A 136611-nucleotide genomic window follows, 5' to 3' on the forward strand; every position below is an offset into this window, starting at 1 on the left:
CATGGTGTCCTGTATACCAATACATAACTTTTCTGGCTCCTTGGTTCCAATCCTTAAACTCTTTCACATCTACAGCAGTCAGATTGATCTCCAGTATCTCTAGTGCCTCTTCATGCTCACCTTCTATGTAGTCCCAATAACCCTTTCCCATCAGGAAATTCGTCAACCTGAACCTCCAAGCATGGAAGTTGTTCTTATCAAGCTTCTTAGCAACAATCTGGGTTATGCCATCATTTGATATCTTGCCAGACACAAATTTACCAGAAACAGCACTCTAGTTTGTCCTGCTTGCACAAACTGCTGTATTTTCTGTAGCGGTACTGTACTACACTCAAATGTCACAACCAGTGACTTCAATGTGCATACATACACCCAATGGCAACTGTTGACCTCTTTGCAGCACACACAATGTCTGCACAACCAATCTGTCTTCCTGCAGTTCTTAAAATAGAGTTTTGCAGAGAATCGATGACTTACCTGCAGTGCTCGAAATCGCCTACTTTTTGAAAAAACGGAGGTCGTAACACGCTCGAAATGCGTTTTTGGCCCGAAAAGTCTATCCAATACAATAGGACAGTATAGTTGTCCTATAGCTTTACTCTCACGAAGAAAGCTCCTCAATCAGAGATCGTTTGCCAATGCCTCCCGTAGAGCTCCCGACAAGGGTGTAGTCACCAACACAAATAGGGAAGAGTAGATGAAGCTCTTACCCTTGTACCGCTTCCTATGCTTCTCTTGCTTGCAACTCAGCACCTTAGCATGAACCAGGCTCTGATACCATGAAAAGATGTAGGGGAGAAGAGAGCTTGAGCTCTTGCAAGCACACACACACACTCACAAAACCCTAAAAGAGAACACACACGTGAGAGGCTGAAAATCTTCTTCTTCTTCACTCAACACTCAACACACCATATACAAAGATAAGAGTACACAATATGAAAAGATACTCAACCAAATACATACTAGGGTTCTCAATAAAGTGAACCCAACTAAATGAGCTAGCGCTATAACTATGCCATGGCTGTCACATAGCCTGTCATCCCACTGGCCGCATATCACCCATGATCTCACCAACCATGCCAGTGGTGTAAGTGTGGGGCCTATCACCCAGGTGGGTCACTAGTGTCCATCGCCTCACTAGATGCGCTTGATATCTCAACACGTTTCCTAATTCAATGTACTAGGTTCCTTTGGAAGGCAACACGTCTATAGTAGCAAGCACATGCATCCAGTTTTTCCTAAAATATGGAGGTGGAAGCGACGCGTACATTGCGGCCTCTTCCTCTTCCTGTGAATTCTCCTCCATGGGTTGGCAGGCTTGTAGGGACCTGGTTCATTGAGTGGTGGTGACCGAATCCTTTTCAAGCAATTGCCCTTCCATTGGGTGTGCCTTCCACATTTGTAGATCTATCTTTAGAATCTGCGAGTCCTTTCAAACATACACTTGATCTAACACCCAATCATACACCAATTTGGCTTCCCTCATGAAAGGTCTACCCCCCAAGATAATGTCGTATGAATCCAGTTAGTGCGCAACAAATGTATAATGGTAGCGGAATGAAAAGACCTTAAGTCCTATGTTTTTCAATAGCCCCATGGGTCTTGAGGATGTTCCATCTGCCATTTTGATGATTAGATCTGCTCTTTCCAATTCTGGTTTACCCCAATTTTCCCAACATCATTTGGTGATAACGCTCACCCCTGCTCATCTATCTAGGATAGCCAGTGCTTGCTATCCATTATGGTGAATTGGGATCTTAGCATTTGTATCATCACTCTCATAATATCGGCCCAATTGATTGACAGGTATTTTGACAAATCTAGGAGTTCCCTCCTCCTCGTGCACTAGGTTTTTCTCTGCTAGAGATGACTGAATCTCCTCTACAGTAGACATCGGGTTTAATCTTCCCTCTACTACCCAGTCCTTGATATCTGCCCATAATATCGAGGTATTGTGTAACAATGGTTCTAGCGGCATTTTGATGGTAGTGGGGACAATATGGCTGCGAGACTGCCTATGTCTCTAGTCTCCTTGGCAAGTGAGGGAATCTTCCATGTGTTTGTCGCACATTCAATCCTAGGTAATGAATGGATGGACAACTCTTGCTCTTATTCTTCAAACATTCTTGCCATGAGGTCATTGTGAGTCCCTTCCTTGGATCCTTTTGGAATTGGAGTAGGCACATCTAATTTCCTTTCCTTTATCAGCTCGTTTCTTGGATACACTATATCCCTAGCCCTATTAGCCCTTAATTTGGCTTTGTGATTTCGTTAACTTCATCAAGCTTCCTTATTTCATTTTCAGTAGCGTTTGGATATTCTCCAATCCCCTTGGGGTTGTTGGTCTCTCCTTTGTAGTTTCTTGGGTTTGCCCATCCTATTTCAGCACTTGGTCATCTCCTTCTTTGATTGCATGGATCCGGTATCAATGGCATCTTCTTCGGATCCATCCTAAATTGTGACCATGGTATCACCTTTAACCACTTTCTTCATTCTTCTCCTTCTCCCAGTTTTAGAGGTTGTAACATCTACTGCGTTTTTCCCCTTGCCCACTCTTCTCCTTCTCCTTCTCCCAGATTTAGAGGTTGTAACATCTGCTACGTTTTTCCCCTTGCCCACTTGTTTTGCTTGCACTCGTGTCAAGACATTCAATGGCGTGATATTCCTAGGTTGCACACTTATAGTCCTAATAGTGGCATGGTTAGAAGTGGTAGAGCAGAACCACTTGTGCAATATGGACAGTCTTTGATCAAATGATCTAATGGCCCTTGCATCGATCACACATACATCATATCTTTTCTCTCAACCATGCTTCGGAACTAATATCCAGCCCTTGATCACTGTTAGAGATATGCAATCAAACCACAAGTGTATATATATTAGCATAAAAATATATATGATCATTGTTAGAGATCTATAATCAGACCACAAGTGTATATATATTACCATAAAAAGATATATGATGTCTAGAAGTGCTAGGTGAAAAGTGGCCTAAGATTTGGCTAGTTGAGTAGCTAAACTAGTAGCAAATTTTTTCTACTAGTTTTGCTAATTGGGCAACAAAACTAGCTAAAATTTTGCTTCTTAGCAACGACCTGCTAAAAAGTACTCCTAGCTAAAGCCTAAATCTTCGCCATCACGTTTCTACCTACCACCAAAATAGCACATAGCTTGGATAGCAGTCGATTGATGCAACTCTTCCTCCCACCCATGTTAATTCCGTCCCTTCCACTTTTTCCTCCCATCAAAGCTCATCTTCTTCCAAGGTATGTGCTATTCTCTCCCTCTCCTATGCTAAATCATTCATGGAAAGCTTCATCTCCTTGTCCTTTACCCTCAAACTTTCCATGAAAGCTCCATCTATGCTTTGAGGTGAGCTTTTCTCTTCCTTCCCCTCTCTTTCCTTTCTCTTTCTCCTCTCTCCTTGCCTTACCCTAACCCTAGCTTCTACATAGAAGTGCCAATATAGAGCTTTAATGTGGATAGCTTCCATCAAAACTCTCTATATCAGGCTTTCTATTTAGAAGCAAGGGTTAGGGTTTCATAAACCATAAGGGTTATGCATGCATGTATTAGGGATAGGGTTAAGGAGACTCACCTTCTTCTTCAACTTTCCCTCTTTCGCTTCTCCTCTTGCGTTCCCTTATAATAAAATGTACTATACTTTTTAACTTTTTACATAGAGTACATTGATTTATTTTGTTGATATTTTGTAGGCTCTTCTGGGGTTTTGTATTTTTTGAGGTTTTTTGCTTTCATCACAGGGTTTGGTCTCAATGCATGTATAGATCTCTTTATGCATGCATTGAGAGCATAAAAGATCTCTCAATGCATACATAAAGGCTTAATCCAAAGAGGCTTTATGCATAGAGACCTTATGCATAAGCTCTCTTTATGCATAGAGGCTTTGTGCATAAAAACTCTATGCATAGTTTTATGCATAAAGCCTTTATTCATAGGGTATGCATACCTTTATGCTCCATAGAGGCTTTATGCATAGGCTCTGCATAGAGGCTTAATGCATAGGCTATGCATAAAGGCTTAATGCAAAGAGGCTTTATGCATAGAGAGCTTATGCGCATAAGCTCTCTTTATGCGTAAAGCTCTATGTATAGTTTTATGCGTAAAGGGTTCATGCATAGGCTATGTATAAACCCTATGCATAGAGAGCTTATGCGCATAAGCTCTCTTTATGCATAACTTGTGCATAAAGCTCTATGTATAGTTTTATGCATAAAGGCTTCATGCATAGGCTATGTATAAAAAACCCTATGCATAGCTTAATGCAAAGAGACTATATTCACATAGCCTATGCATAAAGCGTTTATACATAAGCTATGCATAAGCTTTATGCAAAGAGACTTTATACATAAACCTCTATGCATAAAGCTTGTGCATAGGCTATCCATATATTTATACATATCTTATGCATAATCTTTATGCATAGCCTACGCATAGGCTATGCATAAAGCTTATGCATAGCCCCTATGCATAGACTATGCATCAATCTTATGCATAGACTGTGCATAAAGCTGTTCATAGGCTATGCATAAAGCATATGCATAACCTATGCATAAAGCTTATGCATAGCCTATTCATAAAGCTTATCCATAGCCTTATGCATAAAGCCTTTAAATCATTATGTAAATGAGTGTGCTATTTTGATTCCTTACTCTAATCATATTTTGATTCCTTAATCTAATTATTATGTAGGCAATCATGGGTGATCCTCCTCAAACTTTTATTTTGATCCACCCTAGACAAGATGTAATCATGTAGGCAATCATGGGTGATCCTCCTCAAACTTTTATTTTGATCCACCCTAGACAAGATGTAAATGTCACAAACTTGCTCAACATCATCAACCAATGTTATGGGGTAGTAGGCATTGACAAAGTTTTCACATACACATGTATGTTTTATGACCCCTTTTCACATACACAATATTTAGCCTTTATATATTTTATGCCCCCTTTATGCATTTTGTAAGTCCATTCATACATCCTTATATGTAGGACAAAATACCATCATGCCAGTCTACTCCATATGGCCAATCGACTCCATATGGCCAATATAGTCCCATGTGGCCAGTCGTTTCCATGGGGATAGTCTACTCCATTGAGATAGGCCCACGTTCAATTGGTGCAGGCCCATCACACTATGGTTTTGATGAGCCTACACTGCCAACATCAACTAGATCCACTCCACTCCCTAATGTCCAGCTTTACGATGACATCGTAAATTACTTGAACTTGATGTACTTTCAATCAATTGAGCAATATAAATTACATTTTATTCACTTGCATCTTTTGAAGGTTTACTTTCTTTTTGAAGTTTACTGTGTCTGTATCAAAAAAAAAGCTAGGACAGATTGGGGAGTCACTAGCTTTTTTTTAACAAGTTACATGATCACTAAACAACATATCGCTACACAGTAGTAAAATTTTGTTGCTCAGGACAGCCCGTGTGAGAGCTTAACTCATGAACTGCTAACACGTGAAGGGTTAACCCGAGAAGTAGCAAGCAGCAATGGCACCGTAAAGTAGAAAATGGTTCACATCGTGAAACAGGTTGTGGTTCACGTTGTGAAACGCTTCACTACTATTTCATCGTGAAACAGGTTGTGGTTCACATTGTGAAACGCTTCACTGCTATTCACGTGATAATGTTTTTTAATTTCGTTGTGTCAGATGTGTCCGGATAAGGTGCCCTATTTTTAGTAAGGTAATCCCAAGAATCTCGACGTTGATTATACGGAAGGCATTTCACGTCGCGAAGTAGCAGGAAATGGTTCACACCGTGAACCATTTTCTGCACTTTCACGTATTTAGCTACCACGTTGACAGAATAATGTTTTGGAGTGTCATTTCCCTATCCAATTGATCCAGAATGCTTTTGCTAAGGATTAGGAATGCAATGCAGATCATGAACACAACCAATGGCTCTTTATTTTTGTAATTTTTGGAAAAAACATAAAAACAAAGTGTCACCCCTTCTAGCTCACAGTAGCAAGATTGGTGATGAAAAATAACAAAATTGAATTGTAGCTTTCCTCTAGGTTCTCCCAAGTACTCACCCACACTTTCAACACATGATTTTCTGCAATTCCTTCTCTACCGCTCAAACCTTATCTACATAGTTTCTTCACATTGCATCTTCCAAATGCAAAGGCAATGGTGAATCTTGCATAATGGGAGTTGAAGCTCTAAGAGGGTGGAAGAAACAAAGGTGTTTCCTCGACAGCAGTGCCAAAAATGTTATAGGCTACCGCATCTCCCGAGTGGGAACTCCACACAACCGCACACAGGAGAAGCAATAGACACAATAATCGTTGGTGGGTACTTACCAATGCTTCGAGCTCATGTCCCTTGCAAGCTAGCTTTAAAAGTTCCATTCCTCCGTACTCCACCTCCATGATGTTACCATGGAGTCACTCACACCACGAATGCAAGTTAATCGTCCTCTCACTCTCTCATACACATGCATGCATGAAAGAGGCACATCCATGTACTAGAGGACTCTCTCTCTCTCTCTCTCTCTCTCTCTCTCTCTCTCTCTCTCTCTCTCTCTCTCTCTCTCCAAAGTACAAGAGTTCTCATAGCACAAAGGGGGATTGTGTCATTTAATTATGAGAATTGCCTTTTATACAACTACACTTAGGCGCCCAAAACTTACTAAGGCCTTGGGTGACCAATATCTCAATACAATTTTTCTAGTGCCTTTACATGACACTTATTAATGTCCTCAATTGGAGGAGCATCTTTGTTAATCAAAATGAGATTAACATGAATAAAATAGGCTTGTTTAATAAAGTGATTGTTTATAGTTCAAATCATGTCATTCATAATGAGCACGTTTAGATGGCACAAGAAGCACTCCTCGTCTCCCAATCCATACCACTAGACCGCGGCTGTCTCACAACAACCAATGATCAACTCTAGTTAAGCCCTAGAGGTCAAGGTGAGGATTGAAAGCCTAGAGAGAGAAAACAATGATGAAAAAAGAGCTGGATGGTTCCCTAATTACAAGCAACAAGTCCCTTAAGGGGAAACATGCTACATTAGCACATGTCCAGGACATAGCCATGCAAAGGCTAGCAACCAACGATACACTACACAACAAGCTGTCAAACTAGATAAAGCTTTTTGACAAGGCACTTGAGAAGGACAAGACAATCTTCGATAACTTGAGAGGAAGCTATTAGAGGCCAAAGATGCCCCTAAAAATTTGAGTAGGTAACCCTGATCATAAAGCACAAAGTGATCACCATTCCTCCACAACTCCATGCAAACCTATTAGAAGTTCTCTATAGGTCCCTATACAGCTCAACATTTTGCTATAACTTATCTTAATTGAAGATGATATCCCTGCTACCGCCTTTTACAAATCCTTGTTAAAATCCCATAATCCTTCTAGAAACTTCTCTTCTTCTAGAGACAACATTGCTTTCACTGAGCCCACCACCCTCTTCAAATCACCCTATCATCCCCTCACCCTTAATCTTAAAAGTTGGTGCCACATCCTTACCTACTCTGACATCCTATATAAGGGGGAAGCCTCCCAAGCTTATAGTGCCACAAAGGCCAACGTCCATACCCTACCTCCTCCACAAATATTAGAGATACAATCATAGAGATGTAATCAGCTTGATGAGGGCAACAGAATGGCATTTTGTAGATGATACATATGGTTTACTAGGTTGTAGAAGCCAATATACAATACCCCTCTATAAAAAATTTGGTATTATCCCACATAATTTGGAAACATCAACATCTAGTTCAAGATTTCCAAACCTACCACTTTAACACTAACCATATGGCTTACCCTCATGATGTGAGAAGTACATGGAATCCCATGAATTTTATGGGTAAATATGAAGCTTGAAGCCATAGAGTAAAGCAAGACAAGATGAGGGCAATAATTTTGATGATAATGATGGTGATTTTGATGGTGTCATGGGAGATAAGGAGACCTCAAGCCCCCAAGCAACTTCGACATTGGTGTGGCATACCAATGTGTTGGTTTGGCACACTGACACGTGACTACAAGGTCCTATATGAGAGAAGGGGGTTCTCCTTTACCACTCCATCTGGAGGCTTCACTGTACTTGAGACAAGCGAAAACACATAAGAAGCCTCCCCCATTATCTAGTGATCCATATTTGACCACCTTTACTGCTACCACCATTACCGTAAAGATCTTTTTTGGCACATCCTTCTTGGATGCAGGTACGTTGTCATCTGCCCACCTCTCTTTCCCTACACTCCCCCAATGACCTCTACACCCCTCATCTCACCAACAACACTCTTGCATCCCCAGGTGTTTCTAGATACCTCACTTGTTTCCACACAACATTGTGAGAAATCATCAGCAACCTCTCGACATCGTCCCATCATCTACGTCCCATGTTCCACCTGCCTCATCACCAAAAGCCACCTCATAGGTTAAATTTTATTAAAAGATTTTATCCACAATGTTAGTTTAGGCCTAGAATCTCATTTCCATTCGTTATTTAGTCACATATTTTTTTGCCTTAATGTAGGAAATGTTAGTTTAGGCCTAGAAACTCATTTCCATTCGTTATTTAGTCACATATTTTTTTGCCTTAATGTAGGAAATGTTAGTTTAGGCCTAGAAACTCATTTCCATTTGTTATTTAGTCACATATTTTTTTGCCTTAATGTAGGAAATGTACTTTTTCCCCTTCTTATGAGTGAGCATGATAGATAAAGATTCATGAGAATTGTTGTATGAGAGGGATGAAAGGGATTTATAACTTTTAAAGTGAACATAGTTTGTCGCTTTTGTGTCTAAGCTAATTCTTTCATTTTTGTCCCCAAAAAAAGGCCCAAAGTTACTATGTAAGTGGTTTTGTAATGAACTTTTGCCTAGTTCACATATCATGTTTGAAGGCTAAGATTAACTTTCTTAAACTATAGATGTGAAGATGTGGAGCCCAAAAAGAGATTTACATAGAGCTAAAGAGCATGTTTATACAACAACATGATCAAACATTATGGCCTTTTAACAAGGGCTCTTTTTACACACTTTGTGTGTGTGTGTGTGTGTGTGTGTGTGTGTGTGTGAGAGAGAGAGAGAGAGAGAGAGAGAGAGAGAGAGAGAGAGAGAGAGAGAGAGAGAGAGAGAGAGAGAGAGAGCACTTTTTTTATTACCCAAGAAGTTCCTTTTTGACTATCCGTGGCACCCTATTTTGGGGAGATTTTTTTATTATTGGTGCTAAGAGGCAAGTCTTCAACAAGGCCATCATCTTAACCATATGCATTTTGATTTTAGAAGATTAATGTGTAAGTGAGAATGAGAGTGAGTGAAAGTGTGAGATAGCTCAAAGGTGGTGTGGGTGGATTTGAGCTAAACCATGAGTAGTATATTCTCTTTTATAATATTAATTTGTCTTGTGGTGGATATTCCTTCTATCTTCTATGACTCTTGTATATAATAAATATCATTTTGTCTTGTGGTGTGGGTGGATTTGAGCTAACCCATGAGTCGTATATTCTCTTCCATAATATTAATTTGTCTTGTGGTGGATATTCCTTCTATCCTCTATGACTCTTGTATATAATAAATATCATTTTGTCTTGTGGTGGATATTCCTTCTATCTTCTGTGATTCTTGTACTTGGATGATAAACTGAGATCAAGGATTCAATGATTGTTTTTTGCAATTGTGTTATATTCTATGATTTTTGCGATCAAGTGCATTGGAGCCTTAGAAAAATGACTCCCATCATGCCATTGGATTTTGATACTTAAGCATTAAGAACCTAACTTTGGTTGATGTAGACATTTAATCCACTTTGCATTGTCTTCCTTAACCTTGTTATGCTGGCATCTTTTGTAGTGTGTACATGTCACAAGCGCATGTCCAAGTGCACAATGGTTATAGATAGATTCAACACAAATCTCATTGAAAGCAAAAGGAGGGAAAACATGCAATGGGCTTTCCCTATGTGTTTAACAAACGATGGCTTATAATTGTTATAAGGATTTTCTAGTCATGATGAAGGAATGGGTTAATTTACAAACAATCTTCATCATAAGGTTAAACAAGTGAAATACTACAATGCAAAAGTTTGTAATCTCATCACCACAAGTGCCTAGAGGATGAGAGGCCAAAAAAACCTAGGTATAGAGAAGTATTTCATTAATGGTCTTAATCAAACGATCCACCAAAAAGTATAGAGGATGGATCTATAAAAAAATCCAAGCTCTCACAATGAGACGTGTAAATAAAACTGATACTATTGTCTATAATGAAACCAAATCCATATAAATTTGGTTTTTTTTAAGGGATAAGAAATTTCAGGAGATAGGGTTCCATCTGATAAAAAAGATAAAAGAACTATCCACCCTATCAATTGGCACTTAAAAAGTCATTTCGGGCAAGAGAAGTAAAATTGTGAATGCTCAAGATCATGAGTGGGTGATTGAACATGAAGTGCTCCATCAACTTGAGCCTTCAATTGCCAAAGCACATGTTTGGTAGGGTCACCTTTAATCCAAAGATATCATCATCATGTCATCATTATATTTTCAAATCATCGTTATCGTGCTGTAAAAGCATCTAAAGTATGTTCACACACCTTCAGTGTCAAGCTTAAGTCATGAAGTAAACTGACTAACAAGAAGAAAATTATGTAAGACTTAGATTACATCAAAGTCCGCTCACATGTAAATTATTCTAGTACTCTTTCACTAAAAATCCTCCCCCCTATCACACTAACTTTTTCACCACTAACATCCCTACCCCATCTTTTTAAGAGAGACGATTCACCTCACCAATTTTACTTCCTAGTGTACCACAGTTTCATACCATCACAATGACTTGACTGAGAACATGAGAGGGTATGTTGGTTTATTAAGCTAACATTGAATGCTCCATTAACTCAAGCACATGTTCCATTAACTCAAGCACATGCTCCATTAACTCAAGCACATGTTGACAATAACCTACTAAAGACATCTTCATCATATAAAAGAATCTTTGCCACGTTGTAAGCATCTAAAGGACGTTCACACATCTCGAGAATCAAGCTTGTGTCACGAGGAGCCCAGCTAACAAGGCCAAAATTATGTAAAAGTATTATAAAGTAGTAGGTGAGCACCCTTGAGTCGCCTATATAACTAGTAGTAGGCGAGCAACCTTGATTCACTCACACGAGGGGTTCGACTAACAAGACCAAATTTATGTAAAAGTTTTATAACTAATAGTAGGTGAGCACCCTTGAGTCACCCATATAACTAGTAGGTGAGAATCACTGACTCCCTTGGCTCTCCCATTATGAGGTCAAGCCGTAACTAAATAGCCAGGTGCATATCAACATCCTTGTGTTCACACAGATAAACAACTTAGGAGGCTAGATAGCTTAGAGACAAATTTGAGATAGACTTAGCACATTTCAAACTCGTGTGTGGATTGTTATCCCATATAGTCCATACATGTGGTTATTAGACTTTAATCCTAATGTTTGGAGCTTTATAACCAAATGTTTAGGTCCCACAACCTCATGAGGAGGTATCAAGAGTAAAGTCTATTATTCCCATGTATGGACTATTACTATGAGCCTAGCTTTTGTAGATTTTGATTGTCATTTTGTCACAAGATATTGCCAATCATATATGATAATTTTTTAACATCTTTGAACACTAATGCTAGGCAACTCCTCTTAACTTCAAGAAGTTAAACACTCTACTTTAGGGTGAGAAAAGGTAACTCATAAGTGATGACCTTGTCCTCTTTGCTACCACAAATAAGAATAAGGATAAAGATTCTAGCTCTTCAAATAAGTAAAAACTTATTAGTTTTATTGAAGCAATAAAGATAATATTGCTAAAGAGTGCAAGAAGATGCCAAAAGATGGCAACTTAAAAACCAAAGAAGGGTCCAACCATGTTACAAAGATTGAGTTATTTGTGGCCATTAAGGAAGTATGTAGTAACCAATGTAGCATTATATTGAAAATGGGGCTCCTAAAATAACCAATGTAGCACCATATTGAAATAGAAAGATGACCAATTGCAAGGACTTGTATTCCTCGAGTCTCTAGGAGATAGCATCATGGTGGTGGTGGTTGTTCAAACTAAACCTAAATGCCCTATCAAAGGAACAAGTACCATCTCAATTGTGTCTAAAGAGGGCCTAATAAAATATTCATTGGGTCCCAGAAAAAAGAAGAGGAATCTCATATCTATCTTGGCCATCATTGTGACGCTTCTTAATTTCATATAAATATTTTCCAAAAATTCATGCTGTAGAAAGTGTTCATGCTGTAGAAAGTGTGTAGAATGCTTTGTTAGGACATTTAACATGCTTTGACAAAATTTTGTATTGCATAATTTTTTTTTGGTTTTGGTCAATTGTTGCAGGTAGTCATTTTTGTGGGTGAGTTTTGATAAGGTTAGAGGTGGAATTAGGAGAAGCTCTCTATGAGAGAGTTTTTCCATTTTAGACGTAGAACAACTTTGCTCGAGTGAAACTTTTGTGACTCGCATTCTTTCACGTCCGTTTGGTGACTCCAAAGTGGTTTTTGAGTGGTTTTGTACTAAAAATGTGCCTAGGTTTTCGTGTTGAGACATTGCAAGTCCTAAACGGAGGCCAAGGATAAACATTTAGCCTCAAACGAACAAAGACAAAGTCAAAGAGGAGGATGGAACATTCGAGATGAGCTATCGAGCATCCTCGTCGGGTCACCAAGGTACGAGTGGCGCACCATGAGAAAGGGCCGCTTTCCCAATGTTAAGAAAAAAAAGAAAAAAACGTAATCTCATAGGAATGACAACCACATGTGAAGAAGGCTTCCTGAACATGCTTTTCCAAGAAAAAGGCTACATCGCCAAAAATATGGCACATAGTTCAAGAAAGCTCAAGAAAGGGCATCCTCATCGGCGGGTCACCAAGGTACAAGTGGCGCAGCATGAGAAAGGGACGCTTTCCCAATGTTAAGAAAAAAAAGAAAAAAATGTAATCTCACATGTGAAGAAGGCTTCTTGAACATGCTTTTCCAAGAAAAAGGCTACATCGCTAAAAATATGACACATAGTTCGAGAAAGCTCAAGAAAGGGCTACTTTTGGCTTTTCGGTGTGAAGAGGAGAAACTCATAGAAAACCGAAGAAGAAGATTGTGAGAGTGAGAGTGCATGTGTGAGTGTGAGTATGAGCGTGAGTGCGAGTTATTCATGAGAGCGAGAGTGCGAGTGAGATGGCTCAGGGGTGGTCGCATGGTTTAAGCTCAAGGGTGGTTTAAGCTCAGGGGTGGTCGGGTGGTTTAAGCTCTTTCTTCCAAGAGTGCTTCATATCAAATTGTTGTAAGAACTTTCTTGATATATACAGTGTTGTTCTCTTTCTGCCTCAAAAATTTGTGCAAATTCTATTCTTTTTGAATTGTATTGTGATTTTAAGCCGAAACCCCACAAAGGTATAAGAGCGATTGCATCCTTAATCGTGCTTGAAAGATGGCTGATAATAATGTAATTTAACAAAGGTTGGCAGAACAGGCTCAAGTTATTGCTGACGGGCAGAATTAAATAAAGCTAAAGGAAAAGTCGTAGTAGCTGGCCCTTCAAATTAGAACAAGGGTGATGCGGGTGCTACTGAGATTTATGTGCAGATTCTTCTTGATCTTGATCGTGAACTAGAAGTTCAAAAAAAAGCTAAAGTATAGGAAGATGTGATCGAATCTACCCTAGAGTAGGTTTTCAAGAAAGCAAATTTCTCAAAATTTGATGGTGAAAAAAAGACGGGAGAAGATCTTGAGGCTTGGATTGAAGAATTGGAGGATTTCTCTACCCTTCGAGAATTCGATGAGGAAGGAAAGGCTAAAATTGCCTCGCTACAATTGCGGGGAGTCGCAAAATTATGGTGGAAGGCCCATGTACAAATTCAAGAGAGACCAAACAAACCAACTACCTGGGTTGAATTCCGAGCTGCTGCAAAGAAGAGGTATTGTTCTCCTCATTACTATTATTTTAATGCTTATTTACAATGTTGCCTAGTTTTCAAGTCTTGTTATAAGAACGCAATCAAGTTGTGCTATCTTCATGATTTGCTTTCTTGTTTTTTGACACACCCTTCCAAGTCTTGTTGAAAAAACGTAATCAAGTCGTGCTATCTTCATGATTGTCTTTCTTGTGTTTTGGCACACCCTTCCATAGATATCTGCTTGCCACATAGTTATGAGTTCTACTGGTGCGATATCACCTATATGCTTATCCTATAGGGGATTGTGAAAATGACATCCTTTATACTTGTACTTCTTATGACTCTTAACACTAACTCCATGCACATAGTTATAAGTTCTACTGGTGCAATATCACCTATATGCTTATCTTGTAAAAATGACATCCTTTATACTTGTACTTTTTATGATTCCTAACACTAACTCCTATGATTTCTAGAGGCTATGGATTCAATTATGTTCAGTGGGTGAGGTCTTTGTGTGGTGTTCTTTTGCATACTCAAATGTTGCCAAATATGAAATTTTCATAAATTGTGTATGAATGTGCACTATGGGATTAGTTGTGAATGTTATCACAACTGGCTAAGTTCAATTGTTTGTTATGGTAGTACCACATGAAAAGGATACGATTTATTTTGCCAAATATATACAGTAGTGCAACAGTAGAAGGCTATATAACTCCTATGACTTCTAGAGGCTATGGATTCAATTGTGCTCACTAATCAGTGGGGAGGTCTTTGTGTGGTGTTCTTTTGCATACTCAAACGTTGCCAAATATGAAATTTTCATAAATTGTGCATGAATGTGCACTATGGGATGTAGTTGTGAATGTTATCATAATTGGCTATGTTCAATTGTTTGTTCTGGTAGTACCACATGAAAAGGATACGATTTATTTTGCCAAATATATACAGTAGTGCAGCAGTAGAAGGAATTAACAAAATTTGTTTGCATATAATAGATTTGGCCACACATTTTGATTGCTATACAACATTGTAGCTAGGAGGTACAATCATGGTTAAATGGAATCGACTTATTAGATAGAAGCAATTACGTTTTGATGTTGGTCTTTGCGTTGGATTCGACTTCTGGTGATTCTACATCCCAGTGTTGTTAATATCAACATCATCGATAATCAGAAGAAACATATCAAGAACACCATTATAATAATCATCATAGAAGGATACGAGTCCTCGTGCGACATGAGCAGCAACACCATCATCATCATATCATGTCATTACCACCACCATCATCATCATATCACCGTGATCATCGAGCTTCCACTAACAAAAAGCAACAATTGATTTTATTGTAGTAGGGTGGAAGTGTCTGAGCCGACCAACCCTTTTTAGAAGGGGGCAACTAGAGTTTCGCCGCGCCGGACCCTTCTCGCCCACCCCTTGGTTCGCCTCAATTCCATCTTCTCGGCGACTCCTTGTTCCCGCCCTTTTTTTCTGAGCGAATTTCTTCAAACTCTGGAGCAAACCATACGTACAGTAACAGCAACACGCTTAGAGAGAGAAAGGCTTGATAGGGTTGCAGAAGGGTCTTTTTTTTGGTTTTTTTTTTTTTTTGCAGGGGCTGATTCACAATGGGTGTGCCAGCCTTCTACCGTTGGCTAGCAGACAAATACCCCCTCATAGTTACGGATGTGATTGAAGAAGAGCCGCAGTGCATTGAGGGTGTCACCGTTCCTATCGACACCAGCAAGCGCAACCCTAACGGCCTGGAATTTGACAACCTCTACCTCGACATGAATGGCATCATCCATCCCTGCTTTCACCCTGAAGACAGGGTAATATTTTACTTTGATTTTAGGGTTTCTTCTGCATCCTCTGCTCTTTTTAAACCTAGCTGCTTTTTTTGGGGGCGAAAATCAATTAAAAAGAATTCTTTGTGTTTTTCCCCATCACCTGTTCTTTTTTACTTAATTTTGAAGAAATTGTTGAAGCAGATTTTGAGTATAATTTCCTCCTGTGAAATTTGGATTTTTTGGATTAGGGCTTTGTTGGCAAAGTTTGATTTTGGTTGCTTCAGTTTGCGTTCTGAATTCTTTGGAATTATCTTGGCGTGTTTGCAGCCCTCGCCCACCACGTTCACTGAAGTCTTCCAGAACATGTTTGACTACATCGATCGGATTTTTGCGATGGTTCGACCGAGAAAGCTGTTGTACATGGCCATTGGTGAGTGCAACGCTGTCAATTTTGTACTGACATTAGAGCAGTAGATAGATAGAAAGATTGTATTATAAATTTGAGCTCAAATATGGCCAATGAGGTTCCTCACCCAACAACATATCCCCTTACATAAGCTAGAAAAGCTAGCGTTAACTTCGTGGCTGGACCGTGTACACATTCCAATGAATGACATGAAGGGCTATATGTCCCCTTTGTGTGAAATGTTGGTTTCTTTTGGGGACATGAGACCAACAACATTTGTCGATTGTGTGGTGGGAGGTACTTAGGGCATTCTCCATACATACATGCATACATTAGGAACATATATATGCATGCACATACATACATATTGTAGAGAAAAGTTCTAGTGAAGTGCACATTGGCGTGAACACAATTGGGATGGGTGACCTCCCGAGACTTGCCCCCCCAACATGGTATCAGAGCCATGGATTGAAGTGTAACCTTTGAGTCACTAGAGAAGCCAAGCTGATCCTGTGAGCTAAGAAAACATGGACAAGTTCAACATCTGAGAGCTAAAGAATAAGTGGGTAAGTTGGCATCAAGGGGGAGTGTTGAGAAAAGTGGTGCCAAAGCGTAGCACCAGGAGATTTCCTCAAAATGGATAGACTAGAGGTTCTCCATCATCTTAAGGTTTTGGGGTTTGGATGCTAGACCAATTTGTGGAAACCTCTAGTTGAGCATGCATTGGCGTGAATAAAACTGGGATGGATGACCTCCCGAGACTTGGTCTCCCACCTAATTTCGAACACATATGTACACATATATGTATGCTCATATATGTACGCACATACACAATAATGAGGTTGATCCTTGAACACCACATCACGGTTGAAAATTATCGTCTTTACCCTTGGGTCGTATAGTTGATAACCCTTTGACTCCATATTGTATCCCAATAGGATACACTTTTTGCTCTTGGAATCCCACTTGGATGTGGATGAGTCTAGAACATGCACAAAACAATCACAACCAAATGTCTTGAAATATGCAACTGAGGGTTTCTTACTTGAATAAGCTTCTTGAGGTGTCATGACTCTTGTTAAGGATATGCCCTATAGTGTTAACTGCCTCCTCTCAAAAAGAATTCTATAATTCTTTGCCTTTAAGCATATCTGCGTCATCTCCACCATATGTGCGATTTTTGTGCCCTGCAGCAATACCATTCTGTATGCGGAGTATGAGCAACTGTCATATCTCATTTATAAAAAATGGGTTTGAATCATAAGCCTTCATCGCACCAAAGGGCTGGGCCTCCAAAGTCGCAAGAAAGCTTCCCGCTGCTTCCGCTTGCGGTCTGAACCTCCCAATGACTTCCCCCACTGACGGCGGAGGGGGTGAATGATATCAAGCCATATGCTCCTGATGCTCTCTGCCGGCGGAGTGTGGGTACCCTTGATGGCCTCGCTGCATCTAGCACACCAAATGTGCTAGGCTGCTATGCTATTGCAAATCTCCTATCTTTGGCCATGAGCCTGGCCGCTAGTCGCCTGTAGGTGGGGCTGTGACTGGTAGTACTGCTGCAATACAATGGTGAGAGATTTGAAGGCCTAGCCCTCCCCCATCCTCCTCATAAGCCCTGACCACTCCAGCCTCTGTGGCCCAAGTGACAGTGCCCCATGCGATGATCTGGGTCGATGCCCTGTCCATAGCAAAGATGCGGAGAATCCTCTGCCAAATCTACTGAGCCTTCAGGCAATTTCAAAGGCAATGTCTCTGGGTCTCTTGGTGTCATGTCACGTGCACACCCAGGAGGTGTACAAGTGGCGTGGCATTCTTAGCATCCATAAGCATTAATCAGATAGCATTCAGGATCATCAAGTATTATCCAGGGCATTTACAGCATATATCTCATCATGTGCAACATGTGTATGGGACTGTTACAGCGCCAACAACATCACGTAAGGCATTGTGACTCTCTTGAGCATTTAGGGCATTTAAAACATCAAGTCGTGGACTGTGGTCAGCAGCCGACAGCATTATTAGGGCATTTAATGCAATCGTGAAGTTCTTGTTATCTGGCCGACAGCAAAACCCTGCCCGACCAGCAGCATAAACACACATATAAATAGAAGCTCATCATTCAGTCATTCAGCATCTGTCCTCTTCTCAGCGTTTCCTTTTGGGAGCAAAGGGAGTCAATAGTTCAGCATCCAGCATATTCAGCATACAGTAAGCATTCAGTTCAGTCATCTCCTACCTCCTACATAGAGGAAAGCCAGCATTCCAAGGGTGAACCTCAGCATTGGAGAAGGGAACAATCATTCATCATTAGCATTCAGCATCTCTCTCTTCCCGAGATAGATACTCATCTAGGACAAGCATAGATCTATTTATAGATCTTCATTGTAACTCATCCATTTAATATTGTTGCATTGCATTGCATTGACACCATCATCTATCTCTTAAGTGTTTCCAAGTGAAGTTTAGTTAAGCCTCGGGTTGTTTTACCACGATCAATCCCCCGCATGTCACATTGGTATCAAAGCTTTACAGGGTGAGTAGCCTTAGTTCATGTTCATTCCAAAGGTCATTCAGTAAGTCAGCATGTTAATCGCTTCTGCTCAGTTAAATCTAGTTCTCAAGATCTTGCAGGCCATCCTTAGGGTTTTCCCCTTAGGCATGCATCAGTAACCCATCCATCTGCATTCTTGCATAGCATATAGGGTTGCACATGGCTTGCATCAGCATAGTAGTCATCCTAGTAGTCAGTCTAGCATTTTGCATCTGCAAGGTATACATGGGGAAGAATGGCATCCATCATCAAAGTAGTAAATGGAGTTTTGGGCTTCAACTGGCAGTAGGGGGTTCTCTTCCACAGAAGAAGACAAAAGTTTGCTCCAACATCGCCTCAGGAGGTTCAGAGGTTGAGGAACGACGGAGATGGTATGTGAAAGGATTCCACAGACAGGTCAGTGGTGACCTAGGTATTTCCAAGCAGATTTAGTAGCATTTGCCATGTTTCCCACAGTGGAGAAGTCTTTGGCTCAAAGGATTCAACTCCTACAGTCGACCTCAGTCCCGACAGAAGTCAAAAGGGGGCAATGGAGGAGGATCAGCAAAGGAGTCAAAAGTTTGCGAGGTGTACCACCTAGCAACAATTTAGCAGAGGGGAATGTCACCAATAGGTGTACAAGTGACATGGCATTCTTAGCATCCATAAGCATTAATCAGATAGCATTCAGGATCATCAAGTATTATCCAAGGCATTTATAGTATATATCTCATTGTGTGCAGCATGTGTATGGGACTGTTACAGCCCCAACAATAGCACATGAGGCATCCTGAGCATTTAGGGCATTTAAAACATCAAGCTGTGGACTGTGGTCAGCAGTTGATAGCATTATTAGGGCATTTAATGCAATCGTGAAGTCCCAGGTATCTGGCCGACAGCAAAACCGACGTGCAGCATAAACACATATAAATAGAAGCGCATCATTCAGTCATTCAACATCTCAGTATCTGTCCTGTTCTCGACATTTCCTTCCTAAGGAGCAAAGGGAGTCAACAGTTCAGCATCCAGCATATTCAGCATACAATAAGCATTCAGTTTAGTCATCTCCTACCTCCTACATAGAGGAAAGCCAACATTCCAAGGGTGGACCTCAGCATTGGAGAAGGGAACAGTCATTCATCATCAACATTCAACATCTCTCTCTTCCCGAGATAGATACTCATCTAGGACAAGCATAGATCTATTTATAGATCTTCATTGTAACTCATCCATTTAATATAGCTGCATTGCATTGCATTGACACCATTGTCTATCTCTTAAGTGTTTCTAAGTGAAGTTTAGTTAAGCCTAAGGTTGTTTTACTACGATCAATCCCCCACATCACACCTAGGGGTGGCTGCACCGTGGGCAAGCCGTTGGTTGACCACCAACTCCCAGCCAAGTACCGACCGCTAGACTCCTATGTTCCATCAACCAAAGAAAGAGGGTGATCTTTCTTGGCCGAAAGTTGTCCCACAGTCTCTTCCAAAAATCTGAAAGGAGATGCTGTGAGAGGCCTTGAGATTGCCGATGTGCTGCTGCTACCGATGTGCCATCTAGCTTGGGCATCTTGCGGCCTAGCACGCAATATATGCAAATGTAATATGCCGAAGCTTCGGAGAAGAATCGGTAACTTCAATACTCAGAATTCAGCACTCTTTTCGCGATGGAAATTAACGCACAAACTGAAAGGAGAAGTGCAGAAAATAGAGAGAGAGGGGGAGAGGTGGGGAGGACACAGTATTGGGTCCCAATTTCCCTCTGTAGGGCCCCCACCACGGATGGTGTATTTACTTTATTAGAATGATGAGAAAATCTGAAAGAAAATACAGCAATCTTAGACCTTTCTTGGCTGGGAAATCCCTGCCCTTGACCTTCAGTTCTCCACCCCTTTACTTAGCAACTCCCTTGGCTTGTCTAGCCCTTGATTTGCTTGAGCTCTTGGTGAATAATGAGATGGTGAATGGGATTGTGGCCGCCACCATTTATACTATCCCATCAGGAGCAGTCGGTTGGTTCACTTTCCCTCCACGACCTGTTTTAATAGCATTTAATGCTGGAAATCCCACGTGTTCACACTAGACTGTCTTGGTTGCCTCTGTGGGCTGTGTCTTGGCCAGCGCAGGCTGCTGGGGGCAGCACCTGGGCACTGGTCGCCTGCAGTCTAGGCTGCCCTATGGGCTAGCCAACTGGCTGGGCTGGCCCAAAAGCGAGGCGGCTGCTTGGCCAAGCCCTCTTGGGCTGGCCGACAGCCTGCCCAGCTCCTCCTTGGACTGGTGGGCAAGTCCTGGGACTGCCTGGCTCCCTTGGGGTGGCCCATAGCCTTCCCCGTGTCCAAACCTATTGCATACCTACATCTACTTAGCTGTCTGCTGACATCTGTTGGCAGACCAAACATACAGAACAACTGACATCATTCCAGAGGGAGACTCACAGCGCGGACTGGCACTGTTTCATGTGCAGGACAGTGCACACCTGACCTTGGACTCCTGTGCAGGACAATGCACACCTGACCTCGGACGACTGAGATGGATCCCTGGTTGACTGTCCCGGACTGGGCTCACATGGGACCAGTTCACCATCCCAGGTCATGCACCTTCTGTACATAAATTTCTACATGGCATCCAAGTGCGGGATGCACGTGACATCCCCTTCTGCTTAACTTGACGGAAGCTGCATATAGCCTCCAAATAATCTGTCAATAACGCTGGATAGTCTTCGAAAAACTCTTTGTCGACGGCTTCATGAGTTCCCTGGTCTTGAAACTTTGTGAGGAATTGTCGTAGTCTTCGACCTGAGCCATGCTTGAAATGGTGTAGAAGGATCTGTTCTGGAACCATTACTTCTGCTTCATCCACGCGCTTCAATCTTTGCTTCATTATCCGAAGATAAACCCAATCTCCTTTCGAAAACTTCGTATCCCTTCGGTCTTTATTGGCATGTCGAGTGTAGGCCTCTTGCGCTTTAGCCAATCTGTCCTTCATTGACTCTAAAATCTCCTGGTAAGACTCCGTCACTCTGTTCGCCTCCGGTATTGACGACGAAGTCCTGGTTAACAACGACTGGAAAGGTCTTCCAAACGCTGCCTCATATGGAGTCTAGCCAATAGCTGAAGAAAAAGAGTCATTCAAAATAGCTTGAACTAAAGGCAAATACGATTCCCACTCACCTTGCTGATCGTGGACATAACACTTCAGCACATCAAAGGCCAACTGGTTGTATATCTCTGTCTGGCCATCTGTCTGTGGGTGGAATGCACTGGAAAAATTCAACTTAGTACCAAAATTATCAAACAATGCCCTCCAAAAATGACTGGTAAACTTGGCATCTCGGTCTGACACTATGGTTCTAGGAATCCCGCCAATCGGGTACCAATGGTGAATGAACAACTGGGCAACATCCTCGGCGGTCACATTGGCCGTGCAAGGAATAAGCATAACAAATTTGCTAAACCTATCAACAATAGTTCAGCACTAGGTATTACGCTTACTCGGACTGGAAGACAAATTCGTGACAAAGTCCATGGAAATGTCTTGGAAAGGACCCTCAAGAATTGGCAAGGGCTGTAACAACCCTATCTTCGTTCCACGAGGAGCTTTCACCTTTTGACAAATGTCACAGCGTTGTACATATGTAAACACATCACGCCTCATCTTTGGCCAATAGTATTGTCGTTCTAATTTCTCCAGAGTCCAATTCATGCCCCTATGACCACCTGTAATGGCGTCATGGGCATCATGGAGAAGAGCTGCCCGGAATGACTTCATGACACATAGTCGTCCTTTGTAGAAAAGCCAACCATTGCGTAACAGAAAATGGCATGGTCCTGTGGCATCCAATGCCTGTTCCCATTGTGTACCGAATTCCTCGGAATCTACGTACGTGTGCTTCATGTCCTCTAGTCCTGTACCAACAAGATCAAGTCTAGTGGTCTAAATCGTAGACACTTGTCCCTTCCTGCTCAAAGCGTTGGCCACTAGATTGGCCTTTCCTGGAAGGTACTCAATCATACCACTGAACTGCTGGAATATCTGACTCCAGCGGTGTTGTCGATCACTCCACTGTGCACTTGGCATCGTCTGAATCCAGCGCAATGCCTGATGGTCAGTGCGAACCTCGAAGTCACGGCCATACAGGAAATGTTTCCAATGTTTCAAGGCCTGTATAATTGCTAGGAGTTCACGATCATAGACTGAGTAGTTCTTCTCGGCGGGCAGTAACTTACGAGACATGTAAGCTACTGGATGACCATTTTGTTGTAATACATCTCCAATTGCGATGTTACTCGCATCGGTGATCACTTGAAATGGTTCGTCCCATGAGGCAAGTGCTAAACAAGGCGCTTCTGACAAAGCCACCTTGAGGTTCTGGAATGCCTCCAATGCTCGTGGAGTCATTCGAATCTTTTGCCTTCTTGTTTTCACTCCCTTTAGCTGATCGGTGAGATCTGCCGAGAGGTCAGAAAACTTGTCGATGTGGGTGGAATATGCCTGGCATATATCCACAAATGATCTGATGTCATAGGCTGTCTGAGGTACTTTCCAGTTGACAATCTCGACCACTTTAGCCGGATGAAGTTGAATGCCTTCAGCACTAATTATATATCCCAAGTAATGCACCTGGAACAGATAAAATTCCGACTTCTTTTCATTGACGTAGAGCTCATTGCTTTCCAGTAACTTAAGGACTTTCTCCACATCAATGTCATGCTGCTCAACCATAGCTGAAAATATTAGTATGTCGTCCAGAAATATGAACACACACTTCCCAATCAACTCCCGGCACGCATCATCGTACGGTTAAATGTAGCTGGGGTGTTCGTCAAGCCAAATGGCATGACCACAAATTCATAGTGGGCCTGTTCCGTACGGAAGGCTATCTTGGGGATATCCCCCTCCACAATCCGCACCTGGTGGTACCCACTCTTTAAATCTAGTTTCGAGAACACCTTTGCTCCATTCAGCCTCTCAAGAATATAATCAATTCGAGGCATCGGGAATTTGCTCTTGATAGTCAGCTTGTTGAGTGCACGATAATCGACACACAAACGGGAAGACCCATCTTTCTTCTTGACAAACAAGATCGGTGCTGCAAATGGCGACACGCTTGGGCGGATGAAGCCAGTTTGCAACAATTCTCGGAGTCGGCGGTCCAACTCCGATTCCATTGCCTTGGAAAGGCGATACGGGAACTTGCTCGGGGGTTCCGAGCCTGGGAGGAGGTCAATCCTGTGATCCTCTGATCTGGACGGGGGGAGCTGGGGAGGGAGGCTGTCCCGAAGAAAAATCTTTTGGAACTTTTCGTGGAGAACCGAGTACTTCTCGGAAGCACTGGCCACCGTCTGGGTTGTCGGATGTAAATCATCTCACACTGTGCGCCTTTCCTGACTGCTCGCTTAGCTTGCAAGTGGCTTATGAGCGGAAAGTTCGGAATTCCTGGCTCACACTTAATGGTCACCGGGGTGTTTGACACATTCCGATTGATCTGGAACGTGTGCTTGTCCCACTTGACATCAGGGAGAAACTTGTGAAACCACTGAATACCCAAAATTATGTCTGCTCCTACAAGAGGGGCAACCATAAAGTCACGCACAAACTCTATGCCCTGAATGGCTAACTTAGCACCTAGAGCTTTATACCTGACGCTCGTTGTCATGCCTGTGCTAAAACCCTCAACCTGTTTGTCCACCAAAGTCAGCTCGAAACGGGCACGCCTAGCGGCCTGTTCCGTGACCACATCCTCCGTGCTACCCCCGCTGTCAAACAAGACGACGACTCTCTGGCCACCTATGTAGCCAAAGGACTTGAGCAATTCGTTGCGCTCATACTCCTGGTCATGGGCGCCCTTCTGCTTATCTTCGAGCTCTCGGCTAATAATTGCTCCAACTGAAGCACCGGGGTTTGAAGAACTGCTCACTGCATTTGAGGAGTTTGTTACTCCTGTTGCCTTGCCTTCAGTTTTTGTGCATACTTCTCCTTGCTAGGATGATATCTTTGGTAATGTTTTTGAGATAGACAGTGGGCTATCTTTGCTCACAGCTTTTGAGGGGGATTTGTCTCCTATTGCTTCGCCTCCGACTTTTTCTTCATCAACCAGTGACCAGGATGTGTTGCTGGTCCCTTTGCCTTCTATGGAGGAGCTTGCTTCTAGGTTGTGTGATGCTGTTGAGGAGGCTACTACTACTTCAGTTACCACTAGTGTGAATGTTCCTATTTCCCTTACTCTGTGTGAGGATTCTGGATTGTGGTCAGGTGTGTCTGTGATCGTGCTTGGGGCACAGTGGTACTTCCAGGGATTGAAGGATTGGGATTTGGATTTGGTTGGGCCTGTGGAGTCCCGGCATCAATTTTCAGAGGGGGCAGTTGAGCTTTTACATCTGGCGATGCCGACCTTCGAGGAGGATGCTATTGTAGAGCATTTGGCTACTCTTGGTACAGAGTTGGAGCAGATGGACTCTATTTCTTTTGAGGGTATTATCTTCTTGGAGCTACAAGCTTCTAGGGATTTCTGTGGCACTGTGTTTACACTTGGGTTTGGCACCAATATTTGGAGCAGCATGACGCAGCCTACATGGTTGTTTTCTTCTAGAGGAGCGGTGTACCTGTCAGCTTGTTCTGTTGCTTTTGTAGCTGAGTTGCTGTGGGGATTGCTTGGAGCTTTCCTGGGACCTGTTGTTGCTGCATTCTTGTCTTTGATAGAGAACGACTTCTTCGGCTTCTCGGAGTTTGTTTAGCATCTGGTGCTGAGAGGGGGTGTCTACCCATGTCTAGTGTCCTTTTGGTCCCTTTTGCATGGCCCTTGATTGTGGGCTGGCCACCCTTATTTTATATATATTTTTTGGGATTTTTCCTAGCCTCGATGCCTTTTTCCCAGTCGGCCAGCTACAGATGTCGAGTTGGCCAGCTTCTGTAGTTCTAGTTGGCCAGCTCTCCCCACCTATAAATAGGTGGGTTGGCCTTTCACTTTTTCATCTTGCCTTGTATATCTTTTGCTCCCTCACTTATGAGACTGCCTGTGTCTCTTGGTTGGGATTGTATTGCTTCAGTATATTCAGCATAGTTGCTCAATATCTCTCTCTCTCCTGCACTCTCTATTCAGCACATTCTAGTGCTCTTTTGCTTCCGCTCTGTGCACTCTTTCACGCCCCCCCCTCTTCGTTGTCCGCCCCTACTTCCCCCTCTTCTTGTTTGAGGTCCCCCTCCCCCTCCCCCTCCCCCTCCCCCCTTTTTTCATTCCATCCTCCTTTTCGTTCCCCGTCCCTCTCCTCTCTCCCCTTCAGTGCAGGTTGGTGCTTTCTTTTGGGGTTTTCAGCTTTTTCGGCAAGCTTCAGCCTTTTTTGGTCTTTACCCTCATGGCAACCACCGACCGAAGCTGCCGTTGCTTGCATTACCTTCTCCGAAGCGGATCTACGGGGGGTTCGTGCCACGATTGTTGCCTCACTCAAGACCTCCACCCTAGTTTGCAAAATTGTTGGTAGCCTCCCTGCGCGCGAACAATTCAGGGATCTTTCTCGGGCCAACCTCATCGGTGAACCTGCAAAGATCATCGATATTCACCCTCTGGGGCGTGGATATTACCAGGTGGAGTTCGACTCGCCATCGGCGTCAGACCGTGTCATGCAGTTGAGTCCCCTTGCACTACGTACGACACAAGCCTTCTTTGCATGGTGGCAGCGTGGCTTCGATCCAATGTTTGACCCATTGGCTGGCGTTTCGAGCTTCCTTTGCTTCCCAGGCCTTGGGAAGGAGTACCTTCCTCTTCTCCCAGTGATTGGTGGTGCCGTCGGGAGAGTGATGGAGCAGCCCCCCCCCCCCCCCCCCCAAAAAAAACCGTTGCCTTGACCCTAGCAAGGGCAGTGGGGATTCCATCCCTCCGCATCTGTGTAGCCTCGTCGGAGTTTGTACCGCATTGTATATCTATTCCTAGCCTCCGAGGCGACCCCATACAGCAGCACGTGGAGTATTATGGCCTACCAAGCCAATGCTTCATTTGCAGACAAATGGGTCATTTAGCTAGAGTTTGCCCTCGGCGACGGTCCAAGAGACCACGGTGGTTCCTCCCCCCCGATTCTCATGTTGACTCTCACCAAGGGGTAGGGAGAGAGGTAGGTCCTCAGACAACAGAGCACGAGGCCCCGACTACACCCCTCCGCCCTCTCACCACCCCCCCTCCCTAGTCTCGACACCGACTACACCCGCCGCAACGCACTTTGCCCCGCCTTTATCATCCGAGCACTCTCGTCGCCCCCCAACAACCCTTGACCCAGAGTGGAGGCAGTTGGCGGGATGAGTCCGTCTCTTGATTCACCACTTTTCTGAGCCGGTAGAGATGATCATTGCCGTCTCCCCGGTGAGGGCTCCCACCAGACTCCCGCGGGGGGCGGGGGGCGGGGGGCGGGGGGGAGGGGGTGGGACAGTATGTGGATTGCAGTTTTCGGCATTATTGAGGAGACAATAGTCCCTGTTCGGGTTTGTGGTTTTTCACCACTCCAAGCCCTCTATGCTAGATAATGGTGTGATGATCTTCTCTTTGCCCTTCAATGTAGCCTAGAGGACAGAGTGGGATCCCGAGTTGGTGGCAACTGCCATCCAAGGTCAGGCAGTTGAGGTCTTTCACCATCTCCACGATCTCCGCATCACCGACATCCTTACCCATTTTTGGCCTTTGGCTAGGATGGAGCTTGGAGGTTTAGCCCATCGAGGCCAGGACGGGGAGATGGTAGTCTCCAATCTGGAGGTGTTGCTTTTTGTGTTCATGCATACTTTTGTTGCGGTATCTCTTCCTCCCTCTTACAGATGCCTCTATTGTGATCGATGGAGTCTGGAGCATGCATACACACGCGCTCATACAGAGTGGCATCACATGGAGGACAGGATTAGTGCCCACCTTTGCCCCCGCACGGATTGTGATTATTCCTCATCTAAACCCTCACCCAAGGCTCTTCGAGTAGAGGTCAATTCTGCTAGTGCCGCTTCACACCGAGATTGATATGCGGATTGTTTTGCCACGAGCCTGGACATTTCCCAGTATGAAAGGGGTTTGGTGGACTCCAGGATGTCTAAATACTTGGAAAGTACAAGCTTTGGGAATAGGGGATTATCCTAGAATACAAAGGACTACACTCCTAAAATTTAGGAGAGTTGCTATTTTTGGCCCGACTTCGATGGAAATTCTCTTCACGTCATTACATCTGGAATTGAGCAGATACCAAGAGTTGACAAAGTGCCTATGACAGAATGTCTACTAGCTGGGATATTCTTAGAGGTAGAGATTATGGGAGAACCCATCTCTTAGATTGGGACATGTGGCAAGAAAGTGGATCAAAGTGAGACAAGTGGCCTCACACTTGTTACTCTAGCTATTGTGTGGCTCTCCACTTGTCATCATAGCGTTCTCTTTCCATTTTCACTCATGGGAGCCCCAAATCTATAAATTGGAGCCCTCTCTTCATTAATGGAGGCTCTCTTGTTGCACACTAGCCTCTACCACCGTTACAAGCTGCCCTAATGATGGCTACTCTCTTTCTCAAGGTTGCCCATGAAGAATACCGGCTGTTGGGGACTGTTTTGGAGGCTTCCATCGCGAAGAAATAATAAAGCCATTGTACTTGTTGTACCAGCATTTGTACTTGTTGTACCGGTCACTGTACCAATTGTATCAGCCACTGTACCAGCTGTACCAGCCACTCTACCTGATGTACCAGCCATTGTACTTGTACCGGCTGAATGGAGAGTTGTACTTGCTGTACCAGCTCTATTGCATGAAGACTTATGGTTTTTGGAGAAGAATCAGTATCCACACGGAGGTATATGGATTATATTGTTGGCTCGGCATTTCTACAGCCTATTATCCGGCTTGGTTGCCTCTTGTTGGGATGTGTTATGGCATTTGTATATGGATAATTTGGCATCTCCCGTGGGGAGAGTAAGGCCCTCAAAGCTTGTACATGATATTATTCTCCTTGGGTAATAAAATACTCCAAGTGGGGGGTCGACCCATTCCGGCCTCTATGTTGTGTCCCCGCAAATGTGGGAAGATTCTTCTATGTAGGAATCACACTTTCTAGTCCCCATCCTTCGGCCCCTCATGGACAAAGGGAGGGGTGTGTATATTTGTCCGTGAGCAGCTGCTGCCGACAGTGATTGGCTCATAATTCATTGTCCCGAGGGGCGAACAATGGATTACCATTACTAGTGGAGAGGATAGTGTTGGCTTCCTCAACGTTTACACTCCGAATGCTGCTGCAGGTAGAGCCCTCTTTTGGAGCTCAGTACAACAGACCCTCCCTTAGGCTCACTTTTGGTGCTTGGGCGGTGACTTTAACATGATAGAGGCAGTAGCGGACAGACTTGGAGGTGGCACATCCACTGTTTCAGGAGCAGAGTACTCATCTTGGGAGGAGATGATTCTTGTAATCAGGGGATAGGACCCTTGGCATCTTCCAGAGTTTGGGCATAGCCCTGGGAGCCTTTGCTTCTCGAGATCGGATAGGAGGAGCAGCGGCCCCAATCTCTCTAGACTTGATAGATTTTAAATTGATGAGTGGGCTTGCAGCCGAGGGGATATGATTGGTATTTTGGCAGGCACTTCATTTTTTGACCACGCCCCAGTTATTTTGTCCTTAGAGGACCTCTGGAGGCATGGCATGCATGTGAGCTCGAGGATTCTAGATAGCCTCATTCAAGACCCCAAAATTTGCAGCAGGATAGAGCAGATATGGGCGGGATTGGATTTTCTTTCCGGCTCTGCTACGCGCACAATGGATGAGGGCTTAGGATAGATTAGTTGTTTCTTGTAGGAGGCAGCCTAGAGCCAACTAGAGAGTTTCCGGGAGTAGGAGAGGAGTTTGAGGAGGGGTCTTGTCTCTTTACAGCGGCTTCAGGAGAGGTCCTTGGATAGCCAGTGGATCGAGAGTAGGCGTGCCACCGGTCGCACGGAGATTAGATCCATAGAGGAGAGGAGGGTGGAGTACAGGTATCATGCCAGGGCCTCTTTCTGGACTCAGGTAGGCGATAGAGTCACAAGGGATTTCTTTGAGATAGCCGTCCCCCAAAGGAGGAGAGACGGTATTCGCGGGTTGCGTGGCCAGGATGGAGCTATTGTTTCAGATCCCCCCCCCCCCCCCCCCCAGGTGAGAGCCATTGCCACGGACTTTTTTCGATCCCTCCTCACCGGTGCCCTAGCATCTCCACAGGTGGTGGAAGCACATGAGCATACGAGGGAGGTGGTTCCCCTTTCTCTTCGGTCATTCTTATTGACACCATTCACTGTTGAGGAGTTGGCGGAGACATTGATGGCACTTCCCAGGGGCAAATGCCCAAGGGCGGACGGGCTTCTAGTCTCCTCCTTTCTTCGCCATTGGGACTGCATGGAAGGTGGCCTTTGAGTTGCCTTCAATGAGATTATGATCACAGGTGCCATGCTAGAGAGGCTCTCAGAGGTCTTGATTCACTTGATTCCCAAGGAGGGTGGTGACAGATTGGAGATCCGGTAGTGGAGACCCATCACTCTTCTGGGGACAGCCTATAAGATCTTAGCAAGGCCATCAGCAGGAGACTTCAGCTGTTTCTCCCAGGCTTGATCCACGACACTTAGACCGGCTTTGTTTAGGATCGGTGATTCTGGACAACATCTTTACCTTCTGGGAGGCGCTAGCTTCGGCCAGGATGCGGCAGCACGACCTCATTGTGCTACTCCTAGACTTTGAGAACCTCATGATAGGGTGGATTGGAGCTTTCTGGAGGGCACTATGTGCATGATGGGATTCCATCTCTTCTCCCATCTGGAGATGGCCAGATACAATAACCAATATCTCTATATATAGTGTGCTGTGATCAAATTTCATACACCATGAATTTGAATGACATGGTTTTCAGCTTTCTGCTTGCACAAGGGATCTTCAATAGGATCATTTGGAGGGCTGCAGGTTCAGCCCTCTTTTTACAGCATCCAAACAAAGTACAACTAGAACCAATGTGGCTCAATCAGGTATAGCATGTATGGCGTATGATCAGCAAGTACAACAAGCCCATTGTAACGTGTGCAAAAGCGTCATCATGAGTAATACTAAGCACATGAGAGATTAATGCTAAACTACCTTGCAAGACAGAATACAGAAGAAGAGAGGCCTTACCTACTGGATATTGCCACCCGAAAGGAGCCGGCTGTGGGCTGAGCCAACCTAGGGTCAGCCAGCAACGGCAGCCACTGTTGCAGCATGAACAGGGACTGGGCAAGTGGCACACAGCTACAAGCAGTGGGCAGCACACAGGTAGCCCTGGATATGCCTGGCTTCTGGGATTGATGCACAGGCCAGCAGGTGGCATGTGTAGTAGGGCTGGACTGTGCGCATAGCCTGTGCAGTCGGCTGGGCATAGCAGCACATGGACTGTTCGGGGCGAATCGCCTGACAACAGGGTGCTAATAGCCTGGTTACTGGGCACTAAGAGTAGCGTGAGAAGAATAAGCAGCAGTGTGGCCAGCATCGCGCCTAGGTGGGCAGCAGGCAGTGAACTTGCATGGGCAGGCCAGGGCAGAAAAGCGGGCACATGGCAGCCGGCTAGGGCAGGTTTGGCGCATAAAAAGCAAGGCAGCGCTCTAGGGAGAAATTGAGTGATGGAAAAAGCTTAGGCCAAACATAGAGTGGATCTAAGGGAAGTTATATTTTTGGTGTTAGAGTCTAGAGGCGGGGGGGTGGGGGTGGGGGGCGGGGAGTTTTAAATAATGGACCCTTGGATGTCCCTTCTTCAAGATTGCAATGAGTACTTTTTCTAGAACAATCTCCAGCACACAAACTGTATCATAGGAGGTAAAATCTATTGGAACAATCAACTGATCTCAATATCATTGCGATCATTCTCTTAATATAGCTTATATAAAAATGTGTGTGCATCTAGACCTAAATGCCGAAACGGATCAATATATTTAACGGTCTCGCAAGCTCAATCAAAGAATTATTCAAAGTTGGTGAAACATAAATGCTTCACCTCACCAATCCTTCAATCCAAACGGCGAAACCCACTACCTCGGGTCCACCGATCAACGGGTATGACAAGCTGAAGTCTTGGATTAGTGCCTGTGGATGCGATGAGTATTCTTTCCAAAACAACCTCAAGCACACAAACTGTAGAATCAACTGATCTCAATATCATTGCTATCATTCTCTTAATATAAGTCATATAAAAATGTGTGTATCTAGACCTATATGTCGAAACCCATCAATGTACTTAACGTTTTGCAAGCTTAATCAAAGAATTATTCAAAGTTGGGGAAACATAAATGCTTCACCTCACCAATCGGTCAATCCAAACGGTGAAACTGTGAATGTGAGCAATGCCAATGCAAGGTGATCAAATGAACATGCTCAACTTAGTGTCCAATTTCTTGAACACCACACGTGACAAATTGTTTAGTGAATTTAAGATTTGTTCACTTACAAATTTCATCTCACAAGCCATAAAGGCTAAACAACTTCTCAACAAATAATTGAGCAAGCTACTTAGTTGAGATTTTCTCTTTATTAGGAATAAAAATCGCTTGCTTGGTGAATCAGTCAACCATCATTCACTTGCATTGAGGCCGGAATGGGCTGAACCCCCCTCAATAATATTGTATTATGAATTACAAACTGCACGGAATTGTGCCTTATTTCCAATACAAGAGAAAAATGAAAACAAGTACTAAACAATATGTTTGCATTGATGTAGACTCAAACTCCACATTAAATGCATCAATGTAGCTTATCACCACAGAGCAGTCTGTGTTCTTGAAGCTCCATTCTTACCAAAATGCAAGCTCGAGCATCTCGTCGAAACTCATGCTACTCTCCATTGGCCTCCGAGCAAAGCACACACGAGCCAAGACTGAACGTAGAAGACCGGATGCATGCATGTTGTTGGAAATTAGAGTGTCTAGACAAATCTTCTATGCTCCATGGGTGCCTTGTGTCCGGCCAAAGGCAAAAAAGAGGTTCAAACCGATATACTTCCAAGGCTTCTCTCTTCTTCAAGCATCGGGTCTTCACACACAAGCATGCACTCCAACCGACCAGGAATCACACGACCCTTAACACGTGCCTTCACACCATATTCACAAGAAACATTTTGTCTGCTTCCTTGTTTTGATATGACGTGTTTCATCTCTATGGACGAAATAGAGAGGTTTCAAAGTGACACTAGTCAAATGGGCGATGTCACTAGCCTGGACATTCCTTTAGGTTTCATATGTGGATGGCTTTGGATGCCCAAAACATTAAGGATGTACAAGCTTTGGGAATGGGGGATTATCCACTGTAAAGGACCAAGGTACCAAGATATTTTTTTGGATACAAAAATGGGCATTGGAGCTCAAGTGTCAAGTGGAAAGCATGTATGGCGAGCTCTCGAGGATTTGGGAGAGATCTAGCATTGAAACATATTTCTACATAGTTCTCTCATACCTTTCTAATAAGGTGGAATCCAAAGGAACAGACTCCTAAATCTAGGAGGGTTACTATTTTTGGACAACCCCAATGGAAATTTTGTTCGTGTCATTACATCCGTAAGCTAAGCAAGGGGGGGGGGGCGGGGGGTGCATGCCAAAGCACATTTGGCAAAAGGCTTGCCCGTTGGGATATTTTTAGAGGTCAAGTTTATGGGGAGACCCATCTCTTAGATTGGGACATGTGTCGATACAAGTGGCCTCACACTCGTCACCTGAGCTCTCCACTTGTCATTATAGCCTTCACTTTCCATGTTTGACTCATGGGAGCCCCAAATCTATAAAATGGAGCACTCTCTCTCTTCATTCAAGGAGGCTCTCTCTTGCTCTGCAGACTAGCCTCTATTATGATGGTTGCTCACATTCTTGTCTACAACACTTTATGGAGAGTTCCTACACTCCGTCACTCCCCTCAATAGAAGGTTTCTCTATTTCTACAGTCTCTTGATGGCTATACTGAGCTGTATCGGCTGATTTACGTACTAACCAATTGCATTAAGTGATGTACCAGTTGATTCTATTATACCAGCCCAATGTACTTGCTATACTAGCTGATTTGAGGGTTTATCTTCTCTACCAATGTACTTGCTGTACCGACAGAATGGAGGCTTGTACTGATTGATGGAGAGATGTACTTGCTGTATGAGCCCATGTACTTGTTGTGCCAGTTGAATGGAGGGATGTACCTGCTGTTTGAGATTATGTACTTGTTGTACTAGCCCATGTTATTGCTGTACCGAGTGAATTGAGAGTTGAAAATTAGGTGAAATTGACCAAGAAGTCAAATTTGGGAATTGTTACATATAGTCACAAGAAACGTTTTGTCTATTTCATCATTTCTTTTTTACGGGTTTTTTTAAAGAAAGTTGAGATGGAGAGGAGAAAAAAGTGAAGGGGAAGAAGAAGAAGAGGAGAAAAATATGAAAAAAGATAATAATCAAATTTGGGTGAAACGGTGTTTCGGTTGAAAGTGTTTTGTTCGTTTCGAAACGTTTTGTCCGTTTTGTTTGTATCCTGTTTCATAGGGACAATGGGTTTTCATGTGACTATGGTTCACACGTGATTACATCAGCAATGATTTAGGCTGTAAAGAAGCTTGTGCAAGCAGCAAAGCCTAGATGACGTTCATAGATACGGATGGAGAGAACGAGACGCCTAGGTGGTTGGTGGGTGGTCATGCACCAACTTGATGCCAAGTGTTGGATTGCCCCCACACATGGCCGGCCTTACCTTATTGGGTAGTGGGTGCCCACACAAATAGAGGGGTGCCCTTCATACCTTGGCGGGCCACTTTATAAATATAGATATTCTCGATCTCTTTAAAAAGTGTTTTTCCAAGTATGAATAATTGTTGGCATTATCATCTCCAGATTGGGCATATATGTGCATATTTCATGCTGTATCTGGCCAGATTTATGAGGTCATGCATTCATCTTATTTTAGATATTTTTTTGGGTATTTTTGTATATTTTTTAGACATTATTTTAGTATTTTTTGCATAGTCGGCCAGCCCACTATTTTTATACTGGCCGACTAGCTGTTGTCCAATCTATAAATAGGTGGCTTGGGTTTGCATCATTAGCACATCATTATTCAGCTATTGCTGTTGGTTGTATGTGTCACAAATCCCTATATTCTAGGGACATGCGGATGCGTGTCAGGCCTAGAAACATGCGGATGCATGTATGTATTATACCTGGGCATGTGTGTGGATCATATGAGTGGATGCATATGAGTCCAAGGACATGGCAGGACATTTGTGGACTTTCGGGCGGTGCCCGTGTGGATTCCGGCCATGCACACATGGTGTGTTATGATGGCAGGCGGAATATTTTCAAGTACAAGAATGATGATAGGTGGTTCTCCAAGTTTACATGTGCACAATGCATAAATGATGCATGCCATAACTTTATTTTACTTTGTGTGACATTGTCTTGCTGCCTGGACAATGCTTGTTATTTTGGCTTGTGAAGTCCGAGGGACCGGGGACGCCCGGGCACCTTGTGGACGCGTGTGTGCACTCCTGTTTGGGCCTAAAACTGTGGGCTTATGGGTTTTGCAGGTGGTAAGTGCGTCCACACTCAATTTACAGCTTATTTCATTTACTACTAAAGTTTATTGGTTTGCAGGTCCACACTCATTAATAAGTGGCCGGACAACTTATAATGCGTTCGCATTTGGTTGGACCAAAATTAATGAAGTCCGGACAACTTATGGCCATTTCGCATTTGGTTGGACCTAAACTTATACAAACAGGACAAATGGAGCACTATGGGCTGGACACCTACCTGGACACCTTATGGGGACACTTGTCAGCCTGTATGTGTACCCACCAAGCCCCTTAGGTGGCACTGGAGAAAGGCGCCTCCTTCAAGAGGCCTTTTGGGCTGTTTTATTCATAACTCAACACATTGGAGAGCTGGTTGAAGCTTTGGGAGTTGCTACAAGGCTGGTTGCTTGCTTCCCGGACTCACACAAGCTTGGATATCGATCCCCACACTCTTCTAAAGGGCTGGTTGGTAAATTTCAGACCTGTAATTTCTGGTTATTGCGAGTTTTGGGCTGGTTACAGGTGTCCAGAGTCAACTTGGACAGTACAGGACAGCTCTAGGGACCTCCACAGGGCTGTAGGACCCCTTACAGGTGGATTTCTCGCGATAGAAAGTTGCTGTTTTGGACTGGTTATTGCACAAAACAGGCCGGACAGCAATGGAATATGTGAGCATGGATGTGTCTCAAGGATTCCTGGTATAACAGGTGCTTAGGGCAAGCATTGGGGACACTTGCTCGCGGAGAACACAGGTTTCTGGATCAGTTTCTCGCGTGGAAACAGGGCCTAATGATCCATTTACATCTTGTGCAGGGCGGAGTACCTGTGAGGATTGTGATACTCTTGTGCAGGGCGGATGTACCTGTGAAGAGGCTTGTGCAGGGCGGATGTACCTACAGATTCTCTTGTTTGAAATGTATTCATTCATGATGTATTTGGAAGAATCAGGTGCAGGCACCAGTGGTGAATCCCCAGGCACCCGTAATCTTGTACTTTGCAGACTCTTTTGGTAATATAACCTAAAGGGGGGGGGGTCAGCCTATCATCGGCCCCTTTATGTGGTGTACTGTCATTTTCAGCTTTGTGGTTGTAATGCTCAAGTGTTAAGTGCTCAGAATCTTGTTCACATTTATACGATTCCAATACACGCGTCCGTCTCCCGTTACATTGGTATCAGAGCTCAGTTTTTCCCTTCATTGGAAAACGGTCCGAGGCTTGGAATCATAAGTGGTGACCTGATTTGAGTGTCATGGACAGCCACATTTCTGACAGTGTGGAGAACACACAGGACCGTGAACTTCATGGTACAAGGGATGCAAGAGATGCTGCAGGCAATGATGTCTATGGAGATGCAGGTACTCATGACACTATGCATTCTGATTTGGAATCTTTGAGGCGTCAAGTGCGACGCTATAGGGCTGAAACCGAAGAGCTTAGGTCATTGAAAAATGACCCGGATGTACAAAGGGTGTTGGCTGCGAAGGCAAAGGCTTCAGTCCATGAAGTCACTTTTGAAGCAATTGCAAAGGAAATGGATGTTGAGAAACCCCGAGAGCTTGCACTTGCATACCTAATGGTTAAGGGTGATGTATACACTGAAGCAGATGGTAGTTTGGCTTTCAAGAAGCCACCCCTCATGGCTGCCCGTGGTGATGCATATGATGCACAACAAGCACAGCAAGTGCCAAATGCTGAAAGGACAAGAGTCCCTGGTGCTAGGCTTGATGCAGGTCAAGAGAAGAGTAAGGATGAGGGATCCTCTACTCATTCCCGCTTTGCTCCAAGAAGACATGTCCGTTCTCGTGTTGAGCTTTCCACTCATTTGGAGAGTGTGGCTCAAGAGAGAACGAAGAGGGATCGTGAATCTTCATCGCGGCATCATCATCATGCAGATGAACAGGATGTACATAGGGATGCATATAGAAGGAAGAAGCCTCGAGAGTTCAAGTCCGGTGACAAGGATGTAAAGTTTGAAAACTTTCAGGGACGGATGGACTCTACCAAAGCACTTGCCTTCATTAGACAGTTTGAGATAGCTTTTTGCAATGAAGACTTTTCAGAAAAGTCTATGCTCAGGCATGTGGGAATGCATCTCAAGGATACGGCAAGTGATTGGTGGCTTGCAAAAATACTTGATGGAAGTGCTGCCCCAACTTGGTCTTCTTTCAAAATTCAGTTTTATGATCAATTCTTACCACCAAACTTTGCAAAGGATGTACGCAAGGAGTGGGATTGGCTGTCCCAAGATGAGGGAGAGTCCGTTGCTTCATACATAGCAAAGTTTTGGAAAGTCCTTCTCAAGGTTACTCCCTTCATGAAGATTGGAGAGGACGAGAAGAAGAGAAAGTTCGAATTGGGGCTCCATCACATCATCCAACAAAGCTTGGGAGTGTACCCAAATAAGACCATACAAGAGCTTATACACTCAGCCATGATTGCGGAGAACTCACACATAAAAACACCCACAAATAAGCCATTTGCAGGTCAAAACAAGAGCAAATTCAGGGCTGGTTATGACCAGAAAAAGGGTGGACAGCCACCTAAGAATGCTCCCAAAGATGGCCGAGATGCAAAGGATGACTCCGAAAAGAAGCCGGGGGGTAAACGCCACAATTTTGGGCTCTCAAAACAGCAATTGGAAGAGTACAAGAAGGCTGGAAAATGCTTTAAGTGTGGCAGTAAAGATCATATATATCCTAAATGCCCACAGAATCCTAAAAATGCTGAGCCTAATGTGCAAAAGCCTCTTGTGAATGTTGTACCCGATGTGCAGGGTAATACAGGGCATGAGCCCAAGAGTAGAGTCATATGCAAGGCTTGGGGCAAATTGAAGGATCAGCCCGCTTTGTTCCTTTTTGATGATGCTTCCACAGATAACTTTATATCCGTACAGATGGCTGCCGCCATAGGTCTCAATGTGGAAGACATGGGAATGCAAATGAATGCAGATGCCGCCTTTGAGGGCAAACAGGTTGATGTAGCTCCGGTCATTGGTAAGCTCCGTGTACAAATACAGGACTACCTCGACTATGAGAGCTTTCTAGTGGCTCCTCTTACAGGTTGTGATGTTTTGTTGGGGATGCCCTGGCATCACCGTTTAGAGCCTGTTAAGGCTTACAAAGAGAAGAAAATCAGCTTTGTACATAGAGGCCGTGAGCACTCTATAGATGCTGGTACTACTGGAAGTACCATACCTCTTGTAAGCCATGTACAAATTAATAAGGCAATAAAGAAATCAGCTTGTTCTTACTTGGTTTTTGTACGTGATACCATTGAACATTCTAGTGTTGATGTTAGTGCATTAGATCAAGACAAGCTTAACTTTTTGAATGAGTTCAAAGATTGTTTTGCAAATGCTTTGCCAGCAAGGTTGCCACCAGAGAGGCCGGAAGATCATTGTATAGATCTAATTCCCGGTAGCTCTCCACCTAATAGGCCACCATACAGGGTGAGTGCTAGTCAACAAGAAGAGATTATGGCACAGGTGAATGAACTTTTGGAAAAGGGTTTGATTCAGCCTAGTTCCTCGCCATATTGCTCGCCGGTACTTCTTGTTCAAAAGAAGGATGGTACTTACAGGATGTGTGTTGATTACCGTGCCCTCAATAAGATAACCATCAAGAATCGGTTTCCGATTCTGCGCATTGATGACATCTTGGACAAGCTTGAAGGTTCGGCATGTTTCAGCCGAATAGACCTCAAGAGTGGGTATCATCAAGTCAGAGTGGCACCTCAAGATGTACACAAGACTGCATTCAGGACAGCTTTTGGTCTTTATGAGTTTTTGGTGGTGCCTTTTGGTCTTACAAATGCACCCGCTACCTTCAACAGGATGATGGACAGGGTGTTCAGAAAGCATAGAAAGTTCACACGTATATTCTTTGATGACATTATTGTATTCTCAAAGAATGAAGCCCAACATCGTGAGCACCTGGCTATTGTGTTTAAAGAGCTTAAGGAAAATCAGCTCTACATAAATGCAAAAAAGAGTGAATTCTTCCTCCCAGAGATTCACTATCTTGGTCACATTGTATCAAAAGATGGTGTGCGCATGGATCCCGCAAAGATACAAGCCATGCAAGAATGGCCAGAGCTGAAATCAGTCCATGAAGTGAGGAGCTTCCTTGGTTTATGTGCTTACTACAGGAGGTTCGTCAAGCATTTTGCTTTCATTGTCGCTCCGTTACATGATTTAACGAAGAAGAAAGCAATCTTTAAATGGACACAAGATGAGAGAGATGCCTTTCAAAAGTTGAAGAGTGCAATCATCTCTGGACCGGTACTCATTATTCCGGATTTACACAAACCTTTTGTGGTGGAATGTGATGCATGTGGGGACTGCATAGGGGCTGTTTTGAACCAAGAAGGACATGCCATTGCCTATGAGAGCAGACGCTTGCAACATGCAGAGCTTCACTTACAGGTTTATGAGAAGGAGTTGTTGGCTGTAATTCATGCCCTTACTATTTGGAAACACTATCTTTTAGGGGCTGATTTTATGGTCAAAACTGATCATCAAAGTTTGAGATACTTTTTGACTCAAAGTAAGCTCTCAGAGAAGCATATGAGATGGGCAAATTTCCTCTCAATGTTTCATTTTCAGATTTTACACACTCCAGGGAAAAAGAATGTGGTGGCGGATGCCTTATCTAGACGACCACAGGTTCATGCTATTACAGTTGCATACCATGAGGACTTATCGGATATGCGTAATACTTATCATCTGGATGAGGATTTTGCACATGTATGGGTTGATTTGCAAGAGGGTATTGCTGTCCCATCTTATGTCATAAGAGATGGATATCTCATGATGCAAAATCGTATGTGTGTGGTAAAGAACCTTCGCCATAAGGTTATGGATGAGTGTCATGCTCCTCCATATGCAGGTCATAGAGGCATTTTGGCCACAGCACAAGCTTTGGAGAGGTATTTCTTTTGGCCACATATTCGCAAGGATATTGAAGCATATGTACGTGAATGTATGGTGTGTCAAAAGGTCAAGTTTGATCGACATAAAGCACCTGGATTGCTTCAACCTTTGCCTATACCAAATGAACCATGGGAAAGCATTGCTATGGATTTCATTATGGATTTGCCAAGGACGCCACAGGGAAATGATGCTATTTGGACCATTATTGACAGGTTTAGCAAGCAGGCACATTTCATTCCCGTGCGCAAGACAATAAAGCCAGATCATATGGCTAGGATGTTTTTGGCACAGATATTCAAACACCATGGCATGCCTAAATCTATTATGGGGGATAGAGATCCTAGAACCACAAGCTTATTTTGGCGCGCATTGTTTGACAATATGGGTACAAAGCTGAACTTCTCATCAGCTTACCATCCACAAACAGATGGGCAAAGTGAAATAGCAAATTCAGCCGTCCTCGACTTGCTGAAATCGTATGTATCTGACCGCAAATCGGATTGGGAGAAGTATTTACCACTTGTGGAGTTTGCCTACAACAATACAGTACATACTTCTACGGGCAAGGCGCCCTTTGAGATTATCTATGGCAAGGTAGTACTACCACCCATCCTTCGTACAAAGGATGAGATTTTTGCAGCAGATGAGTATGTCAGAGACTTGGATACTGCATTTGCACAGGTACGGACAGCCATAGAGAGGTCTCAAACCAAGATTAAAAAGGCAGCTGATAAGCATAGAAGGGATGTACAATTCAAACAAGGTGATTGGGTCTTGCTGAAATTTGAAAAGGCACGCCTTCGGAAGAGGCCAGGGAAAGAGGGAAAGTACCCTAAACTTTCCAACAGGTATTATGGACCTTTTCAGATCTTGGAGAAGATCAATGATGTTGCATTTCGGCTTGTACTCCCAGATCATTGGAACATGCATAATGCTTTTCATGTGAGCCTATTGAGGCCTTATGTGGGACCGACACCGTTTGAGCCGGTTTTGGAAGACCCACCCGAGGTGGATGAGCTGGAAGAAATTCTTCAACCTGAACAGATTGTTTTTCACAAGGAACAAACGCTTGCGGGAGGCAAACTTGTTCGTAGGTACCTTGTGAAGTTCAAGAATTATTCAGCTTTGAATGCGAAATGGATGGATGAGGCCTACTTCGAGGATTACCCAGATCTTTTGAAGGCCTATCTGGAGGCTTTTCAGTTGCGGTCAACTGATTAGAAGCCGGGGGGATGTCACAAATCCCTATATTCTAGGGACATGCGGATGCGTGTCAGGCCTAGAAACATGCGGATGCATGTATGTATTATACCTGGGCATGTGTATGGATCATATGAGTGGATGCATATGAGTCCAAGGACATGGCAGGACATTTGTGGACTTTCGGGCGGTGCCCGTGTGGATTCCGGCCATGCACACATGGTGTGTTATGATGGCAGGCGGAATATTTTCAAGTACAAGAATGATGATAGGTGGTTCTCCAAGTTTACATGTGCACAATGCATAAATGATGCATGCCATAACTTTATTTTACTTTGTGTGACATTGTCTTGCTGCCTGGACAATGCTTGTTATTTTGGCTTGTGAAGTCCGAGGGACCGGGGACGCCCGGGCACCTTGTGGACGCGTGTGTGCACTCCTGTTTGGGCCTAAAACTGTGGGCTTATGGGTTTTGCAGGTGGTAAGTGCGTCCACACTCAATTTACAGCTTATTTCATTTACTACTAAAGTTTATTGGTTTGCAGGTCCACACTCATTAATAAGTGGCCGGACAACTTATAATGCGTTCGCATTTGGTTGGACCAAAATTAATGAAGTCCGGACAACTTATGGCCATTTCGCATTTGGTTGGACCTAAACTTATACAAACAGGACAAATGGAGCACTATGGGCTGGACACCTACCTGGACACCTTATGGGGACACTTGTCAGCCTGTATGTGTACCCACCAAGCCCCTTAGGTGGCACTGGAGAAAGGCGCCTCCTTCAAGAGGCCTTTTGGGCTGTTTTATTCATAACTCAACACATTGGAGAGCTGGTTGAAGCTTTGGGAGTTGCTACAGGGCTGGTTGCTTGCTTCCCGGACTCACACAAGCTTGGATATCGATCCCCACACTCTTCTAAAGGGCTGGTTGGTAAATTTCAGACCTGTAATTTCTGGTTATTGCGAGTTTTGGGCTGGTTACAGGTGTCCAGAGTCAACTTGGACAGTACAGGACAGCTCTAGGGACCTCCACAGGGCTGTAGGACCCCTTACAGGTGGATTTCTCGCGATAGAAAGTTGCTGTTTTGGACTGGTTATTGCACAAAACAGGCCGGACAGCAATGGAATATGTGAGCATGGATGTGTCTCAAGGATTCCTGGTATAACAGGTGCTTAGGGCAAGCATTGGGGACACTTGCTCGCGGAGAACACAGGTTTCTGGATCAGTTTCTCGCGTGGAAACAGGGCCTAATGATCCATTTACATCTTGTGCAGGGCGGAGTACCTGTGAGGATTGTGATACTCTTGTGCAGGGCGGATGTACTTGTGAAGAAGCTTGTGCAGGGCGGATGTACCTACAGATTCTCTTGTTTGAAATGTATTCATTCATGATGTATTTGGAAGAATCAGGTGCAGGCTGGTGGTGAATCCCCAGGCACCCGTAATCTTGTACTTTGCAGACTCTTTTGGTAATATAACCTAAAGGGGGGGGGGTCAGCCTATCATCGGCCCCTTTATGTGGTGTACTGTCATTTTCAGCTTTGTGGTTGTAATGCTCAAGTGTTAAGTGCTCAGAATCTTGTTCACATTTATACGATTCCAATACACGCGTCCGTCTCCCGTTACAGTATGCACCTACAGGCAGCCCTCGTGCTCTACTTCAGCAGATAACAAGTTTTCTACTTCAATTCTTTTGCATGTGTGTTTCTTTGCAAGATCTATTTGTTGTTTTTCTGATTTACAGCCATTCTTTCATGGTATTTGAGCCCAGTGTTGCAAAGGGACCTGCGTTTTCTACATCTACTGCTGTAGGCAAAGATCCACAGCATCTACATCTACAAAGGAGCTACGTTTTTCTGTTGTGGACCTGCGTTTTCCATCGAGGAGCTGCGTTTTTTGTTGAGGACCTGCGTTTTCCACAGAGGTGCTGCGTTTACAGCCTGAGATCTGCGTTTTCAGATCTCAGTCCCGTATTTTGGTGCTACAACAGGGTTTTAACCCAGGGGAGTCATTTCTTACCTCTCCTTTGGTTTCCCACCCTCCCATCCCTTCTTCTCCTTCCTTTCTCTTTGCTACACTCAGCTTTCGAGGAGGATTTTGCTGATTTTCTGATCAGCTCTGTTGAAGAGGAGGTTTCTGCTGCGTTATCGGAGGATATGGCTTCTGGTCATAGTCATTCTTCTCTCTCGGGGATTCACTTTTCTTCTCCCCAATCCCAAGCTCCAACTTCACAGGTTTCTTCTTCCTATCTTCCTGTTTCTCTACCTTATTCCCATATTCTTACTTCTTTTCCTTCCATATTCCCCACCACCACCGCTTCTCTTGTTTCTCCCCTCCCGCAAACCCTCATCCCAACCCCTTCCCATGTGCCATCCTATTCACCCCCTCAAGTGAGTGATTCCATGAAGCTGATTGCTACCAACTACCATACTTGGTCGTTTTATACGCAATTGCTTCTCGAAGGAGCAGGTGTGTGGCCCTTTGTCATCACTTCTCACTTGGTGGATCCCGCGTTTCGTGGAGTTCTGGATGCACGGGCCCGTCTCATCATCATCCATTGTATGACACCATCTATCCAGGCACAATTTATATCTTCCTGGAGTGATGCCAGTTAGATGTGGAATGAGATTCAGAGGAGGTTCGGGAGAGTATCTTCCGTGAAGATTGCTAAGTTGGAGGCAGGTCTTGAGCAGATTACCATAAGTGACTCAGATAATATCATTGATAAGATTGGGGAATTCACAAGGATCAAGAGGCAGCTTGAGGAGTATGGGAGCTCAATCAACAACCCGATCCATAAACTGCTTGGTAAGCTGCCATCATCCTTTGACTCTTTCAAAGGTAGCTTGAGGAGTATGGGAGCTCAATCAACAACCCGATCCATAAACTGCTTTGTAAGCTGCCATCATCCTTTGACTCTTTCAAAGGTAGCTTGAGGAGTATGGGAGCTCAATCAACAACCCGATCCATAAACTGCTTGGTAAGCTGCCATCATCCTTTGACTCTTTCAAAGATCACATCTACTTCCGTGAGCCTCTCCCCTCTTTTGAGGAAGTCGTGAGTTATGTCCATGACAAGTGCATGCTTCGCGGAAAAGGCAAGTCCGAGTCTGCTTTTGTTGCCTCTAACAAGGGCAAGGACAAAATCTTCTGACAACGACGATTCTGACAGCAGCAAGGGTTCAAGGATGAAGGAATCTTGTGAGTTTTGTGGCCAACTTGGTCATTTTGAGGCCAAATGTTTTGCCAGATAGGCTGCTTCCCGCAAAGCTAAAGCCAAAGCTAAAGCAAAATAGGAGTCCTCCTCCGATGGCTCAGACACTTCACCCACGACAGATGGTTCAGATAGGTTGAACGTCTTAGGGTTGCAGGTATGTTACATCATCTAGAGATTCCATCCACTCTTTCGTGTTAGTTGAATGAAAAAGATGCTGGGAGCTGAGTATAACCTTTTCAACCCTTAGAAACTTGTGGAGGTTGAGGACTTGTCCTATGTTCCACATGAACCCACTTCGCCAATGACAGAGGAGGGTACGAAGTCTCATGCTAAGATGGCTTTTCTTGTTGTCTATGATCCCCTTGTTCTTTCATCTTCACAGGAGCAGGATGAGTCCATCTTGGTGGTCACAGAGGAGACTTCTGATTCAGAAGTCAGTGCCCTATCTGCAACAGAGGATTATTTACAGGAGTTTCTGATAGAGACCTTATCATTTCCTCTAATTCCTTTGGATGAGTATCTCCCTTCCTTTGTGTTGTTTCATGCTGATGCTATTATTGCAGATTTTCTCTCGTCTCTTTCAGAGGAGGATAGTGGTTCTTCTACTGGGCAGGTGGATGAGTTTGCCGAGATATCCTCACATATTCTCGAGCTTCCTACTTTGGCAGTTGCTTCTCCTTCTTATGTTTCAGAGGATGCATCTTCCACTATCTTGGAGCCTGTCCCTACTTTGAACCTGACAACTTCTACTATCACTGATGATCAGTTTGTTCCAATGGTTGTTTCATTTCCTTCTTCTTTAGAGGAGAAGTCTACTTCGGTCCCCATACTTTGCAGATGCAAAGGAGGTACCATCTATGGTTCCATCTCCTGAGGGCTTCTCTCTTCAGATTGATCCTATTGTTTCGTCTTCGATATCTTCTCGATCTTCTCGTGGCTTCTTCCGAAGACCTTCTCGGTACTCAGATGTACCATATCTTCGTGAGCTTTGTGCCTTTTATGAGGAGGTTGCTCCTTTAGACTCTTTGGAGGTCTTTCTTCAGCGTGCTGGAGTTGGTCCGCCCATCTCGCGCTGAAGAGGAGGTGTTGGCATTATCATCTCCAGATTGGGCATATATGTGCATATTTCATGCTGTATCTGGCCAGATTTATGAGGCCATCATGCATTCATCTTATTTTAGATATTTTTTTGCTATTTTTGTCTATTTTTTAGACATTATTCTAGTATTTTTTGCATAGTCGGCCAGCCCACTGTTTTTATACTGGCCGACCAGCTCTTGTCCAACCTATAAATAGGTGGCTTGGGTTTGCATCATTAGCACATCATTATTCAGCTATTGCTGTTGGTTGTATGCACCTACGGGCAGCCCTCGTGCTCCTTTTCAGCAGATAACAAGTTTTCTACTTCAGTTCTTTTGCACGTGTGTTTCTTTGCAAGATCTATTTGCTGTTTTTCTGATTTACAGCCATTCTTTCAATAATGAGTGGGTACTTGCAAGGCAAGTTATAACAAAACAAAAACTTTTAAAATAAACTAAGTGTAGAAACCATACTTACCACATGTTCATAAGTTCACATGCACGGTTGATGAGCGGGTGTGCCCAACCCGTGAACTTGACATAGAGACCAAGCAAGCAAACTAAAACAATTCACACGAAAACATTTGCCAGGCACACAAGCATGTGATGCAATGCAAGCTCCTATAAGCTGGAGCACACGGGTGGGAAGGAGTTGCCACCAGTTGTAATCATCATTTTGCAACAAAGTACTATTCTTTATCTTTTTCATTTGTAAGTTGTGGGTAGTCTTGTCCTTTGAAGGTCCTGCATATTGTGTTAATCGCACAAGTGTGTAGTTTCTTACAAGAGTTAGTGGGTTTTTCTGTGTTTTGAGGGCTTTTCTGGCTGCTTTGCTGCACCAGCACACTACCAACAAAAGCTATTTTTTAATGTTTTTGTCTCGTGATGGGCAGCCTCTTGCTTGAGGTTGGGTGCTGATATTGAGGCCTGGTTCATGTAGAAAACTGGTTGTTTCCTATCTTCTTCTTGTGTCCCATGCTTTGGCTAGTCCTAGTTTGCTCTTGGTGTTCCTTGCTCCACTGTCACAAAGGTGGATAGTTGAGTTTAGACTCGTATGCAAAGGATGTTGGATCCAAAAAGCATGCACTTGGAAGACTGCAAGAAGAGGCTGTGATAGAGAAAATGCAGTGTGGTAGATATTTGGGCATAAATTTGTTTCGTGACTCAGTGTACAGCTATTCAGCCTGCCTCTTAATGACAGGCTTAATCTATCATGGCATGTAATTTGAGATTTTCTCTGCTTTTAATTTTGGTTTTTGCTTAGATGGTGTGGCTCCAAGAGCAAAGATGAATCAACAACGGTCTCGACGTTTTCGAGCTGCAAAAGATGCTGCGGATGCGGTATATATCATAATTTATATGCCCTTTCAATGTTACGTTATTAAAATCATGACATGCCTTTTCTAGACACTTATTAAGAGCCATGATGGCACAAAAGAGATGCAAGTGTTAAGTTGCTTGTGGTTTATGAACAGGCTGCTGAAGAGGAAAGATTACGCCAAGAATTCGAAGCAGAGGGTCGCATAATCTCTCCCAAAGAGAAGTCTGAAGCTTGTGATTCTAATGTGATCACACCCGGGACACCTTTTATGGGAACTTTGGCTATTGCACTACAATACTATATTCATCTACGGTTGAACCATGATGCTGGATGGAGGAACATTAAAGTGAGTGCTCCACAGCCTTTTTTGGTAATTATTTTGCATATTTTCCTTTTAAGGGTGAGTGGACCTTATAATAAATTCTCTTAACAGGTTATTCTTTCTGACTCGAATGCTCCTGGTGAAGGAGAACATAAAATCATGTCTTACATTCGTCTTCAAAGAAATCTTCCTGGTTTCGATCCCAACACAAGGCATTGCTTGTACGGGCTGGTATGGGACTTTTTTCACATATTTAGCAGTCCAATGGTTTGCAATGTTTGCGTGGTGCAGTGCAAAATGTGGTGTTAAAGCATGCTTCGTTCCCCTCTTTTTTCCAGGATGCAGATTTAATCATGCTTGGACTTGCCACTCATGAAGTGCATTTTTCCATTTTACGAGAGGTAAAAAAAGGCTTAATGGCATATACTGAGAGATCATGTGCAAATAGATACTAAAGGGGTTATCCCTACGTGTGTTTCTGGCTGTTAGTAATGATTTTATATATTATTTGGCAGGTTGTGTTTATGCCTGGACAACAGGACAAATGCTTTCTTTGTGGTCAAGTTGGTCATTTGGCAGCTGATTGTGAAGGGAAGGCCAAGAGGAAGTCTGGAGAGTTTGATGAGAAGGGAGATGATGGTGCAGCAATAAAAAAGCCCTTTCAGGTGAGATAGCTCCTCGAAAATGCTGGGACAAATATCTAGCTCTTCCTTGAGGGTTTATTGTTAATGCTAAGTAGTTTTTTCTATTAAAAAACAAGTTAACAAATTTAAATGTTTACATGTTTTTTAAATAAAATTAGTATGGTCTAATTACCCATATTTCCATTCTTGTATCTAGTAACAAGATACTCATTTCTTGCCTTGTGTGTGCAGTTCCTACAAATTTGGACCTTGAGAGAATATTTGGAGTATGACATGAGGATACTGAACCCTCCATTTGAAGTTGATTTTGAGAGACTCGTGGATGACTTTGTTTTCATGTGCTTCTTTGTCGGGAATGATTTTCTTCCACATATGCCGACTTTGGAGATTCGCGAGGTCAGTATTTTTTCCCCCAAAAGATTGTCTTTGTATTTTGGGAAAATTACCAAAATGACCCTAGTTTTTGGTGAAATTCCCAAAATGACCCTTGTATTTTCAAAGTTCCTAAAATGACCCTAAGAAATGAAAAAATAAATCTTGAAATACCCGATTTCGTGCTTGTAAGCATGAAATTGGGTATTTCAAGATTTGTTTTTTCCAAATTATTATTTTTCCTTGGGTTCAATCTAGAAATTCCAAAGTATAAGAATGAATTTGGGAATTTAATAAAAAAATAAGGTCAATTTGGCAATTTCATAGGGTCATTTTGGGAATTTTGAAAATCTAAGGGTCATTTTGGGAATTTCACCAAAAACTAGGGTCATTTTGGTAATTTTCCCTTGTATTTTACTCCTCATTATTGGATATCTGGTTTGTATTTCGGGTATCATTATCTGTGTTGTGAGAGAAAAAAAAACGTTGTGTAGGTTTCCCACACTGTCTCACCACCTATCTCTTGACACTGATCTCTCTCTCTTTCTCTCTACATTTCAATATCTTGATTATTTTCAATTTTTAAATTTTCCTAATCAATCGCCAATTTTCCTCAGTTTTCTATCCAGTTTTTCCCATATCCCCATTTCCACTTACTGGTCCAATTTCTCGCAATTTTCTTGATTCCTCCAGATCTCAAATTTGCCTGCTATGTAGGCAGAGCTAGATGCTATTGAACGGAATGACACTTGGATTTTGGTGCCTAGGCCAATGCAGCGTAAGGTGATTGGTGTGCGCTAGATCTTCACATCAAAGTTCCGAGCTGATGGTAGCTTGGACAAGCACAAGGCGAGGTTGGTTGCCAAGGGTTATGCTCAGCGCCCTGGGGTCGACTTTGATGAGACCTTTGCTCCGACGGCCCGGATGACTACCATTCGCACCATTCTTACTCTTGCAGGACATCATAGATGACCCGTATTCTAGATGGACATCAAGGCGGCTTTTCTAAACGGAGAGCTTACACAGGAGGTTTATGTTGATCAGCCGCCGGGATATGTTGTTCCAGGCAAACAGGATCAGGTGTACCGGCTGAAGAAAGCTTTATATGGTCTGAAGCAGGCTCCGCGGGCTTGGTGCCAGCGGATTGATGAGTTCTTTCAGAAGCTTGGCTTGCGTCGTTCTCATGCAAATTCAAACCTTTATATCCTCCTTGAGAGGGAGTTGATTGTTATCATTGTGGTCTATGTTGATGACCTCATCTTTACAAGTTCTTATTTTGTGAGGATCCGTTGAGTCATGGATGCTTTGGAGACAGAGTTTGAGATGACGGATCTTGGCGTTTTGCATTATTTTCTTGGCTTTGAGATTTGGCAGACCTCGAAGGGCATTTTCTTTTCTCAGCAAAAGTACACACGGGAGATTCTTGATAGATTTCAGATGACTGGATGCAAACCAGTATCTTCTCCTGAGAAGCTTTCTCTTCTTGATGCTTCTCCAAGGATTGATTAGGGATAGTATTGGGTTCTCGTCGGTTGTTTGGTTTGGTTGACCTACTCCCGATTGGACGTGTGTTTCGCAATCAGCTTATCGAGTTCTTTTCCTACCCAAATCCCGTCAGCAGCATTGGCGGTGTGCTCTCAGAGTTCTTCGCGGTACTTGCGTGGCACTTTGGACTTTGGCATCTTCTATGGCCAAGGATGCAGTTTTCTTGGATAGTCTGATTCAGATTGGGCTAGAGATCCTGATACTCGACGTTCGACCACCGGTTGTGTTTTTTCACTTGGGTCTGGAGCCATTCATGGAGCAGTAAAAAGCAGCCTACTGTGGCGCTTTCCTCTACAGAGGCGGAGTATCGTGCGGTTTGTTATGCTGCATGTGAAGCAATTTGGTTGCGGAGATTATTGGAGGAGCTTGGTTGTCCTCCTACCGGATCTACTCTTCTTTGGTGTGACAATCAGAGTTGCATCGCCATCGCCAAGAACCATGTGTTTCATGCTCGTACAAAACACATTGAGATACAGTATCACTATGTTCGTGAATAGGTTCGTGCTGGAGATTTGCGTTTGGAGTATTGTCCTTCAACGGAGAATGCATCAGATTTGTTCACCAAGCCGGTTTCTCAGGCTTCCTTGGCTTCTCATCTTCGGCTTCTCGGAGTATGTTCAACATCTGGTGCTGAGAGGGGGTGTTAGCATATTCATCCCCAGTTTCTGCCCATATTTGGTGTCCCTTTTGGTCCCTTTTCATGGTCCTTGATTGTGCGCTGGCTACCCCGTTTTTGTATATTTTTCGGCTAGTTCATCATGTCTAGTCGGCCACCCCCTCTTACCTATAAATAGATGGGCTGGCCTCTCACTTTTTCATCTTGCCTAGTCTTTCTTTTGCTCCCTCACTTATGAGACACTTTCCATCTTTTGCTTGGGACTGTATCATTTCAGTATATTCAGCATAGTTGCTCCATATCTCTCTCTCTCTTGCACTCTCTGCTCAGCACACTCTAGTGGTTATTTGCTTCCGCTCTATTTACTCACTCAGGTGTGAACCTAAACTCTTTGTTTAAGCTTATTTGTGTTTTAGCTCATTGTGCTGCTTTGCAAGTCCACACTTCATTAAAGTATGGCCAGATAACTTATAAGTGAGTTTGGGCATCCACACTTTATTAAAGATTGGGAGGATAGTTTATAAATGAGTTTGGGCACACAATGGATGGCGACCTGCCAAACACTCATAAATCAGGCATTCTTTTAAATAGAAGAGTGTGGACAACTTTTTGCACCCTCTCCACTTATGGGAGAGGTGTGGCTCTTGTTGAGGTGGCCCAATGGTCACCCATTATAAATATGGAGAGGCTTATCCTCTCCCTCCCTTCAAGGGAAGTAGGAGCCTACTTCATGAGGAGGAAAAAGAAGGCAATTTTCAGCATAACCAGTCCACACACACACACTTTTTGGCATGGTTTCTTGCTTCTCCGGCTCTTGGAACAGCTGGCAAACGAGTGCTACTTTGTTGTCCAGCCCTTGGGAGTCCTTTTTAGTTGCTCTCTCTTGGATATGTACTTGCTGAAAATGGTTGACAATTTGATCAAAAGTTGATTTCTTTTCTCGAAATCAGAAAATTCAGCGGTAAGAGATTTTACAAATTCTCTTTACCTACTCTACATCCGTGTGCTTGATGACCATTAAGGTGTTCTATGATTTGGTGCTAGATAGTTCACCTGCTAATACGCTAGCATATCATGTGAGTGCCTTCCAACAAGAGGAGATTATGAAGCAAGTTGGTGAACTCTTAAAGAAGGGTTTAGTGCAACCAAGTCCTTTGTCTTTTTGTTCACTTGTTCTTCTTGGATGCTTCTATAGGAAAGGCTCCATTTGAGATCATGTATGGAAAATCGGTATTGTTACCCACCCTCCGTACAAAGGACGAGATCCTTGCCGCCAATGAATTTTTCAGGGACCTTGATATTGCCTTTGCACAGGTGTGGACAGCCATTGAGCGTTCTCAAGAGAAGCATAAAAAGACTGTAGATAAGCATAGAAGGTAATTGGACATTAAAGAAAATGATTGGGTATTGCTGAATTCGAGAAAGCTAGACTTAAAAAGAGGCCTGGAAAAGAGGGGATGTGTCCTAGGCTCTCTACCAAGTACTATGGACCATTCAAAGTCATGGATCAGATCAATGAAGTGGCTTTTCGATTGGCTTTGCCGAATCATTACAGGATACACAATGCATTTTATATAAGCCTCTTGTGCAAATATGTGGGACCGGGCCGGTTATGGAAGATCCAACTAAAGTGGATGAGCTGGAAGAGGGGTTACAGCTAGAGCAGATTGTGTCTCACAAGGAGCGTAAGCTTGTTTGTGAAAAACTTCAAAGACGCTACCTTGTGAAGTTCAAAAATTATTCACCCATGGATGGTGATGAGGTATACTTCCAGGAGTACATGCATCTCCTAGAAGCATACTTGGAAGCTTTTCAATTGCGGTCAACTGTTTAGAAGCCAGGGGGATGTCACTAGTTGGGCATTCTCTACGCTTCGGGACCTATGGATGGGCTCCATAGGTTGTACATGACACCTCGTGGCAGGGGACTTATGTCTACACCAAGGGCCAATAGGCTAGATATGAGAGGTTGGGGATTTTGGTCCGCATCCATATCTAGATTACGGTATTCCGGTTTGCTTGCGGACGTAATGTCTACGCCCGGAATAACTTCCTGTGAAGAAGACCCTCCACTTTTGTTGCAAAGAACCTCACTCCCCAATCCCCAGTGTCTTTCCACACGCAGCTGTGCTCCACTCACATCCATACACAAGCATGTGTATGCCAAGCCGAGTCATAGAAGACCTTAATGATCAAGCACACGGATGTAGAGTAGGTAAAGAGAATTTGTAAAAGCTCTTACCGCTGAATTTTCTGATTTTGAGAGAAGAAATCAACTTTTGATCAAATTGTCAACCATTTTCAACAGGTACATATCCAAGAGATAGCAACTGAAAAGGACTCCCAAGGGCTGGACAGCAAAGTAGTGCTCATTTGCCGGCTGGTCCAAGAGTTGGAGAAGCTAGAAACCATGCCAAAATGTGTGTGTGTGGACTGGTTATGCTGAAAATTGCCGTCTTTTTTCTCCTCATGAAGTAGGCTCTTATTTCCCTTGAAGGGAGGGAGAGGATAAGCCTTTACATATGTATAATGGGTGACCATTGGGCCACCTCAACAAGAGCCACACCTCTCCCATAAGTGGAGAGGGTGCCAATAAGTTGTCCACACTCTTCTATTTAAAAGAATGCTTGATTTATGAGTGTTTGGCAGGCCGCCATCCATTGTGCGCCCAAACTCACTTATAAACTATCCTCCCAATCTTTAATGAAGTGTGGATGCCCAAACTCACTTATAAGTTGTTTGGCCATACTTTAATGAAGTGTGGACTTGCAAAGTAGCACAATGAGCTAAAACACAAAGAAGCTTAAACAAAGAGTTTAGGGTCACACCTACCACCTTTCTACAACCCACAAGCGAGGTCACGCACGGTTCATGAGAGGGCGTCTCTTGCCCGTAAACTAGACACACAAATCTTGCGGGTAGTAAACATTTCACACGAAAACAATTCTAGGCATGCAAATATGCCATGCATAAGAATGTATTGGTCTATCTCCCTTTCATTTAGCTTGAAGCAAGTGTGAAGTGGGCTTGCTTACTGAATCTATCAATAAACAAAGATGAAGGCCATAGCAATACTTTTCCATGGAATATTGGGAATTGGCGAAGGTTGCAATAATCTTGCGGGTTTTTGTCGACCAAACTTGACCTTTTGACAAACCAAACATTCTCGAACATATCGATCAATGTCTCTTCTCATGCTAGGCCAATAGAAATAGCTCTCCAAAGCTTGAGTTGTTGTCATGATACCTCTATGTCCCATATAAGGTGGGGCATGGCATTCTTCCATTACCTTTGGTCTCAAATCTTTAGTCACACATAAACGGGTTTACATCATAAGGAACTCTTCCTTGATGACGTAAGAGGTCACCAAGTCTCCATTTTGCAACTTGTCCCATATGTCCTTGAAATCTTCATTTGTAGCATAAAGACCTTTCATCATAGTGAAGATATCCCATAGAAACTGCATGGGTCATGGGTTTTTAGCATCTACTACTTTGTTGTCTATACCATGGATATGCATAATCTGAAAATGAAATTGGGCCAAGTAACTAGCGCATCTTATATGCCTTTCTGATATCTTAGGTTGAGACATAAAATACCTAAGACTCTAATGATCCATCTTGATAACAAAGTCAACACCCATAAGATAGTGTTTCCAAATCTTTAAAGCATGAATGATAGTCATCAATTCTTTCTCCTATGTGGGTGTTGTCTTTTCGGCTTCTTGAAGTCTTATACTCTCATAGGCCACGGCATGGCCCTCTTGGTTCAAGAATGCTCCAATGCAATCTCCTGAGGCATCACACTCTACCATGTAGTGGACTTGCTACCATGGCAAACCACTTGATGAAGTTCATGTAGTATGAGGATAATGTTGGGTTTTATGCTGTGTATGCACCCAGAGGAGTGCTAGTGATCATCAGTAGATTACTGGGACACTTTTTACTTCAGTTAGTGGAGGTTTTTTCCCCCAGTTTAGTTCAGTTTCACTTATATGCAGTTTATAAGTGTTTTGGTCCACCCGGCACATTTTATGGCCGGACATGTGAACACTTATCTTTAGGGGTCACTATTATGTGGCTATTGTACTTCACTTTTGATCATCAAGCAATAGACTGAAGTCGTGTTCTCTCCATCTTGGTTTCCACGCCTGCTTGAAGCTCCTGTAAACCCTAACCCTAACACCCATTACCTTCAATTGGTATCAGAGCGTTGAAGTCTTGCCCTGCCCGTACACAACAAAGTTTTTGTTGCTGCTGCCCGTACAGCACTCGTACATCAAAGCCCGTACATCCGTGCGCCGTACTACTGATTCCGTACAGTAAGTGCAGCACTCAAGTACTGTACCTGCCCGTACAGTAAGCGCCGCTTGTAAATCGTCGCCTGCAGCCTGCCGTACCTGTTCGTTGCTGTCAACACCCGTACCAGCTCTTGTCAACGCTGGTCGCCTTGAGTACTCAGTCGACTGTTGCAACAGGCGTCGACTTGCTTCCGTACAGTCAGCTTCTGTTCCTGTCAGCGCACGTGTATCAGCTTCGATAGACTGCGCCTGTCAGCGTTGCTGTACCTGCTACGTACGTCCGTGCCTGTAAACGCCAACCGTCACCTGCGCAGAAAACCGTGTAGCATTCAGTGCTGCGAACCTGGCGACTGTACCTGCTGTGATAAAATTGCATGCTTTTGTACCTGGTGACTGTATCTTCTGTGATACGACTGTACCTGCTGTGACCTGCAACTTCCACCTGCTTCCGTACAGAACCAGTAAACAGTACCTGCACAGTACTTCCACATCATCAGTCCTGTGAAGTACAGTCAACTGTACTTGCACATTGGTGGACTGTACCTGCAGAAATACCACAAGCTACTCAGTCATTCAGTGGTAAGCATTAAAATTCAGTTTTTGGGCATTTTTATTTTCTCTGTGAAAATATACAGGCACAACAGGCAAATTTTCTAGTAAAGAAGTATACAGGTTTTTTTGCACAGTTTGGGTGCAGCAAATTTGGGCATTTTTGGGGCATTTTGGCATTGTGTACGCCATTTGCTGCTCTACTCAGTCATTGGTGCATTGAGCTGCACATTCAGAGGATTGAGAGTGCAGGCATATTTGGGTGAACTGTATTCAGTGGAGTACAGTTATTATCAGGGTTTCTGCTATTGGGTTTTTTGGTAAACAGGTACAACATTGTGCGTAAGCATAATGGCAAATCAACAGCAAAGTGATGTATTCACATATTTGTCTAAGGAAGACAAATTGGATGGCACGAACTACTCCTTGTGGAGTTTTATGCTGAAAAATGTGCTTGTGGCAAAAGGTCTTTGGGATTTTGTTAGTGGTGACGAACCACATCCAGGTCCATTGGCTCCAGAGACTCCTCCCCAAGGGGGTGCTCGTGGACAAGGACAACAGGTACAGGCTCCAGGACAACCATTGCCTGTTCAAAGAACAAATGCTCAAAAGACATGGGATGCCAGGGATGCACAAGCTTTGTCACTCATTGCATTGTCAGTACAGAGGTCCATTATACCTCATATTCGTTCAGCTGGCTCTTCACAGAATGCATGGGTGACTTTGGAGCAGATGTATGCTGCTCGTAATGAGGCTAGAATCTCATTTTTGAAAAGAGAGCTGGAAAATCAGAAAATGAATGAAGGAGATGATATGTCTAGCCACTTAAACAAGCTGCAGGATTTGAGAGAGCAACTCATCAATGTGGATGAGATTATTCCTGAGACACAGCTTGTGTCCACCACCATCTTGCACTCTTTGCCAAGATCTTACTTGGCTTTTCATACCTCTTTGAACCTCAGCATGAGGAATGCTGTTGAACCCCTCAAGTATTAGGAACTTGTTGCTCTCTTACTACAAGAGGAGCAAATGAGGAAGAATATGAATATGAACACAAATGCTGAACAAGCATTTACTACAGGTCAAAAGGGGAAAGGAAAAACTCAGCCAAAGAGTGCAAATCAAAATTCAAGTGATGGTGGTTCTTCACAGGATACCAAGAAAAGTGATGGACAGCCCAAGAAGAAGGGCAAATGTCATTACTGTAAGAAGCCAGGTCACTACATCACGGAATGTAGGAAGAGGATTGCCAAAGAGAAGGCAAAGGAAGCTGGGATGTCTGTTAATGATGCTTCTAAAGCTCCTCCAGAGACTGCTTCTTTTGTTGAGGACAGGGATTAATGTTTTTATACATGCAGCTATGATGCCTCTTGGTCTTCACAGGCACTCAGTATGACAGAGCATGCATGTACTTGGTATTTTGATAGTGGTGCCTCAAAGCATATCACATCTCGCAGGGATTTGTTTAGTCATGTTGGCCCTGCCCCTGTTGGCAAAACTGTTCAGTGTGCCAACAATGCTTCATATCCAGTTCGTGGCATTGGGGAGATTCAGCTCACAACCATTGATGGCTCCATTCTCCGCCTTACAGATGCCTTATATGTACCAGGGATAAAGAAGAATTTGTTGTCCATCTCTTCTTTAGCACATTGTGGTATGCAAGTCCACTTTGATGATGATAAATGCATGGTTAGAGACAAAGCTTATGCCTTGACCTTGATGCTTACTGGTACATTATGTCATGGACTTTATCAGTTGGATGCATTTCAGCCAGTGGATCAGTCTGCTTATAATGCATTCACTCTTACTCCAGCCATGGTTGATGCGGAGTTATGGCATGCTCGCATGGGGCATGTAAATTTTGGTAGTCTTATGCTTATGCAGCGACATAATATGTTTATAGATCTACCTCTCATGGAGAAGCCTCCAGATCACATTTGTGAAGGATGTATTTTGGGAAAAATGCACAGGTTTTCCTTCCCACGTGATCAGGCTCTAAGAGCAACTGCAAAGTTGCAGCTTATACACAGTGGTCTTTGTGGTCCCATGCAGACGAAGTCATTAGGTGGTTGCTTCTATTTTGCAACATTTATTGATGACTTCTCTCGTATATGCTGGGTCTATCCTTTGACACAGAAATCACAGGTATATGATGCATTTTTGGCCTTTGTAGCACTTGCTGAGACAGAGGCAGGATGCAAGGTGAAGACTCTCCGTTCTAACCGAGGGGGGGAATATATGTCACATATGCTGAATTCCTTTCTTGGGAGTAGAGGTATAAAACATCAGTATACTACTCCTTACACTCCACAGCAGAATGGGGTTGCAGAAAGGAAGAATCGGTCACTCATGGAGATGGCCAGATGTATGCTAAAGGCAAAAAGGCTACCACATATCTTTTGGGTAGAAGCAATCATGTGTGCTTGTCATATTTTGAATCGATGTCCCACAAAGGCATTGGTTTCTATTACTCCTTTTGAGGCTTGGCATGGCCGCAAGCCTTCTGTATCGCATTTTCGTATCTTTGGGTGTCTTGCATATGCACACATACCCAAAGAGTTGAGGAGGAAGCTGGATGATAAAGCCACAAACTGCATTTTTGTTGGGTATAGCCGTGAGAGCAAGGGCTACAGGTTATATGACCCACTATCCAGGAAGATATTCACTAGTCGGGATGTGATTTTTGATGAAAAATCAGAAATATCCATGGCTGGTTATGAGGCAAATCAGGCTGAAAATGATGTGTTTGAAGGTCTACTACCCATGGAGTTTCATTCCACAGTAACTCATGAGGGTACAGGACAGCCAGCAAATAATGTAGGTGGTGTAGAAATTCAGCAGCCAAATGAGCCAGAAGCTGAACCAAATATGGGGCAGCAGGCACCACACGAGCTTGGTATGCAAAAATAGATGCTTTTCTACTCACTCAGGGATTTGTGAACAGTCCATCAGAGGCCACTCTGTATGTAAAGAAAGAAGAGACAGATCTGCTGGTCATCAGTCTTTATGTGGATGATCTCTTGCTCATGGGATCAAATGACGACAAAATTGCAGCTTTTAAAGAGATACTGCAACAGACATTTGACATGTCTGACTTGGGCCTTGTACATTACTATTTGGGCATACAGTTTGTGCAGGATAACAGAGGCATTGGGTTGTTGCAATCACGCTATGTTGCTAAACTTCTGGAGAAGTTTAAATTTCAGGATTGCAAGCCTATTAGTACTCCTATGGAGCCTGGGATGAAACTGTCACTACAAGATGACAGTGTTTCCTTTGATGCCACTACATATGCTCAGGCTGTTGGGTGCCTCATTTACTTGTGTAATACAAGGCCAGATATTCAGTATGCAGTCTCTCAGTTGAGCAGATTCATGCACAGCCCACGGTTGTCACATTGGCAAGCTGTGAAGCGTGTATTCCGTTATTTGCAGGGTATCTTGTCTCTTGGATTGCTTTATCCTGAGGGGGGTGACATGCAGTTATACGCCTACAGTGATTCAGATTGGGCTGGTGATTTTGATACCAGACATTCCACTAGTGGAAATTGTTTCTTTCTTGGCTCTTCATGCATTTCTTGGCTAAGCAAGAAGCAGACCACAGTGGCCACTTCGTCTTGTGAGGCAGAGTACAGAGCAGCCTACACTACTACTTGAGTGTGTTTGGTTGCGTCGTCTCATGACTGATATGGATATTTCAGTGGAGGAGCCTACACCTATCTATACTGATAGTCAGAGTGCCATTGCTGTGGCCAGGAATCCTGTGTTTCATGCTCGCACGAAACACATTGAGATTCACTATCATTTTGTTCGGGAGAGACTCCAGGCAAGAGATATCAGTCTGATCTACTGTCCTACAAATCAGAATGTGGCAGACATCTTCACCAAGGCATTACCACGTCCGAAATTTGAAGCATTCCGCAATGCTTTGAATTTGTTTCCTTTTGGTGGATGATGTACAGTGATCACATATCACTCCAGGGGGGTTTGTTGGGTTTTATGCTGTGTATGCACCCAGAGGAGTGCTAGTGATCATCAGTAGATTACTGGGGCACTTTTTACTTCAGTTAGTGGAGGTTTTTTCCCCAGTTTAGTTCAGTTTCACTTATATGCAGTTTATAAGTGTTTTGGTCCACCCGGCACATTTTATGGCTGGACATGTGAACACTTATCTTTAGGGGTCACTATTATGTGGCTATTGTACTTCACTTTTGATCATCAAGCAATAGACTGAAGTCGTGTTCTCTCCATCTTGGTTTCCACGCCTGCTTGAAGCTCCTGTAAACCCTAACCCTAACACCCATTACCTTCAGATAAGCCAAGGAAACTTCGAACTGCATGCACACTAGTCAATTCTGGCCATTCCACGATAGCCTTGTCTTTTTTTGGGTCCATCTTGATCCCTTCCTTTTACACTATATGGTCCAAGTAGTGAATCTCTGACAAAAAGAACTCACACTTCTTGCCATTCACATACAACATGTGCTTGCGCAATTCTTGAAATACCATATCCAAGTGCTTTTGATGCTCTTCTTCGTTCTTCGAATGCACAATAAGAAAGTAGCTGCAAACTTTTTATTCTTACCATCATTCTGTTGAAAGTAGCCGGGGCATTGGTAAGACCAAAAGGCATCACCAAATACTCATAGAGTCCAACGGTTGTCCTAAATGCGGTCTTGTGAATATCCTTTGGAACAATCCTGACTTGATGGTAACCACTCTTCAAATTGATCCTGCTAAAGATAGTGGCTTCATCTAATCTATCTAAGATATGATCAATTCTAGGAATAGAAAACATGTTCTTTATAGTGATCTTGTTAAGAGCCCTGTAATCAATACATACTAATCTTTTTCTGAACCAATCAGACTGGGGAGCAAAAAGGTGATGAGCTAGGTCGAATCAAACCCTTCTCCAATAGCTTGGTCACTTGCTTCATAATCTTCTCTTGTTGAGCCTGACTCACTCGATAAGGAGGTCTATGTTGGAACATGAAGCCAAAGTGAGTGTTTCTAGTGTGTTTTATTGAGTTCTGGAGTAGTACTAGACTACTTTATATCCTAGTGTGCCACGTGTCACTATGGGACTTATCCCATATACATGTCACCTAGAGTGTGTGTGCCTACTCTATAAAGGCAATGTACTTTCTAGTCTTGGAATATCAATCAACAATCAAGCTCTCTTGGCCTACATGTGAGTACTCTTGGTTATCATTGCTTTGCACTTGTATTGTCATTTCATTTCCATTTCATTCCGTTCCTGTGCCTTCATATGGTATCAGAGCCACTGCTTCTTTGCTCCTAGAGATTGAGGAGAGGGAGGCCAAAAAGAGAAGCCATGCCCTCTCTCTTTTTCTCTAAGTGCAACAGAGTATGCTCTCCTCCATCTTGAAGACCTGCTGCCCAACATCTTGAAGACAAGGCCATCTCTAGCTGCTGCCCCGATTTCTGCTCCACAAATTGCTCCTGCTGCCCGTCAATCTGCTCGTGCTGAAGCCCACGATTCTGCTCCAGCTGCTGCCTGCTCAGATTCTGCATGACCTGCTCCTACTGCCCGTGCTGAAGCTCTTTTCCTGTGCATACATGCTGCCCCGCATATCTCTGTTCAGCATCCTTCAACAGGCCGCCATTCTGCCCCTTCTTCAGGCTGCCCTATTGCTGCCTATCGACATGCAGCTGGTCGCCTCAATGTTCAGAAACTGCCGCTGCCCTGCTACATCTGCATCACGATCTACTGAAAGAAGAGAAATTGCTGCCCACAATCTACCAATGCTCGTCATTTTCCTGCGCAACTCTGCATCTTGCTGACGGCCCCATCTCCTGCTGTTCCTATTCGTTTCAGTTCTGCGCACACCAGTTTCCATTCTGCTGCTCCAGCATCAGCTCCTCCTCACCATATCAATTTTCCTTGCTCCTGATATACCTGCGTGCACCCTGCAGCGTGGAGAAGCTCTTCAGCGCATACAACTGCTGCACATTATTCTACTTCAGATCTGTCTGCCATGGAGTCTTTGAGATCGAGTACCTTTATTGAGAAGTTCACTGGTAAGAACTTTCCGACATGGCAAACAAAGTTGCGTCTTATCCTTATGAAAGACGGGGTGTGGAATGTTGTTTGTGGCAAGGATAAAAAGCCACAATCGGATGAGAAGAAAATTCTACACTGGGAGAATTTAAACGACAAAGCCCTTTCTCTCATTGGTTTGGGTTTGGGTGATGAAGGTATTCATCATCTTGACTTTGATTCCACTGCTCAAGAATTATGGGAGAAGTTTGAAGGTCTCTTTGGCAATAAGGTAATCAATTCTAAGGTCTTCCTCCGTCAAGAATTCTTCAAACTCCAGATGAAGCATGAGGACTCTCTTCTCGCTCATCTGAATCATATGGAGTCTCTCATCACTCAACTTGCTGCGTTGAAGGCCCCAGTTGGGGATGAAGACCAAGTCGCGGTGCTCCTCACGAGCATTGAAGAAATTCCTAAGTATCGGGAGATTATACCAGCATTAAGAGTGGCAAGCATGAGCTACCATGACATGGTTGCTATGCTTCTTGATCATGAAAGAAGGCATATTGATACTCCTGACGCCAATGCACTATTTTCTAAAGGGAGGTTTCCTAAAGGGAAAGGTAACTTCAAACCTTTCAAGTGCACTTACTGTGGAAAGCTTGGTCACACCGAAGATCGTTGCTTCCAGAAGCTGGCCAAACAACAATCTAAAGACCATGCCAACTTGGTTGGGAATATATCCAACGAAGACGAAGACGATGCAGACACCTCTACTCCAATTCATGCTCTCACTGCTCACATCCAAGATCTCTCTCTTGATGAAGAGGTCTATGCACCGGATGATCTTGACTTTGTTTTTTGAGTGTGTCGAAGGTACTCTGCCTTGGGAGTCCCCCTAAAATGAATGCAAATAAATCATGTGTGTTGAGTCAATAAAGGTTCTCAGCCTTGGATAGTCCTCCTAAAATGATGTTATTCTCTTTTACTTTATTTGTGTGTGGCTTCCTACCACTTCATGTTATGAAGCCAGGGGGGGATGTACTATGGGGGTCCTATTATTGGCATTGATGGATTTCGTTATCAGGCCTGGCCGAGTTCTAGGATGTTGGTGCACTCCCTAGACCGTTTTGTTGGGTCAGGTAGCCATGCTTCTCTTTTGAGCCTCTGAGCTATTTGGGATGTACAGATTAGTAGATTCATCATGCCATGTCATGTTCTTGGCTCCATTCTAGTAATCTCTCACCTTGCCTTCATGGGGGGGTGTTGGAACATGAAGCCAAAGTGAGTGTTTCTAGTGTGTTTTATTGAGTTCTGGAGTAGTACTAGACTACTTTATATCCTAGTGTGCCACGTGTCACTATGGGACTTATCCCATATACATGTCACCTAGAGTGTGTGTGCCTACTCTATAAAGGCAATGTACTTTCTAGTCTTGGAATATCAATCAACAATCAAGCTCTCTTGGCCTACATGTGAGTACTCTTGGTTATCATTGCTTTGCACTTGTATTGTCATTTCATTTCCATTTCATTCCGTTCCTGTGCCTTCAGTCTATTAGGAGGTGAGCTTCTTGGCATGATGTCATCTTCCGGTCTCTTTGGAGGTAGCTCTCCAGGAAGAGTATTTGCAAAACAGTCTTAATACTTCTTTATGAAATCTTTCCTTTCATGATCAAGAGTTGAGAGTGACTCATCACTCTCTGATTCCTTAGGATCTCTTATATATATCAAGTACAAGGAAATAGATTGCTTTATTGCTTTAGGAACTTGTACATGACTAATGAGTGGAATGGAATTCCCCTCAACTCTTACATCAAAAGTTACATTCTTATCCTTAAAAGGAAACCTAATCTTGTTTCCAGCCCAATTAATGGCTGGGTCTATCTTCTTATGCTACGACATCCCCAAAATTACATCAATGTCCAACTTTGCCAGCAACAAAGTTCTCATGATCCATACAGTCTCCAATATATAAGCAAAGCTTCCCCAAAATAGGAGTCACCTCGGTTGACATTCCTTCAAAAGCAGCACGTGTAGTATAGGAGTTTCAAACCTATCCGGAGGGAGGTTCATGGCTTCAACCACTCGAGGATGGATGTAGTGGTGGGTAGCACCACTATCAAAGTGGATAAGCACGGGTTGGTTTGCCACTTTCTCCCAAGCTTTGAAAAGTTGCCTACCTTTGATGAGTTGGTGACTCTCTTATTGCAGGAGGAGCAGCCTCGTTCTAATAGGACCACTATGCTTTCTGCTGATCAGGCATTTGGTGCCTTTGATCAAAACAAAGGTAAATCTGGGGTTGCATCTAGTGGTAAGCCTAAGAGCAAACCACATGCCCATTCAGATTCTACCTCGTCTAAAGAGGGTGAAACCAAGAAAAAGAAGAGATGCAACTATTGCAGAAAACTTGGCCATCTTATTGAGGAATGTAGGAAGCGCATTGAGAGTGAAAAGAAAAAGAAGCAACAAGGTTTGGCTGCTACTGTGGACACTAAAGAAGAGGCTAACTTTGCTTATGAGGGATATGCATTAGTGGTTACATGCAGTTTGCCTGCTGCTTGTATGTCTATCTGAGGTGGAGATTGGTACTTTGACAGTGGTGCTTCTAAGCACATCACTTCTTGCAAAGATCTATTTGCCAATTTGCAGGCTTCACCTCCAGGTGGCATAGTTATGTGTGCCAATGATGCCTCTTACTCCATCAAAGGCATTGGCAATGTGGAGCTAATAGCATGTAATGGGGATAGTTTTACTCTTTGTGACACTTTATATGTACTAGGCATTAAGAAGAATCTCATTTTTGTTTCAGACCTTGCATTATCTGGGTTTAAGGTTCAGTTTTCTGACCATTGTTGCTCAGTGTATGATGACAAAGATTCAGCTTCTCTTATGCTTTCTGGGACATTATGCAGTGGCTTGTATAAGCTTGACATGTATGACAGGAGTACTTATTCTCATGATGCTATGCTTGCATCCACCTCCTGTGTGTTGAGTGACACTGAGTTATGGCATGCTCGGTTTGGTCACTTGAATTTCCCATCTCTTGTATGCTTGCAGAAGCAAAGTATGGTGCATGAGCTTCCTCCTATGCAGGTTCCCTTCAAGCATGTATGTGAGGGATGTATCCTTAGAAAGATGCACAGGAATTCCTTTCCTAAAGATGGTGCTATGAGGGCTGTCCTTCCATTACAGCTCATTCATAGTGATCTTTGTGGCCCCATGAGGGCGCCATCTTTTGGAGGATACTTGTACTTCATCACGTTCATTGATGACTACACTCGGTTTTGTTGGGCGTATGGTTTAAAAATGAAGTCAGGTGCCTTTGCAACTTTCAGAGACTTCCGTCCCATGGCTGAAAATGCTTGTGGACACAAGCTTGTCACATTGTGTACAGATCGAGGGGGGGAATATTTGTCAAATGAGTTCATAGCTTACATGCAATTACATGGTATTTCCCATCTTTTCGGAGAAGTCCTCGCCTCCAAAGGCAGTGTCAAACTGTTTGATGAAAGATAGGGCTTTCTGGGTGTCCCGCTTTCCCTAGAAGGTATCAAACTTTATGCTTTTCTCTCCGCTTGAAGTCCACTTTGCTGGTTGAAGGCTCCTTTGCCTTCTTCTCCTTTGCTAGGTCTGAGGAAGCTGCATCTGATAGAGCGGGTCTAGGGGCAGCTTCTCTCTGTCCTCCATGAGTGATAGATCGGGTAGCTTTGGGTTCCTCTCCAATGGTAACCGCTTTAGCTCGTAAGTATGCTTTGGCGGTTTCCACACCTTCAGCTTCAGTGGCTTGGTCTTTGATAAAGTCTTCGAACATTTGAGCTCTTCTGTAGTCTTGTTCCTTCTTGGCTCTCCAAGCTAGGAACTCTTCATCCTGAAGATACTGTCTGAACTTTTGAAAATCTCGGTATTCTACTGATGTCATGGCCACGGTCTCATGAGAGACAGATTGGCGGCCTTGGATCACTCCTTGATGTTGTGGGTTGGCTTTGTAGTAGTTCCCTTCTTGAGGCCCTTGGTCTCCCTTGACTCTTGACATGGTTCTGTCACCCCAAAAAAGATTTCTTCAAGAGAAATCCTTGCTCTGATACCATCGCCATCGTAAGCCCAACGGAGCGTGCAGTGACAGATTCAACCACGTGTACAAGATATATATATATATATATATATATATATATATATATATATATATATATAGAGAGAGAGAGAGAGAGAGAGAGAGAGAGAGAGAGAGAGAGAGAGAGAGAGAGAGAGAGAGATGAGAGATGAGAGATGAGCGATGAGAGATGAGAGATGAGAGATGAGAGATGAAATGAAATGAAATGAAATGATAACGTCTTCAAAAGGCCAAAATGACCTATGAGACCAAAAAGGTTACAACAATTGGCGGATCTGATACAATGTCTGTGTAAGAAAAGCTAAAAACAACTAACTGAAATTGAAATAACTATGAGGAAAAGTACGGTACTAGGAGCTCCTAATGGATAACATCTGGGAGGAAAACTCCAGCAACAAAGGTAAGCATCATACATATCACTATCCAAAGAAGTCTCTCATCGGTCGATGGTGGATATCCTCAATGTCCTCCATGGTGAGTACTCTGACTGGACGTCTCCCATGCCGTGCTTGTATGGTCCTGATCCTCTGTTGTAGTCTCCGCCGGTGTCGAGATGGGCCTCTCATCTTGGGGCGCCTGGACCGCCCCAGCTCTATAGTCCGATCAATCAGTGTACCTCTAGTGCGGCTATACTCTGGGGCTAGCTGCAATGCCTGCTGGCCTGACTGCTCAATCTCTGGTCGAAAGAAGTCTGTAATCTGCCTCTGTAGGTGTCTCTCCCTCTCTGATCCCCTCCCTCTCAAGAGACCCTCTCTATGTCTACGAAGCTCCAGCAAGTATAATCCGAGGCATCTCTGATCCTGGTATCTCATGACTCTAGAAAGTGGTCCGAAACCCTCTCTAAACAGGCAGTGAAAACGGCCTCGTATCTCATAATATACTGGACAGTGACATATGTAATGTAACTCTGTCTCTGGCTCCATCTGGCATAGCTGACAAATCCTGGCCTCAGCTGGTACTCCTCTGAATCTGCCAGTCTCAATCTCTAGCTGGTGTGAGGATGTGCGCATCTGACCAATAGCACACCGTACCCCATGAGAAAGATGAGTATCCATGTAGCTGGGTCTAATCACAAACCCATCCTGCGTGAGCTGGAGAAGATGATCTCTATAGAAAGCCATCTTCGTACCAAGCTCCTGTGTCGGCTGTATCCATGTCCTCCTAGTGTCCAGCTGAATCAAGTCCTGCCTGATAAGTCTGGTAATCTCTGCCCGTGTGAGAGAGAGGGAGGGTGCATCCAAGGAGTACTGAAATGGAGGTAGCCTTTCCATACTAAAGCCATGCAACTGGAACCAAGCTGTCATCTGTGCATACCAACATGATCCGTCTCCCTGTGATGCCAACTGTCGTGAAGACTCCAGGGCTAAGCGAGCATATCTGTCTCTAGGGAGAGCCCAAGTGCTATGTATAAAGGAGACTGATCGAGTGAGTGCCTCTACTACCAAGCTGTCATCTGTGCATACCAACATGATCCGTCTCCCTGTGATGCCAACTGTCGTGAAGACTCCAGGGCTAAGCGAGCATATCTGTCTCTAGGGAGAGCCCAAGTGCTATGTATAAAGGAGACTGATCGAGTGAGTGGGGGGGCAGCCATCTCTGCACGGATAATATCATGTGGTACGGAGGCCTTGGCCCTAATCATCCGGGAAATCATAGAAACCAAGGGCCTCTCCATATGTCTCCATCCATCAGTGCTACCAGCTTGGCTGTGGTGATCTACTGAGGGTCCCCATATCTCCACTCCATACAGCATGGCTGAAGTGACCAAAGTGTCAAAGAGCCAGAGCTTTGTTCGAGGTTCCTGAAACTGAACCTGCGAACACATCCTCTCTAGTCTCCCCAATGCTGCATAAGCTCTGGTCAATCTGGTCTCCGCTGCTCTCCTCAAGGAAAATAGTGGGCCACTGAAAACCACACCAAGGTAAGTATATGCATCTGTATACTCCACTGTCTCCTGACCATATGTAAAGGTGGGTATTGACCTCCTAACCCACTGTGCTGTGGTATTAAACACCATCACCTTGGTTTTACCAAGGTTAACAGACAATCCACTGTCCTGTGCAAAGGTGTGCAATGCATCCAAATGACGCTGCATCCCCTCTGGAGAATCTGAGATCAGCACAATATCATCAGCATACAATAGCGGAATCCATGTCCCTGCTAGCTGTGCTCCTCTGTCACCCTCCCGCTCTACATAGTCTGAAACCTCATCCACGTACATCCCAAATAAGGTGGGAGAAAGGGGGCAGCCCTGTTTCACCCCAATAGTGGAGTGAACCATCTCAGATATACCCTGAGTAGTACGTACCTGCCCCACAACTGTCCTGTATAAAGCCATGATTCCCCAAATCAGCTCTGTGGGCACCCCCATCTCCTGTAGTCTGCGCATCAGTCTGGCTCTCGGAACTGTGTCAAAAGCTTTGCGGAAATCCACAAAGCAACAATAAATCCTCCTGCCATATAATCTGCCCTCCTCAATAATAGCTCTGAGTGTCAAGATATGGTCAAGAGTGGAGAAAGCTCTCCTGAACCCTGCCTGCCCTGATGCACGTATGCCCTCTCTCTCTGCCCATCTACTCAACTCCTCCTCAAGAATAGATGCATATAATCTAGCCAATGTGTGACCAATCATGATGGTACGATAATTCCCAGGAAGCATGGGATCCCCTGACTTGAAGAGAGAGAGAGAGAGAGAGAGAGAGAGAGAGAGAGAGAGAGAGAGAGAGAGAGAGAGAGAGAGAGAGAGAGAGAGAGGGGGGGGGGAAAGAGAGATGGGTATAGGGGTTTCACACAGTACACCACGTTGAGCGGGGAACAGGCCTCACTCCCTTTTCAGGAATTTATTTCAGGAACAATCCATGGGCTTTTCCAAGCCAAGACCAATACAATGAATACAATATCAAACAAAAGTGCCGATGTCGAGGTCGAGTTGAAGTCTGTGTCGAGGCACAAGATCCTTGATGCCGAGCTCACCACGAGGATGACCCACAAGAGTCTTACACCGGGCTAGTACCAAGTCTGATACTCTCATATATCCACAAGTATCTCTTCACCAAATCTGGACAGAGTGAATCCAAAAAGGCACCCACTGTAACTCGTGGTGGGTGCCCGGGGGACTAGGGCCTTTGACACACTTGTCGATACCATCAATGCATATTAACACACTTCAACATGGCCATAGCCTTAACACATATCCATCATCACTTTGCATAAAACATAAAGTTGGACAAAACATCCAGAAATGCTGAAAATGGAGCTTGCACACGTGACACCACAGAGGCCGGAATGGGCCGACCCCCCCCCCCCCCCTCCCCCCCTTGGAGTATTTTGTTACCCAAGGAGAATAATATCATGTACAAGCTTTGAGGGCCTTACTCTCCCCACGGGAGATGCCAGATTATCCCTATACAAATGCCATAACACAGCCCAACACGAGGCTACCAAGCCGGAACAGAGACTGGAGAAATGCCGAGCCAACAATATAATCCATATACCTCCGTGTGGGTACTGATTCTTCCCCAAAAACCACGGGTCTTCATGCAATAGAGCTGGTACAGCAAGTACAACTCTCCATTCAATCGGTACAGCAAGTACAATGGTTGGTACAATAAGTATAGTGGTTGGTACAGCCGGTATGGTGGTTGGTACAGCAAGTACAAATGCTTCAGTATTTCTTCGCAATGGAAGCCTCCAAAACAGTCCCCAACAGCCGGTATTCTTCATGGGCAGCCTTCAAGAGAGAGAGAAAGAGAGTAGCCATCATTAGGGAAGCCTGTAACGGTGGTAGAGGCTAGTGTGTAGCAAGAGAGCCTCCATTAATGAAGAGAGAGGGCTCCAATTTATAGATTTGGGCCTCCCATGAGCTAAAATGGCAAGAGAAGGCTACAATGAGAAGTGGAGAGCCACACTAGCTGAAGTGACAAGTGTGAGGCCACTTGTCTCACTTTGATTCATTTTCTAACAAGTGTCAGGCCACTTGTCTCACTTTGGTCCACTTTCTTGCCACATGTCCCAATCTAAAAGATGGGTCCTTCCATAATCTTTACCTCTAAAAATATCCCAACTAGTAGACATTCTGTCATAGGCACTTTGCCAACTCTTGGTATCTGCTCAATTCCAGATGTAATGACGCGAACAAAATTTCCATTGGAGTTTGGCCAAAAATAGCAACTCCTAAATTTTAGGAGTGTGGTCCTTTGTATTCTAGGATAATCCCCCATTCCCAAAGCTTGTACTTTCCAAATATTTAGACACCCTGGAGTCCTCCAGACTCCTTTCATACTGGGAAATGTCCAGGCTGGTGACACCCACCAAGATGGTGGCGGATTGCAAGGGTTTTTGGAAAATGGTGGCGCTCTAAGGAGGAACATTTGGCGTTGCTGGATATGCTGGTGGCGATTCTCTTGATGTAGGCGGTGCTAGTGGCAGCAGGCGGTGCTTGTGTTGCTGGCGGGCAGCGACTGAAGGCAACGGCACAGAAACAACAGGTGGAGTAGGGGTAGAGCAGCACAGTGACAATGGTGGGCAGGCGTTGCTTAGGTTGCTTCTAGGTGGCGCAACCAGCGGCGCGCAGAGGAGGCACAAGGAGGCGCAGAGGCATGAAAACAACGGTGCTGCTCACAGGGTGGCATAGAGGCGGCAGCGTAGAGGCAGAGTTGGCTTATAGAGGCGGCTGCCGGCGAAGATGGAGGGGCAGAGCGTTGTTGGGCGGTGGAGAGAAAGATGATACTGATGAATCTCCACAAGTTCTTCAAAAAATTCTCCACGAGTACTTCTATGAATCTTCAAGATAGAACAAGCTCCTTATATACTTGATGAGGGTACTTGCTTTTGCCATCTTTTGCTTTATCTCTTTGCTTTTGCTTTTTCTCCTTCAATATTATTAATAATGGCCAAAGTTCTTGATTTGCTTTTTGTAGCTTCAAGGCCTTGCTTTTTGGCCCTGGAGCTGCTTTTTGAAAAGGCGGCTTTTAGCTTTTTGATCCAGTACGATGTCCTCTTTCCAATGGTGCCCTCAGCTTTTCAGTCAACATAGTTTGACTTTTTGCTTTTTCTTGCTTTTTGACTAAGATTGGTGCTTTTTCGAGTGCCAGCTTTAGGAACCCTGTTCCCATGTGTCCATCAACCTGTCCATGTGTCCGGGTATGAATTCTATCATGTGACAAAGAGCTTGGACTTTGGAGGGCCAATTAGTTACATTAGCCATCCCATTTTTCCTATGCTCCACTTGAAAGGGTATGAGATCATCTGAGGTATATCTTGGTGGCTTTGAGGGTTTTAATTTTCAAGATGAGGGGTTGTTCCCTCGTTGGGTCTTTCCCAACTCGCCATGTGTCCACAAGAGGGGTTCCCACATAGTGTTGCCCCATTTTTCCAAGGTGTGGAACTTTTTGGGAGCCCCACAACTCTTACATGCAACTCCTCTCTTTTTCTACGTTTGGCATCATGTTGGGGGATGATTGTTTTTTTCTGTTTCTTCACAACCTCTATCCATTTAGAGGTTGCCTCAAGGTCATTACGTAGACCATGGTCAGTTTGGCCTCTCCTAGGCATGGTTGAAGCTTTGCATTATCAGCTTTCAGCCTGTCAACATGTTGTACCAGGGTAGCGTGTGTGCACAATTCACCCTCTTCTATGGCATGGAGGTTTTAACTGCCAATCAATCTCCACCCGGAGTTCCCCCATTTCTGTTTTACATTTCATACATTTGACGACATCTTGTTGGCTGACCCAACTTTCCATCTCTTGTGCATAGGTCTCCATTAGAGACTTAATCTCACATTCCCATGGCATCACCTTGAAAATTCAAGATATCCTTGATGCTGTTGATAACTTCCAGGATTTTCCTCGATCTTCTCGTTATCTGCATGAGTATTCATTTTTCATAAAGTTGTAGTCGGTTTCCCTTGCAGATCTGCATGAGTATTCAGTTTTCCCAAAGTTTCAGTCAGTTTCCCTTGCAGGCCGTTCCACTTGGAAAAGAGAGAGAGAGAGAGAGAGAGAGAGAGAGAGAAGTCTACGAGAGGCCAAAGTCGGCCTATGAGACAAAAAATAATACAACTGTGTTCTTCCGGTCATCGGAAGAAAAGAAACAAAAGAAAAAGTGTGCATGTGTCTGGATACAACTGTGAATCATCATGGATCGGTGGAGCCCATATACAAACAATATAAGGGGGGTGGGGATGTGGATGGAGTGCTAAGGCAAGATGCATCTCTATATGCTGAAGGGGTAGTACAAGCATGCTATGCAGATCTATGTCTAACTCCATCCAGTGCCATAAGAGGGATATAAGATATCATGCATCGCTGATGCTGAGGCTGTGAATGGCATGAACATGTACCCTGAGTCTGAATGAAAGCGAGCTAGCCTCTCCTGTGTCTCCATCTGGTGTCTCATTCGGATAGCTGCTATCTCTCGGTGACGGAGTCGGGGTGCTCTATGTCCAGTCTGTCTAGGTCTCCTCCTGGCTCTCAATTCCTCTTCTCTGTGTGCGGTCACCCCACGTGGTACATCAACTGGCATTGGCATAGCTCTCTGGAAGAAATCTGTGAGCTGGGACTGTCTCCCACCCCTAGTGGGAGTGGGTGTCTGGAGGAGTCTCTCTAGAGAACTATGAAGCTCTAGTAGTTGTCGTTGGTCCGAGGCCTCCATCAACTGATGTAGTGAAGAGTGCTCCTCAAACAATCCTGCATATCTATCTTTGACCCCTTGGTGGGCTCTACATCTACATACAAAGTGATCCTCAGTCTCCACCTCCTCGCGGCACAATTTGCATATCCGCTCAGCTCTAGGAACCCGTGCCGCTCTCCCAGCCTCTATCTCTAGCTGATGTGATGAGACTCGTAGCTGTCAAATAGCAACGCGAGAGCTGTGTGGCATGTATACATCCATGTACCGCGGTCGATGTATAAACCCATCCCCTGAGATGCTCATAAAGTGGTCTCTGTAATACAGCATCTTCGGTGGTAGTGGGCTCTCTGGTGCTGTCCATGTCTCCTGTATGTAGTGCTGCCATATGTCCTGTCTCATCACTCTGTTCCCCTCATTGAGAGAGAGGTAACCCCGGGTGGCAACCGCTCAATGTCTATACCATGATGTGAGAACCACTGTAGCATCTGTGCATACCAAGATCCAGTGTGTCCAGCCTCGGCCATCTGTCTGGATGCCTCAAAAGCTCGGCGGGATAATCTCTCCATGGGCATCTCCCTCATCCTGTATATAAAGGAGATCGTCTGGAACAAAGCCTCCACTGCCATAGGTGGTGCAGCAAACTCAGCTCGAACAATGTCGTGCGGGACGGATGGTTTGCTGCATATCATCCTCGAGACCATCAAGATCTGTGGTTTCTCCAGCTGTACCCATGTGGAGGCTGCAAGCCCTGGTGCCCAAACCGCTGCTGCATACATCAAGGCTGGTGTCACTAACGTATCAAAGAGCCACCCCTTCGTGCGGGGTTTCTGAAAATGTGCCTGATGACATTGACGCTCAAGGCCAGCAAGAGCTGCATACCCCCGGGTCACTCTGTCTTGGACTGCCTGAGCCATGGAGAAGCGTCCAGCTGAGCTAGTAAATGTGATGCCAAGGTAAACATAAGAGCTCACCACCTCGACCCGCCCTCCTGCTAATGTGAGAGTAGTGTGGCTCTTGACTGCGGGTGAAGTGTGGAGAGAGAGAGAGAGAGAGAGAGAGAGAGAGAGAGAGAGAGCATTTGATTTTTTTGTTGACATTGGACATCTGTTTGATCCTTTTTTTGTAGGGTGGAATAAGTTTACTAATGGCCATTTACAAAAATGAGTTCCGAAAGATGGGTGGCTATTTAACAAACGGTGGTGAGGTATGTGCATCTGACATTGACTCCATCTTTGGGTATTGTGATAGCAATGCATGGTTATTTACCATGTGCAAGTTTGGTATTGATGTGACAATTTCATGAGCTCGTGCAGGTAGATTTGAAGCGAGTTGAGCATTTCATCCAGACTGTGGGTGCAAACGAGGAAAAGATTTTCCAGAAACGAGCCCGTCTACACCAGGTATGCATTTATCCATGGACCCTTTGCAAGGATATACAAGTTTGCAATGAGAAAGAAAATTCATAGAGAATGTTAAGGCCTTTCATGCTATAGAGGTCTGTTCTTTTGATACTTTTTAGGGCATTGGCCTCAGGTAAATGTGCTCTTAGTAAGCTTAAGATGTAAGTAGGACTTTTTGAGACTAAATGCAATACTTCACTTTATGCCATTCTGCTCAAGTTTAAGGTGCATTGCCTCATTGTTTTGATGCCTTTAACTACATTAATTTCATGGTTTTGTTGTACAGCGTCAAATGGAAAGGCGGCTGCGTGAGAAGGGCAGGCCAGCAAAGGATGGCAACATTGCCCCAGATGTTAATCCAGCTGACATAGTTCCAGTCAGGATGAATAGGAATTCACGCCTTGCATCTGCACCACACCCGTCTCCATTTTCTGGAATCAATCAGCAGGGGCAACAGCTCAGACCGCATGCTCCGCGTAACACAGGCAGGATCCAGGCTAATGGATCTGTGAGTGCCAGCATGCATTCTCTAGCGTCATCATCACATGCAGCAAAGCTCTTGCGTGTAGAGGGTGATGTTTCCTTGGGAGCCATTTCAGTGGAGGATGCAGAGGTGAGAACCTCCTGTGGTAACGAAATTCTGAGTTAAAGATTTGGTGAGTAACTACATTTATTGCAGTCCTTATGCTTCTTGATATAAGCAGGCAAAAGAGAGGGATGCTGCAGAGGAGTTGAAGCAAAAGCTGAAGACTGTGTTGAAGGAAAAGTCGGACCTCTTCAATACAGATGAACCACAGAAAGACAAGGTTTGGATACATTCTTAGAGGGTCTTTGAAAGGCACTGTTGATATTCTTCTTCTATCCAGGAGAGCCAGAGATTGACAATCCTGCTCACAACTTTTCAGGTCAAACTGGGAGAACAAGGATGGAAGGAACGCTACTATTCAGAGAAGTTTGAGGCACATACACCCAAGGAAGTTAGAGAAGTCACAAAGGATGTGGTAAGTTTTTAGTGAAGTGGGTTTGTTGTTTTGGGTCTAAATGTATAGGAGTGTGACTGAGTAACTGTGTGTGCGTGCAGACGCTGCCCATTTTCCCATTTCACCTTTTCTCCATCCCGCACATGCACAGCTGTTATTCTTTGCATGCTTATTTTTTCCAAATTTAACATATCCTATGCAGGTAGCCAAGTACACGGAGGGACTTTGTTGGGTGATGCGATACTACTACGAAGGTGTTTGCTCTTGGCAATGGTAAAGTTTGTGGTCCACAATCAAGGCTAGTACTGAAACGTTTAACATTAAGGGAAAGTGTCGAGTCAGGTGTTTACATTCTTAAGAGTACATTAAATCTGATAATAGACTTCATGTGCAAAAGACGGACATGCTGTTACATGTCTCTGTATTTATGGGATTCCTGGTGGATATGTTCTAGCGAATCTAGTGGCTGATTCCTTCATAAGTCTAAAACCCCTTCACTTTTATGCATAAATGAATGCCTTGGGAATCCCCTATGTGTTCCCTTGGCCACTGTCCTGGGTGCCGTGCAAGGCATAAAAGTGAAAGGCCCATGAAGGGGTTTTAACCATAAGAAGGAATTGGCCAAGCATTGGCCTAGGATTCCCTAACACATTTTTGTATCTTCCTTTTCATTTAGGAAACTTGATATGTTCTCTATAATCTTGCAGGTTTTACCCTTACCATTATGCCCCATTTGCATCTGATTTGAAAAACATGGATAAAGTAGACATCAATTTTTCTTTAGGGAAGCCATTTAAGCCATTTGATCAGCTCATGGGGGTGCTACCAGCTGCAAGGTGGGCCATGTCTGCCTCTATAACCTCCTTTTATTTTTCCCTTAGAGTGCAAAGGTTTTTGTCAATACTAACTCTTCCCATCCCTGTGATGCAGTTGTTCTGCCCTGCCTTTACAGTACAGGCCTTTGATGACTGATCCCAACTCTCCCATTATCGACTTCTACCCAGAGGGTATTCTCTTCATGAACTTGTTTTGTTGACTGTGGTGTGTTTCTCGTTTTCTGGAAATACAGTTTCAGACTCATGTGGTATATAATGTCCATGCAGATTTTGAAGTTGACATGAATGGAAAGCGCTATGCCTGGCAGGTTTTGTTTCTATGAGCCATTCTATTGGAGTTGAATGATTACATTGTTAGGTGTTATGCTTAAAGTGAATCAATATTATATTATAGATCAACAAAATACCAAAGGATCCTCGAGTACGCCCATAGAGGTTTACTGGAGCCATTACATGTCACGTTTCTGCATTGTTAGCCTTTTGTTGTCACACACGGGCACGTGTATACGGAACCAATTCACTACCAAAACAGCATACATACAACAACCATTCCTGGCATATACATGATTACCATCATTGTGAAACATTACATGAGCATATACATCCTGCAAAACATAAACCAATTTGCACATGACACAGCACTAGGGGCTGAAGTTGGGCCAGCCCCCCCCTAAGGTATCTTAATTACCAACATAAGTATTTATATGTACAAGATGCGGGTGCCCGGAGAGTACACACTCATCCAGCCAACGCCAAGTTTATCCAACTGTGAAAACATAGGTAAACACATTACCTGCAACTCCTCGGTCACCAACCCTCTGACAAAGTGCTGTCCCAAACCTACAAAACAGTAACCAGCCATGGTTTTGGCTCACTGGCCACCCACAGGTTCCACCAGATCACATCCCCAAGCCTGGCACTTGTCTAGGGACATGTTTGCTCAAGTTTCATCGCGAGAAACCACTTGCAAACCTGTAAAAAAAGCCAATTAATGGCCCTTACAACAGTCAGCCAGCTCCTGTAGAGACTCTGCTCACTCCGTCCAAGCCCTATTCTCAGCAGAGAAGCTCAAAAACAGTCCCAACAGCCATGCACAAGCTTCAGGAACTAATAAATTGATCAGCCTGCAGCCCAGCAGATCCAGTCGGCCTGCCCTGTAGAGAGAAATAGCAGCCTGCCAGCCCTGGGACCCTTGTACTTCGCATGTATTCCACATGTAGCTTATGCGTATCAGTAAAGTTGCTGTTTTTCCTGTCCAAACAGCTCCTAACAGCCCACGATTTCCAATTGAGTGCTCTACAAGTCAGCGCTTGCCCACTTTGGCTCTCCCACACCTAGAATAGCAACTCGTGGAGCTTTTTGGAAGTGCCCGGGTGCCCATCTCTCATAATTGGCCTTGGTTCATTAAAAATAGTCCAGCTTGATGTGAACTCACTTATAAAATTATAAGTGTGTCCGCCCCCACACTTTAAGTGAATGTGAACCCTGCACCCAATAAACCTTAGTAACATGAAATAATGAATAAATTGGGTTAAGTGTGCACACTTACCACCTGCAAAACACATAAGGAAACCATATGAGTCCCAAACAGGTGTGCACACGCGTATCCATGGGTTGTCCAGGGGTCCCCGGTGCCCGTGGACATTCCCAGGCAAAATACCAAGCAATGTCCAGGCATCAAAAACAAGTCATCCATGCATGTGTAACTCACATACATATGCTGGTGCACAAACATAGTGGATGAAACCTCCCAACTTACATCTTGTACATCCAACTAGCCCTTACATCTTGTATATCCAACTAGCTCGTTCACAAGCACTGTCCACACAGGACCAAAAAGTACTCACCAGGGTAACCATCCTTCCAGGAGTCCAGAGTCACTCACCAGGGTTACCACCCTTCCATGAGTTCATAAATCATGCAAGGAACTCACACCCGGATACCAATCCTTCCATGGAGCCCTTCCACATGTATTCAATCATGACATCATTCCAAACGTCTACCAGAGAAGTGGTGACGTTCCCCCCGGCTTCTAATCAATTGCCCACAACCGAAAAGCTTCAAGTAGGCCGCAAGAAGATCTAGATAGTCTTTAAAATATGCCTTGTCCATCCACTTCGCATCAAGTGTTGGATAGTTCTTGAACTTCACAAGGTACTTACGTACAAGCCTGCCTCTAGCAGCTTTCCACTCCTTGTGAAAAACAATCTGCTTAGGCTGTAATATCTCTTCTAGCTCATCAACCTCGGTTGATCTTCCATAACCGGCTCCACCGCCTTAGGACCAACATATCTCTTCAAGAGACTGACATGGAAAGCATTATGAATCCGCCAATGATTTGGCAACACCAGCCTATAAGCTACCTCATTGATCTTTTCCAAGATCTGAAATGGTCCATAATACCTGCAAGATAGCTTCAAATAGTTACCATCTTTCCTAGTCTGCTTGCGAAGGCGAGCCTTTTGGAATTTCAATAAAACCCAATCTCCATCCTTCACATCCAATTGCTTTCTATGCTTATCTGTAGCTTTCTTATGCTTATCCTGAGATCTTTGTATGGTTGTCCGAAACTGTGCAAAGGCCGTATCCAAATCCCTTACGTACTCATCTGTTGCAAATATCTCATCCTTCGTGCGAAGGATAGGTGGCAAAATAATCTTGCCATAAACAATCTCAAAGGGCGCCTTGTCCGTAGAAGTATGTACTGTATTGTTGTAAGCAAACTATACCAGTGACAAATACTTCTCCCAATTTGATTTGCGATCAGCCACATAGCATTTCAAAAGATCAAGCACTGCTGAATTTGCAATCTCACTCTGTCCATCTGTCTGTGGATGATATGCACAAGAGAAATTCAGCTTCGTTCCCATGTTATCAAACAATGCTCGCCAAAAGAGACTAGTAGGATCTCGATCTCCCACAATCGTCTTTGGCATCCCATGATGCTTGAAAATCTGTGCCATAAATATCTTTGCCATATGCTCTGGCTTTATGGTCTTCCGTACCGGGATAAAATGTGCTTGCTTACTGAACCTATCCACAATAGTCGAAATTGCATCATTCCCTTTGTTGCGTCTTAGGAAGACCTGTGATAAAATCCATGGTAATACTCTCCCAAGGCTGATTCGGAATTGGCAACGGTTGAAGCAACCTCGGAGTCTTATGCCTGTCAAATTTAACTTTCTGGCAAACCATGCATTGGCGCACATAGTCATCTATGTCTTTACGCATTCCTGGCCAAAAAAAGTCTCTCTCCAAAGCTTGTGTAGTGGCAAGGATTCCTCTATGCCCTGCATAAGGCGGTGCATGGCATTCATCCATCACTTTTTGCCTCAAATCCTTATGTACACATAAGCGATTATGAAATATCAAATACCCATCACGTATGGAGTAATTCGGGGCTGCTATACCCTGCTGAAAACCAGCCCATATATGCTGAAAATCATCATCTGTATGATAAGAATTTTGCATATCTCATAAGTCTTGATGATAGGCTACTGTAATAGCACTTACTTGAGGCCTTCAGGATAGTGCATCGGCCACTACATTCTTCTTACCAGGAGTATGTAAAATCTGAAAATGAAACATAGATAGGAAGTTTGCCCATCTCATATGTTTCTAAGATAGCTTAGTCTGTGTAAGAAAATACCGTAGACTCTGATGATAAGTCTTAGCGGTAAATTCAGCTCCCAAAAGATAATGCTTCCACATCATGAGAGCATTAATCATTGCCAATAACCCTTTCTCATAAACCTGCAAGTAGAGTTCGGCATGTTGCAACCGACGGCTCTCATATGCCACTGCATGGCCTTCTGGTTCAACACTGCACCAATACAACTCCCACATGCATCACATTCCACTGAGAAAGGTTTATGCAAATCTGGAATGATCAACACCGGTCCAGTCACGATTGCTTCCTTTAACTTAAGAAAGGCATTCCTTTGCTTGTCACCCCAGTGAAAAGTAGCTTTCTTCTTCGTTAAATCATGCAAAGGCGAAGCAATCTCGGTGAAGAGCTTAATAAACCGGCGATAATATGAGCATAATCCCAGAAAGCTCCTGATCTCATGTACATTCTTCAATTCTGGCCAATCTCTTATAGCCTACAACTTGGCGGGATCCATATGTATCCCATCCTTGGATACAATATGACCAAGGTAATGAATTTCAGCCAAGAAAAATTCACTCTTCTTGCCATTAATGTAGAGCTTATGGCGACGAAGCTCTTCAAACACTATGGCCAAATGCTCCTTATGCTGCTCTTCATCTTTAGAGAACACAATGATGTCATCAAAGAAAGTACCTATGAACTGTATGTGTGCTGTGAAGATACGATCCATCATATGATTAAATGTAGCAGGAGCATTGGTAAGTCCAAACGGGACCACCAAGAACTCATAAAGCCCAAACTGTGTACGAAAAGCAGTTTTGTGAATATCCCAAGGGGCCACCCGTATCTGATGATATCCACTCTTAAGATCGATGCGGCTAAAACATGCTGCACCCTCCAACCTATCCAAAATATCATCGATACATGGTATCGGAAACCTGTTCTTTATCATCACCTTGTTAAGGGCATGATAATCCACACACATCTTGTACGTCCCGTCTTTTTTTTGCACCAGTAACACAGGTGAGCAATAAGGAGATTAACTAGGACGTATCAACCCTTTCTCAAATAAGTCATTAACCTGCACCATAATCTCTTCTTACTTGCTTGCACTCACCCTGTAAGGAGGTCTAATCGGGGGCGTACTCCCAAGTATCACATCAATACGATGATCCTCGGGATGCTCAGGTGGCAACTCTTCTGGTAATGCATCCGTGAAACAATCACCATAACCACGCAAAAAGTCTATGCGCTCTCGGGTTAGATGATCTAAATTTACATTCTCATGTTCAGATTGTTCTCGTACAAAAACCAAGTAAGAACAAGCTGACTTCTTCATTATTTTGGAAACCTGAACATGACTTACAATAGGTATGGTACTTTCTAGAGTACCAGCTTCTATAACAAGCTCTCTACCTCTATGAACAAAGCTGATTTTCTTGGACTTATAGTCCTTCTTGGGCTCCACACGAGCATGCCCAACAAAACATCACATCCCGTGAGAGGAGCAACCAAGAAACACTCATGATCAAGATATCCGTGTATATGAATTCCGAGTTTGCCAATCATCGGGCGTTACATCAACTCCTTTACCCTCAAAGGCTGCATCTGCATTCATTTGAGTCCCAAAATCTTGTACATCCAAGCCTATGGCAGCAGCCATGCTTTACATATTGTTCTATGATCTGGGGGTTGCCCCGTGTTACCTTGCACATCGGGCACAACATTCACATGAGGCTTTTCTGCATTAGAATCTGCTTTCTTGGGGTTCTGCAAGGCATTTAGGATATATGTGATTCTTACTACCGTAAGCAAAACATTTCCCATCACGTACATAATCAAGCCTCTGCTGTCCCCCGGCTTCTTAGACGAGTTTCCCTTTGTATCCGAGGCATCTTTCTGCGCACTTTTAGAGGGCTGTCCACCCTTTTTCTGGTCATAACCAGCCCGTCTCTTGCCCTTAAATGAATCTGAATTTGACTTGTTTTTAACCTACTTCATATGCAGCTTTTCAGCTATGAGTGCCGAGTTTATCAACTGCTGAAGAGTCTGATTTGGGTACACCTGTAAGCTCTCTTGAATGATGGGGTGCAAACCTGATTCAAATTTCCGTTTCTTCTCCCCTTTAGAAAGAGACATAAAAGGGGTAACTTTCAGCAGTACCTTCCAGTACTTAGCTATATATGTCTGCATTGTCTCCCCTTCATCCTGCTTCAACCAATCCCACTCTTTGTGTACATTCTTGGCAAAGCTTGGAGGCAAGAATTGAGCATAAAACTGAATTTTAAAGTCATGCCATGTGCGGGCAGCACTTGCATCCAAAAGCTTGGCCATCCATCAATCACTAGCTGTCTCTTTGAGATGCATACCCACATGCCTGAGTTTAGACTTCTCAGAGAAATCTTCATTGCAAAAAGCAATTTCAAAGTATCTCACAAAAGCAAGCGCCTTCGTAGTATCCATCTTGCCAGAGAAGTTCTCAAACTTCACATCTTTGTTTCCTAACTTGAACTCTTGGCTTTTCTTTTTAGAACGAGACCTGTCTTCTCTAGCCTCATGTCTAGGCTTAGGAGACCCATGCCTGGGTCTCTTCCCACGTACTCGAGACACACTCCTGGAGTGGTGAGAATCTTCACTTGAAGAACGCTCTCGGCGTGAAGATGCATAACAGTGACGAGGATCTACATCTCCTGATGTACTGGAATCTGCATGTGCTTTCGCGCGGGGAGTCCTTTTTGTACCTACATCACCCAATACATCCTTTTTGCCTTTCAAATAAGATATGGCCAGCTCTCTAGGATCTTCATATCCCATCTCTGCTGATATGGCCTCAAAGGCTGCATCGTTACGTGAATCATTCTTTTTCTTTTCATTCAAAACCCTTTGCACATCAGGGTCATTCTTGAGAGACCGCAATTCAACTCTCCTCACGATAGCATCTTACTTCACACTTGAGAGCCTCTAGCTCTAAAAGTACATTGGCCTGGTCAGAATATGCGGATTTAGCAGACCGCTGTGCATCTGAATGCTCACCAGACCCTGCTTGCATGCTCATGTTTCACAATCTGTATGCAGCAAAAAGCTTTCCGTATGCCCAAAAATCGTCTTTCTCAAGCAAAGAAAGAAACCAATGCTCTGATACCAATGTCACACACGGGCACGTGTATACGGAACCAATTCACTTTCAAAACAGCATACATACATCAACCATTCCTAGCATATACATGATTACCATCATTGTGAAACATTACATGAGCATATACATCCTGCAAACATAAACCAACTTGCACATGACACAGCACTAGGGGCTGAAGTTGGGCCAGCCCCCCCCTGAGGTATCTTTATTACCAACAGAAGTATTTATATGTACAAGATGCGGGTCCCCGGAGAGAGCACACTCATCCAGTCGACACTAGGTTTATCCAACTATGAAAACATAGGTAAACACATTACCCAACTCCTCGGTCACCAACCAAGGTCGAGCGGTCACCAACCAACACCCTCGGTCACCAACCAGGGTAGAGTGGTCACCAACCAGGGTAGAGTGATCACCAACCACTCCTGTACTTTGATAGAGCGGTCACCAACCCTCTAACAAAGTGCTGTCCCAAACCTGCATAACAGTAGCCAGCCATGGTTTTGGCTCACTGGCCACCCACAGGTTCCACCAGATCACATCCCCAAGCCTGGTACTTGTCTAGGGACATGTTTGCTCAAGTTTCATCGCGAGAAACCTCCTGCAAACCTATAAAAACAGCCAATTAATGGCCCTTACAACAGTCGGCCAGCTCCTATAGAGACTCTGGTCACTCCGGCCAAGCCCTCTTCTCAGCAGAGAAGCCCAAAAACAGTCCGAACAGCCATGCGCAAGCTTCTGGAACCAAATCGATCAGCTTGCAGCCGTGTAGATGCAGTCGACCTCCCTTGTAGAGAGAGAAATAGCTATTAGCAACCAGCCAGCCCTGGGACCCTTGTGCTTCGAATGTATTCCACCTGCAGCTCATGCGTATGAGTAAACTTGCTGTTTTTCCTGTCCAAAACAGCTCCTAACAGCCCACGACTTCCAGATGAGTGCTCTACAAGTCAGGGCTTGTCCACTTTTTTCCCTTCCACACCCAAAATAGCAACTCGTGGAGCTTTTTGGGAGTGCCGGGTGCCCATCTCTCATATTGGTTCATTAAAGATAGTCCACTTTGATGTGAACTCACTTATAAAATTATAAGTGTGTCCGCCCACACTTTAAGTCAATGTGAATCCTGCACCCAATAAACCTTAGTAACATGAAATAGTGAATAAATTTAAGTGTGTACACTTACCACCTGCAAAACACATAAGGAAACCATATGAGTCCCAAATAGGTGTGCACATGCGTATCCACGGGTTGTCCAGGCGTCCCCGGTGCCCGTGGACATTCACAGGCAAAATACCAAGCAATGTCTAGGCATCAAAAACAAGTCATCCATGCATGTGCAACTCACATACATATGCTGGGGCACAAACATAGTGGATGAAACCTCCCAACTTACATCTTGTACATCCAACTAGCCCGTTCACAGGCGTTGTCCACACAGGACCAAAAAGTAGTCACCAGGGTAACCACCCTTCCAGGAGTCCAGAGTCACTCACCAGGGTTACCACCCTTCCATGAGTTCATAAATCATGCCAAGAACTCACACAAGGATACCAATCTTTCCATGGAGCCCTTCCACATGTATTCAATCATGACATCATTCCAGACGTCTGCCAGAGAAGTGACATTTGTTGCATTGCTTTAGTGACCTGTTTCATGCTGGGTATGAGTTCGGGTTAATGGATGCTCTAATCACTCAGGAAAAAGGTTAGCTAAGGCAACTTTGACCTATGTCCTAATGCGAGTCATGCATGGGTAAAAAAATGGTTATGAGAGAACAATGAGCTTAGGATAGTAGAGCTTCGTGGTTCCTAACAAGAGGATATATGTAAACAATCGGATGAGATGAATAGACTAGATTCGCTTTAAGTGGGTCCAGATTTGCTGAGGCATTTGGAGTCTAATCAAGCAGCAAAAAATTAAGTGGCCTAGAAGATGGGACTTTGTGTGGCGTCACTCTTGCAGCCAAAGTTGTTTTCTGTTAATGCTTGCATTTTCAACAGCTGGATATGAAGCTTGGGAGGGTTGCAGGCTGCACAGCTTGTGAAGGCCAAAGCATGACCCCAGTAAACAAGGGGGTGTAGCTTCCCTTCTGGACTTGCTTGCCTGGATCAACTTGGTGTTCCACATATAGCCTCTCATATAGACACCCTACCTTGTGTCCTTGGGAGTTATTCATGTACAGCATTTAGAAAACATGTGCTCATCGTTCAAGTTTCAAAGCTCTTTCTCTGTGATGCTCTGGCTATAAATGTGTTAGTGGCACCAATTCCAAGGTGAAAGGAAGGTCAAACCCTGCCTCTAGTCTGAAAGCACGGTCAGCTTATCTGCCCACATAGAAGTAGTGACCAGGATAATATCCATGCCACTGCTCCCCAAGTAATACTCTTGTCCATCATCGTTATGAACAGCTTGGAAAACTGTGTAAGACTCCCACAATCTTCTTACATTTATGCCCAGCTCTGTTTTTTTACAGAAATGTTTTTTGTTTTTGTTTCAGGGAGTTGCAAAGCTGCCCTTCATTGATGAGGCACGTCTTTTACAGGAAATCAAAAAAGTTGAAAGGACATTAACAGTAAGTCTATGAAAGATTTGAGAGAAGCACATGGAAAAATCGGTTTCGTAACTAAGGCTAGCCATCAAGGAAAATTTGGAATGCTAAGTGTGATCAATACTGGTTGTGTTGCAGGTTGAAGAAGTTCAAAGAAACAGCATCATGGAAGAGATGCTCTTTGTCACTTGCAGTCATCCTCTAGCACCCTTCATATTCTCTTTCTATGATTCCCATGGTCACCTGCAAGGCCAACACCGAGCTAAGGCAGCAGAAAAGTTGAATCCTATAGCTAGGTGTGTACCTTAGGATGATGGCCTTTTTTTTGGGACTGTTGCAATATGGGGCTGATGTGTGTGGGTTTGCAGTGGAGGTATGAATGGGTTTATTGGACTCTGTAATGGTGATGCTTGCCCACCTATTTTCACGTCTCCTGTCAAAGGAATGCCAAACATATCTAACAACCAAGTATTGTAAGTCCATATATGCCCTTGCTCTTTGAAAAGCCCAATTTATGGATTTTTTGGGGTTTTGTGGATACTGCTTTATTTCACATCTAATTATTCATCGAGGTGTAACAGGTCAGTGACATACAAGCTCCCTCCTCTACATCCCCATATTCCAAGGCTTCCTAATGGAGTGCAATTACCAAAGAAGGTAATGCATTGTGTGTGTGTGGGGGGGTGCACGTGCGCACGTATGCGTGTATGGGGGGGGTGTGCGGATGTGTGCATACATGTGGGCACAAGCTTGTGTGTTTTTCTTTTCTTTTCTTTTCTTTTCTTTCTTTTTTTGGGGGGGGGGGGGTGGGGGGGGTGGGGATGCATGGGTGAATACACGTGTAAGTTATCTGCTAGGAAAACTGGTGAAATCAGGGTTAACTCTGGTTCATTTTTTTAGTCTGTTACTGAGCAAGACATAAAGCTGCAGCCATTATGGCATGAAGAGGATGGTCGAAGGCAACATACCATGCAAGACAGGTATGCTGCCAGCTTGATATCAATCATATCTGAGGATGGCATCGATGCTTTCTTGCAAGAAGTTTCTGCTCATTTCTTTAAACCCTATGTAGACCCCCGGTTGCTGGTGCTATTTCTGGTGCGCGATTGAGCGAAGCGTCGCATCGTCTCCTACTTAACAGCATGCAAGTAGGAAACACTGGAAAGAAGGAAAGCTCAGGCCACCCTTCAAGTCACCAGGGTGGGCTATCTCGACCTGCAGGTCCACCTGGTTACGAACAAGGTTTGTATGGAGATCCTTCATTGGTGTCAGGGGCAATCAATGGTCAGAGTTACCCTCATCCCAATACCTATTCTGCGGCTATACAGACGGTGCCTTCATACCAAGGAAGCCGTCCATCTCAAGGCTCTTTTGCAAGAGGAGGCTCTTTGAACCAATCCTATAATTCAGACTATAGCACTCACCAAAGACAAACGGCTTACTTGCCAGCACAAGGCGGTGGTTACCATCAAGCTTCTTCCCAACATCACCCCCTCCCTTCCTACATCACTCCTACAGTCCAAGGGTCACCATTGTACCAGTCACACTACTATTCACAGAATTCTTCTTTGCCCACCAGACAGGGAGCTGATTTATATACTCAGAACTCCATTCCAGCTTATCAAGCTACTCGTGGAGGCCATCTCAAACATCATGTTCCAGAAGCACCATTACTACAGCCGTCTCTATATGCCCATGAGCCTCCTCGTCTACCTGCAGTTGGTCGTGGCCATACCTACATGGCTGCTGAACAATTTGTTGTTTCTAACAGTTTTTCTGTGCTTGGAAACAGAAGAGCTCCTTCCGGGCGAGGGAGGGGTGCTGCCCGAGATTGGCATTAATGTTAGTGGTCTTGGATCTTGTGGTGCCACATGCACTACCACCTACAAAGACACTTGGTAAGCATTTGAGTCGAGGCTCGAGGTTATGCCATATGGGAGTTTGGTCTCTGGGATTGGAAAAGGATCAACCCCCCTATGACATGGAAATGGCTCGTGTTTACATGTTGGCATGAGGAGGCAAGTGTTTAAATTATGCATGTATCAGAGTAATCAAAATGTGTCGATGGAAGCAACCGGTACCAGCGCAGTTCGAGATCATGCCCACATGATCTAATCACACACATCGGAGGTAGCAGCGCGGTTGCAATGGCACAGGGCAAACTAGTCACAACATGCATTGTCGGGCTGTTTCCAAACACCATGAATGGCCTGTTTTGACTTAATAGGCTTGTTTTGTCAGCCATGTCAACTTAATACGAGCCTTTCTAAAACTCGGGGGTGAAAATTCATTTTTTTAGTTACACTAGAAACACTATATGCTCTGCCTTTAATGGTTCGCTTTTGCATTATCGTTTTCCAATACATGAGGAGCAGGTCGTTTTCCAATACATGAGTGCGCCTGTGCTCCTCTGCAATTTCCAATTGAGTATTGGTGAGCAATAATAGAACCGCTGGCAGCTGCAAATCAGCCGGGTGACTCAAATGTTCAATTTTTTGTATTTTCAGATATTCAGTCATTCGATTCTTAATCTCCTTTCATTAGATTGCAATAATGCTAATATCCCCAAATTGAATTTAGTTCATTTACAAATAAATGGATTTTGGAAAATCAATTATCTAAGTTTCTCCTTTTTTTTCACAATTTAGGGCATGCAATTTCAATAACTTTTGCTTGATGGTTCGAAATTTTGTTGGAAAAGCATTTGCTCGATGTTACATCCTTGTGTTATTGTTGATGAGGGACATGCTATACTGTTGTATGGCTCCCTATGTGAGGGCTAGCTCTGTTGCTCTAGCAATTAGCAGTTCCAAGTTTAGATATTGGATAATGGCTAAATATGGCAAGATGGTTAAGAGACGGCATACGTAGAGGTCTATGTGCTTGAATTAGTGAGTGTTGCATGGCAAACCATTGTGGGGTTTGTTTGGTCTTAGATGGTGGTGGGAGCTCCGCAAAGTTCTTATGGGATTTTGTTGTAGTTTAATATAATCCTAGTTGGATGATATGATCGGTTGGCTATTTTGTACCAAGTCTTGGGTAGTCAACATGGTCGATCCACATCCATGTCGATCTTGGGCACTATGTATAGACTATTTTGGCAGCCTTTGTTCATCATCGAGTTTATTGTGTTCATGTACTCTTATAAGCAAGATATCCTTTGTCTAGAGTTTGCTTAGATCGCCTGCAAAGCTCCTTACTCGAGGACAACCATTAGTTTGTAATCAATGTTTGCAAGCAGTTATATTGTTTACTCTCTTCTTTCTTCAATTCAGTGCTTTGTATTGTGAAGATCTTGCTCTTGTTATTGTGAACTTACAAATTTTACATATACATCAATTATGGTCAAACTACTCATCTTTTCTTTGCAAAAGGTTTTCAAGAGAACAATGGGTTTCCAAAAACAGTCATGATGTATTGACTTGTTTTACCTTAGGGTTCAGAATTTTTGCCATTCCTTTCTTACATTGTAAATTGGTGACTTGATGTTGGGAGTCTTTTGCATTATCATTTTGTTATGGTATCCAAAATGCTTGGGGATTCCTTGTTTTCAATCTATTGGGACATTTTGATTACTAGGGTGTTTAATATTTCACATCTATTGGGGCATTTTGATTACTAGACTTTCCTAAAATGTTTCACCTTTCACAAGTGTTCTTAGTCATACGAGAGGCTTGCACCTTAAGACATTATTTTAAGACAATGAGAGGATTTTGCTTTGTTTGTATATACACTTGAAGGTGGCCATTTTTTAAATCTTAGAAATCTAGCCATTTTTACTAATTCTTTTTTTTCCTAGATGATTTAGATTCTTTAATTGCATCACTGTTGAGTAGATGGAATAAGCATTTCTTCCATATTTAGCTTTATATTAGTCTTTGACAAGTGTCCTTAGTCATACGAGAGGCTTGCACCTTGAGACATTATTTCAAGACAATGAGAGGATTTTGCTTTGTTTGTATACTATTTACACTTAAAGGTGGCCATTTTTTAAATCTTGGAAATCTAGCCATTTTTTCCAATTCCTTTTTTTCCTAGATGATTCGGATTATTTAATTACATCATTGTTGAGTAAATGGAATAAGCATTTCTTCCATGTTTAGCTTTATCAGTCTTTGATTAATTTAAATTGCTCAACCTTGGTGTTCTTTCCACACATTGAAATGGCTCGTTTTTTAGCCATGTGTTACTTTTGAGAACCTTAGAGAAGGTTCATTTTAAAATGTCAAAGCTTGGATTTTGAAATTGTAAACATTAGAATGCTCTCCCTCACAATGTTAACATTACCTTTTGTAATGTGAGATTCTTACTTTTCTTGCCTTATGTCTATGTAAAACATTGGGATATCAAGCTTAATGTGTTCATGTAATAAGCCGATAAGCATTTAGTATTGCACCTATGGTGTGTACGATTGGTTTAGGATCCATGTGAGACATATGCAACGGAATATGATGTGTTATGGTTGTCCTAGGGGTGTCGGAGCACATGGGCTCCATGAGCTTAGCAATGTACCAGGTTTTGATCTTTCTAAAGCTCCATTTGATGAAATTTATGAACCCTAATCAATGGCGATGGAAGCTAATCCTAATCACATTGATTAAGTTAATCTAATCTCATGGAGGATGAAGTTTAATTACTCTTAATTATAAATATATTAATGAGCTAATTGAACTAATCAAGCTTGACTCAAGTTCAGTTAGGTTACAAGATGAAAATTTATACTCATGGAAAGACTTGAGAGCAGCTCGTGTTCATTGCTTGAAAATGGCTCCTTTTATACGAGGAGAGAGCACCTCTTTTACAAATGTGCTCATGTGGGGTAATGTTCAAGTGCGATGTGGTTGCATGCTTTTGATCATGGTCCTCTACTCATGCCTTGCTCTCAATGGCACCACAACTCTTAACACTCACCCTTGGTGTCATGATATATAGGCTATTGCAAGGTGGTTGGATGTGAATTTATAAAAGATCCATCACTCCCCCTTATTAGTGCAATATTCTACTTAAGGTGGTCAATTGTGGTATTACAATATGTCATCATCCCTCTTGGATGCATAAGTTGCTACTCTCATGTGGTTAGGTGTGATAAAAACAGAAGACTAGGTCTACTCATTTCGTGACCTTTTACAATCATAGGCTAAGGTGGTGAGGCTTGTCTCGATGTAGCTTTAAAGGGTTTTAGAAGAGATGCTTGTCGGGGTTCTTCTCTTTTCTTGATGAAGACTACACGTAGTTGGCTACTTGGTTCTTCAGTTTGCATTCCTCTTTTGTGTACTCAATTTTGTTGCAATGTCCACATTTGGGCTTGTGTTTGAGTATGTGTTCACTTTTGAAGTGTTCTTTTCTTCCATAGTGGTAGCATTCTTTTGTATCCTTGTTGATGTAGAGTGCTTATTCTCTTGTGGTATCTTGGGTTCCATTCTTTAGCCCCTTCTCTTCTTCAAGTAGGGATGAAATACAACCCTCAAATATCGGCTTACGTAAATTCTTTAGAGTGGTCACTAGTGCGTCATATTCCTCAACCATGCTTTTTAGAAGTATGACAAGTGTATCCTTTTCACATATCTTTACATCAATGACATCCAACTAGGTCCTGATGTTTTCATTTTGCTTATGAATTGTGCCAATGACTCGTGAAATTTCATCTCTAAGTCATAAAATTCTATTTTCAAATAGATTTCTTGATTCGTGGCCTTGGAACCAAATATTAAATTTAACTCATCCCATGCTTGTTTTGTCGTGGTTTCAGAATCAATGTGATGAATAAGGTTGGTGCCCAAGTGCAAGCCAATTAATGATAGTGCTTGTTAATCTTTTTCACTCTAATCCTCAGTTGGATTCGTGGTGGGTGTAGTCTCCTTAATTAATTTTCATAGCTTTTTGTGCGTAAGATACTTCATTTGTGTGGCCCATGTGTGAAATCCTTCCCCAAATAACTTCGCAACATTTTGCCATTGCAAAGGTCTTATCGGAGTTTGACTCTCGGGTAGTGTCTAATTGCTTACAATTTGATAATGTAGTGGACTTTTAAGTTCAAACACATGTAATGATGTGATTTGAATGTATGTGAGTGTTTACAAGTGCCAAATAATATACCCACTTGTGATTTTGTAGCACCAATTTTTTGCTTATAATAGTTAATTGACTATTAATGATACTAATTAAGCTTTAATTCTTGATTAACACCAGTTGAATTTGGAGTGTTCAATTGAGCTTGCAGAAGGAAACATTGATGGGGCTTTTGCATGAGAGTGTTTCCCTTGATAAGGAGATAAGGCACACTCAAAAGAATCAGCTCAATCCATGCCAAAAACGTGCCAACGCCTGCAAATCGACAACTCGTTTTTCTCTCTTCTTGGGTTGTACAATGGAGGTTTGGATTGGGGCTTAAGCTGTAGCTTTAGTGGTGTTATGCTCTAGCTATGCCTAAGAGCAATTAGAAAGATTTGAAGTGTGCATGATGAATGAGTCGAATATACAAGCGGCAGGGCGACAGCGAATTCAGTCGACTCAAAGCAAAATGGTGAAATTCTTCCAGTGCATATGGATGCCTTGATGTGCTGAAGATGCTCCCAAGTTTTGTGGTCAATGGGAAGGCAATGAGCAATGGTGAGCTTCAGAAATTCTGGCCCCATAGAGGGAAGTTTGGATAAGGTGGACTCAATTTAGAGATCATGACTATTGACATGGAAATTAGTGAGTTGGGAGCTGAGAGAATGATTTGGAGAAGCTCAAAGGGGAGAGAAAGGCTCTGATACCATGGTAAAATTTATGAACCCTAATTAATGGCTATGGAAGCTCACATTGATTAAGTTAATCTAATCCTATGAAGGATGAAGCCTAATTACAAACATAATGATAAGCTAATTGAACTAATCAAGCTTGACTCAAGTTAGTTAGGTTACAAGATGGAAACATGTACTCATAGAAAGACTTGAGAGCAGCTTGTGTTCATTGCTTGAAAATGACCCCTTTTATATGACACCTCTTACAAATGTGCTCATGTGAGATAATATCAAAGTGTGATGTGGTTGCATATACCTGATCCTGGTCCTCTACTCATGCCTTTCCCTCAATGGCACTACAACTTTCAACATCATGTCCTATTCACTCTAACTTATTGACTCCTTGGTGGCGTGACAATGAACAAATAGGAAGTTGAGTTCACTTAGTTAATGGCATTTTCAAACGGCCTTTGCTCATGGATGACACCACATCTTTCTTTATATCATTACTTTTACTAAGTAGAGTCTTAATCTTCTTTGGAAAAGATTCAAAACCATCCATTTGTTTTCCTACATAAGGATCATTCTAGTTAGATAGAGAGACTGTCATGACCCTGTGTTCTGGCCTGGGAAAACAGTTACAATGGGGCTCTGCGTTGCTAGTCACATGTGGCTTTTTGGAAGGGGATACAGTCGGGCTGTGCTGCAGATTGCAGAGGCGCAGCCTAATACTTATTTACGCCTGTTTCTTGGGATATGAAAGTTGGCTGCTGTGCTGCACTACAGGGCAGAGACACATGCCTACTTCTCTCTCTCTCTCTCTCTCTCTCTCTCTCTCTGGCTCTTGGAGAATTGGTTAGCTGCTGTGTGGCTGAATATAGGCGCCTACATGATCTTCCTCTTCTCTCTCCTTTGCTTTTGGCAAGAAGCTGACTGTCAGCTAAGAAGCATGGACTGTAGGAGGGGAACACAAGGCTGGATAGCAGGTTCTCTCACAGGTTTTCTCTCTCCTGGCTGCAAGACAAGAGGGCAGGACTGAACGGGGATTTTCCTCGCGTTTTTTCTCTCATGAAAAGCGACACAAGGACTGTAAGTTTCTCATGAAAAGCGACACAAGGACTGTAAGTTTCTCTCTCTTTGTGAGCAGGTGGGACTGCAGGAGGTGTCATATTGAGTCTCTCTTTTCACCAGCTCGAGACTGTTCCAGAGTTGTTTCTCTAGCCCTTTGTGAGAGGAAGGGCTTGACAGTTCAAAGGGTGGAAACAGGGCAAGATAATGGACTGATTTGGAAGAGTTTGTGGACTGTTTTCATGGCTGAGTTTGTGGCTATGTGCATGGTTCAGTCAGATGCATATTCAAGGCCTTATGGATGCACTGTCCTAGCAAATTAGAGGGGATAACAGTGTGGTGTTTTTGGGACACAAAGTTGTGTATAACCTCTATTCTAAGAGGTCCAGAGGATTGGCAGATTGGACTTGCAGATATACGAGCCATGAATGGCCATGTTGTAATCATTTAAACTTTTCCATTGAAATTGAATAAAGAAATACCGAAAGGGGCGCCAAGCTTTGGGGCCAACAGGTGTCGTTCTCTTTCATGTATTGGAGCACTCTAGCTCCCATATTAGCGTTTTATTGGCTGGACTACAACTGGATTGAGTGACTACTAGTCTACTGCACTTTGGTTTCTACCAGAGGCCGATTTCAGAGACAGAATAGCGAAGCATTAGGATATTGTGATACGAGGCCTCAAGTGAGTCACTCTATCCTTACTGTTGATCTTGAGCATTTACAATTTTACTTCTCTTGGCCATATTGGTTTTTAAACTGCCCATTAATAGTATCTTTATAGAACCCTACCTTATTGAAATTTCTTCTCCATTAAAAAATAAATAAATTTATATGGATTTAAACAGATTTGGTTTCACTATAATAATTGCAATTTTATCAAGTTACACCTCTCATTGTGAGAGCTAGGATTTTTTATAGATCCTTCCTTTGTACTTCTCAGTAGATCCTTTGATTGAGACCATCGACGAAACACTTCTTTAAACCTAGGTCTCTTGGCCTCTCATCCTCTGGGCAATTGGTGAATAGATTGCGAACTTTTGTAATGTAGTTTCTCACTTGTTCTCGCTCATTCAACCTATGCTTATTTAACCTACTGACATGAAGGTTGTTTGTAGATTATCCCATTCCTCACTTGTAGTCTCTCACTTGTTCAACCTACGCTCGTTCAACCTAGTGAAGAAAGTTCTTTGTAGATTATCCCATTTCTTCATCATGGGGTTAGCAAATCCTTATATAACAAATAGAAGCCATGGTTGTTCCATCGTTCTCCTTGGATAAGAAGGGTGCAGGCAACAAAAGAAAGCCTGCTGCCATTGTTGTATCGCGTTGGATCATCGGTCGGGCACTTAAAATGGTCCCATAAGGTGTGTATGAGTTCCACCCAGATGGAATAGATGACCTCAGTTGGGGGGGCTAATCAGGCGGCCTCACTGCATATCAGGCTCACCAAATGTGCCAAGTTGCTATGCTACTAAGATGATATCCCATCACAAGCTCGTATGCGATTGTGGAGCAATTTTAACCAATGTGGTTAGCATAACCCCCTCCCTAAGAAGAGTCTTTATATCTTTACTTTTACTAAGAAGAATCTTAATCTTCTTTGGAAAAGATTCGAAACCATCCTTTTGTTTTCCTACGTAAGGATCATTCTAGCTAGATAGAGAGACGGAATAGCCAAGCATTAGGATATTGTGATACGAGGCCTCAAGTGAGTCACTCTATCCTTAGTGTTGATCTTGAGCATTTACAATTTTACTTCTCTTGTCTATATTGGCTTTTGAAGTGCCCATTAATAGTATCTTAATAGAACCTACCTCATTGAAATTTCTTCTCCATTAAATAAATAAATAAATTTATATGGATTTAAACGGATTTGGTTTCCCTATAATAATTGTTGCAATTTTATCAAGTTACACCTCTCATCGTGAGAGCTAGGATTTTTTATAGATCCTTCTTTTGTACTTCTCAATAGATCCTTTGATTGAGACCATCGACGAAACACTTCTTTAAACCTAGGTCTCTTGGCCTCTCATCCTCTGGGCAATTGGTGAATAGATTGCGAACTTTTGTAATGTAGTTTCTCACTTGTTCTCGCTGGTTCATCCTATGCTTATTCAACCTACTGACATGAAGCTTGTTTGTAGAATATCCCATTCCTAACTTGTAGTCTCTCACTTGTTCTCCTTTGTTCAACCTAGTGACATGAAGGTTGTTTGTAGATTATCCCATTCCTCACTTGTAGTCTCTCACTTGTTCAACCTAGTGAAGAAAGTTCTTTGTAGATTATCCCATTTCTTCATCATGGGGTTAGCAAATCCTTACATAACAAATAGAAGCCATGGTTGTTCCATCGTACTCCTTGGATAAGAAGGGTCCAGGCAACAAAAGAAAGCCTGCTGCCATTGTTGCATCGCTTTGGATCATCGGTCAAGCACTCAAAATGGCCCCATAAGGTGTGTATGAGTTCCACCCAGATGGAATAGATGACCTCAGTTGGGGGGGCTAATCAGGCGGCCTCACTGCATATCAAGCTCACCAAATGTGCCTAGTTGCTATGCTACTAAGATGATATCCCATCACAAGCTCGTATGCGATTGTGGAGCAGTTTTAACCAATGTGGTTAGCATAACCCCCTCCCTAATACTGATTCTGTTCTCAACATTGGTGAGGCAGAGTCAGAGTCGATGATAGTAGATCAAGAAGTGGCAATATAAGTCATAGTGCCACTTTGGGTACTAGGTTATCAGAGATAGTGGAAGGGTTCATGAGTTGCTCACCTTGGAACCACTATACTCGCGCGTAATAGCCGGGCATCTGCATCTTCTGAGTTGGACCATGGTTGATGTTGAAGAAGATGAGGCCAGAGGACCTTCATCATATTTGTGCCGATCAGGGAACTCCACCAACAAAGTGATGATAAGCTTGAAGAAGCTGATGGTAGCAGCCACCTTAGTACATATGGTTTACAGCATACATGTATATGTAGGTCTCACTCATGCATTTTGCACCGGACACTTTGTCCGTTAATCAAGTTGTAACTAATTCTGACTCTCTAGTTCTATATTAAAAGAGGCCCCACGTATGTTGTAATCATCCCATCAATACAGACATTCAGTTACCTTGGTTAATGTCTTCATCTAGTTCATCTCTTCTTCCACTCTGCCTCTGTGCAGCTATGGAGACCTGCAGCCTCTAACAAGGCTATCTCCACTTGCCTTGGTTCTATCTGAACCTTCACGTACTGCTCAATGAAGCTTCATGAACCTGTAAAACGCATGGGCTTCCCCCTGTACTCCTCCTCGTCAGTCACATCATGAGGGTAAAGCGATTGTGGACTCAGAATGGAGAAGAACCAGGCTACCTGCTGATACCATGAGAAAAGAGGGTTGTCCAGAGTTAGCATGATTGAAGGATCACAGACACAGCAACATATGTGATGATTAGACGATAGAGTGATTGTATTATCGATTACAAGGGGTTATTATATAACTGAATGTTGCAGCGAAATGTGTCTTCATGTAGGTGATTAGATCAGTTGCTTAATCGAGAAGTTATTAATCACGAATCAACCACCTACAGACACAACCCTAGTGGCTCTTTTACAAAAAAGAAATTCTAGCTATGGAGGATCATGATATGTGCTCAAATCCATGATTAAGAGGTGAATGATTCAGACTTAATCAAGCGTGGTGAGAGATTTCTACTTGCACCACGATCCTTTCAAGTGGTATCAACACAAATGTATTAATCAATGAGAAAATTCAAGAATGGGAAGCTAAAGTTAAAAGGAAGGCTTACAAAAGGACCCTTGGACAAAGAATGGAGCAAAGCCAAGGGCCTATGGGAAACTACATAGCCTTAATACAAAGGCTATGTAGTTGAAGGGCTTCAAAACAAAACTGAGAATTCTCACATAACAACACCTATCGTTCTACATAATGACATTTGCTACAAGGCATCTCTTCAAGATTTGATTGTAGAGTATGTTTAGCAATGTCCTGGAGGGCCCAAATATGCAAAACCATGGCTACCTCATGTGTAGAGATCAAGCATCAAGATCTTGCGCAAAAAGTGGCATACTCGTAAGCCTTCTCCTAAGTAGCTTATGTTTTTCTGAATCTAACTTTGATGATTAAGCTACTTCATTTTCCCTCGTACTTATAAGGCTTTAAAAAATAGCATTTTTACATTGTTTTGGGAACCAAATCTTGTGTCCTTTCCCAGTTGGGGGGGCCAACTACAAGAGCCTGTTCATACACACAATTTTTGCATTGTCTTGGTGCTTTTTGTAAATAAGGAAACACATCTCTAAAAAGCTACCAAATCAATCTTGGCTTCCAATGGCGATTTGAAGGTTGATATCTTACATTGTTGCAAGTGCATTTAAATTTTTTAATGGCTTTTCTACCACTAGGTAATATGAACCTAGTGGATTATCCCTAGTATTACTTAGAGTTTTGGATTAGTTAGAGTTTTGGATTATCCCCTATGGTAGAGAAAATAGAAGATAAATTTTGCAAAAACATAAGTAAAGCAAATCAATAGTTTATCTTTAACTCGAACAATAAAAGAAAGAGTTGTCAACCCACCTTAAGTTGATTTGCTCACAAAAGTCGAGTTCCACTCTTTGTTTGTAACATAAGATGAGTTAGTGACTCGTTATTTCCGGGCTTAAATGGTAAGCAATAATGTATTTCCAGGCTTAAATGGTAAGCAATAATGTATTTGGTATCAGGATAAGCTTAGCGGGACCGACCTATTGTGGTCCAATATTTACAGGTACTTCAGATGGTGACACTAGTTCAAATGGAGCTGTGGCATATGTCTCCATGCCTCCCACAATTAAAAAAAAGTTAGGTGGGATGGCAGGGATGGACGCTCTCTCAAAAGCCTTGCTTATGCTAGGCATTATCAGTCTTTGCCACCATTACTAGGGCAGGCCTAGTGGTCAGATTTGTTCATGATAGGTGTACAACCCATGAAAAAAGTGATGGAGTGTAATGAAGCAATTATATATGCACAAGCACATGTATGAGTATGGACCTAGGCACATATACCTTGGGTCCCTTGAGCATAGATTTGGGGCATGGACATATTGATTAACTAGTGTGAAATGGCTAGGCACTCTATAAGTGACCTTGGTCTAGGCTATTATACCTTTTATCACCTTATGATTTGATATAGATATCTTGTCTTCTTGGAGCTTATCCCACTACGCCCATGCCTTGATTAGATCCATCCCAAAATCTCAGCTTGGTCATGCTTCCTTTCTTGTCTTAGTATCAAAGCTCTTGACTTAGATCTTGATGCATTGATTAGTACTTAATCTATTTTCATATTAGTACTTTTACATAATTTTCAATTTTTTATTGATTCTATTTTGAGTGGATTAGCAATAGGACAAATGATAATCATTTTCGAGTATATGCTAATCACATATTTCAAAAACCCTAATTCCTACACAGATTTGTGAGAACCTTGATTTTTATTGACCTACCTTTTGTTTTGGCTAGTGGCCATGGTTACACGCATTGTTCACACATCACTTTTTGCGATTATTCATGTGTCATGTTTCACATGCCTACATACATCTTGGGGACATTCACATGCTTGAGTGTGATTATGAGTCCGTTCACGAGTGATTACATTTTGTGTTAGCTTGTGTTGGATCTCAAGTGGCATGTTTTCACATTTTTGTGTTTTGAGGAGTGTTCACACATTTGAGGGTACTTCGTGGAGATTGTTCACACATAGTTAAGATTCTTCCCTACTATTTTTACCCCTCATTTGATCGACACTCTACTTCCCATCATCATCATCATCGACATCACTATGTTACGATTTTAGATCCTGATCTTAGGAGGGATGCTCATGCAGTACCTTCATGGCTTGTTATTTGCGAGCTACCATTTCATGTCACGGATCATATTTCTTTTGCCACATTCACACATGCTTTTGGCACTTTGAGGTTGAGGCCTTCAGATCCTCATTCATTGACTTTATGTTATGATAAGGCAGCCTATTCATGCCATGGGTGGTTTTTCTAGCTCAAGGGATTTATGCCTAGTCACTTGAGACATTGTTTTAATAAGATGGATGTTTGTATCAGATGGTCCAGATGGTTTGCACATAGGGATTTTATTGTGTCATGACTTGACTTCCTTCACACATATGGTTTGGTATGGTTCACATGGGATGATTATTTCTTTGGCGTTCTACATGAGCGTCTTACACTCTTGAGTCATTATGATTATGTCCCTAAGGACATGGACTACACCGACGTAGATTGAGATGATGATGATGTATCATACCCACACACCAATGATGATGTATCTCATACACATAGACATAATGATGTATTGCATCACACTTATAATGATATTGGTACACATACACATGATAATACACATGCACATGATGTTATTGCCACATATGTACATGATGATGATAGTGATGTGTGTGAGTTGGATCATGTGTGTGAGTGAGTTGGATCCTATGGGCATGATATCAAGGCCAGAGATGGTAGAGTACATCAAGCATTGATACTTTTACACTTATCTTCCTTCCTATGGATCATGAGGATACATTAGTTGATTGTGGGAGAATTTTAGAGGATGTTGTGCATTCAATTAGTGTAGCAAGCACATCGAGCATTGATACTTTTATGCGTATCTTCCTTTCTACGGATCATGTGGATACATTAGTTGATCGTGGGAGCATTTTAGAGGATAGTGTGCATTCGATTAGTAATACATCCACTATAGCACATGATTTTAGTGATACTTTATAGATACTTATAGGCAAAGGCCTAGTTCCTTGTGCTAAATAGGATAGGCTATTCTTCTAATATTTTCACATGTGGGGACATTAAGGATTAAGTCACTACCACTACTCCTAGTTCTCATAGCCTACCTAGCAGCATCACGTGGGTGTAGTACACATATTAGAGCATTCAGGCATTGTGTATGAAAGCAATGAACTTAATTGAGGTGACACCTCATAGGAGAGATGAGTTGATGTGTATAGATCTAGAGATTTTCTCATTTGACTAAGGTTTTTCCCTAGATCCAGTTATTGGAGAGATTGACCTAGTAGAGGGTATGTTACATAGTTGGGATCATGTTTACACACACATAGATGTAGTGGATCATGCCTTTGATTATCTCTAGAGGTGTCGACATGATCCTATGTTTTTTGGAGCCAAGACATTTCTCTTTGGGTGCATTCCATGCCACTTGATGTGCATGGTGGATGATTATGTGGTTCGACATTCACATGGACCTGCGACATATCATAGTCTTGGTCTACATGATCTTTTGTGCCACGACAGTTTGATATTACGACTTTAGAGCTCATTTGGTGGATCTCTTCAGTGCCAGATTCACACTCTGATTATTATGAGGATGGGCTTGATAGCTTTTCCTCGTATTTGAGCTTTCATTCTAACCGAGGAGATACTTTGACATTGGCTTCAAAGGTTCAAGATGTGTACCATGCACATCCATTTGATCATGGAGGATACACCACTAGCTTCTCTATCTGATTGAGATCACCACCGAGCCATTGTCTTTTGGAGTTTTCACACTTTGGATTTCCTTTTGATCTAGTTGGAGGCATAGCTAACTTCATCGTCTCGCAACATTGGTTCTCGAAACTTTTCATTTTACCTAGAGGATGGAGAGTTGTTGGCTTGGACTTCCATTTGATCCAGGCGGTTACATAATTAGCTTCATCATCGACGAGAATCCCTTATTCTTTCCATTTGATCCCGGGAGTCATATGATTCATGTGTTGGTCTTCCATGACATTTACATTCAGTTTTGGATGTGATTTTTGGCTTTTGTATATAGCCTTTATATATGTCTTTAGTGCACAAATACCTTTTGATTTCGAGGAAAAAATCATTGTAAGAGGATATGCACATGCACATGTATGGGTATGGGCCTTGGGTCCCTTGAGCATAGATTTGGGGCATGGGCATATTGACTAGATAGTATGAAATGGCCAGGCACTATATAAGTGACCTTGGACTAGGCTATTTTATGTTTTATCACCTTATCATTTGATATAGACATCTTGTCTTCTTGGAGCTTATAACCATCCACCTATGCTATGAGAGTGATGCGAAGCTATAGCATGCCCGCTTTGGCCACTTGAATTTGGCAATTTATTATGCCTTAGATACAATTTATTGTACCTTAAAAGGCAAGAAATGGTTTCAGAGTTGCCAAAGCTTGAGGCCCCTATCAAACATGCATGTGAGGAGTGCATTTTGGGAAACATACAATGGGCATCATTCCTGAAAGATGGATCAGTAAGGGTTATCTAGAAATTAAAGCTTATATATAATGATGTATTTAGTCCTATGATGAGAACACCAGTGATTGGAGTATATCTCTACTTTGTGACTTTCATTCATCATGAATACTCTCGGCACACGTAGGTATATCTGTTAAAAACAAAATTGGAGGTTTTTACATACTTTAGCCACTTTGTTATATTGGTTTGTTAATCTCATTTAGGATTAACAATTATAATCCTCCATTTGAGGACATTAATAAGTGTCATGAAAAGGCACTATAAAGGTTGTAACATTATGAGATATTAGCCACCCAAGGTCTTAGTAAGTTTTGGGCGCCCAAGTATGAATAAGAGCCAATTGTATATAAGGTATTTTCTCATAATGAATGGACACAATCCCCCTTTGTGCCATGAGAGCTCTTGCCTTGTCTTGAGAGAGAGTGTGAGAGTGTACTCTAGTACATGTGCCTTCTCTATGCTTGTATGCTATGCTTGTGTAGAGGAGAGAGAGAGAGAGAGAGAGAGAGAGAGAGAGAGAGAGAGAGAGATTGCCTTGTATGGTGGTGGAAGTGACTCTACGGTGAAAGCGTGGAGGTGGAGCTTGGAGGATTGGAGCTTCTCGAAGTGAGCTTGGAGACCTCAAGGAACACGAGCTCGAAGTATTGGTAAGTTCTCTATGATGGTTGTGATCTATTGCTTCTTCCAATGATGAATGGTTCTTCCAATGATGAATGCTTAGAGTTCCTTCTTGGGAGGTGAGGTCGCTCATAACATTTTTGGTGCCATGATCGAGGAAACACCCTTGTTTCTTATGTCCTCCTTGAGTTTCAACTCCGACTATACAAGTTTCATCATTGCCTTTACATTCTAGTGGTGCATTGTGTAAAGAATGAATCGATAAGGTTTGAGTGAAAGTGAAGGTTTGTGAGAAATTGGTTATTTTTATTGTGTGGGTGAGTACTGGGGTGACCCTAGAGGAAAGCTACACCATTTTTTCCTTTCAATTTTGATGTTTGTATCACCAAATTCATGAACGTGAACGAGCAGGGGGTGATACTCTATTTTTTATTTTTCAAAAAAAAATCACAAAAATAAGGAGCTATTGGTTGTGTTTTGAACTTGCATTACACTCCTTATAACTAGCACAACCATTTTGGAGCATCTGGATAGGTAATTTGCACCCAAACTCCTCTCTGTCAATGCAGGAACTTAACATGTGAAAGTGCAGGAAAACGGTTCACGACGTGAACTATTTCTTGCTATCTCATGGCATGAACCGCTTTCGCCAATCAGTGCCAAAAACCACTGGATTACCTTGCTAAAAATAGGTCACCTTATCCTGACATCTCTGACACAACGGGTCCTACAGAATTTTATCCGGTGAACTAGCAGAGAATACTTCAGACGTGAAACACCATCTGTTTCATGGCGTGAACCAATTAGATCTCACGACATGAACCGCATACCTTTTCACGACGTGAACTAGTGAATATTTCACGATGTGAACTATTTTCTATAGTTTCATGGCGTAAACGGATCTAGTTCATGAACCTAGTATTGGCAGATTAAGGTTAGGGTAGTGCCTTAATTGAGCAATTGAAACGAATCAATGTAGATCAAGGCTACACAGACCTAGAAATCCAAAGTAACCCTCGAGCATGTGAGAGTGCAGAAACTAGTTCATGACATGAACTACTTACCATTTCATGACGTGAACCATTTAGGGTTTCACAATGTAAACGATTCCCTAACATCTCATGGCGTGAACTGCTATCTGCAGTCTCACGGGCCAAAAAATTCAGATCGGCAAAACCCTGCCAAAATTCATTTAAGGTAGCAAATTAGCCTATCAAATCATATTCACCTGCACTTAAGGTCTGGCAAACTCATCGAAGACAACCTTACTCTCATGGTGGATGATAGCGCATCGAACCACCCAAGATCTTCCTATCAAAAGAGTGTTGGTTCACGCCACTCAACGAGCACTCAATTGAGTATTTTGAGGAATCTAACCACCATTGATACAAGTAATGAAGAATCCAGGGAAGAAGGGCTACGATTCTCTAGGTTTGGAGAGGAGGAAAACCCACCTTCCCCTATAAGATCCAATGGTATCATTGATATAGCCCGGGGATTTTTTGGTCTCCAAACTAGCAACAATGAGGAAGCGTAATCTGCGGGTACAAGCACATCAACCAGTGCTAGACTAGGTCCAAGAAGGCAAGAATTACCAACCCAACCTTCAAGTTCTAGGCTGTCTAACACTGGAACTCCTAGGATGAGGAGAGACATGGAAAGCACGGTGAGGGTAGGTCAAGTCTTCTTCCCAACGTCAGAGGAAGTAGAATTAGACTTGAAAAGGGTTAAAGTAGAGCGACAACTGTGAGAATTGAGCTTAAGGAAATAAGAGCTCGATACTCAAAGAGCGAGCGATGAACAAAAGGAAATGGAAAATGTGAATCCATTTCAATCATGTGGCCAAGGAACCATTAATGGTCATGGGCAGGACTGAGGGAGACATCCCAAATTTAGAGCCCATTAATGAAGACCAAGAGCAAAGGAAGGATTTGATACCCAGAACGAAGCGGATAACCTACCTAGGGAAAATGTGGAAGTAGAGGACCACCTGTACACAAAGAAAGACATAGAGCAAATGATCAATCATCCCACGTTCTTGCAAGACATGGAGCTCTTAATTCAACAAAGACGGGCGTAAGCTGCCAATAACGAGCCATGCCATAATGAGGTACCTGGACCTACCCATAGACCCGAAAAGCCTAGAAGAGCCAATGCAGGGAGAGGATGAGGTCTAGTTAGGGGGGGAGTAGTTCCCCAAAGACTAATGGTGGATCCAATTGTAGATCTTAATGTAGCCCTCATGTTCCCCACAAGGGCAGATTTACTTAATATGACTACGGAAATGGGCCGAGGATTAGTTAGGGAACTAGGCACTACTCTAGAATCTAGGCCATCCCAAATGAAGCCACACATCATGTTGAGATCTGTGAGTCCACATGCAAAACCCATGGGTCAGTGAGTGATGTGACCATGATTCATGCCTTCTCTCACTGAATCTAGAAGGAAAGGCTCATTAATGGTTTTGAACCCTAAAGCAAGAAGATAAGATCAATTTCACTCGGCTCAAGAATGTGTTCATGCCAAGCTTTTCCCAAAGTGGTGACAGATGGAGCCTTGTGGCATAGTTGCATAATATCAAACAAAAAGAAAATGAGTCTATGCGAGACTATCTCGGCTCGAGCACTTGAATTTAGGATGTAAACTACGGGAGAGGCTAACTGATGCATGACTATCTAGTATGATCAATTATTACCTTGATTCTGGAGAGAAGTCCGAGATCATAAGATGCATGACTATCTAGTATTATCCTGACCGGCCAACTCTAGATGCATGCTGTAAGTTGGTAATCAAATATGAAGACAGCATGCTTGAATTTCCACAACCTGAATGTTAACAAAGGCTAAAATGGGATTGATCATGGTGATACACATAGATTAGGCAACATAATTAAGGTGGATTAAACCACACTAAGAACTCCATAAGAGAGAGAGAGAGAGATTGCACACTAAAGACACAAGCTCTATTGCATATTACAAATGAACCATACAATGATATAGGCCTTCTAGCCTTATCCCACTTTATAGTCATCATCCATGTGGCAACTCCTGTTTCCAAAAAGCCGGGAGGACAGAACCTCGTCCTCCTTAGGTAATTTTTGAGATCATTCCATGCCTGGGTATTCCAATCTAGACGGTTTGTCTTGTAGTGGTTTCTCCAGGCCACTTTGGCTATTTCTACTATCTTCAGTCAAGAGCCATTTTGCTCTTCTCATTGTACACCCAGTGACTTCTTGTTGCGAGTCCCTGTAAGAGGTCCAATAACATCTATACCCCATTTCTCAAAATCTCCATAGCTCAAAATGTGGTGCATAGGTTTTGGAACTAGCATTCTCTTTCAAAAGCCTAGCATGACAACTTCTACACCAATGATTGATATCCATGTTCATGCTTAGCCACATAAGATTGGATGTCAAGATTTTCCTTTTTGTATTGTCAGTTCCATAATGACCTCCACATCCCTTTTCATGGAAAACTCTCAAGAAATCTTGGATCTCATCTTGATATAAAACTCTTCTCATAACACCATTAGTTCCTTTATGATAAAGGTGATTACCAATTAATACATACCTCGTGGCTTTCCTGAAAATTACTTTCCTCTTTGAAGAATCTAAATTTGTTTCTTGCAAAACTTATAAAAGAAGAACATGATTTTCCTCATAGAGAGACTCTCTACCTTCATATAAAGGCTTCTGGACCACCATAGCATGCACACCATTAGTAAAAACTTGCTCTGCCAATTCATGAGCCCCTTTTTTGTCATCCCTGGACACATGCCAAACTTGAAAAGCATGAAAATAGTTAAGAAGCTTTCTTCTCCATTGACTAAAGAATCAAGCAAATTAAGAGGTAAAGTGTGGTTTATGGTCTTTTTTCTTAAATCTCAAAATGTTTCTCACTTCTCAACCCCTCTCAAGCTTGAGAAGCATTTAATTGAATGGCTCTTTAATGCAATTGGAACTCTCTAATGAATTCTAGTGATAAATCTTATAAATTTTACATTTATGCTTAAATTAGAATATTTTTAAGCATATATCTCTCTCATTCCTATGACCTATTCTACAATCCAAGTTCTTAGTACTATGAAACCTTCCAAATTTTTTCTACTTGACTTCGTGAAGATCTCCATGCTCTTTTGGTCAACACTCACACACCATTCAATATTACATGTGGCATTCTTATCTTGCCACAATATCTTGCACCTCTAGGGTGCTTTCCCACATACACACATCACCGCGATTACATCTCTCAATACCCCCTCTTAATCAAGGTGTTCCACAAATCATCCATCACCCATATCAATGTAGCATTGCACAATCGCAATCGCTACCTCTCTAAACACTCCCCCTCAATGATACATTGGAGTGTCCACCATCAAACAAACATGAGTGCACGTGTCTACCATCTTAGACACCAAGTCCATTTTGAGCCGACTCGCTCACAGCGGAACCACTGAGTCCAATTTGAACATAGAAGTTCGGGTGGGAACCAACCCATGCGCATGCACCTCAGACGTGCATCGCTCACACACACATCACGCGACAACCATTTCAAGCTTCTCGGTCAGCTCAGGCAAGGCAACCCTCATACCAATTGGTGAATATAAAAATTCTCGTTTTGAGCATGCAGGCTCGGGTACGGTTACCCTTCTTGTACATAGGTGATAATCCAATTATAAATTACATTTTGGCCAAAGCTAGGTAGGAAACCGAAGCAAGAAATAAACCACCACTTTTTTTCCAGAGTGAAGCTAATATTTGCCTTGTATTTCAAGGTGGCACAGTTTTTTGGTGTTTGTGATATACATTTTCCAAGATTTTCAACTCTCCACAACTAGGTAGGGTGCCCATGTGTGTGAAGATTTCCTTAATTCTATGGGTTAAAGAACCTTAGAAAAAAAAATTACTGCTTTTTTTTCTTTCTTTCTTTCTTTCTCTGAAATGCCCTGCACGCTGCTGCACATTGCATGCATTAAATGCACTGCAGCTAACACTCTTCAATTTTGTGTGTTGCTCCTCACACTCTGCAATGCTGGGACCCGCCTCATTATCATCTTCTTTGTTGCGTTCTTTTCTCAATATTTACTGCACACAATGGCCACCATAGCTTTTGCTTGGAGCTGGATTATTCTTCTACAACTTCTTCTTTTAGGTGTCTTCGCTCCTCTTCACTTCTCCATACTCTATGGTGTTGTTCAATTTTGTCAACTGTTTGCTATTGTTTATGTTGTTCTCTTTGTTGATGCTGTTCTAAGCAATGGCCTACTTCCACCTCATGATTTCTCTCACAAAAGCTTATTATAGCCATCTCAATAGTAGTATGAAAAATGTTGGCTTCCCTTGCTGCAGCCAACAGTTTGCTTCAACCTCTACTTTGAGGTTTTCTTATCCATTCCTTATGCTTTTGACTTGTCGTTGATGTGCACGCTCACTGTAACCCATCGGTCCAAAGCTTCAGTAATCAAGGTGATGCCTTGCCTCCTAAAAGCCACTCCCTCCCTTGATGTCTCTCATCTATTTCTGATGTTGCCTCATTACTTCTTTGATGGCCGGACAACATACCTTTGCTGCTTATGCATTTTTTTTCAGTCTTTTACTATTATTATTTTTTTCTTGAGCCCCTCATCTTACAAAAGCCCTATGAGATCCTTTGGACTATTTGTGTGGCCTTTCCTTTGGTACACTTGATGCCAAGCTTACTTTTGAGCCTTGGTTTTGTTGGGTCTCTACCCACTTGACACCCAAGTTCCTTGTGGACATATGCATCTCCATTCAGCTATACAATGATTTCACTGCATAACCTCTTGCATGAGGGTCCCAATAACCATCAATATGGACATGAGGGTCCCAATAACCATCAATATGGACATGAGCTCCAAATATGCATGCTCCTCCTTTGTGCATGCAACCACTCAAGGGTGCTTTGTCAAGTTTCTCCCATTGAGAAACCATAGGTGCATACACATATTGAAAGTTCCCACAACTTCCACCACTTTGCTCATCTCCTTGAGCAACATCCACAAGTACATCATCTTCCTGATGCACACACATGTGAACTCCATTGAGTCCACCATCTCACTTGCCATCATCTTGACAAGCATGCACCTCCACACATGCTCTTTGCTGCCCAAGTGCAAAGAACCATAGGATTCACAAATCCCAACATGGTAACCCTTTTCAAATACGAGCATTCTTCCATGCTTAAACACCAAATTAGAGGCAAAAAAACCAAAATACCTTCAAAAATCTCCTTGGCAGCTTCTCCTTGATGACACCAAAGACTTCATAGCCTTCATACTTGCTGAAATCTCCATTTTCAGCTTCTTTGATGATGAGTAGGCTTTCCATGTCCCAAAACTCCCATTTGCAACTCTCTTGGGCAGCTTCTATGCAACCTCCTTGTTGTTAGCAAATCTCCTCTCAAACTTGAGAATGGCAGCTCCAAATCTCTCTCAAATCCTCACAAATGCAAATCCAAATGATAATATGAGTGTGCATAATTTTTTTTCTTAAATCAAAATGCTAATACATAATGAGAAGCTTAATCAAATAAACACAACCAAGAAAAATCTATACATAAATATTCACCATGACCAAGAGCCCACCCAAGCTCTGATACCATGTTAACAATCCTAAAATGGGATTGATCATGGTGATAGACATAGATTAAGCAATATAATTAAGGTGGATTAAACCACACTAAGAACTCCATAAGAGAGAGATAGATTGCATACTCAAGACACAAGCTCTGTTGCATATTACAAATGAACCATACAATGATATAGGCCTTCTAGCCTTATCCCACTTTACATGTCATCATCCATGTGGCACTCCTTTTCCACTCTTTTGGTCAACACTCACACCATTCAATATCACATGTGGCATTCTTATCTTGCCACAATATCTTGCACCTCTAGGGTGCTTTCCCACATACATACATCACCGTGATTACATCTATCAACAAAGATGCCAAGGCAGATTTAGCAGCGACATCACGTGTCTCGAGTCACCAAGAAACAAGAACCCGGAGCAAACAAGTGGGGAACATGATTGTGGATGAGCTCAGTAATGTTATACTAGACAAAATAAAATTCAAGGATGGTAAAGAAGCATCAAGGCATGGGCATGCTCATCTCCACCCTCGTAGAGATCTGGTATTGTATTTTATGTACATAATAAATCAGACCACTATGGAATGCCCTCAACTAAGAGTAAGGCCACTACTCTATTGTTCTCATTGTGTAAAATTAGGGAACGACACTTTCATGTGTAGGTATCTGAGATTCCAAACCGTAGCACAATTTTCGGCACCACCCAGAGCACCACTGGCCTTACAAGCCAGTGCAAATCATTGTAGTTGCAGGACAGCCAAACCCATCCTATTTACATAGGGGGATGTTCCAGATATAAGACATGTCACCTCTGCCGCAACTCGTTCTACCACCACAACCACCACAGGCTAAAATCAACCAAGTATTGATTAAGGAGCCGTCAAAAGATGGTGAAGTGGTGTATGAGGTAGAAATCAATAGCACTATGAGGAGGCCACGAAGTTGCGCCAGAATTTTGTCTGACAAAATAACACACCAGTATCAGTGTTTCAAACCATGGTAAAATGGAAAGGTAAAGACATAAATTCAAATATGAGAAGGGGCCCACTACAATGTTTTGGCTCTGTGGCGAACCTCATCGAATAGCTAAATGTCATAATGAGAATGTGGTTCATGTGCATCCAACTCAGCCAATGGCAACACAGCCCAATGATATGCCATCCCTTACTTGTACTAAATGTGGGGTTGATTATTTGATCAAAGACTTCCCATATCGCACAAGTGGTTCTGCTTCTACTTCCAACCAGGCCACTATCAGGACCATAAGTGTGCAACATGTAAACATCATGCCACTGAATGTCCTGACACGAGCCCAAGCTCAACAAGGGTATAAAGGGAAGAACCCAGCTAGTGCAGCCACCTCTAGGCAGAAGAAGGAGAGTGAAAAAAGTAGGTACAGGTGACACCAGGGTCACAATAGATGGATCTAAAGAAGATACTATCGACACCGAATCCACCCAATAAGGCGAAGAGAGTGATCAAGCGCCAAAATCAGACGAGCTTTCCCAACCAGGAGGAGGCACAAAGAGAAAAACCAGTAACTCCTAAGGGGATTGGTGAATACCCAAATGCTGAAGAAGAGATAAGAAAGCTTGAAGAAGCTAGGGCCCTAGTAGAAGAGTCCCAACAACTTCATGACGCCAAATTAAGGGCTACCCAGGCCAGGGATACAATGTATCCAAGAAATGAGCTGGTAAGGGAAAGAAAATTGGAAGTGCCTACTCCAATTCTACAAGAGTCCAAGAGAGGACCCAAAGTGACCTTATGGCAAGAATTTTTGAGGAGGTTGAGCAAGATGTGTCCATTCATTCATTCCCTAGATGTGGATATGAGACACACGTGTGAAAGGAACCCTCACTTGCCAGAGAGCCCAAAGACATAGGCAATCTCACAATTGTACAGTCCACTCCCGTACAAATGCCATTGGGACAATTGCTACGCAGTTCACCAACCCTGTGGGTAGATATAAAAGAATGGGTAGAGGGAGGATTAAACCCAAAAATCACTGTAGACGAGACCCAATAACCTCTAGCAAAAATAAACTTAAAACACGCAGCAGAAAGAACGCCTAGATTTGTCAAGATACATATCAATCAATTGGGACAATATTATGAAAGTGACCACACTAATGTTAAAATTCCAATTCACCATAACGAGTACCAAGCATTAGCTATCCTGGATGGTGGAGCAGGAGTCATCAACATCACAAAACGATGTTGGGAGAATTGGGAAAAACCCGATCTAGAAAGAGTGGATCTTATCGTTAAAATGGTAGATGGAACATCTTCAAGAACCATGGGGCTTTTGAAGAATGTACGACTTAAACTCTTTACGTTTCGCTACCATCATACATTTGTTGTAATGGACTTTTTGCGCCAACCAGACTCATATGACATAATCTTGGGGAGACCCTTCATGAAGGAATCCAAATTGGTGCACGATTGGGCATTAAACCATGTGTATGTTCAAAGGGACTCACAAATCCTAAAGATAGATCCGTGAACATGGAAAGCACACCCCATGGAAGGGCAACTGTTTGGTAAGGATTTGGTCACAACCGATCGAACCATATCCATGCAAGTATGCCAGCATACGATGGAATTTTCAAAGGAGGAAGAAGAAGCTGAAATGTATACATCGCTTTCCCCTCCAGATTTCAGTAAACTGGATGTATGTGCTGGCCACCATAGATGTTATGTAGCCTTGAGGAACCCAATATGTTGAATCTGGGAATGTTCCCACTACCTCTATTGGTATGGTTAATGTGCAACCAATTGAAGAGGAATCGGAGGAGAAAGCCTCCAACATAGAAGGGACTGGACAACAAGGCCGCACCAGTGCCCAACGCCTTAGAACATGGTGAAAGAAGAAACGATATATCGTTCGATGAAATGCCTTGCTACTACAAAGAAAACCCACGGATGCCTAGTGGCTAAGATACCTCAAAGCTACTAAGGTGCATGGTGAGTTTTCTAAGAATTAGGGTGAGGAGTTGAGCAAGATATCCCTTTAAGGAAAACACGAGGAGGAGGTCACCCTTCAAGAATCGGAAATGCCTAAGCTTACAAAAGTAGGGCGCTGAAAACAAAACAAGGCTTTGGTGAAAGCTAAGCATGAGGCTAAGAAGGTGATGGCTCTCAAACAAAAAGAGAGGATCATGATAAACCAGACCTACTCTCAATGCCATACCATTTCAAGACATACACAATTGACGAATGAAAAGTAGTCCAATTGACGACCAAAAGAGTTAAAGAAGATAGTTTATCCACATCATTTTTTTAAATTGGTGGGTGGGGGAAATTCCAAGATCAGTTTGACTTTGCTTTTGTGTGTGGAGATACCGTTTCTTACAGACAATGTGTCCCAAGATCACACTGTGTTTAACCCAAAATTGGCATTTCAAAGAGTTTAAGGATATACAATACAATCGGCATCGCTCAAACACCTTTCTCAAATAAGCCAAATGGTCTGCCAACAATCGTGAGTGTGCACGTAGATCGTCAATGAATACCTCCAACCACTTTTACAAAAGTAGTCTTTGAAGGCTATGCACATCAATCATTGGAACGTTGCTGGGGCATTGGTGAGGCCAAATGGCATAACCTTGTAGGCAAATGTTCTATTTCATGCTGGTCTTTGAGCGCTATAGACACCTGATTGTACCCTAAAAATCCATCTAAGAAGCTGTAAGCTTCTTCACTAGCTACCCTTTCCAATACGTGTTCAATATAAGGCAGTGGGGTAATGGTCCTTCCTCGTAGCTACATTGACTTTCTTAAGGTTGACACAGACCCTTAGTTTTGCATTCTTTTTTAGCACTATCATAATTGGTGATAGCCAATCAGTGTGTTCTATCTCGTAGATGAAATCACACAACAATGTGTTTATCAATTTCCTCCTTTATAATTGCTGCATATTTTGGATTCATCTGGTATGGTTTTTGCCTGGTTGGTCGTCTTGATTCTTCCATGATTGGGATCATGCGTTGTACCACTTTAGGTGGTATGCCCTTCATCTCCTTGTAGTTCCAGGAAAAACAATCCTTAAACTCCTTGAGGAGAGCAACAAGTTCCTTTTCCTTAGCTGGAGTCAAGTCCTTAGCGATATAGACAAGTTTGGTTTCCTCTCCTCGCTCTATAATATAAATTTCCTTGATCTCAGCTGTGGGCCATTGAGGTGATTGATCACTTACTTGCTGGATTCCTTGTAATCCATCGAAAGTCATCACCTTATTATCCACAGGCAAATGGACAAGCGGAGAGTATAAAAAAGATTTTGTGTACTATCTTGATAAAAACATTAGAAGCAAGTCCAACGGATTTGGAATATAAGTTGACTATAGCTTTATGGGCATATTGAACATCGTATAAGGTAGCACACAGGGTATACTCCCTTTCGTCTAACTGATGGTGTTGAGGCGGTCATGCCTATGGAGTACTTAGTTCCAAACCTATGAACTGCGGTCAAGAGAGATTAACTAAAAATGCATTAGCTGAAAGGTTGGTTGACTCACAGAAACTTGATGAAACTCGGCTAATTGCATCACATGGGCTTATGGTCGAGAAATCGCGAAGGAAGCGTTGGTTTAACCATAACCTGAAACAAAAAGAATTGAAAACGAGGGACCTCGCCCTCATGTATGGTGTCGGAAGCACCAAAAAGAAGAAACTCAAGTACAGAGGATTATGACCATTTTGAGTGTCCAAAATCACACCTCAAGTCAGAATTGAAACTATTGAGGGTGTGCAAATGGAGGGTTACGTCAATGGAAACAAGCTTAAAAAGTATTACGGACCATTGACCCAAGAGATGCTCATGCAAGATTATCTACTAAAACAATAGAAAGAGCTAGCAAAGGAAAAAATCAAGCAAGCTCAAGAAGAAGCCAAGGCAAGAGAGGCCAAGGACAAACAGAGACTTCGTGAGAGAGTATTGCAGGTGAACATGGCTTCATTAACCCTCCTTGAAGAGGATGACCTGGACATTGAACCGGCACGTCTCATTGTGGAAGTCTCTACAGCTAAAAGTCATGCAACAAGCATTGAATTAATCGATATGGGATCAAGTCATAACCTGATCTCTTATGAAACATGGGAAGCTCTAGATAAACCTCACCTTGAGGCCACCAATGCACAAGTGCGAAGTGTGCATCTGTCAACTACCAAAGCTGTGGGATTCTTAAGTGTTAATATTTCCATCAGAAATAATTCCTTGGTTGGAAAGGTGTTTGTTATGCCTGCAAGATCTATGCAGGAAGAAATGATCCTTGGATGATCCTAGATTTGTGCGAGTAATTGTAATATCCAATGGGAAAAGAGGGTTGCACAACTTAATGAGGGCAAAGATATCATTACTGTGCCATTATGGAGCCCATTAAACAAAGGAAAGCAAGAAATGATGGATGACATGAAAATGCCAACACCAAATAAAGTAACTATCGTACCAGAGAAGGCGTCAACATCACAATCCCTACACAAAAAATAGCTAAAATCTCTAGTAATTCAGCAGTGGGTTCCCAAGAACCAACTTTGAGCCTAAGGATACTCTGAAGCAAAAGAAGTAATTGGGGTATCAAAACAAAAAGTTCAAGCCACAGGTAAAGGAAACAAAAGGCTATCCAAAGTCAACCACCAGCAGTATTCCAAGCAAAGCCACCATCCACAAAGCACTCAAAAGCAATGGGTTTGAAAGGATTTGCTAGTTGCACAAGGGTATTACCTAGGCAATACAACAATATGGGTGTCGAAGTCCTACCCAAGGTATAATATCACAAATGCCTACATAAATATAAGGAAGGACAATGAAAATAAACAGGACCAATTTCCAGCTAAAGCAAAGGCTGAGAAGGTAACAAAAATTGGTTTGGAGAAAGAAACCCATCCAACACAGCAACAAACAGAAGATAGCAATATCGCCAATCGCAAAAGGGATAGAAAAACTTTATAAGGAGAAAAGAGAAAGCATGCAACCACATGTAAAAGAAACAGAACTCAATCAACAGGATTTAGTGGAGGCACTTTTCAATTGGATGGAGGGTAAGATTAAACACTCCCACTCTGAACTGAAGCGGTTGCAAGAACATATGCCCACAAGTGCCAAGGTACCTAATTGGTTTCAATGGCATAACAAGAGATAAAGTACAAAAGGTATCCAATTCTCAACAATGGGTACAAGGTAAAAATGTTTGATCTTCATACCATGAAACATGTTTATTTGTTTCATGTGTATTCAACCTATCTGTGAATGCATTATATTGTGAATTAAGTGTTTGAGCATTAAAGAACATAGGGTATCAACCTTGCACGCACTCAATCAGAAATGGTTCACGTTGTGAGACCGTTAGTGCTTCATGTCGTGAACTAATCCAAAATGGTCCACGTCGTGAGATCGTTAATGCTTCATGTCATGAAACGGTCACATTCTCTCTACCAATCATAGAATGCCACATGTCATACCTCATTAAGATGGCCACCAAGGCTGGTGGGGCTGCTCCATAAAATTGACTTTGTTTCTTTTTTGTGTAGTTTGCTTCTGTGAATCCTTCGAGATGATTGCATCGCTCTCAAGTGGCTGTTCATCGCTCACAATTTTCCCAAGTCATCTTCGACCCGCATTGTGTGCAACATCAACTTGAGGTGGGGAGGTTGTGCCTTCACCTTGTTTTCTTTCTTTTTCTTGCTTTCTTTCCTTTGTGATTTGACAGCATGCAAAACGCATGGCATGTTAAGTCTTATGATTGGTGAAACCATTTTGCAAGAGTTCTATGTTGGGCTGATTGCTGCATGTGTGTACACATTCATTTATGAAATGTGCATGCAATGCCCCCTCCTTGGCCTGATTTTCTTATAAATTGGCCACCTGATAGTTCACGGCACCCACCTAGCTATTTAGAAAGAAGCCACATAATCTAACTCACAAAATGCTGACCCATCTAAACTCTTTCAAATCAAACATAGGATTAGAACCCTGCTAACTCATGGGTCCCCGAAGCCTGCAATTTCACGGGATTAGAACCCTGCTATCTCATAGTTTAAGCCATCTCATAGCTTAACCATCTTACGGCTTAACCATCTCACGGTTTAAGCCATTTCACGTATCAACTGCCTCATGGCTTAACCATCGCACGATTTAAGCCATCTCAAGGCTGAACCATCTCACGTATTAATTGCCTCACGGCTTAACCATCTCACGGTTTAAGCCATCTCATGGGCTGAACCATCTCACGTATTAATTGCCTCACGGCTTAACCATCTCACGTTGTAAAACCTTGCTATCTCACGGGCAAAATCCTGCACTCTCATGGTTTTCACCTTCCCGCCTGTATACTCGTACCTTGTTATTGCTCACCACCCCACTAACACCCTTCTCATCAAACATAACACACACACATACTCATTTACATATTTTTTTTTAAAAAGAAAAAAGAAAAAGAAAAAGGAGAAACCATGCTCTCACCAGTTAGTATGACTGACTCTCTTATCATTGCTATAGATGTCGACCTCCACAACCCCAGAACTGAAAGTCGAGGAGACTCTGACTATCACACAAGCTAGTGTTACAAGATCACCTATAGACGTGAGGAAGAAGAGACCATCACGTGGTCCAAAACTGAGCTATTTGGGACAATATGCATAGATGCTCCATGGCTCAATCATTAGCAAGGACGTCCAAACTACCCATGGGAATATAGCTCTACAATATCACAGCCCGAAATGTTTATAGATTTTGGAAGAATCAAAAGTCAAGGACAAGCTAGAGAAGGCAGGCCTAGGACGAATGGTAGAGTGTCTCCCCCACACTATCAATACAGAATATCTAAAGTCCTATGACAAGGCCACTAAGAGAGGGAAAGTAACCAAAGCAGATGGAACCACTATGAACAGGTCTTACTCTCAAAGGAATTGATCCGAGAAGCCTTACATTTACCACCGCTACTAATAAGGATCCACACTCACAACTTCAAAAAGATGCCTTTGGGTGTAATGCTGAAGAAAAACTCATACAATTCCAACAGGGTTGATTATGAAAATATCAAGGATGAGGTGACATAGAAAGCTTACAGAGCCATGTCTCTCAGGTAAAACCCATTGACTGTTACAAAAGGGTTCCTCTTAATAGAATTGCCAAGGTGCATGAAGAAAAGGAAGATGATTGGACCTGGTATATACATAGGGAGATGGAAAACTACTTGAAGGTGCACAAGTCAAAGGTTTGCAACCCCTACTTACTTACCAAGGTGCTAAGTCATGCAACACAACTTCCTATTCCAAATCTAGTGTATGAAGAATAGGAACAACAAGCAGCATAGGTAGAACCACTAGCACTTAACTTTGGAGAGCTGCAAGAAGGGTAGGCATTATTAAAAGACACAAAGGAAATCATGAAGGAGCTCAAGAAGAGTAGAAGAAACAAGACGGATAAGAAGATGAGGGGCATAATTCTTGGAGTCGTTGGGGAGTCCAAAAGAATAGAAGCTGAACTTGCCGAGGAAATTGTTTCCTTCCAAAATGTGGTGGAGCAGCATGAAGCATGAGGTATTGGCTCATCTAAATCCCCAGAAAGTATAACTGCCAAATTTTCCCAACAAACACCTCCGCCTAGCCCAGCACATATAGTATTCAAGAACCTATCATCGCTTAGAGATCCTATCCTTTCAGACCAGAATGTCTCGGAGGAAATTGGTGCAGAGCAAGCCTAGGACAGAGTAGTGCCACAAGAACCTAGGAGCCTAAGAAATGAAGAGGCAACTTTAGCACAACCGGAGGCCCCCGAAGAGAGCCAAGAAGTAGACAAGAGGAAGAGGGATGAAGAAGATGCAAGCCCGAGCAAAAGATGAAGGTTGAACAATGAACATCCAATGATGTCCCAATGATTTTGGCAAGATATCAATGCCGATCATTTCCTTAAGGAAACTATGGAGGGTTTAGATAGCCTACTACAACTGCCATTATATAATTTAGAAGGATCGGCCTTAACAAGTGCCTCCATATGGGAACAAGAGCAAAGAGTGTGGCAAACACATTTGTTAACAACACATATGCTTCAAAATGCAACACTGTGGAGATAGGTCCCACGAAGCCATAGACCAAGTTGAAATGCTCCAAGAACACTTGGTAGCAGCAGAAGCAATCCATAAAGATGTGGTCTTAAAAAGCTTAAAGGCTGCCAAAGAGCAAGAAGCAAGGTACTAGGTACTAGAGAGCAATAATCAAGTCCTCAGCCAAATAATAGTACAAAGAATTAAAGAAAATACAAAACTAAAAGCACACGTGGAGCAAGCCAAAGAATAGATTCAAAAAGAAGTTGTGCACACTAAGAAACAGGCCAGCATCCATGCTCAAAAGCTTCAAGAGGTATAAAGTACATTTCAAGCCAAGGAAGAGGAACTCACAAAGAACTTGACATGTATATCTGCAGCCCTTAAAGATGCTGACCACAAAGTGCTCCAACTTCAAACAGAATGGGAACAAACAAACAAAGCAAATGCAGAGAAAGTAAGGACCTTGAATAAGACAATAAATGCCAAATATTTGAAGATGGAGAAGTTGATCAATACCCACAAACAGGAAATACTATAGATTACTCAACAACTCCAAGCCAGCCAAGCATTGGCAACTAAAAGGCGTAAGAAGATTGAAGAGACTCACGAGTTGGAAGCATCAGCCAAAGGGCACAGGAAGCCGCCACACGAAGATTTGAGGAATTAGATGTAGCCAGAATGGTTAGAGAAACAGCAATTTTAGATCTTCTAATAACCAAAGACTCAAGGATACACGAACTAGAGAGTGCAGCTAGCTGTCTAGAAATGAAGTGAAAGACAAGAGCCTACAGCAGATGAGTTGCACCTGCTTCTTGAGCAAGCCTACAGCAGATGAGTTGCACCTGCTTCTTGAGCAAGCCTCGGAGATAGGTTTGTTTTTTGCCGGTGACTCCTCGGGCCCCTCCTCAAACTCTTACTCTCTTTTTGTCTACACTAACACTCTCTTTACTTCAATATGAAATCAATCTGTCTTCTGAAGACTTAAGCCTAGGAGATTTAACACTAATTAGGCAAAATACAGAACGTGATGCCGACCCTACCATTATTATGGGTATTTTTTTGGGAGACATAGTACTAACTAATCCCAAAGATGTACGCTTTTATCCATTACACCCTATTGTGCTCAACCTATGTAGTTGGTGTCGGGTGTTGCAAAATTTGGACATCTTGGACAACAGTGTCGATAAACTTGACCTGTTTACACCAGATGATATTCCTGATACATCGGCCAATTATGAGGTTGTAGCTTGAAGTTATTAATGGATAATCAATCATAGGTGGCTAGAGGTGTATAATATGCATCAACACTTAAGTCTCTGTGAATCTACCCTCTATCATCCTTATGGCATTCTCAATCTTTATCATTATATACATAAACATCTAGGAGCCATGTTGACAATAGTAGTCTATAAATTTGATAAAATACACATTGAATATCTTGACATATCTCCTAAGGAAGTCATAGAACTCTAAGAGTTTATGAAGCTCAACAAGCCCACCCACCCATCCCCTAGTTTCGAAGAGGGTCAAGAGGAAACCACAAGTTCATCTAATCTTCCAACTTATTATGTGTTTTCCTTTGTAGTAGCAAGTAAATAGTGTTCCTCCTACTGAAAAATCTCAAGCCAATTGTATATTATCTCATCTTCCTTCTCTTCCTTTAGAATTTTCCATTAACACTCTCACCCCCGAGGAGTTGCCAGCACCCCACCCGTCTCCACCACAGCCAACTCAAGAGGTAGTACGTCACACTCTACCACAAGATAATATTCAGCCTTTTATTGATGATATTGTGCTTGAGTCTTTGTTTGCTGTAGAATATGAAGGATTAATCAGAGGAGGCAATCCATTGTTGAGGCCAAAGTTACTATTCAGGGTTTTGATGCAAATCACACCATTTGAACCTACCAGGCGGATCCTCCATGAAGCTTACTCCATGAACCTACCAGGCGGATCCTCCATGAAGCTTACTCTGACATAACATCTACAAAATAGCCTTATGTACCGTATCCTCTCTGAGCACCAATACCAGAGTTGGAGGAATTATTGCCCGTAGATGGAGAAGGCACCTTATGGGCAAATGTGGCAAGGCACACAAAGCTGGCTAACCCTCATTTGGCTGATTTACTTGAAATCCGGATTGTGACATTTATGATTACCTCTGCTTCTACCAATGAAGAAAGGCACATCCAGTACATACACGAGGGGGCTATACAACAATTGTCACAGATGATGCAAACCCCAAAATTGTAGATTTTGTTATGCAGCCAGCATGGAGTACTTGACAATCATAGAGTATAGTCACTAGTATATGTGTGCTCTTCCCACACAGAGAGTGGTTTCATTGTATATGCCATTAAAACAAACATTGACACCATTGGAATTCCATGATGCAAAGCAGCGGGATTCACATATATGTTACAATTTTTCTCTATTTTTGTCAACAACCTTTTCAGATATAGGACAACAAAGACAACAATTGCTGACATAGATACATGCATGGCGCTGCATCCCGAATCCCACTATTGTGGACATTGTCCAATTTTTGAAGTTGATTGTGGTACTTATTGACACAGGACAAAGAGAGATATGATGGATTTGAAGTAGATACTATTTGACATGAACCAAGGCCCCATTGAAAGATGCATGATGTTATACTACCATCGCCTCAGGTGTCTACCAGCTTACATACATGTAACATTTGAAGATATGGTAGACACCGGGTTCTGGAGATCACACTCTGCATTCAGAAGAACCCTAAAAAAGCTTTAGTCATGCCACAACTTCTATCATCATCATGAGTTCGGCGACCAAGTCTTTAGGCCTCGGCGATGTGACAGGTTCTGAGGATATAACCTACATCAGGTAGGGGGGATGTTATTTAGGATTAATAATTATGCTCCTTCATTTGAGGACATTAATAAGTGTCATGCAAATGCACTATAAAAGTTGTAACATTATAAGATATAGGCCACCCAAGGCCTTAGTTAGTAAGTTTTGGGCGCCCAAGTGTGAATAAGGGCCAATTGTATATAAGGTATTTTCTCATAATGAATGGACATAATCCCCCTTTATTAGGTTAAACTATGCATGCTTTACATGATTAAGTGACTTAGGACTAGCTTAATCTAGGCATAAAAAGAAAACCACAAAAAAAATCATAAGAGCAAGGAAGAAAATTATGAAAAGACTAACTCACTCTCGGGTTGCTTCTCTAAGAAGTGAACACCCATTCCTTCTCATAGAGGTATGATGGTTCTATTGTTAGCCAGGCTCGTTCACTTCTTGATCTAAAATCTTACCAAATCTACTCCATAAATGTGTGTAGTGGGCATTGAAAGAGCATGACAATTGCACAGCTAATTGTGTTAGGAGAATACTTCATGATGGCTATCAGAGATATGCCATTTTGACACTATTAAGACACTTGACTGTCAGGCTATGAGTGAATGCCCGTACCTTCACAAAAAAATGTATGTTCCTCCCCAAGAAAATAACCATTCCCTACACAAGCCCACACTCGTTCCTCTATGAGCGAGCGCCCACCTCGCTACACGACCGCACTTTTTTCAAAATCAAACGTATGTTCCTCTCTGAGAGAACACCTATTCATCAACCTATCCCCCATGACTGGTCCTTTCCCACTTGTGAATGTCCGTTCCTCTCTGAGAGAATGTCCATTCCCTAATCTGCCCACGACCGTACTCAGTTGCTAATGATTGCCCTTTCCAGAACTGAGTCCACAACCATACCTGAACATATTTCTGAAATTGAATGGTTATGCTCTTTCTGTAAGATTCCTCCCCAGCCTCTCAGGATGTCCAGTATCTTCCCCTGTAATCAAATCCCTCTTCAGAAATATAAAAGATCTTGTTTCTACCTGTTTTGGCTTAGAAAGAGAAAATATTCTAGAGAGAGATTATTCAGATTTTGAATATTTTTGGATGGAAAAATATCTCTTCTTATTAAAATAAGTTCCCCCGAAACAGAAGTTCAAAAAGATTTTCAGAAGGTGCATTAGAAATAAAGTATAATCTGTTCAAGAGGCCTTATCCTAGGGGTCTACATTTTTGAAAATTTTTAAATAAAGGTTTTGAGGGACCAACCAGATTCATCCAAATGTGTGGAGAAGATAAATAGAAAAAATAAAGAAAATCCCCCCCAAAAATGAGTAAATACTCACATAAGATGAAGAGTGGACTAAGGACCAAAGGAATTACTAAAAAATGGATTTTTGATACCTCACAATGGGAATTCCCCCCTCATGAAGGAGGCACCTACTTCACATGTGTGGTGGAGTTTAAAATTATCAAAAATTGAGATATTTCATCTCTCCTCTCTCCTAATTCAAGTCTAGTTCCAAAAAGTAAGCTAAACTGACCTGAAAATGGTCAAAATTTGACCAAACTGATCTAGAAAATTCTAGAATCAGTTTGCTTGGTTAGAAGCTCACTTTTCCCTATAAATAGAAGCCTCCCCCTTTGTTGAAGCTTAATAGTGTTTCATGCATTGTTACTCTAGTCCTCCCAAGAGCCAAGAACTGTGAATTTCTTAATAATTCACTAGTTTTTGAACATTCCATCTTCTAAAGAATTGGTGGCCACTCTTGTTGCAAACAAGAGTAGATCCCTCAAACCATCAAGCCAAAGGAAAGCTCCTATAATTTCATGTAAGTAAGAAATCTTACTTTTTCTTATTCTTTTACTGGTTTTCTAAATTGTTTGTTATCTTAAAATGATAAACAGATGCTATGCCTTCTTGGAAAGGCTTTTCCCCTCTCTCATTCTTAAATTCAGCCCTTCTTTATCCTAGTTAAGTAATCTAATTGTTGGAATTAAACTTTTCATATTATTTCTCTTTTAAAAGTGAATTTTGATTAGTTTAGAGTGCTTAAAACCAATTGGCGATAATTTTTAAGTAATTTTAAGTTAGAAAAAATTAAAAAAATGCTCAGCCATACAAAGGAGGTTATGGTGAAATTTTCTAAAAATTGGTGAAATAAGTTTTATCTTTTATTATCCAAAAAAGAGTAATCCCCATCAATTGTGTATTCTAAAAGTGTAATTTTGATTTTATGCATAGAAAGATGCATAAAGAAATTTATTTTTCTTTCAAAAGAGTTATTTTCATCAATTTTTATTTTATGCATAGAAAGATGCATAAAGAAATTTATTTTTATTTCAAAAGAGTTATTTTCATCAATTTTCATTTTATGCATAGAAAGATGCATTATTTTTTTTCAAAAGAGTTATTTTCATCAATTTTCATTTTATGCATAGAAAGATGCATAAAGAAATTTATTTTTATTTCAAAAGAGTTATTCTCATCAATTTTCATTTTATGCATAGAAAGATGCATAAAGAAAATTATTTTTATTTCAAAAGAGTTCTTCTCATCAATTTTCATTTTATGCAAAGAAAGATGCATAAAGAAATTTATTTTTATTTCAAAAGAGTTCTTCAATTTTCATTTTATGCATAGAAAGATGCACAAAGAAATTTATTTTTATTTCAAAAGAGTTCTTCTCATCAATTTTAATTTTATGCATAGAAAGATGCATAAAGAAATTTATTTTTATTTCAAAAGAGTTATTCTCATCAATTTTGATTTTATGCATTGAAAGGTACATAAAGAAATTATTTTTATTTGAAAAGAGTTATTTTCATCAATTTTTGTTTTATGCATAGAAAGATGCATAAAGAAATTTATTTTTATTCCAAAAGAGTTATTCTCATCAATTTTGATTTTATGCATGAATAGGTGCATAAAGAATTTATTTTTATTTCTCATCAATTTTGATTTTATGCATAGAATGATGCATAACGATTTTTTTTTCAAAAGAGTTATTCTCATTAAAATTGAATTTATGCATAGAAAGATGCATAAAAGATTTATTTTTATTTCGAAAGTGTTATTCTCCTTAAAATTGAAATTATGCTTAAATAGATGTGTAAAGAATCTTTATATAAAAAAATAAGGATTCTCTTGCATTCTAAGAATGGATGTGATGAGATGGGATGTGAATCAGATAGATGAGAATGAATAGAGAATAGATGTGATGAAAATTGAAGTAATGAGAATGAGAGGTAGATAGATGAGAATGAATCAGATAGATGAGAATGAATAGAGAATAGATGTGATGAAAATTGAAGTAATGAGAATGAGAGGTAGATAGATGTGATGATGTGAATCAGATAGATGAGAATGAATAGAGAATAGATGTGATGAAAATTGAAGTAATGAGAATGAGAGGTAGATAGATGTGATGATGTGATATGAATCAAATAGATGAGAATGAATGGATGAATGGATGGATAGATGTGATGAGAATGAGAGGTAAATAGATGTGATGAGATGGGGTGCGAATAAGATAGATGGGAATGAATGGATGGATGGATGTGGATGTATGTGAAGAATAGAGGTGGATGTATGTTAAAGAATAGATGTGGATGAGTGTATGTGAAAGGATAGATGTGGATGTGTATGTGATAAGTATGGATGTGGATGTATGTGAAAGGATAGATGCGGATGTGTATGTGATAAGTATGGATGTGGATGTATGTGGGAGAATATATGTGGATGTAAATATGATGGATATGAACGAGAATTGAAGCGATGAGATGTGAAGTAAATTGGATAGATATGAATGATAAAGGATGTGAATGAATGATAAAGGATGTGAATGAATGATATAGGATGTGAATGAATGTGGTAGCATATGAATCGGGATGTGAATGAATGATATAGGATGGGAATGAATGATAAGGGATGTGAATGGATGTGATGTGATGTGAATCGAGATGTGAATAAATGATATAGGATGTGAATAAATGATAAGGGATGTGAATGAATGTGATAGCATATGAATCGGGATGTGAATGAATGATATAGGATGTGAATGAATGATAAGGGATGTGAATGAATGTGATAGCATATGAATCGGGATGTGAATGAATGATATAGGATGTGAATGAATGATAAGGGATGTGAATGGATGTGATGTGATGTGAATGAATGATAAGGGATGTGAATGGATGTGATGTGATGTGAATCGAAATGTGAATGAACGATAAGGGACATGAATAAATGTGTTAGCATGTGAATCAGGATGTGAATGAATGAGATGTGATGTGAAATTGAATGTGATAAGATGCGATGTAAACTGGATAGATGTTAATGTATGTGAAGTGATGAGATATATGGGTAGGTGCAAGTGGGTGAGATCTGATGAAGGAAAAATGAGGAAATAAGTGATGAGATAGAAAAAGATGTGATCAGATGAGAATGGGAATGCTTATGAAATAATGTGGATTGCTGTGATTAGATGAAAAAGATGTGATTAGATGAGAATGGGAATGCTTATGAAATAATGTGGATTGCTGTGATTAGATGAGAATGGGAATGCTTATGAAATAATGTGGATTGATGTGCATGGATGTTTGAATGATATGGATTGACGTGTGGATTGATGTGGATGGATGTATGGAAGATATAGATGGATGTGTGGATAATATGGATGGATGTGTGGATAATGTGGATTGATGTGGATTGGTGTGTGTATGATGAGTGAATAATGTGGATTGATGTGGATTGGATAATGTGGATAATGTGGATGAGGTGGATTGGTGTAAGTATGATGAGTGAATGATGTGGATAGATGTATGGATGAGGTGGATTGATGTGTGGATAATGTGGATTGATGTGCATGGATGTTTGAATGATGTGGATTGACGTGTGGATTGATGTGGATAGATGTATGAATGATGTGGATTGATGTGTGGATGATGCGATTGGATGTGATTTGACGTAGAAATGATGTGATGTGATAGGGATCGATGATGAAAATAAAATTGTGGTAAGATGAAAAAAAAGATGGGGTCTAATTTGAATGGATGCAGAGTAATGAGAAAAGATAGAAATATTATTGGAACTGTATTTGTTTGTGAAATCTGTTTTTAAATGGCTGTTTTATGTCAAGAATGCTGGGAAGCATTTTGACCGTCTTGTGAATGAGGTCGTGGAGACCTATCTGTTAAAGTTGCAATTGCTGTGACAGAGAGTCATCGGAGGACGTCTCGCGTAGCAAGGTCTCAGCCGAGGTCTTGACCAACCTCGGTTTGATTCAATGGTGAGCTTCCAGTACAGTGGATGAGGGACCAAGGAAGCGGCCTATGAGTGAAACGCTAAGTGACTTTCGAAGGATCCTAGAGGGTGTTGACCATACGGTGCTCGGGCTCTGGGTCGCCGAAGATACCCACGAGTACGTCGGGGAAGATATTGGAGCAAGGAGTAAGAGTTGTTTTTTGAATTCGGACATGGATCTGGTTGATTGACCTTGCTGGTCCTCAACTGATGAGTCCATGGCTCTTTTATATGGATCTGTTGGTTGATCTTGCTGATCTTCAACGGAGATTCCATCTGGATATTTTTATGTGATTATATTGTCGAGTACTATGAGCTATGAACTATTCAACTAGGGACCTCAAAAAATCCTAGTGGAAATGAGATAAGGGAAAGGGACCCAACAGACCATCTAAACGGGAGCCTTGAGAGCAATCCTCAGGACCAATCTTCTCAACCCCTATACCTATAACCATGGCATGCAAGCTAGAAGCTTTGCATGAAGTCCATCAATGAATGAAAGAAAGCTTAAACCAGTGAGAAATTGAGGAGACCGACCAAGCTAAAGAGGATAACCCTCGATGGGGACATTCAAGGATGTACTAACTAGTATAGTTGGGAAGTATTATGAAGGAGATGATATGAATGCCACCATCCCAATTGAATTGGGAGGAGTGAATACACCACTATGATCCTTTATGGGGGGATCAAGATTGAGAATATTGTGACTAAAGACATGTGGCAAAGATGGAAAGGAAATCCCCTTAGAAGAGCCAAAATAGTCCTCAAGAAGCTAGCAGAAATAAATTAAGGAACCCCTACGGGATTCCTAATGAACGTTGTGGTAACATTATGTGGCTTGACCTATGAGCATACATTTGATGTTGTTGACTTTAGAAGGCCCACAAACAATTATGACCTAGCTCTTATCTTTAGTAGTCTTGACCATGTCTTCAATTCCCATTCGCATTTTAGTAGGTTGGTCCAATATTGAAGGTTTTAAGAAAGAGTATATAATACAAGTGGATTTAGCATTTCCTGAGGAGCAACCCAAATTGTTGTGGGATAGCCACCAACTTAATTCAAGAAGAGCAGATAGAACTTGTAGCAGTTCTCAATAAATACAAAGATATGTTCACTTGGAGTCATGTTGACTTGAAAGAAGTCCCTCCAAAGGTTTGGCACAACACACAATTCCTTTCATGGATGATGCTAGGCCAGTGACCATACACATACAATGAGCCCTATGCGAAATTCCCCATATTGGTGATGACGTGGGATGTTACATGCCATGTCATCATGCACCAATTTAGCGACTTCTTGAATATTCAAAATTGCTTATCATGCTATATATCATTGGAAAGGTCTCGAGCGAAGAGTAGATTCCAAATGTCCAAACTCTGCTCACTTTTGAGTTGATTTGCAAAAATTTCACCATGAGCCCATTTTTCTAGAGATCAGGTGTGAAAATCCTTAATGAGAGTCCATATTTTGCCTAATTTTGAGTCATAGGAAAAGAAGCCTACAGCTTCTCAGATGGATTTCACTTGCTATAGAATGGGAAACATTTGCATATAAAGTAATGTTGTTTGGTATAACCAACATGCTAGCTACGTTTTAGAGACTTATGTGTACAACAAGATTCCCTAAGAAAGTTCTTAGAGATTTTCATGGATGATGTATGAATGAACTCAAAGTTGAGAGAGAGAACATACCCCATCTACAAGCTAGTGTTGGATGCCGACTATACAAACTATGTTTGAACCCTAAAAAGCACAAGTTCATGGTGAGACAGGGTGTAATCCTAAGGATATGTGGTGTCTAAAAATGGAATCTTCCATGGATGACGAAAAGATTCGAGTGATTTAGAACTCGAAAGACCCAAAACATCAAAAGTAGTCCAAATATTCATGGGTTACACAGGGTATTATAGACGCTTCATACTTATATATGTGAAGATTGCTAGACTGCTATATGCCATGTTGGTATATTTTGTGTGGACTAAGGAGTGCAAAGAGTTATTCCATAAGTTTAAGGAGGCCTTGATGTAATAATAGCTTTAATTCTCAGAGCACCAAGGTGGGATGCCATCTTCCATTTACACATATAGATGCATGAGCTCTTGCCCTATAAGATACATTTTCGCTCAACCTAGGGAAAAGAACATGGACTTTCCTATTAGTTATGCCAGCAGATAACTCAATGATCTAGAGAAAAATTATACAACCACATAGAGAGAGGGATTATTGCTAGTTTATGCAATAAAGAAGTTTTGCCATTATCTTTTGGCAAACAAGTTTATATTTTTTATGGACCATCGTGCTTTACTTTACCTTGTATGAAGAAACCATATGCCACATGGAAAATTATGTAGTGGTTATTACTTCTACTAGAATTTGATTTTATTATGTCAGTTTGAAAAGGAGCATCACATGTCAGAGTTGACCACACCTATCGAGAATTTCCAACAAGGAGGGACCAACAAGGGTCGAGGGAAATATTCCAAATGTGTCTCTATTTCAAATAAGCTTAGTGCCAAGGTGGAGTTATGAAATTGCTAAATACTTGAACAATAGATGAGACCATGTCCCTAAGAAGAAAACGCAGTTTTAGTAAAAGTAGCAGCCTTGTACACCCATCATCTTAGGATAACTCTATAGGAGAGGGAAAGATGATGTTCTAAGACCCTGTGTATGCGAAGATGACTACGTGGTGGATATTCTAGAAACAAGCTCATGCAGGTGTGTCACTACTAGAGGGCACTTTAGAGGAGACATCATAGCAAGAAAAGTTATATATGTAAGAGGACTATGGTGGGGCCGATACTCTTCGGCGGCGATGCAATAAAATATGTAAAAAATTGTGAGATGAGTGCTTCACCATTCCACAACAAAAAGATAGAATAACATTATATCCAATCATGTCTGTAGTAAGAACTTTCACCAAAGAGGGCATCAACTTTGTAGAAGCACACAACAAGCACCATACATCATCATGGCTGACTATGAAGTGGGCTGAGGTTAAGGCCATAGTAAAAGTGGACGTGGGAATAACCACCTCCAAGTTCATTTATGAGCATATCATCACTAGATTTGGATGTCCTCTAGAGCTCATTAGTAAACAAGGGGATAATTTCTTAAGTGACATTGTGGAGTTTCTCTTAGAAGAATTGATCATAGTATACCGTAAGTCTTCCCCATACTATCCATAAACGAATAGATAGGATAAATGCCCAAATAAGGTCCTATGCACTATGCCTACAAAGATAGTAGAGGCATCAAGGATGGATTGGGAGCAGAAGTTCTCATCCACTTTATGGGCTTACAGAACCACCTACAAAACCTCAACTAGGACTAAACCTTTATAACCTATTCTTCGGACTTGATGCTATACTCCCAACTAAATTTATGATCCCAACCTTGAGGGTAGCAAAGTAAATGACATGGATGGGCAATGAGTTGTTTAAACCACTCATAAAGCTTGAGAAACTTGATGAGGCAAGACTACACTCATGGTGGGCATTTATACTCAGAAAAAGAGAAAAAATATCAAAACTAAGAGGTTCAAGGATAGGGACCTAATCCTACTTTATAACCTCATCCCAATGGGAAGCTAATTAACAATCACAAGGAGGAAGAGCTCAAACCCATAAGACTTTCCAAACTTGCTTTATTAGATAGGGGAGTAGGAGGAAACTTAATGTCATATGAGACTTGAGTCTCATTAGGAAAACTACCCTTTATCCAACCCAAGCTCTAGTACAAATAGTCTTAAGCATTTATAATGAATGCAAAGGGATGTTAAAGCTCAAGTTCCATATCAATTCTTACCCCATGGAAGGTAGTTTTTATGTTATGCCTACTATAGGTACAATGCCAATCTTGGAAGGGGATGGATTGCCAAACATGACTATAGTATAGACTAGACCATAAGGACATCCATAATCAAGCTAGCACAACAGACGAGAATTCTTCTCTCGCTGAAGGAGAGCTAGGACAAATCTCTACTAAGATCCAAAAGTTACTGACATTACTACAAATAGGTCCCATCAAGTTTGTAAGTGCAATCATCCACCATAAACTCAAGGCCTCAACCAATCAACCCCCACCACATCCCTTAAAATTGAAAGTCAAGGAGTAAAAAGCCTAACTAAGAGTGGAGAAGCCTTGTGCTCAAATGTTTGCCACGATAGGGATGGATCTAGATAACGTTAAAGGCTATCTGCCAACACCATGGTCCATACAGTAACGACGTCAGCAGTGATATGATAGGTTTTTTTTCGTATGGGCAAATGACATCACTAGATGGACACATGCTCGACTCAGACGGACACCAAGGGGTGGCATGCACATGTTGTGTGTGCTTGCGTGATGCAAATGACGTGTGGAGATGTGGACGAGACTCCGATGAAGATGTCTGGGCGCAATAACACCATCAGAGCAAGCAGGCTATTTTCATCAAAGCATGCAATAAAATGGTTTTTGTTTTTGAAAAAGCTACATGCCTCAAAAATCCATGAAAAGGTGTGAGGCTTATGATGTATCATGCAAAAAAAGGAGTGAAGCCATCACCTCAAGCAAAAGGGGGAGGCTATATGTAGTGAAGGGAGACGAAGAGAGACCGGGGGCTTGTTCTACTCGTAAGCACATGGCAACCAGGACTAGCAAGAAAAAGGGAGAAGCATTGATTTCTTTTCAAGGGGATGGTGAAGCCCTGTGAGGATTGCAGTTGCTGCTGCAGCCAACATCAAAGCTGAGAACCGGGAGACAGAGGTGATGATACTGCAGTCCTCCGGCCGTCTAGAGGGTGACAGGGGTGGCAGTTAGGCGGGGCTCCCAAGATAGTTAAATGAGAGACAGAAGCAGACGGGCAAGCGGACCCAGCGTGGAGCAATTCTTAGTGGCAAGGAACGACATGAAGCCATAGATCAGTGAAGGGCACAAGGATTTGGAAGCCCGCAAGAGTGTGAGTGTGACAAAGCCATGCTATCGTGAGGTTAGGATGATTGTATTAGTGCTGCGAGACTGACTGTGAAGAGGAGTGGATACTATGCTGGTCACTAATCGCCATGAAGACCTTAACACTATAGTCTTGAGCCTGCCAGACAGATAAAAGCTGGTCGCACTGCATATATTGGTGGTGGCCTTCATTTTGTGGGGATGCTATTGGGCCATCCTTTTGATGGAGATGCTTTTGTAATAAATGTATGGCAAGTTCACAAGTTCATGAAGAATGCATGGTTCACTTCAACAGAACTTTGATCTTAAGATGCTATGCTTTGAGGCGTTATTTGGTGTGCACATGGTTTTGGGATATATGTATGTTTTGGATTTGATGCTATGTATCTTGGTAATGGTATCATGAAGCATCAGTACCCTCAGCATGATGCTAGCCTCATCGTCAATTCTTTCTCCTACCCCGTGCTTTCTTCTTTCCGAGCCCTTCTTAGCCTTGTCCTGATAGGCTTCTAGCTTGGTATTGTTAATGGACTGGATTTGCACGTACTAGTGGATCCATGAGATGTTTTGGTGACACAAGTATGGTTTTGTACGGGTGATATGTCGTGTTTATAGGCTTTGCCAGAGGGTACATATGTATGTATGTTCTAATGGGTTTTGGTGCTAGAGTGTCACCTCCTCCTCACGATGGTGTGTTGGGACGGGCTATAGAGGCAGACTCCCCAACGAATCATATTTTGGTGCCCCCACTGAGGAGTGCTTTGAAGCACCATTCAGTTTACATAGAGGCAGACTCCCCAATGACTCATATTTTGGTGCCCCCACTGAGGAGTGCTTTGAATGGTGCTTTGAAGCACCATTCAGTTTACATTTTGCTCACACTAGGCAGGCTTATACTGATGGACTTTGCGGGTATGGGTCTAAGGATGTTCATGCATGTGTTCACCATGTTAGGAGGGAGTGAAGACATGCAGGGATCAGAGATGATATGGCTTGAGGGATGTTCCTTGCACCGAGGTTTACAGGGCTTGTGGCTCTTTGGTATTCTACTTTGCCAGATCATGTGCAGGATAGCGGGAGGCTATTATATAGGGCTTTGATTCATAGGTTTTCAATGGATGGAGGTAGAAGAGAGGCTTGGACAAACCTCACGAGTATCAGGCAGCGTGATGGAGAGATGATCGCTGACTTCTAGTTGAGGTATGAGGATGCTTGCTTTGCTTATCTTGATTTATTTAATAGTGTGGATATTGTGCACGACTACCTTCTAGTTGAGGTATGAGGATGCTTGGTTTACTTATCTTGATTTGTTTGATAGTGTGGATATTGTGCACGATTACCTTCAGTGTATGCACTTTTTGGCAGCCTTGGAGCTAGTGTGGCAGATGAGCGTTGTTAGACATGGATGTGATAGTTATGCAAGGGCTATACATTATGCACTTCGGCGAGAATCCAAGTCCATAGAGAGAAAGAAGCAGTGTGGGAAGCATAGGGTAGCAGCAGATGTGATACATGACAAGAGAGAGGTCTTTTGTAAATAGGTTGATTCATTCAGGGATGCCAAGAGAAGTGATGAAGATGATGTAGTCACCAATGGGGATAGCATGGATTCCTCCACTTGCACGACATCTGAGGATATGCAAGATACAGTGGGGAGCTTTGGATCCGAGGTTTTTGGAGAGTCATCATCCTAAACAGTAATGATATGTTGATTGACCATGATTCTGAGGATCTTGATGAGGTGAGTGGTTTGTTTGAAGCTTTTTCTAGGGAGGAGAAAGAAGATGTGGTCAATGATGTATGCCTAGAAAGGAGGGATGTCAGTGTGGAATCTATGTGTGACAGCCAGTTTGTATGCATGGGTTTTGAAGAACAGTTGTGTTGTATTAATGGCTTGCTTAATGAGGATGGTAACAACAGCAATGGTGGTGAGTCCATGTTTGGAATGGGATCTAGTACATAGGTAGGGCAAGAGGAGCCTTATGTTTGTTTGCAGGAAGAGATGCCTATGGAGATGGAAAGCCAAGTGATGTTGTCAAATTGCTCATCAAGGAGTGGTAACCATGAGTCATGTGAGAAAGTTAGAGAGGAGATACATCTTGAGGCTATGTACACATTTTATGAGGATGTTGATATAGGTGTTCTAGGTGACCAAGACATAGATGAGGAGTTTGACATACTTTTAGATGATGCTTGGGAGTTGTATGTGGAGGAAATGGTGCTTTATTTTTCTCACGATCTAAGGTGCACATAGATTTTGGTGTGAAGGACAAATATGAAGAGCCTATTAGTGCTATGCAAGTTGATATGGACTTGAGGGACAACATGGATGCTTATGATTGCTTGGAAGGAAAATGCAATGTTGTAGATGATGCAGTGGTAATTATGCATGATGAATGGGGCATTGATGATTTCAGTGAGAATGAGCCAGAAGAGGAGCTTGATCTAGAAGTACAACATGCATGTACGAGGATTGCTATGTTACGGAGCAAGTGTAATAGCCTGCCTTTGTTTGATGATGATGTCTGTGAAGATATTGATGATGTGTTGGATGCTTCTATGGACTCCTCTGATATGCTAAATCAGAATGTTTTGAGGCAAGGTGATTCTATGGGATTTTTTGAGAGCTTGCTAGTGCTTGATGTGAGATCAATGTTTATGGGCAATCACAAGAAGGTGTAGTGAGCTGTGTTGACGAAGACATGATGCATGAAATGGCCATGGACATGCCATTTGATCTCGGAGGGGTGGAGAATGTGGTACAGATGCATGGATTGCACCCTCATTTTGTGTTTGATATAGGTGGAGGATCACACGCTATAGAGGTACACCAGTCCATTAACAATACCAAGCTAGAAGCCTATCAGACAAGGCTAAGAAGGGCTCGAAAAGAAGAAAGCACGGGGTAAAAGAAAGAACTAATGATGAGGCTAGTATCATGCTGAGGGTACTAGGAGGTGATGCTTCATGAGACCAACACCAAGATACATAGCATCCAATCCTAAACATACATATATCCCAAAACCATGTGCACACCAAAAATGCCTCAAATCATAGCGTCTTGAGATCAAAGTTCCATTGAATTGAACCATGCATTCTTCATGAACTTTTGAACTTGCCATACTTTTATTACAAAAGAATCTCTATAAAATCCATCAAAAGCATGGCACAATAGCAACCCCCACAAAGCAAAGGCCACCACCAATATATGCAGCGCAGCAAGCTTTTGATCTATGCGGAAAGCTCATGAACTACAGTGTTAAGGTCTTCATGGCAATTAGCGATCAACATATCACAACATTAGTATCTCCTCCTCTTCACGCTCAGTCTCGTAGCACTAATACGATCATCCTAACCTCACGATAGCATGGCTCTGTCACCCTCACACTCTTGCAGGCCTCCAAATCCTTGTACCCTTCACTGGTCTACGGCTTCATTCCGTTCCCTTCAATAAGAATTGCCCCACGCTGAGTTGGCTTGCCTGTCTGCTTCTGTCTCTCACACTAGCTTGGGAGCCCCACCTAACTGTCACCTCTATCACCCGCTAGACGACCGGAGGACTGCAGTATCATCACCTCTCTCTCCCGACTTTGATGTCGGCGACATCAGCTGCAATCCTCACAGGTCTTCACCATCCCCTTAAAAACAGATGACGGCTACTCCCTTTTTCTTACTAGTCTTGCTTGCCATGTGCTTATGAGCAAAAGAAGCCCTCGGTCTCTCTTCGTCTCCCTTCACTACATATGGTCTTCCCTTTTTGCTTGAGGCAATGGCTCCACTCCTTTTTTTTCATGTCGTAAGCCTCACACCTTTTCATGGCTTTTTGAGACGTGTAGCTTTTTCAAAAACAAAAATCATTTTATTGCATGCTTTAATGAAAATAGCTCGCTCTCATGGTGTTATTCACATATGCAAGCGCCTGGACATCTTTACCGAAGTCTCATCCACATCTTCACACGTCCTTTGCATCACGCAAGCACACAATGCGTGCATGCCACCCCTTGGTGTCCGTCTGAGTTGAGCGTCTGTCCATCTAGTGATGTCATCTGTCAAAAAAAACTACATAGGCGGCTTGGACTTCCGCTCAAATAATTGTTGCAGTCTTAATGACCATGACTGGGGTTATGTTGATGCCCCTATCGGTCTTGCAATGCTTGCAAAGATATGAGTTAGTTGCAATCACACCCAGCAAAACCGACAGAGTAGCATCAGCACATCGCTCGTCACTAAACATCACCGATTGCAGCATCGGTGCCTTTGTGCCTACCACAACAATTCTAGAAAATCACCATTTTTTCAGAAGAAGGCACTAGCATAACGTCATGAGAGTTACAAGGGAACTAGCAGGATCACTACGTGTTGGTGGCTTAACTCTATCAATAGGAATACACAACTTCACAAGAGATATTGCTCGAGAATCATCCTGTTGTATTACATTGCATGAGATAGTAAGTTACAAACGTGTGTGGAAGAGATAAAGGGTTGTGCTCCCAAAAGGCACGTATGAATGGGTGCCACCTCTTCTAAGGTTAAATGACCATATAAATGTGAATAATGTCCATGGTTAATGCCTAATGAATAACATGTATGTACATCCCCTAACACAAAAATCACTAATAGCCCAAGGATACTACCAAGGATGGGTGGGTGAGACCATACAAAGATTAGTAATAGCCCAAGGATACTACCAACAAGGAAGAAGATAAATCTGGGTGCCAAGGATGCAATCCACACAAAGATGTAACCCTCTTAGAGTGAGAAAAGAAAATCGTCATCATCATTAAGGACCATGCATTGACAAGTCACACCAAAGAAAGTATGGGTGCCTAAAAAGAAAGATAAGGGGAAAGTTAAGATAGAGCACACATGGGCTAGGGAAGAGCAAGAGAAACTTTAAAAGCAAACCCAAGAACTACCCCCTTCTATAGCTCTGCATGAAATCCTAACTTCCCTATCTGCTCACACCCAGAACCCTCTGACAAGCATAGTGTCAAGGTTGTCCAAGCACAAAAAGGCCCATAGATCCTCAAAGCCTCATTCTTAACCTTGGTAAAAGCCAAACTCATCAAGATGATAAAGACCCCCTTAACTTGAGTAACAAAGCTAAAGATGCCACTCCTTAAGCATAGCAACAGGAAAAAAAGGAAATTACATCAACGAGACTCTAAGTCATGTTGCGAGGCCAAAACGCACCAATGGTATAAGAGTTCAAAAGTTTGGTTGTAAAAGGCCAAAATGTGCCAATGGCATAAGAGTTCAAAAGTCAAGTTTCTAAGGGCCAAAATGTGCCCAAGGTATAAGAGTCAAGAGTCGGGCTATAAAAGGCCAATACACACCCAAGCATAATTCCTGAAGAAGTCACATCACTGATGCACATGAACACAATTTCTATTTCATAAGTTGAGTGTAGGCTACAAAAGGCCAAAACACACCCAAGCATAATTCCTCGAGAAGTCACATCACTGATGCATATGTAAACATAGTTGCTATTTCATAAGTCGTCACTTGTGCTGAGAGACGAGCATAAAAGTTCAGGTCGAGGGATATGTTAGGCATAAAGTGTCAAGTCAAAGAGAGTCAGGAGGAGCAACGGAGTAAATTCATTAAAATACACAAAATACACTGTAGGAGCACTCTTAGTAAACCTTTACTGCAAAGCCCATGGACTCCCACTGAGTACACTCGCACTGCATATTTCAAAAATTCAAATCATACCTGAGGGTGTTTATAGTAATCATCTATTGGACCCATGCACTGAGAGGAAGCACTTGGGAAAAGTCCAAAAAACTCACGAGAAAAAGACACTGTAGGAACTCTTAGTAAACCTTTACTGCAAAGCCCATGGACTCCCGCTGAGTACACTCATATTTCAAAAATTCAAATCATACCTAAGGGTGTTTATAGTAATCAACTATTGGGACCCATGCACTAAGCGGAAGCACTCGGGAAAAGTCCAAAAAACTCACGAGAAAAAGTTCGATTGTCGATCAAACTATCCAATCGGTCAATCCGATTCACCAATCGGCTGATCCTACTCTTAAATTGCCAATTCTATACTTCTAATCACCAACGGAGAAGAAGCACTTGGGAAAAGCCCAAACTGCTCACGGCAAAAAAGTCCAATCGTCGATCAAACTACCCAATCAATCAATCCGACTCACCAATCGGCCGATCCTACTCTTAAATTGCCCAATTCTATGCTTCTAATCGCTAATTTGCCAAGTGGATCTTCGATGATTGCTTCTCCAATCGTCCATTGGCCCCACTTTAATCGTCAAACCTTCAAAAATCGGTGTCTCAAAGTTTGATCGTCCGATCAAGAAATCGTGCGATCACTCGCCACCTTGAGCAATCGATCTGACGTCGATTGCCCCGATCTCACGTATTTCACAAAGTTCTTCTTGATCAAGCAGTTGACATTAATTGTTTACATGCACGAAGCAGGTCGGTTGTAGGTTCTTGCAGGTATCGGAAGCGCAGAGAGAGAGGGAGCTTGCCCTCTACTGTAGAAACTGTACATTTTTCCGTTAGTGCTGCCTAGCTACTGCGCAGTGTGTAGTTGAAGATCTTGAATTGCATAGTGTGCAATTAAAGATTGCAACAGAATTGTA

The 136611-nt window shown here is 42.5% G+C and overlaps 1 protein-coding gene across 1 annotated transcript; it reads left to right on the forward strand.

Moving 5' to 3' along the window:
• The first annotated feature begins 15240 nt into the window (after positions 1 to 15240).
• On the forward strand, positions 15241 to 87150 carry LOC147633561 (5'-3' exoribonuclease 3-like). The gene is made up of 23 exons (XM_086806676.1): positions 15241 to 15770; positions 16056 to 16158; positions 46886 to 46962; positions 47097 to 47288; positions 47376 to 47495; positions 47603 to 47665; positions 47780 to 47929; positions 48140 to 48304; positions 73160 to 73237; positions 73347 to 73433; positions 73720 to 74046; positions 74138 to 74239; positions 74339 to 74434; positions 74616 to 74686; positions 75121 to 75249; positions 75344 to 75420; positions 75517 to 75557; positions 84490 to 84564; positions 84679 to 84836; positions 84909 to 85013; positions 85122 to 85197; positions 85441 to 85520; positions 85613 to 87150. Exons 1-23 carry the CDS (start codon positions 15567 to 15569, stop codon positions 86379 to 86381), a joined length of 3345 nt encoding a protein of 1114 aa, XP_086662802.1. The 5' UTR covers positions 15241 to 15566; the 3' UTR covers positions 86382 to 87150.
• Positions 87151 to 136611: the final 49461 nt, after the last annotated feature.

This window comes from Cibotium barometz, chromosome 12, assembly GCF_041138505.1.
Source record: "Cibotium barometz isolate CiBa-2024 chromosome 12, ASM4113850v1, whole genome shotgun sequence".
In the NCBI taxonomy this organism is placed as follows: domain Eukaryota; kingdom Viridiplantae; phylum Streptophyta; class Polypodiopsida; order Cyatheales; family Cibotiaceae; genus Cibotium; species Cibotium barometz.

Bases quoted from the DNA above. Each gene is read 5' to 3' on its own strand.
- LOC147633561 (XM_086806676.1), top strand. From the start codon at position 15,567: ATGGGTGTGCCAGCCTTCTACCGTTGGCTAGCAGACAAATACCCCCTC. The intron at 75,558-84,489 runs GTTTTGTTTCTA...TTTTTGTTTCAG, and splicing joins GAAAGCGCTATGCCTGGCAG to GGAGTTGCAAAGCTGCCCTT. The intron at 85,521-85,612 runs GTATGCTGCCAG...AACCCTATGTAG, and splicing joins CAACATACCATGCAAGACAG to ACCCCCGGTTGCTGGTGCTA.